This window comes from Dipteris shenzhenensis, chromosome 18 (assembly GCF_047967505.1).
Source record: "Dipteris shenzhenensis isolate YYH24624 ecotype China chromosome 18, Dip_SZ_1.0, whole genome shotgun sequence".
In the NCBI taxonomy this organism is placed as follows: domain Eukaryota; kingdom Viridiplantae; phylum Streptophyta; class Polypodiopsida; order Gleicheniales; family Dipteridaceae; genus Dipteris; species Dipteris shenzhenensis.
Genome location: NC_141613.1, coordinates 53424648 through 53568826, shown reverse-complemented (window position 1 = coordinate 53568826; position 144179 = coordinate 53424648). Strand labels below are relative to the sequence as shown.

The 144179-nt window shown below is 44.3% G+C and overlaps 2 protein-coding genes across 2 annotated transcripts; one reads left to right on the top strand and one right to left on the bottom strand.

Moving 5' to 3' along the window:
• The first annotated feature begins 20221 nt into the window (after nucleotides 1–20221).
• LOC147891420 (protein ASPARTIC PROTEASE IN GUARD CELL 1-like) lies at nucleotides 20222–22369 on the top strand. The gene has a single exon (XM_087389353.1). The coding sequence runs from the start codon at nucleotides 20776–20778 to the stop codon at nucleotides 22219–22221; it is 1446 nt and encodes a 481-aa protein (XP_087245479.1). The 5' UTR covers nucleotides 20222–20775; the 3' UTR covers nucleotides 22222–22369.
• Nucleotides 22370–56111: 33742 nt separating this feature from the next.
• LOC147891419 (putative beta-D-xylosidase 7) lies at nucleotides 56112–136484 on the bottom strand. The gene is made up of 7 exons (XM_087389386.1): nucleotides 135935–136484; nucleotides 135532–135849; nucleotides 135187–135356; nucleotides 123418–123515; nucleotides 122731–123084; nucleotides 87074–87487; nucleotides 56112–56832 (listed from the first exon to the last, which is right to left on the bottom strand). Exons 1-7 carry the CDS (start codon nucleotides 136394–136396, stop codon nucleotides 56201–56203), a joined length of 2448 nt encoding a protein of 815 aa, XP_087245512.1. The 5' UTR covers nucleotides 136397–136484; the 3' UTR covers nucleotides 56112–56200.
• Between the last annotated feature and the right edge of the window lie 7695 nt (nucleotides 136485–144179).

Genomic DNA, 144179 nt, shown 5'->3' with positions numbered 1-144179 from the left:
CCATCGTAATTACCAAATGTTGGTGGCTTTTCCCCTCACCCTGCTGGCCTATTAGTGCTTGGTGATTCAATAGTGGTATTTGACCTAGGAATATGCCCCTCTTGCACTCCATAAGTTGCCTAACTCTCATTGTCCTAACTGGTGCTTGGGTGCCATAAAACAACGTTTGCTAAGGGAGTTGCTACAACTATGGAAAAAACCTATTTAAGGATGGGGGGGGGGAAGGAGTTATACAGTCATGAGAGAAGTTTAGAACACCAATTACTTTGTATTACTCAAATGGGGAGGGATAAGGCACGTTACAACTTGTCGTAGTAGCTACAAGGAAATGCTCATGCAGTAACAAACACTGAAAGGTTCTCATCTCTCTCTCTCTCTCTCTCTCTCTCAACACAAAGCACACTAGTGCTAGTAGCAAGAACTATTTTGTCTTTAGTATTTCTTCCTTAGATCTCCTATAATAAGATTCAAACCAAGAACCCAAGAGAGAATCTTGGGCATGCTTTCTTCCTACCTTCCATGATTATCTTGGCATTTTATAACTATTTAGCCCACTATTTGAGCTTGAAAACCTATCAAATACCTTAACCAAGACCTTAAACAAGACACTTAACAAATGCCTTAATCAAGACCTTGACAATACCTAAAGGAAAAGCTATCAAAAAGACTCTGCCCACTAACAGACATAGAAAATATGGAAAAGCAAGCAAAAAGTCAAATGACCAAAAGACAAAAAACAATCCAATGAATTTTTGTAATTACAATACAACAAAGGCTAACAAAGGTCACCCTTAAACTACTAAAGCTCACCTTTAGAGACCCATAGGAGACAAACATCCTTGACAACGATCAAAAATCAAAATAACATGCACATACTCAAACTTATAGAATAAATGTTCAAAGTTCGTCTTTTCCATATAATGATGAGAGGGTTCCATGGAGAGATATCTTGATAATCTCTTTTTAGTTGAAACCTTGGATTTTGGAGATATGCCATGCCTTGAAGATTCCATAAGATGAGACCATGTTAATATACTCAGGTTTGAATTCTGTTCTAATGATATATTATTTTGATCTTTAGTAGTCTTGATAAAAGTGTATGTATGTTATAATATAACGAGGCAGAAGTGTGTGTGTGTGTAATGGAGGGGGGGCTCTACCTCGAGACAATAACAAAGCAATCTACCAAATGGTTTTCAGTCTTGAGGAAACTAAGGTCCTTGAGTCTTAGGTTAACGATTTTAGAATAGCTCCCAATGGGCTAAGTACTAGGTCATAAATCCATGTTGGGGTGCTTGGGCTTCAAATTTTAAAATTTAAGTACTAATTTTGATATCTAGGGCCTCGAGCTCTCAATTTCTATTGCGAGTTCTTGATTTCAAGTGTCGTGATCTCTTAGGGCCAATGAGTGCATAGGATCCAATGATGGACTCTCAACTGTTAACTGATGTGCTCCACCTGTGGGCCCCCCATTTCTCTCTCTCTCTCTCTCTCTCTCACACACACACACACACACACACACACACACACACACACACACACACATGCATGCACGGTCGCACACATGCACACACATAAACACATGCACGCATGGTCACACACATGATGTTGGGTTTGTTGGGTAACCCTCTAGACAAGGATTAAATGTTGGGTTTGTTGGGTAACCCTCTAGACAAAGTGTTGAGGATAAAATCTTAGGTTTGTTGAGTAGCCCTCTAGGCAAAGAGATGACAACAATTGAGCATGATACTCAAGATGAGGGTTTCTTTAATGAATTTGAAATAGGCACTCAAAACAAAAGGCATGCAAAACCGAGCATACTCACCAAGGTCCCTATCAAACTGATTTGGACGCTCTCAGCCCGAAGGACATGTCTATGAATGTTAAGGAAAGGGAACTGAGTCTCTCATACCTTGCTATAATTTTTTTATCTTGTGGCATAAAACACCTCAAAGAGAGAAAGACACTTTAGTAGAAAGTACTACAAAACGAGAGAGGTGATATGTTGCATGTGAAGCATGCATCTTAAAGAGTAGGATATAAAAATTTATTCAAAAGCATCAAAATTTACAAGCATCTAGAAGAGTATAGGATATGACAATTTATAACAATTTACAAGCACCCTAAAGAGTATAAGATATAACAATTTATTTAAAAATGTCAAAATTTTGTTTTGCACATACATGCAACCAAGCAATCAATCAAAGTACACTATTTGAGCTTCTCCTAAACCAAAGGACACACCTAATTGAGAACATCAAGTGTTGTTTAAAGGGCCTCCAATGTCATGCTAAATTATGCACACCCATTGGAGGGCCCGCTCTATAGCTTCTTGATTTGTTAAAAACCAAAACCGATTCAGAAAAGGGAATCCAAACTTGTGGGACTACTGCATGGTGGTCCTAAAACATTGATAGTTGGTGATATTGGTATCTAGATTCACCCTAGAATGGAAAAACTTGAAAATATGCAATTTGTGCATGTGCAAAGATCTTTTAATAAATCCAACACTATTTACGATTATTTATTGTTTCTTTTTCCATGTACTTGCTATATGGATGTTAAACATGTCAAAGCTCTTTGATTCATCAAAGTAATCTATTTCTAACAATAGTTTTTTGAGTCATATAGCTTCACATGCACCTGTTGTGAGTGCCCTATATTCTGCTTCTATTGGGAAGACAAAGAACCACTTGGCTATTTGTTTGAAAACCATGATATAGCACCTTGATAAAAAAAAAAAGCATATCCTTGTGTGGATCTCTGGTCTCATGATCTCCTGCATAGTCATTGTCACAGTATCCATGCAACCTTAGATGACTTCTTCTATATTCTATTCCAAACTATCTTATACCTTTGATGTATCTCAAGACTCTTTTGGCTGCATTCCAGTGAGTCTGTTTTGAATTTGCCATAAACTATGCTAGTGATCTTATTGCATAACAAATATTTCATCATGTGATAGTCAGATATCTAAGAAAGCCAATGAGATGCTGATAGTACTTGTCATTGACTGTAGGCTTTTCTGGATCTTTAGTAAGTTTCAAAATTTATTCCATGGGAGGTCTGCAATCGTGCAATCTGCCATATGAAACTTCTTCAAGAGACTGTCCATATATTTTTGCTTGCTCACGAAGGTGATGTCTGAGTCTCTCCAAAACTCAATACCAAGATAATAATGCATAAGTCCAAGATCTTTCATGTCGAACTCTACAGATAAGTCTTGTCGAACTCTACAGATAAGTCTTGTTTCAACTTGCTGATGAAGCTATAATTGCTTCCTGTCACAATCAGATAATCCACATCCACAAGTGCAATAGTCATGTCTTCCCTTCGAACCGTGTCATAGAGAGTATGACCTGCATTGAATTTCATATATGAGATTAGCTGACTGGGTTGATGATGTGGCACAAGGATTAAATATGTTAACATGGAAGATTGCAAGTCGATGATGATGTGGCACAATAAGATTGTGGCCCCTTTGCATGGGGGTTGCCACATGTTAATCTCTTGACCACCCCCTTGTGTGGATGACCCAATGGATAAGGCGGGTGCAACATGTCACGAGGAGACCTCATCGAAATCTACCTGATATTGATGTAATCTTAAAGATTCCATCAAGGTCTCCATGTGCAAGAGTGTCGGCTAAGGCCATGAGCTATATCGTCAATGGCACCATTTGTGTTTTGACTAGTCGATCATTGCAGTTGCAGATGGCGTAGACCTTGGAGATGCTGGGTCATTTGGGGGAGCTCAGTTGGCCGTGTCCATCACCTCAATCAAGCCAGCCATCTATGTGCTTGTTGTTTGCTGCAATTCATGAGCGAAGAAGGCGTTGGTGTTTTGCCTTGTTGAGTATGCATCTTGGGCATCGAGGAGGCGTTACAGTGTTGTGAGCCTCGTGGGAGCTTCTGTTTGTGTATCAGAGTGGTCTCATTGGACTGGTGGCGCTACATCTATTGGAGGCAAAAGCTTTGAGGTCGTGGATGTGTCAGGAGGAGCGCATGTGATTGTCGATCACGACCTTGATGCTCATAGTAGCTGTCTGAGTCGTTGAAGGCTTTGGAGCTTGATCGATTGACGAAAATGGCTGTTGTTTTGTCATCGATGTGTAGGTCGCTATTCTGTCGATGGAAAAGCTCAAAGGTGCTGATTGGTCATCTGCATAGGTGAGGACTTCTGCATATGGAGCATTGAGCCAGCGGTTGTGAGTCGATGGTTGCTGGAGCTACACATCATTGCAGCTTTGTTGAGGCTGGCCATTCTGTGTCACGTGTGTTGAGTCAGTCAATGGAGCCCATTGGGTCTGCTCAGGCTATGCAGTTGGAGGTAGATGGAGATTGCATTATAGGCGATAGAAAGTTGCTGGCTATGGAGGAGCTTTTGGCTGTGTTACTAGCATTGAAGGGAGGACTTAGTTGTGTTTACTGTGATGCGCTTGGCTGTCGGGTCACAAGGAGCATGAAGGCTTTTCTACAAATGGAGAGTCTCGTTGAGGAGTCGATGGAGCTAGCTAGTTTGAGGAGTAGCTTGGCCATAGGGATGTCGACATTGATGTTGTAGGTAGTCTTGCCATCTCTACTACCTGGAGCTAAGGATGTTGTAGATAGAGTTGCATGGGAAACCTTCAATCGTTCTCGCTAGATAGTTGTTGAAGGTCAAAGGATTGGAGACTCTAAAAGACATGAAGTCTTTCTCTCTTTCTCTTTAAAGAATCATAAAGGAACAAAGAATACAGAAGACTCTGCTCCCAAATCATCAAACCTCTCACAAATCTCTCTCGTTCACAGAAGACTATGAAGAACTCTCGCTCTCTTTCTCTTGGATCTCTCAAGCAAGAAGAAGAGGATTTTCTCTCAATAAGTGGAAGCAAGAATTGAATGGAATTCTCACAAAGAACTCTCAATGAATGGAAATGAATGAAATTTTTTCTCTCAAATGGATGAAAATTATCTATCACTCGACGGAAGTGAAAGGACACTTAGTTGCTCTCAATCTCTCGATCTCACAATATCTCACAAGAAGGATGGCGGTATCTGGGATGTGGTCACGTAAATAGCCCGTGGGCTGTGGCCCCTGAGTGGATGGTAGAACCATGCTCTGATACTATGAACAAATATGGTGAGAGGAGAGGAGAAGAGTGGAGATGAGGAGAGAGGGCACAACTAGATAGCACACCACAAATGATGAACTGTATACTAGATTTAGTTAAAAATAAAGAATATATACAAACTCCTTTCGGGTTAGGACTAGGGCTTCTAACCCTTTCCTTTATAGCACTCTATGTGGTAGTGCTATGCTTGTGCTATGCACATATGATCACAAATGATGTTGAGATGAATCCTCAATAGCATGTGGATTCTACTTTGTCTCAAGATTTAAATCCCTAACCGTTCTAAACATGATGTCGAATTTCTTTGTGTCTAGCCATGGCAAGGGGGAACATTATGGATATGGTGCTATTATTGAGCAAGCTCTATTTAGACACCAATTAACATGCCCTCAAGAAAAGCTTGATGATGCCCATGATGTTGTGAAATGTCTTATAACCAACCTCTCCACAGATTCACAATCAACATATAGTAAACAAAGCCTCAAGAACAATGTAGTACACGCAGAGTGTTCGATGAAGTGAAAGTGAAAGAAGTGCAAAGGAGAAGCAGAGACGATTGTGAGGCCATTAAAGGAACTCATAGTTTGCACAACATATGGGGCTTTTTAGACAATGACCTACTCAAAATAAGAAAACTTTCTTATTTTTGTAGTGCGTGCATCACAGGGGATCATGATAATTGTGAGGACATTGCAACTGTGAAGAGGTGGGAGCTAGTTCAAGTTTTCCCTCTACGTGAAGATGGATTGACAAACAATGGAGAGATAAACAATGACTCACTATAGTTTCGGGAGTGTTTTGATGACCTCGTTAATTGTTTGGAAGATAACTTTGTAGTTGTTGCTTTCTTCAGGGGGAACGAGGAAGACGATCCATACTTTATATTGCAGTGTACTAAACCCAATCATAAGGTTGAGGAAGCATTTAAGGATGATTAGGGAACAACCTATGAGAAGTTGGATGTAGTAATTGGAGCTATCTAGTCCAAAAAACCTCTGAGAGGCCACGATTACATTCTGCTACATAAACGTATGCAAACTAATACTCCTAACCAGTTATTGAAAAGCAATGCCTCATAGAGGCACAACATCTGTTCCATGATCACGAAGAGAAATTTGAGCAAAGGATCAAGACCTACAACATGGGCATGGATTCTATTCATCCAAACTACCACGCCATAAACAGAGCCCATAAATCCCCTCTCACCCTAAAAAAGATAGATGAGGAAGGTTCGAGCAACACATAAGTGGGACAATCTCCCTTAAGGAACAAAATGTTTGAAGAGAATCCCACATGGCATTAGGCTATAGAAGGGGACCCTTTGTCCCTTTATGGTTTTAAAGAGCCGTAGTCAGAAGGCCAAGAGCCTATCACCCAACATGGGGTGTCTTGGAGTAGTGGATGACTAAGACATACAAGAAAAGGTATTCTCCTTGCATGGGTGTAGTTAAGCAATGAAAATGCATTTCACTTATCATATAAAAATGGAAAATGTATTTACAATTGGCAAGCGTACAACACTACGCTTGTTTTTAGTAAGTCCCAAACATCCACCATGTTTTTTTTAGTAAATACCAAACAACCCCATGCTTCTTTTAATAATCCCAAATGTGGAAAAATGTATGCCACATATGTTGTACAACCATGGGGATAGTGACCATGAATCCTAAACAAATGAATCGTATGCCATTCATCTTGTAATAGTCAAAGGAAACCACTGTGCTAGTGATAGTTGGTTATAGTAAATCCTAGATGACTTATTGATGCAACCAACCAACACACTAGTTCAAATGCTAAAATTGCTTGTTGATATGGACCTTGAGGGGTCCGCTTTAGGTGTAAGGGCCATATTTACATGCCACTACACATATATGGCATGTTGATACAACCCTTGCCCCTTAAGGGAATCCCTCAAGGGCCCATATATCATGTGCAACCAACCATTGTGATCTTATCTTGTACCACCACCATGCTTGTTCCGATCCTAAAATACCTTGTATGAAGAGACCACTTATCCTGAGCTCAAACCATGCTGATTTCGATCCTAAAACAACTAGAATAAAGAAAACTTGTATTCGAATGGCTACAAATTTTGACAATGCTGGCAATAATTAAAGAGTGGTTTCATTACTAGTTGAACAAATACATCTCATACATTGAGGTATTTTAGCTATGTCCAGTCGCTTTGAGGTCTTTTAGCTCCCAAATGGGAGGATCAACCCTTCTCACTCTTTTTCTTCAAGGGACTAGCTCCACATTTTACTTTTGCTTTGAGCTCCCTTCATCAAGTTGCTTTGAGCTCTTTGAGCTACATCCTATGGGGGTTAAAGGTCACTGTGCCTTAGCCCCAGTTATGTAAAATACTCAAACACATATATATATGGATGACATAGTATTAGGGTGTTTTGCACCCACCAAAACTTGTGCGGATATCTTTTGGCTCTCCCTTTCTCTCACCCTCTTCCATTCCACTTCCATTGCCTTCCATTGTGGCATACATATTTGGGTGCACCTGGTATTTGGTATGATTTCTCTCTTGCAGGTACTAGCATTTGGGATTTTGCTTTATTTGCATCATGACATCCTCTGCCATGTCTAAAAGGAAGATTTTTAGCATTAAAAAGTTTGATGGGACAAACTTTTCTTTGTGATAGATAAGGGATTTGCTTATTCAAAAGAAGCATATTAAACCCTTGGAAGGGATTGCAGCTAAGCCTATAGCTATGACTACAAATGATTCGAATGAGTTGGATGCATTAGCAAAGTCTACTATTAGACCTCATCTTATAGAGTTAGTGTATTTCATAGTAGTAGATGAGAAGACTATGGAAGATTTGTGGAAGAAATTATGTGCCACCTATGAGAAGGAAACTGCCTCTAATGAAGTTTACCTCATGAAGAGGTTGTTTGATTTGCATTTGGTGCTTCTCACTTGAATGAATTCAATAATATTTCAGCCATCTTCAAGCTCAGAATTTGAATTTTGAGACGGAGACAAAGGCAATTATTTCAATATTATTTCAGCCATCTTTAAGCTCAGAGTCTGAATTTTGAGACGAAGACAAAGGCAATATTTCTCTTATGTTCATTTCTACCTTCATGGGATACCTTTCGCACAGCTACTAGCAACTCTACACCTGGCGGAGTGCTAAAATTTAATGATGTGGGTAGCTTGTTGGCCGATGAGATTAGACAGAAGTCTATGGATGGGCAACAAGCAGAATGTAGCCGAAAATATGCAAAGGGGTAGATCACAGTTTAAAGGGAAGTCCCAAGAAATAGGAAAGTCTCGTAGCAAATCTAGGGCTCAGAACATTGAGTGTTACCACTATGGCAAGAAAGGCCACATGAAAAAGGATTGCTACAAGCTGAAAAGGGAGCAAAAGGATAAGAAAAAGAATGCAAATTGGGGTGCAAATAAGAAGAGAGTCCTGATAGTGGAAGAGTGTGTGTGTGTGTGTGTGTGTGTGTGAGAGAGAGAGAGAGAGAGAGAGAGAGAGAGAGAGAGAGAGTAGTGCACACGATATAGCTACCTATACACTAAGTTGTAGTCAACATGAACATGAAGATATACATGTGAACCCCTTAGGGTTAGGGTTAGGGTTTGTCCCTATTGCGCTAGAGGTATGGTGCAATTTACACCATCCTCAACACCTCCTCTTAAATTGAACTGGGTAAGTAGAGGGTGCATGTACAAGACCTTTTTGTGTATTTCGTTTGGTGCATATGATAGCATCCAAAATTGAAAAGAAATCAAAGTAGCATGTATGTATGTGAGCATAGTGACTATGTAGCGGAAGCATGTACAATGAGTACAACTTATGATCTTGTACATAACGTGCATTTTTCCCTCTTACGTTGTGGGTCATCCTTTGCCTTTGGAAATAAAACCTAGAAGATAGGCCGAAAGGGAGAGGAAGGAAATATGCAGAAAGTAAAGTCCACCTAGATCGAAGACCACTCGATTGAAAGATGACTGCATGTTGAACATGTCAAGGCTAAACATGTCATAAGTCACCGTGGACTATGCAGCTGCTCTATGGAAGAGACATCCGGATGTGAAGCTAGTCAATGTAGCTATGAAGATGTGATCCGATAGGTTGTGACATACGAGGGTGTCACCAACGTAAAAGATCTGATAGTAATGTGTGCGGTATGCTGCATTAAAGCTATAATCTCTGTCAAATGATGTAGTGTCGAAGAAGACCGCATAGTCGGTGTGGATAGAGTGATCCAGGGGCTAAAAATCTAGGGCCAAACATGCAGGTATGATACATTGATGTGATGATGAAGAATAGGACCATAAAACTAACAAGGTACGGTGGCTTGTCAAACCTGTATGCTCAATTGTCATGAACTAAAGGTCATCTGATATGTGCATCGCTAAACATCCATCAGCATGGGATGTAGCATCTGTCATAGGCTCAAGGTGGAGCTAACAGTATAAAGGCCTAGAAGCCCGAAATAAAACTGAGAATGCATAAGATGTCCTTGAGGCATATGAGGTTCTAAATGATGATGTAGGGATCGATCTGTAGTCATGGATCCAACCATTGATCTGCATCAAGTAAGGACTGTATACTACAACCATAAGTGCATGTTGAAACATTGAGTCTCCCCAATTTGCGCTATGGCCGAACCTAATGATGTCCACTGCACTGGGCTAGGACCGCACTGATGCACAAATATCCTCACACTAAGGAATGATTTGCTGATTGAAAGAGGTGATAGCTGGATCCAAGGATGCAATGCGACATGACTTAGCGATGATGGAATGTCCTAAAGACTGATGTGTCGATTTGTACTGCTCGTGGAAATTGTCCAAGGGGATGATGTGCTCCGTATTAGAGGTGAAAGCATTAGTGATGGATGCTGGAATGGAATCACCTGAAGAGCTGAATGCAATGTGGCATGTATCTCCACATGCAGCATGAGATGTGAGTGCCTTATACTGAGGACTTACCTATTGAATAAGGGCATGATCATAACTAAACTCCTATTGATATCTGTATCTGGTGTGACAATAAATGGAGTCAGATCCATGCATGAAGATGATGACTTTGCATCACTGAAATCAGTCTATGGTGATATGACTGGGATTGCCTCGTACTGAGGACTTACCATCAAATATGCCTTGTGCTGAGGGATTACCAAATGTGCCTCATGCTGAGGGTTTACTGAGGAATCTTCATGATCAGAAACTATTGGCTGATCCATGCTAACATGTGGAGAATCTGCATCCAATCTGTCAAGGCCAATGAGGCTCGAGTCTACATCGTAGACTGGTACATACCCTATGGCAAGGAATGATTGGTTCTCTTTCCGCTCACTCACGGATCTCGTCTGGAGTCATGACTAGTGTATCATCAACTATGTGATGTGAAGAACTCCATGATGGAGACGGCGGTCTGGTGCTTTGTCCAAGAGGCTTACCCATGTACCAACGAGAGTGTCTACCCATGAGAACACTGTGTGAGAGCTACCACTAGGGGGCTTACATTGAATTGTAAAAACTAAGTCATGTGATGGAGGAACAACGGTGTGCCAAGGATCTGCTTGTGTATGTGTGCAGGAACCAATGCTAGAAAATAGTGTATGTGTGTAGGAACCAATGCCAGAAAATAGTGAACGATGTGACTTTACATGGGTGGCATATGTGTGTGCAAGAAGAATGCAACTATCATGAATCTGAGAAGGAGAACTCTGCCAAATGTCACATTGAGGTGCCAAATGCCAAGAGAATTGAACTAGTGTCATTGAGTGAATGTGAACATCGATGATAGAACCGTATGGACTAATGCTGGTGGGAACTAATCGGGTAATGTGGGCATGACTGACTTAGCTTGGTGGAGTTAGATCTCCTCTATGGCAATGCTAGCTAGACTGTAGGTTGAAGCATCAAATGCAACAAATAAATTTTAGTTCATTCATTTTATGTGGTGGATATGCTACAAAGGATCAGGAGGTGGTTTTGATGAAGAGGATTTGATATTGTTGAACTATGGAAAAGTAAGATGGTAAAATTGATGTGTTCATCATGTAGAGCATGATCTAGCGATCATTTTTGCTTTTTGGATCACCTCCAAATTCCACTTGGATCAAAAGTTATGGCTCCTGGAAGGATGACCAAATTTTGATCCCAAGACGGTGATCAAAATGATGAGGTGGCATGGAGGGCAATGTGGCAGTGTGACATGGCAATGGTGGTCAGATGTTGCTTACAACTGTGCTTATGAGGAGGAAACAATGCCTAGCAGGAGACTATATACCACGTGGCACATAGTGACATGGCACTAGTGACTGGGCAGTTGAGGTAGCAAGTAATTAGGCCACATTGATGAGATGGCTACCAAGGTGGACTTGCTGATGTGGCAGTACTCATGGGTTGATGACATGGCCTCTGGATGATGTGGCCATGCCACATTGGTAGATGATGTGGCACCTCTGGTTGCCACATGGCACAACCTTAACCATTCCTCCTATCATAGGGTTATCTGATCCTGTCCCTAGTTACATCATATCTAACACTTGTCACTGGACCAAGCTTAACTTTACCAGAGTTAATCTCAACCACCCTATCTCTTCAGGGTTGGCTTAGCTTGTGCCACATGCCATTTCTCAAGGTGGGAGAACCTTGGAGAAGGAAAGATGATGAGCTATGGCGATGTCGACTAGTCGTGTGCTGAGGATTTGATCATTCCGGGGAGCTGCTCGATTGTCGTCGGGTTCGTATTGTTGTTGAGGAGCTGCTTTGTGTAATACTTTTATTTATAATGAAGTATCTCAAGTGAGAAATAAATATAATTAAGGACTATTAAGTTCTCAAAACATAAATATTTCATGACGAGATAATTTCCAACCTAACAACGATCAAAAAATAATGAGGGAGAGAGAGAGAGAGAGAGAAAGAGAGAGAGAGAGAGAGATTCCAATGAGCCACTAAGACCATAACATCTTTCCAACCACCAGAAGACATATCTAAGGAGGTAGTAGTCCCCCCTTTTCTTGTCATGAGTGGGACCTATGAAGTATAAGGCAATTGCATAAGTTTTGATTGTATTTAAGTCAAGGTAGATTCCATGGAAGTCATCCTTGGGGAGCCTCACAATAATATGCTTGATATTTCCATCCAAATAAGTGCTCATTTTATCTTCATAAAGGCATCAAAGCTCTAGTTGTATTGCAAACATAGAGGATGTGCATAATATACTAAATAATTACTTTTGCTAAAAAATCATTTGTGTATTTTGATATGCCTAGACATATTTGTAAATTTGGAAATCAAGGAGCATAATTTGTCAATTTTTCATGTTGCACAATAAGCATTTTGATAATGACTTACTTTGAAATCCTAGCTAATGAAGGAGGCTTTTACACAAAAGATAGTTTTACTTTCCATCATTTTAAAAGAAGATAGTAGTATTTTTCATCTCCACAAACTTAAGGGTATACCTATTCAAATGAACCGATATGAATGATTACAAAGGATCTAGAAAAGTCAAGATTTTCAACAATAAATAATAAAATGTAAATTTGAATAATGAATGCAATTTACCAAATATGTCAAGGGTTTGTATGTTTCTCAATCCTTTGCTAAATGTGAATTCAAACCAAATAGATAAATACTACACCATAAGGAAGAATCGATAAATCCCATTGAAATGCCAAATGTTTGCTAAGGTGCATTTTCCAAGAATGAAATGCATGTTGACTAAAGGCTAACTATTAATATTAATAAGAGATTCTTGTTCAATGCTTTAACCTTTTTTGAAATAGGATTTCCTCCAACAATATTTGGACTTTTGTTTTTATGGCAATAAGTGTTCAATTAAAGTGGCCAAAGGCTAGGAATATAGTCTCTTCCACAATGTTGACTTGTGGAATATTCTCATAAAATTTACAGATATGCTAATTGAAAGAAAATAAATCTTTTTGAGCAAAGGAGTAACTTTTTTGAGGCAAATTTAAATTGACCTCAAGGATAGATTTAATGATCTAATACCAAACTAATATATCTTACCTTAAACAAGCATTTGCATGCATGAAGGCATAAAGCAAGCTTGAAGGGAAAGGATGATAAGATTTGAAACCTTAGAGTTGTTACACTAGTGACCATTGGTTATCGATAAATCATAATTTTTGGTCCTTTAAAGTTCCCATACCATAGGGTAAAGAGTGAGCTCCAAATTCGTTAAATAAGTCAAATTACAATGTCTCTAATCTAAGACTTTAAAGAGGATAAAGTCAAGTTTTTTGTGTAAATTGATATGTAGAGGGCTTTGGGGGCTTCTTCTTTGTATAGATCAGGACATAGCCAAGTGCTTATCAAAGGGAATAGGGGAGAGAGATTTTGGATGTCCAGACCAGTTCAATAGGGATGCCCTATTGCCCCTTCTTATGTTTGTTTGTAGCTGAAGTAATGAGCATCTTCTTGATATCTCAGGCTAACATTATTGGCCTGAGTCTTCTATTGAGACAAGATGGGGAGACCCTAAAGAGTGAGCTCGTAGATGACACTCCTATTCTTTTTCATGCCACTCCATAGAATCTCACTTTGTTCGAGGAAACCTTTGATTTACTTTGTTTTGCAACTAGGGCACAGATCAATTGGAATAAATCCAATGTTTTTAGGATCAGCAATGAGGAGAAATCTAGATTGGGGCTGATTTTGATTTCACATGGACTTAGAGGGGTTTCCTTGTCAAGTACTTGGGTTGCTAGGTCAATGTGGGTATCTCTCCTTTGCAACAATTTTCTCCTTTATTGGAGAGTATCAGAAGAAAAACTCCAATTTTGGAGTTTATCCAAACTTGATCTCGCTTCCAATGTGGTGGTTTTAATCAAGTGCAACTAACCATGGCATGCTCTTGTTTGTGCCACTCTAGAGATTACATCAATCAACTCAAAGGGCCTATAAGGAATCTTTTATGGAGTGGTCTGGAGGGTTTGGCAAATAGTAGAGCCAGGGTGGCTTGGGAGACTTTGATCCTCTCCACACAAAAAAGGAAGTCTCCATTGAATCCAGACTTGCAGGTGCATGGACTTACTATGCAAGGTGGTGGTCAAGGGGATTTTGCCAAGGTGCGAATTGTGGAAAGATTTTTTCATTCAATTCATATACTCCTATTCTCCTTCTAGGGTGGGGATTGGATGGATAGCACAAATGTCATTTCATCTAAATGTTCCTTCCTCCCCTCTTATTGTGGCTATCATGAAAGCCTGGGGCAACTCGAGCAATACTCTTTAAAGAGTTCCCCCTCCTCTTTAGAAGAAATTGATAGGTAGCCTGTCATGTAGAATGATAATATACTTGTGATCACAGCAGGCCACTTAATACTTCTCATTATATGTAATGTTCTAGATGGGAGAGAGGTCTTTCTTCCTCTATGGACTCTTGGAAGCATTTCAAAAACATTCCAAATGATAAGAAATTCTAATTAGTACGTCACCTCAGCGGAAATGCAAGGAGAATTCAGTACATTGATGTAGTAGTACCTATGGATTGGGTTGATACAAATGGTAGGCCTCACCATAGCTCTACTTGGCTTGGAGTTTTACAAGGATAGGTTTATCTCCTTAGGTCAAGGACGAAGATGACGTTTCAACTAGGATGCCTTGGTTTTCTATGTTCACTCTAGGGGAAGCCTGTCTCGGCCTAGAGATGGAGATATATTCGTTATGGAAGTCATTTTTTAGCCTATCAAGTTTTAGGGTCACGTGAAGCAATGTCTCTTGTATTCAAGATGGCATTTAGACCTTAGCTAGGGTCACATTCCCTTGGGTTCATGGAGGATCTGGCTCTATGGACTGTCCCCATAAAGTATTTGTAGTGGGAACCCCCCAAGAGTGGGAGTGGATTGATGCATGGCACCAAGAGACGATCCTTGCTTTCTTTTGCTACATTTTTCATTTGATCCATAGAAATCCTTTTGGAAGAGACTCTAAAAATCTCTCAAGAATAGAAAATTCACTCTTCTCTTTTGCCTTATTGTTCATGGGGTGATTACAAAGAACTAGTGGATATCCATGTTTGGGGAAGCATGTACATGCCCTCATTGCCTTTTTGTTGAGGAGTGTATTCAAGATTGTCTATGGGATTGCAAGGGTCATCTAGAAGGGATTTCATAGTCTCTTGAGCAATTCTTTTCTTTCTTCCAACTTCATGACGTGGCTTGGCTCTCTTGTTTGAGGCCTTAGGTCTTTTATGAGGGGCATGACTCTTCTTGGGTGGTTTTGGTTTGATGACATTTAGTTGAGTCATGCTCTCTAGATGGTGTTCTTGACCTTGCTTACAAACTTGCGCATGCCATGGTAGATACTTCTTGAGAGATCTTGACGAGCATTTTAGCATGGCATATTTGGATATCCAGATGCACAAAGGCCTTGTATTTTGGCTTCTTAGATCCACCCTTCACACACATTAGCTAGTATATGGACAGATACTGTACACGCCCTCATGGAAATGTGCGTGAGGATGCAGGGGTCTTTGCAGGTGGCTTCTGCCAAGAGGATAGTTTTCCTTAGGGAGTGGATGGCTCCCTATATTTCTTGAAGTACACCACATGGTTGAGATGGTCTCTCGTGCCTTGCATGATGCATTTCTACCATGAGATTTTCTCTTGGGGTTTCTTTACTACTTAATAGGAGTCTTCTCATTAACAAAAAAGGAATTGTTTAAGTAAGTTTAGGGCTTGAAAGTTATGAGTTTGCCAAAATGAACATGAGTTGTCTATAAACGAAGGGTAGGGTACTTGCAAATTTATCTCTAGAAGCTCTTAATAAATTTATGCTAAGAGGTTCAATCTTATTAATGAGAGGTGAACATGGTCGGGAATTCTTGCAAGCTTTTCTCGAAAACCTTTATTGTTTGGGAATATCAATTAGGGAATTGCATATTTCTTAGAACAATGGCTATGATTTAATAAATCAACACAATGCAAAAATTTGGATGGTAGGTGCACATTCCTTGCATGTTTAAATACCAAGGTTTGTTTGGTACCTTGATTTTCAATCACAAATTGTGTTGATTTATTAAATCATAGCCATTTGAAAAGTCAAATCATAGCAATACTAATATCACTTTATGGCATAATCTACTTTATTTGTTCTAAGTCAAGCTAAAAAATGTATTTTATGGCATAATCTACTTCATATTGCAATCTTTATTACATCCTATTAGTGTGAAATTTGAGCTTAAAATGTTGAAATCATGAAGGATGAAAACATCAAAATAGAATGTACAAATGAAACATCATGTGTGTGCAAAAATAAGTAACTACTATGATTTTGGTTTTCTCAATAATTACTTATTGCATGGATGATTATCATGATATTGAATGAATATAGTAATTTTTAAGGTTGCATGCAATAGAACTTAACTAAAGTTTCTTGGAATAATGTTATCAAGCACTCTGTAAGATGATTGTATTAGATATAGTAGGCTTCAGGTATTTATGGGTTTTGAGAGCACTCTTTCAAAAGTCCTTAAACAAAATTTGACCACATTTTACAAAGAATGTTATTAGATGATGTTTTGGTTAATAAATGTGTATGTCTAAAAAATTTAGCAGGAGTTTGGGGGTTTTTTAACCTTTAAAGCATAAGTTTTTCAAGCATTTGAAGAAATAATGGGGCTATGGATTTTGTTTTTTGTGTGAAAATTGGGCCAATATTTCTAAATGGAATGGTATGGTCACCAATGGCAAGCCAATGGGTTCCTACTTATTAAAATTCATGTATCTTGATAACAATGGCCTTTAAAAAACATTCAATAGGGTTATACTCTCTCAAGGACACCTCACTTGGACCTATTTTGACCACTCATTGATCAAACTTTCGTGTTCAAACTACTACGAGCATCATGACTAATTGCAATTCTAATTTTACCAAAGAATGTTCTAAGGAGTGTACTATGTGCTTGTTTCAAATAGCATGGCTAGCTCCTCCACTCTAAAGTAGGATTTTGTTGCCCTAAATATAAAATCTATTCACTAGGAAGAGCATGAATTATAATATTAAGTGAATTTCAAAGACACACTACAATGATTAGTTTTTTTAAATCCCCTAAATTTTTAAGGGCCATAGAAAATTCATCTACCCAAGCAATTGTATGGGATTGTGTCAAATTATGTGTCTTACAACATATGGAGATTATGCCTACAAAAATTTATTTGAATAAAAGTTGTGTGGACCTTGACTGGAACAATGTGCTTAGAGTAGTTTTTTGGGATTTTTTCCCCTATATGTGCCATTTAAATCAAGAACTAGAAGCATTTCTTTTTATTTTAAAAGTTGGCACCATAACTAACTTGTCCTAGAGTGGGTCATGTGGTCTAAAGAGACTTTAGATGTAAAAGGAAAAAGAAAAAGTTATGGGAAGCTAGTCTTCATTTGCTAGTGTAATAAAACACCCCATTGATGCGAGTTTGGATATCTAGTGGAAGCTATAATCACATGAAGTTATTGGTAGTTGACAATTTTATAGCATTGTGGAACATGCATATTTCATTGTCTTGCCAAGATTTGCAAATCCCTATTCGACCAGCTGAGAACTGAATGCGAGGTTTTGTGGAGGCACTCCACCGGAGATCAACAGCTTTTGCTATTAGGTCAAGTTTGTGCGTTTTTGTTCGTGCTATGGGGTGCGGTGCATTTTGAATTTTGGAAAATTAGTAACCAATTGCATTTGGTTTGATTGCAATTGGCATTATGTATGCTTAGGTATGAATTTCACAAGAAAGAAGACCCATTATGTACCCAATCATTAATCTTATGTTCCCCCATTATTCATTGTGGATTTTCTTTGGTTTGATTGCCATTGGCATTATATACCCTTAGGTATGAATTTTACAAGAAAGCATACCCAAATATGTTCCCATTATGATTATGTTTGGAGGGATCCGCCAGAATAAAAGTTTGTTGTCTTTAAATTATAATCTTTTATTTTCTTTAATTCCAATTTACATTTTTCAATTAAAACAGGAGTATGTCCCCCCCATTGATCAAAAAATAAAAAAGTTTCACAAAACATTATGATATGTAACATCATGGGGAATTAGTTTTCTCCATAAAACCAAATCATTAGGGCTTTTACTTCCTAATAGGTTCCCCCTTCCTTTTTTCAACATGTTGGGGACATACTAGGCTTAAATGAAATCCAATTAATTAGTGTTGCAAGCACATATGAACTAAACTTATTAACCTAAGTTAGATTGCTTTCCTCTTCTCTCCCTCCGCTCACCCCTTGCTGAGCCTCCACTCCTCTCCACTTCCCTGCCTCGCTTCCCTCTTTCACCATCTACCTTGCCATCTCCCCATCTCTTCCCTCTCTTTTGCCATCTGCCTCGCCATTTCATCACTCAGCCTCCAATCTCTCCCCTCTCTTTCGCCATTCCACTTCCGTGCCTCGCTTAGCCTCCACTCCCCTCTCTTCCCTCTTAATCTCCCTCAACCCCCTACCCCTCTCTCGCCCTCTTTAGCCGTCCCATCACCCGCACCTTGCTCAACCACCACCTCGCTCATCAGTAGCCTCCTATTTCAATGTCCATCCTGATGTACATTGAAATCAGGGGCCATAAGGAGGATATATGATGGGAGAGACATGAGGAAGTAGGCGATGGCGAGCAAGGAATGAATTAGAGGTGGTGAGAAGCTGGGAAGAGCTCTGTGGAGATGAGAGGCATCGTTGAGAGGGAAAGGGAAACATTGCTGATTGATGTGCCTTCCTTGGCATCGCCATTTGGTAGCATCTATCTCGTTTGAGTGGTCTTCGAAAGATGGCATGATAAATTATTGGTGAAGCTTGAAAAATCAGTCTGAATGACATACCTAGAAGGATCTCCAAAGAAATACTACAAGACGGCAAATCCAGAATGATCTAGAAGAAGTGGATACACTAACCTTAGCTTATAATTTAATGATCGAAGGAACCTTCGCTTTCCACTAATCGACCAAACACTCACTTGAAGAAATTAATACAAAATTTTTATTTTCAACATCTAGTTTCTGTTTGCCTATTTCGCATCTCTGCCTAAATCGCATTAATTAACTAGTCGTTAGTTGTCGCATTCAGCCCCTTGATTGCGATTAACCTATGCTTCATCACGAATTAATCTACGATGCGTTCTTTCTCCTCCTTCCCCTCTCCGCTCCCTTCTCTCGCATCCTCCCCTCTCCCTCCTCCCTGAGTCCCCCTTCCCTCAATCCTCTCCCTCAGGCCCCCCTTCCGCCCCCCCTCTTCCTGCACTCAGCCAGAGCTTCCCCTTCTCCCCCCTTCCTCTCCCCCCTTGCCTCTCTTACTTCTCCCACTCCTCTCCCTTCCACCCGCCTTCCGCTCAACCCCCCTCTCTCCCCTTCTCTTCCTCCTTGTCTTGGAGAGGCCTTCAGAACTTCGTTCTCCTCTACTTTAGCACAATCAACCACTACTAAGGCACCGTCTATGATACACAGTGCGAGCAGTGATCGCAGACGAAAAATCCACATGTCCAGGTGAATCAATACTTGTTCCCACCCCTCGCCCTAGAAAGCCTTCAAAGAGGCATCTGGTGGACTTGACCTTGAAAGGATTTTGCGCAGAGGAATCATAGAGATTGCTGGTTTATGAGATCATGCCAAGAAGCTGGTTAGACAGATCGACGGTGACTCTGGATTCGGAGGACAATGATAGGGGCCGTAGGTGTTATATTCCTTAACAAGGCGGTGCAAAAAACTTGAGAAAACTCGACAAAGACACGTGCCACATTACGCCTCCCCCCATTTTTCCCTCTCCTCCCCCCTCCTTCCCCATGTGACATGCTCTAATAGCATTTTTCACAAACTAGGGTCCTTGCTCGTCACACCCACTCCTTAGTGCCCTACACCTTGCAATTTCAGTTTGACTTTGCGGACTATCCCCCTGAAATACGAAGAAATGCCAACTTGGAAGAGTTCCAACTTCCATACCTGAGTCCTAGCTAGCTACTCCCCTGACAATGCTTTAAAGTCTTGAGTCGCCACCTCCTAGTAGCTTCCAAGGCCCTTAAAGAGTGCCCACTGCCCACAACCCATCGTTGAATCACCGGAGTAACAACAGGCACGACTCCCTCTCGCTGTGCAACCTTTTCCTTCTGCTCTCAGCATCGTCTAGAGAGTGGAGTGAGAGAGAAACGGCCATAAATAATCATAGGTGTGGGTGACGGGTTGTCCGCTTTATTAATGAGGAATCGGCATGCTGCAGATGAGACGGTAACAACTTTGGTTGAGGTTGGTGAGCTTCATAGCTGCCGTCGCTTACAATTTTAGACCGCACAAAGGCTGGTAGGCGTAGCCGACACTTCATTATCTTCGCGAGGGAGGAAAGGAAGAGCCTGCAAGCGAGTCCCTTGGTTGTGATCCTTCCACTCTCTTCACGTGCTGCTTCCCTTATGGTGTAATGTAGGAACTTCTTTTCTCATCCTTCGGCCTGTCGTCAGGCGCTTCGCCCTTGCCCCTCCGCGTTTCCGATCTCGGATTGATGATCTAAGGTATATCGTGAAGTGAGCTGGCCGCAACTAAGCACTTACCTGATGGAAGGTTTCGTGTGACTCTTGGATACGGTGGAGAGCGAGGAAGGCAACCTGAGTGCCCAGGCAGCTGGACGTGAACTATCGCGAAGGAGATCGCCCTGTACAAATCCTCCGAGGAAGATGGGCTTTGCGGCTCCTTTCTGCGCCTGCCTGTTGGTGTTCCATTTTCTTCTTGCTCCCACTAGCGCCAGAGACCTTCCTGGTAAATCGAATGGGTACCAGACTCTGACAGTTGGGGCGATTGCGTCCTCACGAATAGTAGATCAGCTGGAGCACAGTGAGCAGGTCGAAGAGAAAGGAGTTTGGGCTGTGGAGGTTCTTCATAGAGATGGGTTGCCTGCATTTGGAAGCAAGGCCGGTATGACGGACCAAGAAGTGTTACAGGAGAGGTTGAAACGGGATGCGGCCCGCGTGGAAGCGATCAACCTACGTGCTAGTCTTGCTGTAGCGGATGTCAATCCCAGCCAGCTCAAGCCCACTGAATCCACAAGCCACGTTTCAGCAGAAGATTTCAGCTCCCCGATCGTATCCGGACTGAACCAGGGAAGCGGTGAATATTTTGCCAGATTCGGGATCGGCACACCCCCAAGGCAGGCATACTTTGTTCTCGACACAGGTAGTGATCTCTCGTGGACTCAGTGTCAACCTTGTAAGAGTTGCTACACGCAAAGCGATCCTGTTTTCAACCCCGCTGCCTCGTCCTCCTTCCAGAGTGTCACCTGCAGCTCACCACTGTGCGCTGAGTTGCAGATAAATGCTTGTCAGCGCAATCTGTGCCTGTATCAGGTATCATATGGTGATGGTTCCTTCACCGTGGGGAATTTTGCGCTGGAGACGTTCACATTCGGCGCGAACACGGTGAGGAATGTAGGCATCGGTTGCGGTCACGACAACGAAGGCTTGTTTGTTGGAGCTTCAGGCCTGCTGGGCCTGGGAGCTGGAAAGCTTTCCTTCCCTTCACAAATCAAGTCGGATTTCTCTTATTGTTTAGCTGATCGATTAACGGGTGGCGCTAGCGCTCTGATTTTTGGCCCCGGGGCCGTGCCTGGAGGGGCTAAGCTCACGCCTCTCCTAATAAATGCCAGACTGAGGACTTTCTATTATGTGGGGCTGGAAGGGATCAGTGTAGGAGGCTCTGCGCTCTCTCTTACCCCGTCCGATTTCTCTATACAGCCGAGCGGTAACGGAGGAGTGATAGTGGACTCCGGGACTTCAGTCACTCGCCTTGTGCCTTCTGCTTACACACCGCTACGCGACGCCTTCCGGGCTCTCACAACCAACTTGCCCTCTGCTGGGAGTTTCTCGCTCTTCGACACCTGCTACGCGTTGGGAGGAGCGCAATCCGTGGAAGTGCCTAGCGTGGATCTTCACTTCGCTGGCGGCGCGACTCTCTCTTTGCCAGCAAGCAACTTTCTCATTCCCGTCGATACGGTCGGCACTTACTGCTTTGCTTTCGCTCCTTCTTCCTCCGCGCTCTCCATCATCGGCAACCTCCAACAACAAGGCTTCCGCATTTCTTTCAACTCTCAAGCCGGTCAGGTTGGATTTACGGCGAATCAGTGCTGAGACGGTACTGTGTACGTCCAGCGTGTCCATAACTCGTAAAACCATTTCCTTACTTTCCCAGTATGTGACTACCTACTTTTCAAAACGTTTGTAGTTAATTGCTTTCCGTCCTTCATTATTACTTTGACATAATTGAATAAACCATGTGCAATGCTGGCATACTAAATTTTGTTCCAAAAAAAGCTTCAAAGTAATTTACAATAGTTGATTTGTTTGCCATCTTCGAAGGTAGAACATATGCCCCCATCACATTGAAATTAGATATGTGGCTAGCCCCTAAAATTTGCATCTTTAACGATTGCTTGTAATGGCTTGATATGTTACGTTGATGTATGTGTAGTCATTAAACGTGAAGCATAGAAATTAGTTGACAATATGATTTGATGGTGCTTGATGTAAGTAATATATACTTATTGTGTTTTGATAAATCCGTGAGTTAATTTAGTGTGTTATTAGGAGCATCAAGTGGTACGCAAATGCTTAGAAATGGAGAAAAATAAATGTAAAATGAAATGATTGGTTATAGAAGATTGAGTGAAATAAGGAGCAAGTTTTTAATTTACATCAAGTTCTTGCGCATCAAGTAATAATATTTTCTAATACTTGCAAAGTTATATTGTTGTATCCTTTCGAAGTGGATGTAGTTTGTAGTTGTATAATGTATCTATGTCGAATGAGTTTGCGTACTTATTCGGATTCAATGCTAGTACTTTTGCTTTGAAGTGTGCTTCAAATGGAATGTTCTTGTGGACATCGCAAGCCATTTTAGTCGGTGGAGTAGCCTCGTGTCGTTTTTTATGTTTCTTGTTATTTGGAGTTTGGTTGATGTATTTCTTTTCATTTTGTAGATAGGTGATGCAATAAATAAAATTCATTATTGAAGAGTGCATGTTGCATGAGGTGTTGGTATTTGTATATGTTTTAATTGTGCAAATAGATTAAGAAAGTACGAGAGACAATTGACATGTGTGTATGGTATTGTGCTTAATAAGAGAGCAGGCGAAAATTTCGATAGACTTTAACCTTGTGTGAACGTCTTTTTTGGAGATGGGAAGATATTTGTAGATGAGGTAGTGTTTCTATTCAAACTTTGAGTCCACTTTGTATGTCACCTTTTCGATCGTTATTGGCCATTCACCTTGTTGCAAATCATATGCGGCTTTGTATTGTTGCAATAATTTATGGGCCGTTCGCTTGTATTTCTTTGAGATCCTCAAGGTCGACATTGAATGCAAAATGTAGGATATTGTTATGCAAAAGGTGGGTATGTTGTTGGTGTACTTGTTAAGAATTTCTTGTGCTATTATGCGACACAAGGAGTCATCTTTCTTCTCCTCTCCTTTGGATAGCTTTTATATAATATGTTTTATGAGATTGTCTTTGAAATCATTGTTTCCTCTTGGCAGTCCTTGTAAGATTTTGGTTACCTTATCCATAAGGTGATGGTCTTGGGCGTGGAGTTGAATCCAAACATGTTTGGGTGGGTTGTGTGAGTTGTATGTGGGGTGTGTTATGTGTTGTTTGTGTTTGGGCTATTCGGTGTGATTTATGTTTTATAAATTTTTTGTTTGTTTTTTGTGCATTGTTTTTTTTAATTTAAATGTTTCGTTTAAATTTTTATTGGTTTTTCCAATTAGATTTGTGGTTGTCTTGTGTGATTTTGTGGCTTGGTAGCACTCCTGCTACGTTGGCTCTTTTCATTTGCTTGTCAGTGAAGAAAACTATATTTTCTTTTATTTGCTTCTAAGGAGCATGGTCTTCTTCGTTTGTTTTCGTAATTGCCTTTCGTTTGAATTGTTTAAAGAGCTACAAATGAAAATTTTTGTATGAATATTGTGGAACTAGGTCAAATGAGTAGTTGGTTTAATGAAGTATTGACGCATGCGGTGATACCTCTTTTGTGTTAGCCATTCATGTGAAGGTAGATATCTTTTTATACCTATAACAAAATACAAAATCAGTTATAGCTTGGATGATTTGTTGAGTTTGCGCAATGAATAAATTTATGACTATGAATTTATTTGGAACGTAAGTGAACATTCATTAGGCAACATGCATAAGTAATTACCTACTTCGTAGAACGACGATGTTAGTTGCATTTATTTCTTATTATTGATTTGAATTTACATTGGTGGTGGTATGTAAGGCATGGGCACGAATCACATGGTTTTATGCCGTACAAGATACAAAGATTTTGTCGACTCGTGACTCCAGAGAACATGACGTATGCGAATCTTGGAGCAAATGATCGAACATCATCTTGTGGTACCACGTCCCATTCAATACCTTTCGGGTGTGCTTGGAGCATCTGAGTGCAATAGGCTCGCCTGTCAACGAGATGATGGCATGAATCTTTGTCAATATGCCTCTTGTTTCATGCCATTCCATGTTATGAATAGTTGCTAGCGCTTCATTGGCAACTCCTATTGCTAGGTTGATGTTTTTTGTTAGCATGATCTTACTCCCAATTGCGTGTTGTGTGTCCATAGAATAGTGATGTTTTTATCGATGAATTTCAGTGGGTCCTCATCTGTGATCATCAAGTCGCCAAGATATTGTTTTATCTGATCTTCCGTTGGTATTGTTTTGTGGATGATATTTAAGAAGGTATTAAATTCTGGATCTTGTAGGTATTGGATCGAGACCTGCATGTAGTGAAATATGCTCATTTGCCAAAAGGGTGAGTTGCTAATATGGCACTAGTGGCAGTAGTCTTTTGGAGTGATTCGGCACCTGCATACTAGTGGGAGCTGCTACATGTCACTTTCTTGGAATGGCATGGAAGCAAGGCATTGCTGTCGCAGACCTTGCACAGCTGTAGGACCAATAGATTCATCATTTGGCATGTCATCATAGATATCTCATCAATGATGATTGTGTCTACGATGAGCAACGCTAAGTATCGATCCTCTGATTTGGCGAGTGAACTACAAAACATGTTGTTTCTCTTCGGAAGGGAGAATTAATGATGCATTGTTGTCGCGAGGTGGCTCAAGCGTATTGCTGCAACACCGGTCGTTTTGTTGATAGAACTATAGACTTTTCGTGTAGAACGTGATTATATGTTATGTACTTGATCATGAATGTCTTTCCTAAGCCCGGTGTACTGCAAATAATGTGTAGCCTTGCTGTTGTCTCGAAAAGGTTATTATAAATAGCTCTTTGGTCTTCAGTCAAGGGAGAGTTCTCCATAAACTTGAATTCATCGAGTAGTTGCAAAATCCTTATTCGGCTTGTCTCGAGAGTGTTGTCGCTTGCATCTTCACAAATGCTAAGCAAAGTATCATCAAGGGCACACAAAGGGATCTTTTGTAAGATCATGTTTGTCAGTTGTCGTCGTTTCTCGTCGACAAGCATATGAATCTTACAATAAGTGGATACAAGTGTCTCAATGTCTTGTTCTGTTTGGATGATTCTAGGCATGTAGCATTCGAGAAAGTAGGATCCCGTTCAATTGTTTGTTGAGATCAACTCAAACTCATTTATGAAAGGGATTCTTTTTAGCAGCTCGTTGAAGAAGCCACCCTTGAAGTGGTGGGCCAGATGGTAGTCGATAAAGTGCACGAGTCATGCGCTTGGGATGATGTAGCTTTTGAATGAGTCCTTCATTGTGTCGTGGGTTGTGACATGATTTCGTTCTTTCGGTGATGTGAATGATTTCCAATACTTGTAAAAAGTGAGCTCCTCTAGTGCACTTGGACGGCCACAATATGTGTCAATGGGATGCATTGTTATGACACAATAGCTTCGCAAGTACCTTTGATGAAGGTTAGGTGGTGAGGAGTCAAACAAATACACAGCCTTGCTTGCGATGGATAGTTGGTACTTGCAAACACGTCGATGTTGCCTCGGTTGGTGACGTTGGTTTCAATAACATGTATGCTGAAATCATCTTTAGCTTTAATGGATCAAGTGTGTCAAGGCCTAAGCTTTTCGCATCTTCTATATTCAAAATTTAGCCGCCCGCAAGGTTCAGTTTTCAGGCATATTTCAATAAGAAGTATGAGAGACCAGTGTTTGTGATTCTTAGGATGCTCATGTGTCCTTGCCACAATAGTGGGGCTATGGCATGGTACGATACAATGTTCGGTGTTGTTGGTTTGGACGATAATACAACCATCTATGTGCCTTGGGATCCAAAGATGGCTTCGTGTCTGGATGGTGGTCAAAGGGGAAACCATATTTGCATTTTCTTGAAATTTGCCGATCTGTTTGGCAAGCATTGCTGCATCTATGCATTTGCTTTCTTTGCACATGCTTTCGTAACTTTAGCTCTGCTGAGGAAAGTTGCGAAAGCTCGATCTTCTTCATATGGCACATGAGCGTCTATCTCATTCGTAATGTTCAACAACATCTTCATGCATCCATGTGCATGAAGTGATCCGCGACTTTGTATTTCATATCTGACCAAGTAATGCTTCACTCTTCCCAATAGGCCATTGTCACTCAAGATGTATTGTTGTAGGAACTTTAAATATGAGGTGGAAAATCATGGCACACTTGATAGGGTAGTCTCGCCAAGTGAACTGCGGGTTGTATTGCATTACAAGTTGTTCGAGGTCGTCAAATTCCAACCATCGTGTCTCAGTAACCTCATCGGCCGTCAATGTCAAGAATATGTGTGGGAGGACCCATTCATCGACCATAATCATTAGATCCTTTAGGTTTCTTCGATGCCAGAATGCAAACCTTGGGATTGATGCAAGAATCTCAAACTTTAATATGTCTCTCATCAATTCCTCGCTTGTCACATTTGGTCTTTCGCGACAGTTCCAATCAATATCTCTTTGCAGAATAGTGGTTTGCGCTCCATTTGCTATTGCAAATGCTTGCCGGACTCGATACATGAGAAGTAGGTACGGCTTGTATAATGTATATGGCGAAAAGAATGTCGATATCCTCATTTTCAAATACTCATGAAAGAACAACCGTCCATCATGTGCACCATGTCCGAAAGGGAAAAGAAATGGGAAAATTGTACTCCTGATTGCGAACTCCTCGCTTTGTATCATCCCATTTCGTGTGGCGACTATGTGTCATTCAATTAAATTTCCTTTTGCACGTATCATGATTGTCCCAATCTCTCTAGTCGCCGATCTCGAGAATTGTCTTATTGGGGACGCGGTCAAGATGCTCCAATAGTGACAAGTAGTTTCTTTCGTGTGCACTACCTATTGCCTTGAACGGAGAATCAACAGAATGTTTTTGCAGTCTCTCTGCTACAACATTTGATGAGACAACACTGATTTCTAGCCCAGGATGAGGCCTCTCGAGCATTGTCTTGTATTACTTTATGACTAGGTTTGAGGCAAGATTAAACGATAGGATGTCGCTATTTGCAAACAAAAAATTGTCCGGATCTTGCCAGATCTCTCTTCTCGATTCCAACATATCAGAGGATTATCCAATAATGATCATGATGTCAAGTGTCCTAGTACTAGTGACCGCATCACTCTTTTTATATTTAGACACACATCCAATACCGATAGCACCTGCATGTGGAAAACATTTGCGCGAAGAATGGATTGTATGTACTCAGTCTCGTATGGGACAGAGTATACTTTTCGAAATTCGTGCGCCTTGCAAAGCATGCATGTCGCAAGGTCTCCATGATATTTCTCCACGTGTACATAGAGTAGCACATTTGAGAAACAATATGGAGGAACATAATCTGATTGTAGCAAGCTTTTCGATTGGAAACGGTTATTGCTTTTTCCAGTCCAGAGCTTGCATTTTCCACATGACGCATAGAACTGCAGCTTTTTAATGTGAGCAATTGCCATTCCAAATTCTTAACATTGCATCTACAAGGATCCAAGCTCTTGCTGATGGTTGTAAATTATGCTTTTTCTTGTCGAACGTCCTTATTTAGCTAACCAACGTGTCTCAACAATCCTTTGCATCCTCATGAAACTAAGTGTTTGCATAGGCAGCCTATCGGCAGAATGCGAATTAGTAATTATCTTTCTTATTTGGAATGAGGTGATGTAAATTTAGAACAAAATCGGACTAGCATACGTGGTGTGTGCCTTTTGAAATTTCTAGTTTGACTGAATGTTTGCTTGATTGGAAAATATGAAAAAGAAAGTTCAAGAAGGAAAATACTTGGTTATGAAAGCAAGTAAGCGATAGCAAGCTAAGGCTCCTATTTGGAAGACGATTGCATAGACTTGAAGCGAGGACCTCGAGACACAAAAGTAAATAAATTTCAAATTGTGCATAAAACGAAAGGAGCGTCAAAGATTATCAATTTATTATATATTATAATATAGTATATTATTATTATAACCACACATTGTGTGGCCGAGGAGGCGGTGCACTTCCTTCCTTAAAGAATTATAATCCGAGGGAACGGGCCCTTCCCTAGGTATCGAGAATGTAAATGCCGATAGTATAAATGTCGAGAATATAAGTGCCGAGAAAATAAGTGCCGAGAAGTGGTCTCGTGAATGGATAAGATATTGGGGCATTACCTGAATGTCGATAGCGATGTTCGTATTGTAACTTGAAAAATCAATGTATTGCATGCACTAGTCGCATGCCTGAAATCAGTCGAACCACTATCTTCACTTAAATAATTGACAAGTTGATGATATTTACAACTAGGGGATTAGAATCTTTAGCAACAAATGATAATGCTAGTATGTATAATTCATCTAAAATTTTCCAATTTATAAATTGTTATTAATCCAACACAAAAGTAAGCCATCTTAAATATAGAATACACGATCAAGTAGCATACAATGAGGTTATAGTATTTGAATTGGATTTTATATATCGATAAAGCATTTGGGATCATAGCATATCCCTTGTCTTGTAGTGGTCGCATACATATATGAGGGTTGATTCTCCTCTATGAAAATAGATTGCATGAACTGTCTAGTGATATGTAGTCTTCTGGATATTGTTTAAGCATCCTTTTGGAAATGTACTTGACTAGTTGAACATTTGTTTACCATTGTGCTTGGTCTGTGAGAATCTATAAACTCGGTACATACTTCGCTATATAAAAGCTGATGTTACAAAGCTCAGAGAATATCCAACCTAGAGAGAAAATATCTGATGCATATGTCCAAGGTTTTTTGTAGTACCATCATAAAGCTCAAAGCTAGCCAACCCATTTTGGTATGTCTCTCTATTTCAAGTTGTATTCTGTTCTTGTACTCATTATCTACCTCACTGGAATGCCTAGTTAGCAGGTTCTCCTTTGAATTTATCATATAAGTAGTGCATCCCCAGTCACAACGGCAATCCGCACTTGCTTACTAGATGCATAGTCCAATAGAACATTTACAATGTGCAAGTCATTGTGGATCCAACCTTGTTTATGCAATGTTTGAAGGCCAAGACGAAAAGAAAAGCAAAGCTCTGGTACTAGAGTTACAACCTCTTTTAGGCTTTTGCTTTGCATCTATGCCAGATTCACAGTGCATGAATCTTTTTTTAGTCTCTTTGAAAAACGTGTATAGTGTGCCTCCATTGAAATATGGCGTGAAAACCCAATGTGGCGCAATTATACACATAGCGATTGGCCGAACTAGAATGCTATGTTTTATTTACATTATTGATTCCTTCATGAAATCAGGCTGCCTCTTCTCTGCATTGCCTTTAAAACTTTTGGCTACATAGTAACTATACTCCCAACACAAAGATACCATGCCCATGGACAAAGATTAGGCCAAATAGGTGCCTGCTTCCCCGCCATGGGGTGCCGTGGTGGTGGTAGCAAATTACTCCACTAGTGGCCAATAGAGTCCATAGAGGCTCTGGTGGTCTCTTTTGGCCACCGGTGGCCAAACACCCAACAATCATTGTTGTTAGACTGCTGGGTGCATGCACCTGCATGGTGGGGAAACAGGATCTAGGTCCATTGGATTGCAAGTTTGAATGTGGAGCCAAATAAGTGCACACTTTTTGTCATTTTGAGTGAAAAAGTTTAATGAGTGCAAGCTTGTAATCAACGTAAGTACAAACATGAACAATAATAAGTGCAAACTTGTCATCATCTTGAGTACAAAAGTGAACAAGGAATATGACAAGGCTAGAGTATTGAATAAGTTCATGACCTATGGGGTCCATGTGACATTCAAAATGCACACAATTAGCGAGGTGACTTTAAGTTATCATAATGGGTGCAAAGGCATGATTCTTGACAACTAGGTGCATGCATTGGTGACAATCCATGTATCATAAAACTTCAAACATGATTCACAGGTCTAATGTCCAAAACCTATGGTTTCTAGAGTAATCAAATAGCCAATGACTCTTGCGAGGAAGCAATAATAGCCAACTCAACAAAATTAGATGATGCTTAGCTTCACTAAAGATATTTGGATACTTCAAGGCATATATTAGAGTCAATAATAGAATGTGAGAAACAACATTTCATAAGCAGAGCATGTTGGAGCATGGATTGCATGAAGTGATGTTGTCACCCCACGCTAGAATTAAAGAGTATTGTATGTACCTGACACTTTTTATTAGAAGGTGTTCCAACCATAATGAGATGGATGACATAATCCAACTCTTATGACGATCTTCACAAATCAATGCCTGACACTCCTTTTATTTTTGCTAGGAACAGCTGACCTTCAAACCCAGCACTGATTTTTTTATCCCTATATATCTCATATGCATGTTCTTGTAGCTAGGCAGTGCAGTAGTTATCTCGGCTTCTTGTGTAGAAACGTTGTTTGATGTCTTTATTGTGGCATTAGCATGCTCCTCGGTTGCATTCGCATCAACCTTCTTTTCAGCTATTGTGCATAGATTTGCTCATATAGCGTGGGCTTTCCTTTCTCTCCACATGCTATCCCAAGCCAAACATTTCTCATTCAAAGATAGCGATTCATCTACATATTGTGCATGGTATGTAATATTTCCTATGATGGTCGTGACACGCTTTTCCAACTTATCTGGCCAGGTTACATCTCTCATGTCTTTCGCTTGATCTTGTATATTTGACACATCTTTGAGTTTATTTACTCTTTGCATCACATGCTCTTTGAATAGATTCAATAAGGTGTCATCATCTCCAATCTTTTCGATTATTGTCTTGTCCATGTGTGCGAGGAGTAAGAATACTTTTCTTTTAATATAGCCAAATAACCTCTTCAGTTCCTTGGAATGTTGCTTGATTGCCATGTCAATACGTGCAGCACGTCCTAAACTAAACAAACTACAAAGTTAAGAGACAAAAGATTAAAATTATAGAAAATTTTCATAATTTGTAAGATAAGATCAATCAATATACCATATGAGCAGATCCTTGCGGAAATACTCCAAGGCACAAAGTTGATATTGTATGTTAAATGCAAATATTATCATGTTGAAAACATGGTCAATCAATATACCATATGAGCAAAACCTTACAAAAATGTTCCAAGGTACAAAGTTGATATTGTTTCTAAAAAAATTATCTTTGACATCATGCATCTATACGATTTTTATCTTTAGTCTCACCACAATAGTAATAAAATTTTTAGGAGACCAAAACTCTAGCATTCAGGTTCATCTTCCCATCCTAAAACGTTCATTACAAAGTAGCAACGTAGAAAATGCAGTGAGTTTTGGCAAGCAGTGATTCCCTACTGAACATTCAATCATGGACAATTTATGAAAGAAGATTTCTCAAAATTGAAGTCATTGGACTAATATAATGTGATGAATAAAAATTCTTATATTCACTTGGGAACTCATCTACTATACTTGCCCTTGGCTATAAATTTCCCTTGGTAAGAAATTAGAGAACTTGGCAACAAATTGGAGACCAGTCCTAGGAAATGGGAATGGATTGATGCAAGGCATTGAGATAAGAGCCTCCCTTTATTTTGATACATGATAAGCAATGCCGAAAATTTTTAGCTCAGCTTGAGAGGCTAGAGGCCTGCCAGAGTGCCTCAGTCGAAGAATTTTCAAATTATACTGACTTGAAGAAACTTTTTTGGAATTGACTCTAGAAATCCCTCGTGAATAGAAAGATTACTCTTTTCTTTGGCTTTTTATACATGTAGGGATTGCAGAGCAGTGAGCCAATGGAGGTTGGGGTTTGGCACAAATTCTACTTGTACTTGTTGCCTTTCTACTAAGGAGTCCATCCATCATTGTTTTTGGGACTACAATTAGGTGCGGATTCTTTGGAAAGGGATTGCTAAGTTGTTGAGCACCTTTACACACTCTCATTTCTATATGACTTGGGGATTAGTAGCCTAGATTTCCCTTTTTGGGCCTCAAGTTTTATATGAGAGACATGACTTCTCTTGGGCTCTATTGGTTTGATGATATGTAGTTGAGTCATGTTCCTTGGAGATGTTTCGATTAGTGATAAATCTTGGGAGATTCTGGTGAGCACATTGACTGGGCATATTTGGAGGTCTAGATGTACAGAGACCTTGGACAAATCCCAGGTTGACCCCGCTCACACATTAGCTAGTATTTGGATAGACTTAGTACATACTCTGATGGCTAGATGGGTGCAGATGCAAGGGTCTTCACGGGTAGCCTCTACCAAGAGTGCGGTATTTCTAAGGGAATGGACTGGCTCTTCCTTTTTCTTAGAGTCACCTATAGGGATGAGATGGAATTTCAACCTCAACCTTGGTTGTTTTATTGCTAATTTAGGAGTTTATTTTTGGCCCATCTAGGATTTATCTATGCATGATGTTTTTTCTCCCTTGAGTATTCTCAAGGAGGGTCTTTCATACTTAATAAAAGTCATATTCTTTTGCACTGGACTTAAAATAAGTAAGATCAATGTACCTACAACTTATCATATCCATCAAAGACATGTATATAAGCTAGGAACACATCAAAGCCTATCTTTAAACAAAAAAGGGGTGGCAATGAGGCTGTGTTCCAAATGAAGGTTCATGGTCTCCTAGAGCCTCCACAAAAGAGGCAAGCTCATCAACATTTTATAAAGGTTTCATGAGTTATGTTGTTCACAATATGAGCCATTGAAGAAACATGCACAACATGAGATCAAGCATGCATTAATTCAATGTTTGGAAAGCTTCTACTTAGAAGAGGTTGACCAAATTATACCCAAATTTGGATGTGAGTGAGAGACCTTCCCTAATTAAACATGAATGTGAAGAGGATGGATGATCAAAACAGAGGTACATCTTATAACAACTACATGGAATAAATATGGTTAGAATAACTTTTCCAAGGAGCCAATTAAGATTTAATTGTCCACTCTTATAGCAAGTTACATGTAAAGACTACATGAGATAGAATATCACATTGAATGGGTAAAATGACATGAGAGGGTGTCACTAGATTAACATCCTCATGTTTAAATATTAAATGCTATACATTGGCATGCATCAAATTCTTCTACTGATGGAAGAAATAGGCAAAGGTCTCACCAAGGCACATAAATTGGAACGCAAGTGCCAAGAGGAATGTGAGAAAAGGCTTAAGGCAAGAAAGAGTGCTGATACAATTCATCCAAGGCATGAGATAACTACTCCAACTTAAAAAACCTTGCAAATACTTGAAAGGGTAGATGAAGAAGGCATGTCATGACTTTCAATAGAGGGATCCACCTTAATGCAATGGATGTTTGAAGAAGACCCCACCTTGCAACAACTAAAGGAGGATGAAAACATGTCTATATATGTCTTAGAGAAGAGTCAAAATAAATGGCCACAAAACCTTCACTTGTCCTCGAGACATCATAGGGTTAGCCTTATTCCTATCCCCACTGTGATCAAGATGCCCATCGCGACACTATTATGGGGTAATCCTACTCTATGGAGAGACCTCTTGTATTGGATGAATGGGCAAATAGTGACACCCCAACCCACAAATCTTGAGAATATTGAATCTCCCAATCACGTTCAAGGGTGCTAGTCAACAAATTGGGCCAATATTTTGAGAGTGATGAGACGAATGTAGTGTTACCCATCTCCTTCCGTGATCAGAAAGCTATGACAATATTAGATGGAGGAGCAGGTGTTAGCATCATCACAAAACAATGCTAGGAAAAGTGGGGAAGTCCCAACCGAGAGAGTACTTCCTTGGTAGTTAAATTAGCCGATGGAGGCATGGCTCATCCCATAGGAGTACTCAAGGACATTATAATCAAAACCTTTGGTCTCACATATCGGGTGTGCCTTGTTGTAATAGATTTGTAAAACAACCGTAGGTATGAGGCTATACTATGGAGACCTTTCTTGCATATGGTAGGATTGATCCATGATTGATGCTCCAACAACGTTTATCTAAGGAAAAATCAGCAAGTCATGAGGGTTGATCTCCAAACATGGAAGGCCCATGCTAGGTCTAAAAACCTATTTGCAAGCTGAATCGGATACCACCAATAGGTCTGTGCCGGAGCTGGTTAAAAAATATCAGAAAGAGGATAGTGAGAAGAGTCTTGAGGAACCTTGGTGTGCTCCTTTACCAAAACTAGAAGACTCACTCAATTGGATGCATACAATGGCGGCAATAGATCTACCAACAACTGCTGAGGGCACTCAGGCAATGCACCTTAATGATGAACAGCTTAACTCCATTACACCTTTTTACACCATAAGAGCAGTGCTACCTAATCAAATTGAACTAGGAATTGACAATGCCATTGATCCTAACGAGATAGATATGACTCCATCTCAACTTTGGGTAGAGATGACATCGAATGACATCGGCAGGTGCAACATGCCAAATACAAGCCATGGTAGATTGGTGAGCAAGCCACAACCTCATCTCTTGGGAAACATTAAAGCATCTTGGCCAGGTACACCTTCAAGTATGTGATTCTGAAATTCAGTCCATAGAGGGTACCTCTATTAAGGTTATTGGTTCTTTAATGTTGAATGTTTCCTTGGATAATTACATTGTAATCATATTTTTGGATTCCAAAGAAACCTCAACATATGAAACCACCTCCTTCTCTAAACATCAAGCCTCAGCCCATCGCCAACCACCCCCTCATGTAACCAACAAACCTCAACATCAAAGAGGAAGACGACGCCATCCAACAAGGAAGGTACATTACCAATGGGTTCCCACAAGACTACTCAAGGCCCAAGGATATCACCTTGGCAACTCTTATATATGGGTACCCAAGCCAGAGCAATCAACAGCCCATCCATGCTTGCCCTAAGCCTAAATGTACACCATCTCCATCACAAAAGTAGGAGCGGAGCCCAAAATTTATCATTACAAAAGCATCAACAAGTGTAGATGCACCAGTAGTAGTCACGCAAGAACCTACTCTGCAAAGATGCCAAGAACAGCAAGAACCTGTTTGCATGGACAAGCAAAAAGCACCAATGTAGAAGAATGATACACAAAGAAATTCATCTACCTCCTCTCGAGTAGTTACACAAGAACTTGTCTCAAAAAGGGAGACAGTATCACAAGAACGTGCTCGATTGCATTATTTCAAAAGGCATGTTACTTTATTGCATCATCTTCAAGGCAATGTAACACAAGAACCTATCTTGAAAAAAGAGACCGTAACACAAGAACCTACCGAGACAAAAGCTAAATTCACTTTGGGAGTCACACAAGAACCTTTCTTACTGAGAAATTTGGCATCTATCATCAGGGTAGCTACGCAAGAATCGGCCACACAAGTAATGCCCATCGCAATGGAAGTCCCACAAGAACCTTCCAATGTGAACAATGAATTATTTTCATCCCTCACAATTTTCTCAGCTGAAACTTCGGCTCAACAAAAGCAAAAGATCTCTAAGACATTGCAATCCTACTCACATTTGATACATAGAACATATATCACTGTATTACGATGAGTATCATAGAAGTGGTACACATGGGAGATCACAATGCTCAATGATGCAACACCGACAATAAGAAACATGCCAACAATGGATCCACAAGAACTTGCTCCTAAAAATGGAGTAGCTCCACAAGAACCTATTGTTGCAATCAAGGATCTCAATGAACTTCAAGCAACGTTGCTGCCACAACGAGATAACAACTGCTCGTCGGCAACAAAGATCTCCAATGATGTCTTAGTGACCCTCCTTCTTCAAAGTGATTATCAGACTTACATGAGGTCCTGAATAGCTATACAATTCATATTCCTGTAGTGGTCTACAAAATGATGTTCTTGCTAGGTCTGGGTCACAATTGGTCAATATGTCACATGTGGAAGTCCTAGGTGAAAATAGGTGGTTAGTCCTCTTCAGGTTCTTAGAATGGCACACTCAGCAAATCACAAGTACATCAGCCCAAGGGCTTCTTGGTTGAGAAGATAAGCTACAAACACTACGAAAAGTTGATACACCAATCATCATCAACAACACCCCCCTTCAGTAGAGCCAAAACAGAATAGGGCACTGACTTATGCCTAAGTCATCATGGTCTTGAATTTGAGTTCACACATGGAATGACAAGTGGTTCTCCACAAGTAGCTTTCGAGGATGCATTCAACTCCAGGGTGAAGGTGATTACACCAATATGGGTTTGGATGAGTTTCTTATGACCCTCAAAGCCTTTTTCATATTCCTTTAGTAACATCACCATTAACTATCTAACTTCTACTCATCTCTTTGCTTTATTTTTATTTTCTTTTAGCTCTAGCTTAGAAGCCTTTCCTAGAATCCCCTTTTATAAACCTCTTCAGCCATAGTCCTCATTTTAGGGGTTTGTATGGTGTATTATCAGACTCCTCTCGATTTGATGACTCAGACAAATGAATCTCCAGATGGTGCCACAACCTTATTGGGCTCAAATACTTCCAAGCAAAGCCCTCAATGAAATATAATAATCCATGAAATGGATGTTAAAGAAACTTCAATGTAGAGAAGCAAGACAAAATGTCATGCACAACTTGAGATGTTCAAACATGTCAAAGACATAGTCTAATGAGAATCCATTGGGAAATCCCACTCAAATAAAATATGGGACTTAAGAGGAGCATGAGAATGCACAATACTTACTCTACTAACACTAACGCCAGTAGGATCTTACTAACACCTTCTTCCTAATCAGTTACCCCTTATATTTTTCTTTTCCTTTTTCTTATTCCTTCTTTGAATGGTCACAAGTACTCAACTCAGCTCATTCAAACCCTGAAGTGCTAGTTCCAAACGAATCACTCATCCATACTTCCAGCAAGCATTCCATAACAAGGAGCCACTACATCCCTCTATTGCAATGAACCAAAAGAAGATTCAACCCAGTGCACATGAAAGAATACTTTGCATGATATTCATTGACAACACTCCAACATCCAACCATGAATGTTGCATGATCCAGAGGGCTGGATCAAGATCAGGAAGGGGGGCATGTTAATAGATTGGTTAACAATATGCCACCACTAGTTAGTGATGTGATTTGATGGTAGACAGTGGCAAGTCCGTAGAGCCAGGATTGTGTCCAAGCTAGATGGGCCCAAGAGGATGCTAAAAGAATGAGAAGGGAGAGTGGTATAAAGAGATTAGGGTTGGCCCCCCTTCAAAAGGTGACTTGTATAAAAGGCCAAATGGTTGACTTTGGTATTCATTGTTGTATGCACAAGTTTGAAATACAAGCTCCCTCTTCTCTTCATGAGTGTCTTTGGGTGTTCTCTTGTTTCCTTTGTGTTTTCCACTCCATCCCCCTTCACTCTCTTCTCCCTCCCTTCTCTCCTCTCCTCTCCTCTCCTCTCCCTCCTTCCCCTTCCCTCTTTCTCTTGTGGAAACACATTGCAACAATTTAGGAGCCGCTTGAGTAACACATGCGGACGGCTCATGCCTTGCATTTCTCTCACAAGGAGTAGCTTGGAGTAGAGGTGGCTCCATCAGCATTCCTTCAAGATCCCCACGACAAATGAGTCATCGTTGAGACTACACAGTGTTGATTTCAAACTTGTACCTCTTCCAAAAATGCCTTTAACAATGAAACTTTTTCAATAGAAACATCTTAGGATAATGTGCCAATAAATACTTGTCATGAAGAGGACGTGTGTGCATGTGTGTGAGGACATGTGCGTGTGTGCATGCACGTGCATGTGTGCATGTGTGTGTGTGCATGCGTGTGCATGTGTGTATGTGTGTGTGTGTGTGTGTGTGCACCCATGCATTCATGCTGATGGTAGCTTTGTAATAGGTTTTAATACCTGGGAAAATATCTCAAAATTTTTTTATAGTAGATGAGTGATATTCAAAGAAAGATGATGCAAGGATTTTAATGTACACATAAAAGATTCTACAAAGAGAAAGAATGGAGATACAATTTTTAGCAACATGATTCCTAGTATATGTTTAACATTGCACATGTAGAAGCATAAAAATCAAGACAACGAGAGAGAGAGAGAGTGTGTTTGAGAAGCCATATCATACCTGAGGGGAAGTTTTGCAAGGATAAGGGTAGCCAACTGAGGAGAGGATAAGGCAGCACCCATTGCTGGAAGTTGGTCATGAATGACCTTGGCCGTCATTATGAATAGCTGCATCAAGCTACCTAGAGGAAATTCAAAACTATAGAGCTGACCTTGCAAAGTGAGAACCTACTCCAACTTAGACCACACTTTGGAGGCTCTAGTCAAGGTTTGTACTATTGAGTACACCTCCTTTTCGATGGTCTGCACCATTCTTGGAGTCACAGTTCTCCCAATTATGCAGTTCCTCTAGGAAAGCTTCGTCTCAATTAGCGTCCCAATGGATCAAGTTCTTTGAATGTTTGAACTTCCACTTGTATCCATAAATGATCTCCCAGAGACCCTTGTGGATGAACTAGACCTTCATATTTGGCTTCTAATGAGTGAAATTGGTTCTGTTGAATTTGTCCTCGTTGTTCATGCATGGGGGTCCCATGGTACCACTTTAGAATGTCACATACTTAACTTAGAGGAGACCTTGAGAGAGGCTAAAGTAAGGCATGGATAGAAAGAGGAGAAGCCTTTCACCTTTCCCTACCTCTTCTTTCCTTGATCTATCCACCATTCTGTGCAATGCTTTCTCATAGTCCCTCACCGACCTCTGAATAGCAGCATACACTCCCAAGCTGATGCTTGCTCCAACTCACTTTGAATAGAAGCAAATAACCTCAATCTAGATGCTTGCAGAAGTCACTTCTCTAGGTCTTAGCTCCACAAAACATAGCTGCTTTGATATCATGTCACACACACAATATCTTTGCCTTCATAATATATACCATAGATATGTGCACCTTAAGAAGTGTTCCCTTGTGGTTCTAGAATTCATAGGAATTAGCAATAAGGTAGAAAACCAAGATTTAAAGAAATGAAGAAAGATTTTGTAGGAATAGCAAGCCTCCTTGTTGTAAGAAAATGATATTGATGAAGATAAAGGCTTGCATCAAATTTTTAGCTTGCCTAGCAATCGACTTGACAAGCAAATTTTTTTGGAGAACCTTTTTGTAGTATCACTGCATGTAGAAGTACAAACTAATTGAACTGTTGATAAGTAGACTCTTGCTTGGCCATATTCTATCATTATGTGGCTCAATTGCTTTGGAGTATTGCAAAGCTTACTTCGTATCCAAAAAGAGCATTACCCTATAACTCTTTGTAGAAGGGAGAGGGAAAGCCTACATGATCACAAACATTAATGGTTATGTTGCTTCTTTGTGCCTTAGCAAAACACAAGTCCTAGCGCAAAGTAAGGATGCATTGGAGCCTAGATATGAAAAAAATAAGATCTTCCCTTGAGACCTTTTTGTCATAGACAGACCCCATGAACAAAAAGTGAATGAGTAAAGCATCTTGCTTATAAGGATTACCAATAAGAGCCAAGAAGGTGGTTTACATAGTTACTCAGCCAACAAGTTGGGTAGTGTTTCAACTCACAAAAACAAAGGAGTTTTCTCGCAAAATTAGTGTGCAACATGTTTGGACTCTACAAACAATTGTAAGTACCTAACAAGTACGATAAAGGCTTTAGAGGGTGACAAGTGTGACTTTACAAGAGGACCTAATGCTTGCATACATTCAATACCTCTTTGAGTACAACACCTTCAAGCAAGTAAAAGTATACAATAGACCCAAATAATATTAAAATCAAGTGTGGTGGGAATCATGTGGGTTGATCAATCCACCATTCTCCATGAATGTGAGTTTTACCTATTAGTAATAAGTTATTCTAGTAAAATAATAGTGCTAACAAGGCTTTAACAAATGAGGGTATTATAATACTAAATAAATAAGTAATCTCACAAAATGTCCAACCCTTACCCTTATGCCTCTTATATACATTAAAAATTTCATAAATATAAGTCTACTAATTCTCTTCAGAGTTAAAACATATTTAGTCTTTTAAAGACTAGAACCCCTTGGTCTAAACCGTACAAAGTCTAGGGGTCAACACTCTTGAAAATTTGTGTCAATTATTAATAGCAAATGCCTTTTTGTGTTATCGATCATTTGCGATCTCCTCCACACATTGCTCTAGCTTCTTTAGATGTGTTGGTCTATTTCAATCAATTCTCATAATAAAATCTAGCCACATAAAAGGCATAATGTGTTCTCTTACTTTGTGGAATCAGTAAGACCAATAGTATGCAACAATATAGTATGTGTGTATTGCCTATTCAAGTTCTAACCTTTCTTCATCTACACTTTCCATTTCTTGAAAAACAAGCATGGGTATCAAAAACCATTTTTCTAGAGTTGTTGAAACAATTAACCCTTACGAATTTCACAATTGGATCCTTTGTTTTATGGAGTTTATTTATATAGAACACTAAAGGATAGGAATAGAAAAGCCTTGTCACCAAATTCCCAAGTTACATAGTCAAAATGTTCACAAAAAATCTTGTACTAATCTTGTTCCAATTCAACAAAAAACTCAGTTGTCATGCTTCTTATATTTAACTATCGTCCAAAATAAATTTGCCATACAAAGCTCTAGAGTTAATTTAAGATTACATAAGGTAAGGGAAATCATTCCATAGACAGTTTCTTTTCAAAAGAAAAGGAACAAAACAAAAAGTGGCTCTCACAAGGCTATAAAATCTTACTACAACTGGTCATACAAACCAATTGAAAACATAGGCTAAGCAGCAGACTCAAGCCAAGCACTAGAATAGTCTACAGTAATCTTCCACTTAAAAGTTTGAGAGCTTATAAAATCACACAACAAAGACTCTCCTCTCTCAAAACCAACACAAATTAAAAAAACCTACATTAGGCAATAGTCAAGTCTCAAAACAAATAAAGGCATCCTCTCAAACAAACAACAAATAAGCTCTAGAAACAGTCCCAAATTAAAGAGACCACATGGCATACCAGATGCAAACAACTTAGGAGATAGTAATATTCTTTATAATCCTCTCTTCCTCTTCATCTTGTTCTACTAGCTACCGAAGTGTACTTGGAAAGATCTATAATTTCATCAAAGACTTAGCCATAAACATAAAGCTCAAGAAGTAGAACACACGTTGCAAGTATAGTAAAACTTAAGGTAGGATTATAGTAAGGTGAGGAGGCCTATAGATTCTCCATTGAAGGTAGCTCCTCTCCACTAACGTTTCTAGTCCTTTAACTACAATATTAGATCTCTAAAAGTAGTCTCAATGCTCCCTCCCTTTTCATCAAGGGTATATTATGGATATGGCGATACGATTTTTAAAGCAGGGGAAGAACCAAGCACTATAGCTTATTTGATTATAGATTATAGGATACAAACCTTACCATGACCTTAGGCTTGGTAGATTAACCTATCCATGTGAAACGCCAACCCATGTCTCCCATCGTTCTTCTTTGCATGGCCATACAATCTTGTAACCATCTCGGTATCGCCTCTTGGTTCTTTTCCTTTGTTCCTTCTTCTCTTCATGATGTCATCTCAAGTACTCATTGGCCTCCTTTTCATAGCTAGTGTGATCCTTACCTTTGTCACCCCCTGGGCTTCCATTTCTCTCTTCCACAACATCATCATCCACTCTTTGTTGACTCCTACTTTGTCGCCTTTGTCCTTCTAGCTCTGCCCTTGGCCAACTGGATCTTAGGTCAAGTAGAAAGATACTCCTTCCTTCACCTCATCTCCTCGTAACGTGCACACTTGCTTCTACTCATCCCTTCCTTAGGTTGCTTTGTCCCTGCTCTCTCCATAACCATCCTTATCTTCACCTGATAGGGGTTCCCTCATTGCCTTTGACTACTTGTACTCAATCTCACTTCCTTTCCTCTGATGATTTAGTGCCTTCAGACTTCATTTTGTCTTTCACATGCAACTATGTCTCGCCCTCAGCATGCTTTTTGCAAGGAATCTCTCTCGCCATTCCACTAGTTGGCTGCCTTATGGGATTTTTTCATGGCCAACCTTCACAGATGCTAGTCTCCAAAGATTCATCTCCTTGGTTCCTACCATCTATTTTGTTGCAAGTCATCTCCAAAGTTTCATCTTGTGTCTCTCCTTGTCGCAATCTGTCTCCATAGTTTTGTCATCAATCCATCAGTAAACTTGGAAGCTCATACCTTGTTGTTCTATTACAGCTCACTCCTCTACGTACTTGACTTCCAAGTTTGCAAACCATGTGATCATGATGTTATTGGGTTTTGTTTTTCTACTATCTTGCATGGCCTTTGTGGCAGTAGTGGCTAGCCCTAGTCCACTTATTTACATGCTTATATGTAGTTTATTAAGTTCATGTGTGTACACACACACACACACACACACACATACAAGTCCTTATTTTTTCTTAACCCTTTATCTCTCCATTTTCTTTTTGTAGTCAATTGTATCAATGAAGTTTTTACACAACCATGGACCATCAACTTTTGATTTTGTGCTTTATTCAAGATCTTGAACTTATATATATATATATATAGTTATTTGAGTCCTTTTTCTTTCTCTTTGTTTTTTCTTTATGATTGGACTTGCCTACTTGCTTTATTGTACTATTATGTTCTTATTACCACTTCTCGGCACTTATTTTCTCATCACTTATTTTCTCGACATTTATAATCTTGACGTTTATACTCTTGGCATTTACATTCTCGGCACCTAGGGAAGGCCCATTCCCTCAAATTATAATTCTTTAGGGAAGGAAGTGTGCCGCCTCCCCACCCACACAATGTGTGGTAATAATAATAATATACTATATTATAATATATAACAGATTTTTCTTTGGATAATCTTTGACACTCCTCTTGTTTTATGCACAATCTGAAATTTATTTACTTTTATGTCTCGAGGTTCTCACTTTAAGTCTACTCCATTCTCTTCCAAATAGGATCCTTTTGCTTCTCAGATCGCTATCGTGTACTTGCTTCATAACCAATTATTTTTCGTCATGAACTTTCTTTTTTGTATTTTCCAATCAAGCAAACTAGAAATTTCATAAGGCAAACACCACATACTCTAGTTTGATTTTGTCCTAAATTTGCATCACCTCATTCCAAATAAGAAAGATAATTACTCATTTGCATTCTACGATAGGCTTCCTATGCAAATACATAGTTTCATGAGGACCCAAGGATTGTCGAGACACATCGACTAGCTATAAGGAGGACGTTTGACAAGGAAAAACATAATTTACAACCATCACCAAGAGCTTGGATCCTTGTAGATGCAATGTTAAGAATTGGAATGACGATTGCTCACAACTCATTAAAAGCTGCAATTTTGTGCATCATATGGAAAATGCAAGCTCTAGACTGTGGAAAAAGCAACAAACGTTTCCAAAAAAAAAACTTGCTATAATCAGATTTAGTCCCTACAATCCATTTGACTCCTCCAAGTCACAATGTGGTAGATCGCCATCATGATGATGGTTATATTGACCTGGAAGTAGAGGGGGACAATTTCTTTAATGCTCACAACAATTATGGCTGACCCAATAACAATCGAGGCATGTGACCCCTGGGCAAACTCAAATTCCCAAAGACAATGGACGGGGCAATCCAGCAAGATTCCTCTAGCATTTTGATGCTGCATGCCGAGCTGGAGGAGATCAATCAAATGAAACCAAGGTCGCATGGTTCCCCATGGCCTTACCTGATGAAGTTTTCAAATGGTACCTCAATCTCCTAGTGGAAGAATTAGCCACATGGGACCTACTACAAACCAAATTTAAAAGGCAATTCTAAATGGAAAGTCTACAAGATGATCCCGATCTCCAACTGAGCAAGCTCGAACAAGGTCGAAGGGAAGATGTACGCACATACCTGGGAAAAATGAAATGCCTAATTGCCAAATGTGACCCATGCCTCAATGATAAGTACCTGACAGCCTGGTTCATTATTGCAAGACTAAGGAAGAAGATCTACAAAGACATGAAAAAGATTAGCAGTTATGAAACATTCAGTGCTGCACATGCGGCAGCAATTGACCTAGAGGATGGCCTGATAGACTCTAACACTAACAGTGATGATGGAAGAGCCAGTGCATGAGATAAGCACTCTAAAAAGGGCAAAGTCAAGTCCACTATAGAAACATCTAATGAAGATTGACTAGAGACCAAGCTAAGAGAAGATTCAATGATGCACGCCATGGAACAAAATCTTCACATGTCTTAGCCCCAGCACCTCTGACTTATCCAAGGTGAGAAAATATATGGTGTCCACATTGCATGGCCAATAATATGGCAAATTAATGCCCCGTCCTAAGAGCTAGGATCAATGCACAAGCCAATCCACCACCAAGGTTGTGGTGCCACATCTGCACAGCCGATGGACATGACAAAAATAGTTGCATCTTCAACTTGCGCAACCTACCCCGAGCTCAACAATACCCAACTGACACCCAATGTACAGGCAACCAGCACTTGCACAAGCACCATCAGCTCTAAGGTTGAATCATGTTCCCGCATCCGAACCCAAGTTGAGATCCACGACAATATCCATGAGGGCCAGTTCCAGATTCTTCGATACTGTCTGTGCGAATCAAATTTGGCCCAACACATATAGAGCAAGTGCTACGGTTGTGGAGAGAATCATCGAATTGCCGGATGCCCTCATCCCGGTAGCCCAACTACTTTTCAACCACTCTGCAGAGATTCTGGGATTCACCATGCTTGTATGAATCATCCCATGAAAACCAAGGTCCCATAACAAAAGCAGGCTAAGCTTGGCATCCCAATTGACATTATTGGGGTGGAGAAACAGAAGTCTAGCAAGAGCCAGGCAAGATCTTCATCTCTCAACAGAAATATACAAGAGAGATCTTGAAGGAATTTGGTATGTCTGAGTGCAAGGAGATAGCTACAACTATGGAGATAAATGCGAGGCTGTCTATGGAGGATGCCTCACCACCAACAGACATCGGGAGGTACCAAAGTTGGTCGGTGGTCTCATCTATCTGTGCAACACGAGACTGGACATAAGTTTTGATGTTGGCGTTTTGAGCAAGTTCTCCAATAAGCCCTGGGAGAATCATTGGAATGCAAGGATGCGGGTGCTTAGGTATATGAAGGGCACTCTTGATTATGGCATCACTTATGGTACGCACACTTCCTTGGCTGGTCATTGTGACTCGGATTGGGCTAGAGATGTTGATTCCAGGAAATCAGTTTCTGGATATTGTTTCTCTTTAGGTTCAGGTATCTCCTCTTGGATCAGTAAGAAACAACCAACAGTGGCATTGTCTTCTACCGAGGCTGAGTACAAGAAGGCAGCATGTTTTGCTGCTTGTGAAGCGGTGTGGCTGAGGATGATCTTATGGCACATGGGAGTGCAAGAGGATGAGGCAACTGTGCTGAGGTGTGACAATCCAAGTTGCATGGCCATTGCTAAAAATCCAGTGTTTCATGCGTGCACAAAACATATAGAGATTCAGTATCACTATGTGCGTGATTTGATCGAGGATGGGATAGTGAAATTGGTCTACTATCCAATAGAGCAAAATGGAGCAGATATCTTCACTAAGGCACTCAAGAAGGATCAGCTTCAGGGTCATCTTCAGAGACTCAGCATTGGGCCGAGAAGGTAGTTCACCTACAGGTGGACATTGAGGGGGGGTGTTAGATATGCTTAATGCCCCACCCTTTTGGTAACCACCATGGTCCAAGGTGCTCAAGTTGTAAGGCCCCCATATGAGGAGAAGCCATGTGTGAGCCAGGGACACTGGATGGATCCTGACTTGCATGTCAGATGAGGTCTATCACAGTGAGACCGTTGATGGTAGAAAGGTGATTGTGTGGGAGCCCCTTATTCTTGTTGGGGCCTGGGGGCCAGTTAGCCCCCAGCTGGGGGGTCCCAGGGGGGCTAGCAGCCCCCCTAGTGGGGGTTCGAGGATGAGAGCCCCCGAGGCAATGGAATAGGAAATATTCCCTGAATATTCCATGGACTACTAGTCAGTTCCATCGACTAGGTCGACTGGTCGGTTTCACCGACGATTAGGTTGACTAGTTGGTTCCACTGACTATGTTGATCCGACTACTGCCCTCATAGCTATAAATAAGCGACCTACCCAATCCATTGTACTAGATCATATCTTCGAGCAGAGATCTTCTAGCTAGTAGCTCTTCACCTAGTATTTGTCTAGATCACCATCTAAGCTCCACTGTAGGAGCGCACGGGTGGACGGAGCCATCATCTGTACTACATCAGTATTAAAGGAAATTTTTGTTCATCTCCAGTTTGCTGTGTACTCTCTATTTTTTGTTCAGTTTTTGTTCCGCTGTGCCGTATTAAACCTTTGTACTATACTTCAACCAACAACGCGGATACCTTCCACCATCCAACAAGCTTAAGTTAGTAACCTAGCTTAAACCAAAATGGAAGATAGGTGACATAGCATAGATGGACTTGTTATCGATGTCCAAAGTAAGTAAAAGATTAATCCATGGAAAATAAATGGATTGGAAAATTCCTTACTCCATGCACACACAAATTACCTCCACACATGCAAATAAATACAGGAATGGCCACTTAGAGAATGCCAAGTGAAAGTAAAGTAATGAGGATGCCAGTCACCAAGGTGAGCAACCTACATGATATCTTGAAAGGGGAAATATTATCTCCATTCCTTACCTTTTTTTTAACCATTAAATTACTATACCAACTAAACTTTGCCAAGGAATTCTTTTTTCTATATTACCCCTACCATGAAAATAAGTAGGGGAATGGTTACTAAAGGAATAATGGCAATAAATAAGGAATAGCATAGTGTAATATGCATGTCCTTATATACAAACCTTTATCTATGTATATAGGATAATTCCTTAAAGAAGAATTGCCATCCATTGTAAAATGGTAGATTGCTAAGATCATAAGCCTGGTCAACATTATAGGTCTATAATTTTAATTTTTCCTCCCGAAAGTTTTTTTAACTTTTTTTCCCGTTCCAGGCATTTCCTCAAACATAATGAGAAAGTATTAATAAGATTTTTGGATTAAAAAATCCCAAAATTCCAAAAAAGGCCAAGGCGGTTAAAAAGGACCACATGAACAAAGGTCTTAAGGTCCTCATTATCAATTAAACGCTCCCACAAAAAACTAATTACTTTTTTTTGAAAAGAGGAACAAAAGCTCCTAAGGTCCACTTAACATTTCTATAAAAGGTTTAACTAAATGTGGCCAAAGGTCATAAGGTTGAAATAATAGCTTCATTGGACCATGGCCCATGCACGTTCTAAGGCTCTATTTAAGGAAAAAAAATATTTTTTGGTTTTTGAAAAAAGTCCCTTAATTCTATCCAAAAATGTGTGTCTCAAGGCCACCCTGTCAATCCCGTGGGTCGGCCGTGGCACGAGTCCCACATGGCAAGGTGTTCACTGCCATGACGAAATTCTCAAAGTCCGCATTGGAGTCATTACCCATCAATTTGATGCTTCAATTTTCGTGTGTGTAATCTAGTGTAACTACTCTACTTGAGAGTCACAAAAGCCCACACACATGTGCTCAACACATTAAATATGTGATGTGCAATGGCACAGTGGCATTGTAGGCCACGCGAGACTGCGCCATTGCAGGGCCACCCGCCGCACCCCATACTATGCAGTACTGCAGCACATCGTGATCGTCCATCCAAAGCCTCCCTATTTAATGCCTTGCATATTGCAAGTCCATAGGCTTCTCGAGACCTTCTGAATGTACATGCCACAGATCGAGATGAAATGGTAGTTCAAACTCTAGAGCGATTCGACGCAGCCCATATCCAAGACTTATGCATTGGGAGGATGCGGCTGAGCGGTGGCTTTATGGTGGATCCCAAAGCGTAGTGAATTAATGAGGCTTGTTCACACCAAAATAGAAAAGGTATACATAATCTCTTACCTTAAAGAGCTTATACCGAGCAATCAAAGCCAAAGATCATGCAATCCACGAACTCAGTTGACAACCAATCCACTTTTCCTCCACGCTGTGAAATACTATGTTCACTATGGGAGACTAGGTGGTATTTATAGAGGTTTCAACTTTATAAATGAAGGGTCACCCACGAAATGAAGGGCCAGTTTGCCTTTTCAAATTCCTTTGCCCGAAAAATTAAGGGTCACTTGCTAATTTCAAATATCCCACCACCCTCGTGCATACATAAGGGTTAATTATATGTTATTGATCAAATAGCAACCCTTTGTGGTTGAGTGACTTTATCATAAATAAAGGTCATGTGCTATATGACATGAATTTTATGAGGTTACTTTAATGCTTTTGGCCCCATTTTTTTTCTAGCAGGAGCGTTATGACTAATTAAATGCCATGTATAAAAAATATTTTTTTGGAACTTTTCAACTCGTCAACAGCTATGCAAAAAGATGGCTTATAAAGAACATCAATTCTAGAACTTGATTGTCAAGAAATTGTGTGTATGTGCATGCACGTGCGTGCGTGCGTGCGTGCATGTGTGTGTGTGTGTGTGTGTGTGTGTGTGTGTGTGTGTGTGTGTGTGTGTGTGTGTGTGTGTGTGTGTGTGTGTGTGTGTGTGTGTGTGTGTGTGTGTGTGTGAGAGAGAGAGAGAGCAAGAGCAAGAGCCGCTAACTTTTGAGATGGTGGCAAGTGATCGTTACTCTTTTATAAATTCATGCAAGGTGACTTCAGGGTTTTGTTACAAGAATATCCTAGCTACACTTAGGTACTTCACTTATTAGAATAGAGGGAAATGATTACTCTATTCAGAATAGAGGGAAATGATTGCTCACTTCATGTATACTTTTTTGACAGAAGGAGGCAAGATGAATGCCTTGGTTGTTTAATGACAAGTGCTGATGGAAATTCTTTTTTAGATTGACCTCTCCTTGACTTCTTGATATAACCATATGACAAAGAACAAAACTTGATTATATCACAAAATAACAACATGAGATCTTATAAGATGTACAGGCCTTGCCATTGAACATATGCAATACTGTAAGTTATTACCAACTTAAGTTTTGCTTGGAATTAAGTGTGTTCATGTACAATTAGTCCATAACTATTGGTGGATCTTTTTTTCTTCTAGAGAAAACAATTTTCTATTGATACTTTAGAATAAACCAAACATACAAATCAACAATTTGTGTGGTGCTAATTGTGGGAGAAATTAAGGGTGAGCTCTAACTATCAAGCAGCCTATTTTGAGAGAACTACTCTCAATGCCTAAGGAGCCTTAGAGACAACAACCAGGGTGGGGGACTATATATCCAATGATACCTCACTTTGTGAATATCGAAGACACTTGCATGTCAAGCCTTGCAAACATACCCACCTCTTAGCATTCGTTTGAGATCCCATCGTACTTGGGCCCCATATGGCATGCAAGGTGTAGATTATATCTTTGAAAAATGGCAATGAGGGTGGCTGCTAGGGGGACCTGATGGCCTCCCATCACCATGATGTGCAACCTGGATGCTCCAAGCATTGATACTAGACATCTTCTCTCAAATATTATCATCTTGGGAAGATATGAGATGCTGATACGAAAGAGGAGCCACATCTTGCAACATGATGTGGAAAACACTCTACTTCTGGATCTTGTAAGGTAGCAAAAGTGTGTCAATAGAGAAGGCTTGAACACCCTCCATCAACCAACCTGTGTGAAAACGTTATGCATCCCGTGTCCTACCCATGATCTAGAGGCCCCTTACCAAACCCTTTGTGCTATGGGGTAGCTCTATAAATAGTGTGAGATTGTCTCAAGGTCACTATCCATGTACCAGTGGCACCTCCCATGAACAAGCATCTACTCCAACCCACGAGTTGATGAAGCCGCCATGGCCACCATCTAGAAGAAGTATGTGACCTTTTGTGGCTTGAGGCTAGTCCACAAACGCAACCCAAATTTGGAAATGACCTCATGGGGAAGGTACTACTTAATACAATGGGGTGTTGCTCCCTCGAAGGAGTCTAGGCCGCTGCCTCTAACTAAAGACGACGACCAATGCAGGTCATGTACAAAAGAAGGGCACCTCAAACCCCCCCTCAAGTGCCCTACTCAAGAGGGAATACTCCTCTCAAGTGAGAGAGAGCTCTCGCTCATGCGTTTGTCTCACTAGAGAGATGAATCAATGCCTCAAAAGATCTGGCCAAGCCAATGTCCCACTGCGACCAACCAACGTGCGTCCGCTATCCCAACATGAATCCATCTTGATCCAAATGCTAGAGGAGGAACTGGCGCTCGAATTTGTCATGACATCGAGGGTTGGCCTAGATGAGTCCCCCAAATGGACGTTGCTAAACCCTTTGTAGGCTCCTAGATCTATGGTGAGTCTTCCCCAATGAGGGAGGCCTATGTGAAAGAGACTTGCCATTAGTGCATCCAGGCCACCCTCTAACTCCATTTCTTTTCCTCTTTGTAGGCTATTTTATGTGCTCCTTGATGGCTAGCCTCATAGGGATGCACATCCTGAAGAGGAGCTACTAGAATCAGAGTTTGCAATTGATATCGCCCTTTTTGGTGGGCGGCACAACAAAGAGTCTAGAGGGAGTCCGCAATGCCCTTGAGGTGTACTATCCCCTTGCATCTAGGGCTAAGATCAACTAGACCAAATCCGTTGGCTTTCTTAGGATGATTGAGGAGATTTAGGAGATCTTGGACTTGGGGACCTCCCTTGCCTTCCATTGCATCCCATGATGTCAAACAACGAGGGCTGTAGATTGCCTCGGTAATAGTGTGCAACGTAAGCTTTTGTATCAGAGGTCAACCAAACTATCCCTAGCAAGGTAACCAACCATGTTCTCTTGGCCACGGCTTGGTACATAATTTCATGCTGGTGTTTCATAGGGTTTGCATGGGACAACAGGCGCTTGGTGCACAAGGAGACGAACACTAGAGCTAGGTTCACGTGGCTGTGGTGATCGTGCCCCATGCGAAGGGAGGACATCATCATAGAATCACAAGTTGGTAGTGTGAGGTCTCACCCCAAGTTTGGCACCTTAGAAGCTCTTGCTTCAAAGAAGGCTTCTCAGGAACATCCCCCACATAGAGTGGGAAAGAGAAAAGACCCCGCTTGTATGGCCCCAATAATCAACTCACTAGCACTCCTTGTATACAAGGCAAAGACCCCCCTAATCTAGCGCTCCAAGAAGGCCATCCTATGCATGGTGCCCTCCATAAAAAGCCTTCTCAAAATCTAAGAGGACTACAATAGGCTGACTGTGCCCAATCCACTATCTTCCAAAAGGTGAAGATGTTTAGGATGCTACGGTATTGAACAAAAACCTGTCTGCAAGTCATGAATAATGCTAGCAAGATGGGGGTGCAACCGTAGACTCAAGTTCTTAACTAAGATTTTGTAAGCAATGCCTAGAAGGTGTGATCGAGCACCACTACCAAACACTCAATTGGTCTCCCCAATTCGGGATCAAACAAATCCAGTCACAACTAGGCGACTTGGGAAGCAAATCCGAAGTCAAATATCTCCTAGAAGGCCAATCATAGAGGAGCATGAATACACTCCCAAAAGCACATAAAGAGGGATAGAGTCAAGCCATCCTCGCTTGGGCACACATGTGGTGGGAGGGCCTTGAGAGCCTCCAAGATCTCCTCGTTTATGCATGGAACATCCACCGATTTTGCTTATTCCCTAGGAGATCACTAACAGAGTGTGTGTCCATGTGGAAGCTCGGGTTGCAAGAATTTGTGGAGATGACAACTCTTACTAAAACAATTGGTGATAGAAGCTCTAGACTCTCATGAGGCTTTGAGTGCATGTGGCCACTCTTGTCACATAACCATTGGGGCTAGGTCCCTACTAACCTGGGCCTGGGTTTAAAAGAATTACATGGCCATCCTAGCCCCTTGCTCGACCCAATGTGCCATGGAGGAGTTGTACAAAAGCTCTACCTTGTAAATCTCCGTGGCTTGGAGGTCAATGCCTGCACTCTCATACCTATCCATAGGCCCAATTCCTGCTCCTACGGAAGCCAAGTCTCATCTTCATGCTCTCTCCTTCTCATGAAGTAAGTGTTTGCCTCTAAAGTTCCTATGACTTTAGCTACTCGCTACTCCTATGAATCGTTGATGCTACTTAGTTAGCCCGCCCGTCTTGTGGAACCAAGTCCGACTGCTACCAAATTTTTGTTATGTCTTGTTGTACCTCCTCCTTCAGTAACAATGCATCGAAGATCTGTACCCTCTTCTGAGGGAGTCCTCGATGGGATTGCTTTAGGTGAAGCACCACCAAGGAGTAATCTTACGTCGTCATGCTAGAGAGAATACCCATGGCTCCACTTCTGTGCATTGCTCAATCACCCACATATAATTTGTTGAGTGACGTCTCTCTAGCAAGCCGTCATGCCAATGTTAAGCAAAGGAATAACAAAGGCTACCAATCAGTTTAGAAAACTCTACCTCGTGCCACAAATCGTGGCCGCTAGCTACAAAGATGCTCCCACTTTACTAAGCTCGACACCCCCTTGCCTATCCTCTTTAAAATCTAGATTGTTGAAGTCTCCTCCCGCAATCCACAAGTCCACATCCAACAAGCTTTTGATGAGCCTCCTCCAAACATAGGGCCACTACTATTAACAAGCAAGTACATAAACATTCAGGGTCTGGATCCTAGACCCACCTATCCTCAAGCCAATCATTACCACCCCTCCTCTTATGAGATCCCCTTGATCATAAACATTCGAGCACAGAGTTTGGCATACTAAAAGATACCCCCGCTCCATCCACTAATGGGAACAAAGCTACAACTCACGCCTCGATAGGAGACGTCGCCACCATCTAATGTGCGAGGCTAAGAGCATTTGCTCTTGAATCATGTGTGACGCTGAGAACATGTGCTCTTGAATCACAAGAATGTCTACAAAACCTCCTAACCAAGAATCAACTATTGACATGCCAATCATCTAGACCATGCATGTTCCAACTCACACCAGTCCAACTCATGGGGAGGAGGAAGGTGTGGCAAACAAGGCCCTCCTATGAGTGGAAGCTTGTGTGACAATCATGCATTTACGTGACTTCCATGGGGGTTACGACGAGGAATAGTCCGTATCCTGCCTAAGCTACTCCTTCGGCCCCAAATGGATCATTGTTGCTACAAGACCCAAGCCTCATTTGTTATAAGAGAAGGCAAGCTAGAATGTAGTAGTGTGACCATGGGTGATCCCCAACTCCTTCCCATATCGCCCCAACCACTCCATCATATGAAACATTTGGTCCCGCATCATAAGTCAAAGAGAAGGGGGGGTCCATTGCTCTTCTCTTATGGCTAGAAAGGTGAAGCCCCAAAAAGGAAGGGAGGGAGCCCCCTTTCCGAGGCTCCAAGATCAAGACTAACATCTCCAATGCTATGGGTAGCCATCTGGGACATCAAGATCCCTACCCTCCAAAACTCGCACGAAAGGGACTACCCAAGCCGTGGCTTCACTTGACAACTGGAAAAATAAGGAAGCCACGCCGCCGTCTCCGAAGAAGTCATACCATAAATTGGTGACGACCGGCTAAGACTGTGACAATGATGAGGCCATGCTCTCACCTAAACAACCTAGGCAAGGAGGTAGCTGACAAACTAGAGAGGCTCGATAGGAGGGGGGAGAAGATAAGGCAAGACGAGATCGGGGAAGGGGAGGGAAGACGGAGGAAACTGTGGGTGGTGGGGGGCGAGGGGCTGTAGAGGGCAAGTGGTAAGAGTAACCACCAACCACACTATGGTGGTAGCGAGAGGCGACGAGGGGGGGTGCGGACTGGATAGATGGGGGCAGAGGATGCAAGAGGTGGGAAAGTAGGAGAAGATTTGGGGACAGTTGAAGTGTAGTAGTGTAATGGTGAAAGCGGGTGGGCTAGAAAGGAGAATCTCTCCTTTTTATCAAGCCCTAGGAAGCCAATCGAGAGCTTTGGGGCACCCTTTGTGAGAAGGTCAAAGAAACCTCTCCCTTAGGTGTCAAGGGATGCCTCTCTCTCTTTAAATCACGAGCGAGGAGCATTGGTGAAAAACTTGTGCTCGCCTGCTACTGTCAATCGAGTGTGTCACATCTACAACTCTTCGTAGCCATGTTGCCTAGCTTCTTCAATCCACTCTAGTCTGAATCCCCTCAGAAAGCTCCACCCAAGGGATCTGGGACTCATATTACTACCTGACTGGCCGTTGGGATCTATCCTCCCAACTTTCTTGATCCCATCTCCGACAAGACTGTGGATGGGCGGGGGCAACATGAGAACAAGCTCTTGCCACAAGTCCCATTTGTCTACATCGAAGATGGAGGACCTAAGACCTCAGTCCTCTGACAAAACTTACTCTCATCCACTGTCTCAAGTAGAATCTCCTTGGACACGACTCTAAATACTCTGCAATCACCCTGAGCCATGGAACCCCATCATTTGTGAGAACCGAGGCTACTGTGGATGGGGACCGAAGCAACCTTCAGTGGAAGACAAGATGGGGGGCAATACAAACATAGCGTCATTACAATCTGCAGCACATGATGTGTTGTATCCATATAATCGACTGCAAAGCCATGGTATGACGGTATGAAGAACATTGGAGGCAAGACAAGGAAAATCAGACTCTCCACCAAAGCCTAGGTAGAGTTGGAGGAGCTCAACTGGAGAAAAAAGAATGTGATCACCATCTAAATCCAAGCTCACCTAGATCCAATCATAAACTTGGCTCTTGATCGTGAGGCCAACAATATGGCCCACTAGTGCTCTATCCTGAAAGGACTGAACTACAATCCTTCACCTATCATTTGTCCTCTAGGTTAATTGTAATCCGAAAAGCTGTGGGGGTCGACTAGGCTGCCATGAGAGCCCCCTCTTGCCAGACCAAAAAGGTCACCAGCAAGATTTTGATCCTTGGAACCAAAAGCAATAGATAGTAGGAAGGAGGAGGAAAAGGCAGGAAAAAAGAGGAAAGGGGAAACGAACGATGGAAAAAGAAGGAAAAAGGAGGGAAAAGGTTTCCGCAGAGAGCAGCAGCCCCCAAACAAGGCAACTTGAGCAGGGAACAGCTTCTGTGCTTCAGTCCCACCACCTGGCAGCCAGCCAAGCTGGTTCACAACCAGTGAGGCCAAGAGAAGAAGCTCCCACAGCCAAGGACGCAGTAGGAGCGAGGATCTGAGCTCCTCAAACAGGTACAAATGACCAGGGGAGGGAGCAAAAAGCCCCATGACCAGGTGCAGCAGCAAGCCTGCCTGGAGGGCCAAAAGAAGCCCATGCCTGCCAGCAGAATAGCCGCAGGGAAGTGCGACAGAGGGTGGGGGGAGAAGCACGATGGCACACTGTATGCAGGGGGGAGGCACAAGAAAACAAAGGGGAAAGGGGGGGTAGACAATGCAGACGAGAGCCAGACGGCAGAGGTGAAGTCGAGGGGTGGAAGCGGACAGGGACAAGGCGGAGGGACAAGGCGGGGTGGGGGGGCTGGGGCTAGCAGTCGGTGGCACGGAGAGCCTCGTCTTCTCAATCAACTTTCTTTTAAAAACTATTGATGGGTCTTAACACCCTTCCTGTTACAAGAATTCTGACTTGATATCTGTGGTCCAATTGGATGCTATTAGCGATTGTCTTTTAAGTTTATCTTTGGTATCCTTTGTTTATACTGGTATTGTAAGATTTACATTCGAGACAATAATTGTACATTGTTTTGACTCATTCTGGGGTAAAGTATCCACATGGGATTCAAGGAGATGAAATGAAACAGCACAATGGTATTATCAAAGAATTCCAATAGAAAGAAAAGAGGAACACAATGCATATTAGCAAAACCCTTGTTCAGTTGCTCCAGCCACCTTAACTAGGATAGTATGTTGAATATTATTAATTTTTAGACAATGAGGCCCAATGCGCAGGAGTTTTTTGCCATACTCATTGACAACTGCCATGTGCTCATAGAGGTGTATTGTGAAGCGAATATCACAAAATTCCCCTGCTTCCAAGAGCACCTGTTTGAAACCCAGTAGCTGCTTTTGAGGGCTACCAAAATGTTCTGGTGAAGGTTCAGAAAAAAGCAGCACTGAGTGGCTTCCTCTCATGCTACCCTGATTCTTTACTCTGATAGTTAAGTCGAATCCCACATCTTGATAATCTTGCTTGGTGTTCTCACTGGCATTTGGGACAATGCATGTGGATTGTGTGGCATTAGCCAGAATAACTTTCTCATACAAAAGATTCATACAAAAAGGCAAGAAAACCTCTAAGGGAGCAGATACAATTGAGGAAGAAAATTCTGTGTAACTGAGTCCATGGCCAAAGTGGAATACTGCATCACCCCTATAAAACCGGTAACTTCGACCAGGATAACCACGAGACAAATCAGATCGCATGTTCATGTCTGTCATAGGAACCTGTACAAAGCTCTCTGGATACCATGTAATAGGCAGCCGGCCTCCTGTTTTTGCAGACAACAATAACCAAACAAAGGAACTCATAATCTAAGTGCAAATCTCTTATCAAAACCAAGTGCAAACAGGAAATGAGAGAGATACAATGACAGTTTGAAAAATGCTGAGTTTTGTTATAATTATCCTAAACATCCCCGCTAAGTCTCTCAAGCACCTAACTTTACAGTCAGCAGAATATATGGTAGACCGTGAGACTGCTGAAAAATCTCATTGTTAGTAAAGGAAATTTGTGAGGGCTGCAGCCTGTATGCTGTAGTTGGTTGATTCCATTCAGATTTCTGTATGTAGGATATTCGTGATCCCCATGCAAAGGTGATTTTTAATCACAGATTCACAGTTTCCAACTAGGTCCCTTAACAGAAACCTGGCTCCAGTGAAGGGACCAACCAACCTTGCCACTATAGTGATGAAAACAGGGGGAGAGATTCAGAACTCTGGCTCCAGTGAAGGAAGTAGAGCATTACAGTTACCGAGCAAACAGTGTCCAAGGATGGTGATAAGAAAGGCAGGGAAGGATTATAACTCATACAAGGGGACATAATCATGCAAGCTGCTCTGGGGCCTTGGAGGTGACAGGTGATAAGAAAGGATGAAACTTGTAACACGTCTAAGGACAAAGAAGCACTCCACAGCACTAATAAGGCTATGAAGGTACATATACAGACACTTTTTTTTTTTTTTTTTGGGGGGGGGGGGGGTGGGGGGTAGACATTTTTGTTGCTTTATGTTACAGAGTCACTATCCCAAAATGGGATGTGCCAAAATACATCAAGAGAAGATCTCAGTATATGACAAGTATACATCAGAGTCTATCTATTGCAACGAGGACCTGAAAAAAGAGAGAATAGAAAAAGTAGGATCACCAAAGACTATGATTTCTGTCCTTCCATAGAGTTCAGAGTGCCACACACACACAAACAACACTTCTTTTTTTTTGGGTGAAAATTTTGATACTTTATATTACAGTTTGGCTATCCCAAAAAACGAGATATGCCAAATTACATAACCGAAAATCTCACTATATGACCAGTATACATCATGTTCTATATAATGAGTTTGCAGACAATCAAAGAGAGATTGCTGCAAAGAGTGCCTAAAAAAAGAGAGTGGAAAATGTAGGATCACCAAAGATTCTATGATTTCTATCCTTCCATAGAGTCCATAGTTCCCAGTAACGATCCCAAGTGAAAAACAAATCAAACTCATGTCTGGGTGGATGAATCCCAAAAAGCTAGAAAAACTTCCCAAAGGTAGCATTAGGAAAGCGAATTCTCAAACGCTGCCCAAGGAAGCTCAAGAACATCTACCACCACTTTGCAGGACGATTCATTTGCCAAAGCTGATTGGCCTTTTGAGAAATCCATGGCGGAGGCAGAAGTACTTTATATAAAGAAGATAGAGTAATATGTGATAGCCTAAAAGGACGGCAAGATGGTGAAGAAAGAGTCCAATCCTAAAGATGGTCCTCAAGCTCTGCATCAAGCAAGATAGATCCTGCTCTGTACTCTGAAGTGTAAAAAAGGAATCATTTGCATAAGCTTGAGCAATCAAGGCACTGCTTCCTTGAATTTCAAAGCCATGAAGCATGTTAGTTGCTACCAGATGATCCATGTATTGAAGCATGGGATGTGTGGCTATGGCATATAAAAGCGCACTAAGCGGACAGCCCTGACGAACCAAACAGCAGAGAGTCCATGCTTCAGAGATATCTCCAGACAGTATGCAAGCGGCTTTGTGGTCACTATAAAGCCAATAAATAATGTGCTGCAACTTCTGTCCAAAACCCAATGCATGCATGGTTTGCAATATAATATTGAATTGTGTCAAACGCTTTGGCAATGTCAACTTGCAATAACAAGACATCCTGTTGAGTGTATTTGTCATATTCTATTCCAACATATGCATTTGCAATATTATCAGCGATATGCCAGTGAGGAACAAAACCATATTGCGCCGGATGAAGGCCATCATGTAAATACCCTTTAATACGATCAACCACCATTATAGTGATGATCTTGTAAATGACAGGCATAAGAGTATAGGCCTCCAATTAGCCAATGCTTCACATATTTGCTTATTGGGAAGAAATTTAACAAGCCCTTTTTTCCAAGAATCCGGCATGCTTTTCCCAAGAAAAATTATTCGCAACAAAGTTGACTTAAGGATATCCCAGTGGACAGTTCTACTGCTGTACGGAGAATTTCAGGCATTTATTGCAGCTGTACGGTGCATTCATTGACTCCGCCCTATAGTACGGAACGAAATAATTCAATTGTAAGACCATCCCATCCTGGAGATTTCCATCGATAATTCTCTTTCAGTGAAAGGACTTTCTAGCTCTAAAGCCTGTACAGGAGAGACAATGGGAGAAACATGCTGCAACCACACACACACACTTTTTTTTTTGGGTGAAAACTTTGAATTCTTTACATTACAAGAAAGCTATCCTAAGACTGGGAAGCTGGAAAAGTACATCAATAGAAAATCTCCATGTAGGACAAATATAGATCATAGTCTATGTAGTGAGTTTGCACGCAATCAAAGAGTGATTGCTGCAAAGAATGAGGAAAGAAAACAAAAGGAGAAAACACAGGATCACCAAAGACACTGTGATTTCTATCTTTCTAGAGAGTCCACAGTGCCCAGTAACGAACCCAGATAAAGAACAACTCAAATCCTACCGTCAAGGATATATCCCGAAAAGCCAAAAAAGCTTCCCGAAAGAAGCTTGAGAAAATCTCAATCACAATCTTTGCCTAAGGATGGCCAAGAAGTCACGTGTCTCGGGGCAGTGCCAAAAGATATGAGACACAGACTCCCATCAGAGTCGAACATTGAGTACAAATATACGGAGCAATACGTCTGCATAATAAAAGCTGTCCAGACGGAAGAACCCCCAACAGAACAAGCCATAAGAAGACCTGTTTTTGAAGAGGGACCTTGGAGTGCCAAATGTGTTTCAATCTTTTTCTCCATTTGACTGGATGATGCAAACCCCAAATCCGATTAGCCCTATCTGATGCCCAAGGTGGAGATAGCAGAACTTTATATAAAGATGACAATGTAATATGAGACAGCTTCAATGGATGAATGGACAACTGTGCGGGAGGCATTATCTTTATATGGTTTAGCTGCCGGTCTTCATGTAAATTTTCAGAAATCTAAGTTGTTAACATTGATTCAAAAGACTGGCATAGTCTTTTATGGCCGGGGGAAACCCACTCACTTGGTTGGTCATCTTGGTTATCCTCTGGGTTAGACGATTACTCGTCGCCAACAAGCTGACTTGATACTTGCAAAACTGAAGAAAAAGCTTAAATATTGGTAGTTGGCAACTTGGCCTCTGCTTGTCCAATGGAGAGATGAAGGTAATTCTATACATGGGTTATCATACTCAATATGTGTGTAACTCTCATCTACATTATCCTCTTCAGGAGGAGGTGATGGTGTTCTCTCTCTATCACCTTTTGGTAGTGGAGGAAAAAGGACAAGTTCATTCTTAAATATCCCTTCTCCTTCCATTCTTTCCTTTTAGTAATACAAGAGAGAAAATGACTTGCTGTAATTTCAAAAAAGGGGTTTATTTTACAGCAAAATTCAAGTGTTGTAGAGTTGGTGGTACTTATCTGACTCCCGCTTCGCTTGTGTCAAAAAACCACTTCAAATGACCTCTTCTTCCTTCTCTTTTAGCCTTTCTTCCTTGTTTTATGCTGTGAACCGGTACACTCCATTTGGGCTACTTGTTTTGACTGAATTGGAGCTCTAGATACCATTATAGAGGGTACTTGATGGGTGGATCATTCCCTTAAAATCTTGTTCCAATCCGACTTTCCGTTGGGGAGAACAGGGGTCTCTTTTCCTCACAGTTTAAGGGTTTTAAGGGTCTATTTGCACGGAAGAGTCACCCCGTTGTTTTTTTTTTCCCCAAAGAAAGGAACCTTCTATTAATGCTTGGAAAACTTCATACAAATCAGCAGCCCCAAAGGTGCTGAGTATGGGGAAAAACCAGGAAAAGGCTGAAAGAGAAACCGGCCTGTTCCAGAGAAACCCAGCTCACTGCCTTCGGAATCTCTGGTACTAGGGCTAACAGCCAAGTGGGGGGACTATACAACCAGTGAATCCCTCGCGGAGTGAAGATGTAGAAGACTCCTGCAGGCCAAGCCTTGCAAAAATGAGCTCGCCACTCAATAGTCGCTCTATAAGTTGGAGTCCCACGCTCCCAGGTGGAGCGTAGAGTATAGATGATATCCTGCCATATGGCAACCATGGTAGCCGAGAGTGGAACCTGGTGCTCACCCATCACAAGATTGCAATGAGCCACCCAAATGTTCCACAAGTGATGCTGGCTAACACCTCCCAAACGCTGTCCTCCAGAGGAAAGAGGGGAGCTAGGCTATCCGGAGGGACTACCTCATGGAGCGCTATCCTCTGTATGCTCTGACCCTTTATCCCGTAAGCTGAGGAGACCTCATCAATTTGGAACGCGTGTCCTCCCTCCGTCAACCAGGCCACCATCCCCCACGTGTAGTCCCTCTAGAGACTCTACATGCGGGCTATGATCCGGAGGGCTCCCATCTAGATCCTCGCTGCTCTGCAACAACTCCATAAGCAGTGCGGAATCGTCTCCAGCAAACCACCAGAGCAACAATGGCACTGCCCCTCCACTCGCATCTGCTCCAACCACGGTCCGATGGGTAAGCCTCCATGGGCAGCCAGCCAGAAGAAGTAGGATATCTTCCTCGGCCGCAAACTGGACCATAGCTGTGTCCAAAACCTAGAGCGGACATCTCGGGGCACTTTCTGGGTCACCCAGTGTCGCTCCCTCGAGGGGGTCCACCTCGAAGAGTCCATCTGAAGCCCCGGCCAATCCGTGTGGTATATGAAAAGAAGGGCATCTCATCCATCTACTCGGCAAGGCCAATCCGTGTGGTATATGAAAAGAAGGGCATCTCATCCATCTCATCCATCTGCTCAGCAAGGCCACCCCTGGAGGGCCAGAACCACTCTCCTAAATCCCACTGGACCTCCCTCAAGGGTCTACCCTCCCACAGCCAGAGACGCCATCTGGGGGCATCCTGCTCTGAGATATTGGGAGGATCAATGTGCCACTCCTTTCCCAAACATCCCACCACTCTAATCATCTGCCACTGAATCCCATCAAGACTCCCATCCATCTCCGGGTCCCTCTCTATGAGCGAATGGAGTAGGTCTCCCGATCCGACGCGGTAGAAGCCGAGGTAGGCAGTTCAGTCCCTCCAAGACAAGGCGCTCGTGGGCAGAATTGTGAGCCTCACGTTTACACGGAGACGGGTGGTTACAGGCGAGCTTGGCGTTAGAGGGCAACCACATTCAGGAGGTCACCATCTATGGAAGAGGCGTTTTCCTCATTCAGCTGAGCTCCCCCGACACTGCCCTGACACTCGTGAAGCAGAGCCCCATCCTCCTTGGCCCGCACCTAGTTTACCTCTTTCCTTGGTATCATGGGTTTACAGTGGAGGACATGGACACGACACATCATGTTCCTTGTTTTTCGGTTACGCTCCGCTTCCCAGGGCTCCCCAAGGAGTATCGAGCCATTCTCTTCTCCATTGATCGAGCATTTGGCACTGTGCTCGAGTCCTCGCTAGAGTCGGCCGTCTCAGTTGTAGAAAATGATGGAGTCCCCGGGATCAGATTGGTGGTTGAGAGCCGAGAGTCCCTTTCAGAGTTGATTCTCCTTGAGACTCTCAAGGGGGGCACACTTCGTCATCGTGTGGAGATTTCTGGACTGCTAGGCCAGTGTCTTTGGTGCAGATAGATGGGTCACATCGCCAGAGATTGCCCCCGGGGCTATGCCGAGAGCCAGCAAACCAGAGTCTTTTGCCCCCTCAGATAGGAGCAGCATGAGTCTCAGACCCCCTGGGTGACTCCTTTAGAAGGGGACTGGACCTAGGTTAAAGAGAAAAAGAAGCCAAGCAAGCAGGTTCGCAAGCACTGCAGGCAGAGGACCAAACAGAGAGAGAGAGACAAGTTGGCTCGCAAGGCACCTGACGAGGAGGAGCAGTAGCAGGAGCCCTTGAGTGGGGATTCACCCCCCTCAACGGAAGGGGCCACCGCCCAGCCAGATGTTCCTCACGTAGCAGAGGTTCAGAGTCCGGATCCACCCTCGCACCATCATCGAGTTCTTGATGTGGCGTTGGCGGACGATAGTTAGACTGTGGTTGAGGAGGAGCGGATCCAGAGCCTCAGTGAGCCTGAGCAGCAGAGGAAGCCTGGGATTGCCCCCTTCCCATCCCCCTCCACATCTCTCCCTGCTTTTCCCTCCAGTCCCCTCCCCTGGGCTCCCTCCTCCCCGCCCCCGCCCCCTGCTGTGGTCACTCTCACCACTCGTCCCCTTCCCTCCGTCCCTCCATCTCCTCCTGCCCCCGCACCCCTCCTCTCCACCTCCGCAGCAGGTTCCTCAGCCTCCCCCTCCTTTCAAGCTTCGACACCTCTGCCAGCAGGCAAGGGTAAGACGTCCCCACGTGCTCCCTTACCGCAGGATCAGGCCCATCCAGGGAGGGAGGCAGAGGGATGGGGCTCATCCTCTAGGTCAGCGGTCCCTCACCTCTAGCCTGGGCGCCCGTTATTGCGGGACTTCTGGAGGCTAGGACCTTGGAACTACCTGGAGATCTCGGACTCCTATGCTCTACCGCTAGAGGTAACGCTTATGATCCTGCAGCCACGGCAGGGGGATTTGATCAGTGCAGTGGGCTCTCAGACACACCCCGTTTGGAGCTTCTAGTTTGCCTCTACAGGGTTGGAGAAGTGGACCCCAGAGGTGTTTGATGCTATTATGGGAAACCAGATAGAACGCATGATGGATGAGTGGATGGGAGCACATGGACTAGATCTTTGGTACGCCCATGGGGCGGAGGTGAATTTCTAGCTGAGCTTCACGCGAGAGGAGCCGTTATGTGGTTTGGCGGCAGGAGTTATGAGATTGCCGCTTGAGACCACGGTGGACCATGCATACTACTGGCCCCTCCAGAAGTGTGCGGAGCAGTTCGGGGTGGAAGTCTCCTTCATGATGAAGTGGACACAGAAGATCGGCGTTGAGCCGGTATCCACCCTAGAACATCGTTGCACAGACATGGACTATTCGCCCTCAAAACCCCCGGCAAAGTCACTTAAGGCAGACAGGCACCCACGCACAGGAGAGCCTTGTTCGTTGCACCCTCGTCCTCATGAGTTGGACCATAGTGAGTTGGAACATGCATGGGCTCCATGACCGTGCTCGTAGTTAGTCGTAGTACGTGATACTCTAGCAGGAGTTGCAGAGGGCCGTTGTAGGACAGCCAGTGGATATCCTTTTGATTCAGGAGAATATGTTTTTAGCAGTAGACATCAGACGGCGTCACCACCTCCTCCTCCCATGGAGAGGTCCGGAGGAGTGGTCCCATGCAGTACGATGGAGCGGAGGGGTCTGCATCTCGGTTTCACAAACTTTGGCTCCAGAGGTCTACGACCTAGGCGAGCTTATCCTTGGACGGGCAATTTGGATGGGAGCCAGGTCGGGAGAGTCCAGGATTGGGATCCTGAATGTGTAGGACCTAGCGTGCAGACAGTACCGCCCGGCCTTTTAGAGGAGGTTGATAGAGAGTCTTCCGGACGTAGACTCCTAGATTGTTGGGGGAGACTTCAACAACCTGGAGTTTGGGGAGGACAAGCAGGGCGGCGCCTCATTCGCTAAGATGTCTGCAGCAGAGCGTAGCACTTGGGAGCAGTTCATTTTCATGATCAGTGGCAGAGACGCGTGGTGAGAGCCAGATTTCAGCAGGATACCTGGCAGCCTTCTATTCTTTCTTGGACAGAGGAGACATGATGGACTGCTTGAGAGACTAGACCGTTTCTATATTGGGGATTGGGCACTGCACAGAGGCGGCTCTATCAAGATTTTTGGCAAGTATCACGATGTCAGACCACTATCCCGTAGTACTTAGAGCAGCCCCGTCGAGGTCTCCCCTAGAAGGGGGTCCGCATCCCAGAGGACCTCCTAGAGGGTGAGAGGATCCAGCAGGCCATGGCGGAGATTTGGGAGCACTCAGAGATGATACCGAGCGAGGGTTGGGCTTCGTGGGTGGCCGATGCGACCAGACGAGCAGTGAGGAGCTACAGGCTCACGCCCTTAGGCGGAGGAAGATGCTTTATGATTGTGAGCGGGCTTTGAGGAGGGACCTCACCTCCATAGAGCGGCTTAGGGAGCAGGACCCAGGTTCCCAGTGGCTTAGAGATAGGCTCCAAAGTGCTCGCCTTGAGCTTCAAGACACAGAGATCCGGCAGGCTGAGTTCTCTTATCACTCGTCTCGGGCCCGGTGGGTACAGCAACGGGACAGGATGACGAAGTAGTTCTTTCAGACCACTGGGCCTCGCTCGGAAGGCACATAGCTACAGCGTCTCTGGGATCCACATGGCATCGTGTACACTGACTCGCAGGAGATACTAGACCTGACCGTAGATTTCTACAGCCAGCTTTTTCAGACGGAGAGGATGACTCCAGCTGGTTTAGTTGCTCGAGAGGTAGTTTGGGATCACGTTCTGGCAGTGGTCTCGCAGGATTTATGCAGTAGGCTAGAGGTGCCTTTCACCGATGAGGAGCTCTGGGAAGCCCTCAAGGCTCTCTCGACCCACAAGTGTCCTGGCGAAGATGGCCTTCTTCTGGAACTTCTGGGAGATCATCTCCACCCCTTTCCGACTAGCATGCCAGGAGATTTTTGACACGGGCTCCCTTCCGCAGTCCTTCAGCAGGGGTTGGATTTGTTTGATCCCGAAAGGGGGAGATAGGTTTGACATCCAGCAGTGGAGACCGATCACTCTGCTTGACACCGCTTACAAGATCCTCGCCAAGGTCTTGAGCTTGCGGTTATGGCTCCATCTTATGGACATCATCCACGACACAGACGGGGTTTATCCAGGAATGCAGCATCCTGGACATCATCTTTACTTTTTGGGAGGCAGTGGATTGGTCTAGGGAAGAGTCACAGCCGCTGGCCGTTCTTCTCTTGGATTTTGAGAAGGTCTATGACAGGGTGGAGTGGTCCTTCTTGGAGGGCACTATGCAGAGATTGGGTTTCTTAGACAGATGGGTTAGAGGAGTTTCAGCGCTCTATGCGAGGAGCTCTAGCCAGATGCTTATCGGAGGACGTACGGGCGAGGCCTTTCCTCTCTCGCGCTCGGGGTCCGCTAGGGCTGCCCACTTGCCCCTTTCCTCTTCCTTTTCGTGGCAGAAACCTTGGGCTACTATTTGAGATTACAGGTGGCGGGCCTCACAGGGTTGAGGCTCCCAATCTGTCAGGAGGAGGAACTGCTTGACCCTGAGTTTGCAGATGACACGGCCTTGTATGTTGAGGGCACCACAACGAGCTTGGAGAGAGTCAGGGGAGCCTTGGCTCTCTACTATGAGGCCTTGGGTGCGTGGATCAACTGGACAAAGTCTATAGGTTTCTTCACGGGCCAGGAGGAGACATAGGAGATCCGCGAGTGGGGGAGTGATTTTGGCTTTAGATGGATACGAGGGGTTAGATAGCGAGATACCGCGGTTGCCAGGTTGGTATTGATATTACAGCAGAGCAGCAGATTGCCCCGGTCCTAGAGAGTGTTTGGCGCGAGCTTCTCTGCTGGAGCTAGGCCAAGCTCTCCCTAGCAGGACGTGCCTTAGTGGCAAACCAGGTCCTTCTCGCCATGGCTTGGTATATCGCCTCCTATTGGTGCTTTCACAGAGGATGCATTGGGCAACTGCGCCGGTTTGTTCGGAACTTCCTTTGGGCAGGATCAGATGGCACGCGGAATACTAGAGTCCGGGTCGCTTGCCAAACGGTGATCATGCCATAGGCACTGGGAGGCTTCGATATCATAGATCCGGAGATGCAGAGCAGAGCCCTCTTGGGCAAGTTGGTTGTTCGCGGCCTCACTCCAGGTGCGGAGCCTTAGGAGCTCCTCTTATAGAGAGGGCTTCTCATGAATACCCCACGCATCGGAGGACAGTGGCAGCCCTCACACAGGTGGATCTTCTCAGAGGCTCCCCTTACAGGGAAGGCTTTCCCTTTGATGCGGAGCCTTCACAGGGCCTGGCAGAGGCTATCAGGGGGTCTTATCCACGCTCCGCCCAGATGCAGAGAGGAGTTTGAGCGTCAGCCCCTTATGTAGCACCTAGAGATCCGAGATCAGGAGGGGTGTATGCTTGGATAGCAGACGCACATTGGTTGGGACAGTGGGACAGTGGCCCGGCCCGATCTTTTGGCAAATGGAGCAGATTACTTATGGAGGCAGAGGCGAGACTTGGCGCCATAGCGCATCCGCGAGGGGCAGGGCATTGGATGAGAGATTGACCTAGCCATCCTTGAGTCCTGGTGGGAGGGACTTCACGCTTGGAGGGACATGACTTGGTTGGGGCAGTTTTCTCGAACTAGTGTCCCTTTGAGGATGATGATGTAGCGAGGCAGCACGCGCTATACATGTTGCTTGTCTGCTCGGGAAAGAAGAACCTTAACGGCTGTGGGAGTCGAGGGTGCTGCCATAGAGCCCCTCTGGCTAGACCAAGGGTAACCACCAAGATTTTCTTTCACTTGAACAAGCATAAATACTCCCGCTGCAAAGAGGAAGAGGAGAGAAAAGGAAAAGGAAGAAGAGCATCCGAGGAAGGAGGCAGAGGCGAGGCAAAGCGGCGGAGGAGAGAGGTTGAGGAGGCGGGAGGGGGGGTAGAAGGGAGAAGGGGAAGGAGAGAGGAAGGAGAGGAGAAGAGGAGGATGAAGTGGAGGAGTGGAAGGGGGAGCGCCTGTGGGGGGAGGAAGAGGTGGAAGAGGGAGGGGGAAAGCGGAGGATGCAGGGAGAGGCGCTCGGGCGGGAGAGGCAGGGAGCAAGCGAGGTAGGAGGCGGGACGGAGGGGAGGAGCGGGGGCAGAGGAGCAGCAAGGGGGGCGAGAGAGCGAGAAGGCGGAGGAGGCAGGGCGGAGCGGAGGCTGAGGGAAGGGTGAGGCGGAAGGGAGGCGAGGAGGAGCGGAGGGCAGCGAGCAGCGGGCAGCAGGGCAGCGTGGGGGGGGGGGGCAAGCTCACCAAGCAGCTCCAAGCTCCCTCCAATCAGCAGCAACACAAAAAACTCCAAACATTTGGGGAGTCACCCCGTTAGGACACCCCATTCCCCGTCCAAAGACCAGAAAATTCAGAGAAAGCCCTCACCTCAGGGGCTCCAAAATCCAAGGTTTGCAAGAATCAGAAATATCTTCCTCCAAAACTCGCACCTTGGTTACCAGCCTCTAGTCTGGGACCTCCAAAACTTGTCCTTTTTGTACGAACTTCTGCCGGTTTATTTCAGCAGGTCCCAGCTCGCACACGGGAGCCAACCAAGACGTTGTTGCACACATGAATCTGCAGACCTCCGCCAATATGTCCTGTGCCCTTCCTTTCGCCCGGCCCTCTGCGCCCGCAAGCCTTTACAATATCTACTTGCAACAAGAGAACATCCTGCTCTGTATACTTGGCATACTCAACCCAACATAGGCATATGCAATATTGTCAATGATATCCTACAAGGAATAAAACCATATTGCACTGGATGAAAACCATCATGCAAATATTTGTTGATACGATCAACCTCCATTTTCATGACGATCTTATAAATGACAGGCATCAAAGTGATAGGCCTCCAATCAGCCAAAGATTCACAAATTGGCTTCTTAGGCAAAAGCTTTACAAGCCCTTTCTTCCAAGAATCCGGCATGTATTGATTTTGCCAAGCACTATTTATCATTTGCAGCAAAGGAGACTTGAGGAGATCCCAATAAGGTAAGAAGAATTCAACAGTGAGACCATCCCAGCCAGGAGATGGGGTGACAATGGGAGTGACATGCTGTAATAATATATGCCTTGCTAAAATAACCTCCTATGATGGAGTATCTGCTTTCCCAAATTGAGCAGAAAAATGAACACAAGCTGTAGCAAGCTGTGCTCGAGAAGAAGTCCAAACAACATCAAAGAGAAGAGCCCTGCAAATACTTTGAGAATGCTTCTTATAGTGTAAGCCTTTGAAAAAGGCTTTGGATGAACATCCTTTATCCAAAAAAGCCCTCTGTCGTGCCCGTGTCTCCCATTTAGAGATTTTTCTATTGTCATTGTATCGGAGACAATCTTTAGCCTGGCATAAAATCTGATTTTCTTCCATAGAAAGATTTCGAACATGACTCAACTGAGTAAAAAATTGACACATCACTTTGGCATGAGCAACATTCTCTCTCAATGTCTTCATGTAATTTTTGCCATAATTGCGAATAACTACTTGCATCCTAGCAATGAAAGCTTCCCAAGCATAGTCAATGCCAAAGTGAGGCTATTGCAAAAGGGGGTGGACAGCTTCATAAACCATGGCCTTGTATGCATCAGCTCCAAGTAGCTATTGTTCACAACGAGTAGCCTTCTTTGTGTGAGCCGATCGCCAGGCATTTCATGAAGAGAGATCCTCAACCACAAAGGGGCATGATCTGAATGCGTAAAAGCATAATCCACCAATAATTTAGTAGTGAGATAGTCATATTGTTGAGGATTAACCCTGTACCAACGATTTAAACGGGCATGATAAGAAGATTGAGCATTATACTAAAAAGTATAACCTGACAACATTGATTGTGATTCTTTCCAAAGGTCAACAAGACTGAGTTGAAGTAATAGATTTGACCAATGATGGCGCTCAGAAGCCAACATATGAGAATGGCTAGAAGTATTATCAACCTTTATTAAAATCCCCACAAATAAAGGCATGCTCTCTCCAGGGGTAGCCTTGCATATCAGCCCAAATTAAGCCTCTACTATGAGAAGATTGAGGTGCACTAACCGAGGCAAATTCAAAAATTCCTCCCTAAATGAGACATTGTATAATCAGCCATCTTCCTTGGCTATCATTGAGAGCAAGAACTAGCTGAAACTCATGTTTCACCAGAAAAACTACACCCGAAAAGGAATGCTCACCCGCATAAAATATGTCGGACCCAGCAAAATGCCCATAATGACCAGCATACATATGCTGGTTATGCTCTTGCAATCCCACTATGTCACGCTGTAATTGATTGAGATAGCCCCAGACAAGTTTTCACTTCTTGAGAGTCAAACATTTTATATGTGACAACCTATTTACAGAATATGTACACCAAAAGTACCAAGTCTGCATTTCAATATTAGGATCCGGCCCCAAACCCTGAGAGGATACAAGTGTCTGTGGAGAAGACAAAAGACCTATAATTTCCTCTTCAGGGAAGAGGGTGCGACTTGCTGTCACAACAGCCCAAGTAATACCGATTCCTGATTTTTCTTCAAGAGAATGACCATTTGAAGAAGAACTATTCCATGTACGAGGAGGGAGAGGTCTCCGTGCTGTCACAGTTTTTCTTGGATTCTCTGCCAAGCTTCCTGCAAAGTCTTTTCCTTTACTTTCAATTGAGAAGTAGAAGGCATCAAAGAAGAGGCATTTCCATTTGACACAACTGGAGCTTTTCCCTTATTCTGAGCTGCAAGAGCAGGTTTGTTTGGCTTCTTTTTAAGCAGAGAAGAGTCAGGAGAATCCTTAGGATCCATTTGAGCAGGCATAGCATCTGGAGTCATCTTGTGTAAAACCAGAGGACATTGCGAACCATGTGCCCAAACTTCTTGCATTCAAAGCAAGCTCCTGCAAATAATCCTCATTTAAGTTTATAAAAAGCACTTCCCATAGCAACACTGTTGACAGTAACACCATAAGACTTTTATGACTGGGGTTATTTGTATCCCACAAAATGCAAAATCTATTAGAGTTGCCATTTTGCCTTGGTGCAACCTTGCCCAAAGAAGCTGCAATTTTTGGCAACAGAGAAGCCAGGCATTGAGGGAAGTCCACTACTTCCACCCACACCGAACAACGATGTCTGATCAAAGCTTGATAGTCCCTGGTAGGTGACCATGGGAGAACATGCACCATTTGCTGCCCATAAAAAAGAGGAGAATGTTCCAAGAGCATCTGCTTATGCTGTTCATCCACCATAATACTTCAAAGAAGCCCCTCGCTGCACTTTGCGTACAAAACAACCATCGAAAGTGCGTGTCAACCAATTACCCACATCAGTTGCAGCTGGCATACGGCCCAGAAAGAAAATAAACACATCATGCTTAGCATATTCTCGCACCGGATCCACAATGTCATTGACCTCCACCATTATCCCAACAGTGGGAGTAGTGTCGTTCCAATCCTTACGGCTATCTTCAAATCCTTCATGCATAACATCATAAACCAGTTGAGCCCCAAGCGAAGCATGCACAGGGTCATCTTGACCCAAATCCTGCTTTTGCTTTTTGTGCGAGTAAGTCTTCACCGAAGCCATAAAGAAGGGCAAGCTGAACATGAAAAAACAGCAAGAAAAGAAAGCCTAGAAGGAGAGGAAAAAGACAGTGGAAGAAGAATTGCATGCACAGGGAGAGGTGAAAGGCAAAAAAACCCAGGGGACTAGCAAGGAAAGCAACAGAGAAGGAGAGCAGAGGAGAACTGGCGATCAAACGCGAGCAGAGAGTGTGCAGCAGGCACGGAAAGCGTATGGACGAACATACCGTGCAGGTACGGAACTTGTACAGAAGTATGGACAAACCGATCATACAACAAGTACGGACGAACAGCAGTAGTCAGGCCTGGTGAAACCAATACGGAACAGGGACGGAAACCTATATGGGACTACCGTATAGCAGGTACGAGCAAGCTGTAGTGGTGCGACGCCTGTTGGAGAGGATTTGGCGCTGACGAGCTCACGGAGGAGGCACATGATCCCTAGATGGGGCTGGGGCAACATGCAAAGCTCCATAGCTCTCTCTCTCACACTACACACCATAGTTACGCTGAAACGCCAGAACGGCGCAACAAAGGCCTGAAACGGTGTTTCCCCCGTGCCAGACCCCTCGAAACGCGAAACGGCCCCGAAACCCGAAACGCAGGCTGAAATGGCGATCCGAAACGCCGAAACGGCATCTGAAACGCCGTTTCAAACCCAAAACGCGCCGTTTTTGGTGCCGTTTCGGGCGTGACCTAAAAAGAGGGCAAAACAAAAAAAATGCCGCCCGCGCCATCGCGTTTTTTTGCTCTTCTGCCTGCTGCTCTCCCCCCCGATTTCTTGCCCGCCTGGTTCTCTCCCGAGTCCCAAGTCCCAGCCCTATGAGTGGCTGCTCTTTTTGACACTTGGCTTTGGTGAGCATATTTCCTTTCTCTATGCTTCTCTTGCCACAAACATCTTGCTGTTTTTTGGCTGCAACCATTGATTCTTGGCTTTTCCCTTTGAAATTTGATCTATTGCAGCTTGTACAAGTGCTCTTTTTGCTCATGGATATGGCTTCACAAAGCGTTGTCCCTCAGCAAGAGAAGGAGTTCACCCAATCAAATTATTGGTGGAGCCAAGTTGATTTGGTAGGCAAGTATGACTCCAAGAAAGGAGGAGCTCGCAAGTTTAGATGCAGATGGTGTGGATTGGAGCGAGGAGGGAACCCTGATAGGGTCAAATGTCATCTTCTTGGCATTAAGGATGGGGGGATTGGGCTATGCTCCGTAATCTCACCACAAGAGAAAGAAAGGTTGCAAAGAGAGGTTGAAGTATTGCCCACTACAAAAAGGGCAAAGACAATGGCTTCCACTGGTGTAGGAGCTTCTTCAGGTGCTCATGCAACACGTGTTCAGCAGGCCACTGCATTTCGCAGTCCTCTTCCCTCTGCTACTACGGCTTCTTCTTCTGCGAGTGCACATGGAGCTCCTGCTACATCTCGGTCTACTTCACATAGGCAGGGCAGTCTTTACACATCATGGCATCCGCAAAGGAAGGCACAAGTAGATGCAGCTGTGGCCCGATTTTTTTACTCCAATGGGGATTAGCTTCAATGTTGCTAGATCACCCTACTTCAAAGAGATGGTGTCAGAAATCAAAACATTTGGATCCACATATACCCCTCCCACATTTGATGCTTTGAGGGGCAAGCTTCTAGAGGATGAGGTGGTGGTAGTTAAGCAAGCTATTGAACCTGTGAAAGAGAAATGGGTAAAGTATGGGGTAAGTTTGGTTGCAGATGGATGGAGTGATGTGCGAAGTCACTCACTAGAGGGTATCCTTGCATATTGTAGGGGATCTGCACTCTACATACACTCCATAGAGTGTGGAGTGCAACAAAAAACAGCACCTATATTGATGCAAATGTGGGCAGATGCAGTGGAATATGTGGGGCCGTCTAATGTTTTGCAACTTGTTTCAGATGGGAAAAATACCAATAAGGCAGCAGGTGCATTATTGGAGCAAAAGTATCCTCATATCCACTGGAGTGCTTGTGTAGCACATTGCTTGAATAATTTATTGAAAGACATTGGCAAATTGGATTGGATCAAGAATGTTATTGACAATGGAAAAGAGGTGGTTAACTTCATCACACGACATAATTTTTCTCTTGCTGTGAACCGTAAATTTGCCAACAAGGAGCTTTTGAAGTATGTAGAGACAAGATTTGCATACAACTTTTTGATGCTTCGCAGGCTCCTTGAAATGAGACCTGCACTGAAATAAGTTGTGCGCATGGCCCACTTCTAGGCAGGCTCTTGGAATTTATTGTTATGACTTGTGCATAGGCAGTGATGAATTTTGGGCTGATGCATCTCACATTGTTGATCTATGTGTGCCTATTGTGAAGCTGCTTAACCGAGTTGATGGAGATATGCCTTTTCTTGGTAAGGTGTATGAGGGGATGGATCGGATGATTGAGAATATCAGAGAAATAGAAAAGGATCCCCAAAGGTTGAGAGAATTGGAAGAGTTGGATGTGAGCAGATGGAATCAATATTACTCTCCCATGCATGCAGCTGCCTTTGTGTTGGACCCGGAATTTCAACACAAGGCAAGTGCACAACAGAGTGATGCAGAGGTTGTTCGTGGTTGGAACCTCACTCTTCAAAAGATGGTGCCAACTCCTGATGGACGGCGGAGGATAAAAGACCAGCTTGCCAATTATCGCAATAAGGAAGGCATGTATGGATGGCCAGATGCACAGCATGATAGGTAATATTAACTCATTTTAATTTTCAGATTTTAGGAACTTGTAATTTGTTATTTAATACAAAATTAGAAATCTGAAATTTATGAGTTTTGGAATTTCAAATTTCGAGTTGCAGCTGTTACATGGTGGGAGGATTATGGAGCTGATTCCCCCGAGTTGCAAAAGCTTGCCATCCGCATTCTAAGCCAAGCTTGCATCTCCTCTTCTTGTGAGCGTTTGTGGAGTAGCTTTGCCCATATCCACACAAAGAAGAGAAATCGTCTGCGAACGCAACGGGTCAATGATCTTGTCTTTGTTAATGCAAACTTGCGTTTGCTTAACAAGATGAGACATGAGTATACGCATGACAAATATATTGGATTTCATAGCCCAGATGATTCTTTTTTGGGTTTCAGCTTTCTTTTTGTTACTATGACATTTGGGCTTTGAAAGCTGAATTACCATTTATGAATGATGATTGGTTTCTTAAATATCATGAATCATAAATCATTTTTCCATTTTGTAACTTGTTATAGGATTTATAAATTACCCCACCTTGCGTAATTGAAATTTGCATTGTGTGATTGGTAACTGGTTGAACAATGAAACTTGAATCTCCAAAGTTCAAAGTTACAATCAATATTAATGGTACTAGGTAGAGCTATAGCTTATTGTGCACTTTTTTTGAAGGTAGAGCACTCTAAATGTGTGTATGCGTTACTCTAAACCCCCTTTTGTAAACCCCCTTGATGACGTGGCATTTCCCGTTTCACCCCCTCTCAAAAATCCCGAAACGTTTCCGTTTCCGTTTCCGTTTCCGTTTCCCGTAACTCTGCTACACACACACACACACATGTAATATATATACCCCCCCCCCCCCCCCCCCCCCCCCTCCTTCGCGTCCAAAGTATGAACTAGAGCTAGAAGGTGCAGCATGACACATCCACAGTCTATGGACCATCCTTGTGGGCCTGATGCTGAGTGAATAGAGAAGATGTGCATGCTCGTCTCTTCCGTGTGCCTTTGTAAATAGACAAGACTGATGCTTTTGTGCTGGATCTTCCTAACAAAGTGGCACAGGATTCTTATGTGTTCGATGAGAACATGAAAAACTGGGATGTTTTGCAATGGAGAGCAATGCGGGCTTTCATGATCCGCTCTCTTTTGTTGCATATTGATACTTCTGTTTTTGGGCATTGGCAGCCTACACAGTGGGATTTTCTATTTGGCTCTATTCAAGGCAAGATCAAAGGCTGCCCTTTTGTCTCTCGTTTGCTTCTTGATTGGAAGCATATTTTATCCCACTTAATGGCAGGGATTCTTTGTCGGGAAATTCCTTGAGGGCTGAGAATATTTATTGGTCCAAAGTATTCCACCCTCCTTTGGCTTTACAAGAACCCAGGCGTTCTTATTTTATATCTTTCAAAGGTATTTCTTCTGTGGAGGATGTACTTCAGGATGATAGCACTCTTTTATCTTTTTCTGCGGCTACTAGCAAGTATGGTTTGGGAGCTCATTATCGTCCTTTATGGCACAAAATTTCAGAAATGCTTCAACCTTTCTTGCCGGTACCTCGTTTGGAACTTCAGGATAGGCTTGAGGATTGGACTCTCCATTCTTCCTCTTCTTCAGCCCGTCCTTTGAAGCTCTCACATATCATAGTGCCTTCTCTGTATAAAGTGTTGTTACCTCCGCCTTGGGTTTCTCACAGAGCCAATTCTATTTGGCATATGGATCGCCCATCAAAGTGGTGGAGAAAGCGGCTGCGTCTCATTTGGCATTATAAAGTCCCTCTTCAGCAACAACTTTTCCTCTGGCGAGTCCTACTTGGCATTTTTCCCTCTGGGCAGTTACTCGAGCATAAACATATTGCCCCGGCTGTTTGCCACAGATGTCTACATTCTGCTGAATCTGTGCCTCACATTTTCTGGCACTGTCCACATACTTGTGATTTCCTCGCCCTCATTCGTCAAGGACTTCGAGCGAGATTTCCTACTGTTACTTTTAGCAGGTTCTTCTGGTTATTTGGTTTTCATCCCGCTAGACAAGGTTTTGATTTATTTTTTGTTTGGATGCGCTACTGGGCACTTTGGACTCTATGGATGGACATAAATCATATAGTCTTTGGTGATCCTACTTTTCCATCTTTCGTTTTTTTCAAACAATCTCTGCGGCAATCGTTTTATGATTGCTTTCAGACTCATTTGATTGATCATGATGTATGTATGGCTTATACTGAAATTTTCAGTTGAGTAGTAGTTACTCTGCTTTTGGAGTAACTATGAATGTAATTATTTCACAGCAATAAAATATTTCTTCTCACAAAAAAAAAAGTGTGTGTGTGTATGTGTGTGTGTGAGAGAGAGAGACAGAAAGAAAGAAAGAAAGAAATTTTATTAAAGGTCCACGGAAGGCCATACATGGCCTATGGGACACAAAATCATCCGAAAGGAAAATACATCATCAACGATGCGCCAACTAGGTGGCCTCATCGTAATACCGCTAAGATGCCAAAAATGGCTACAAAAATCCTAGATACAAAATGAAATGAAATAGAGTACCAAAATTGCCTAGATACAAAATGTAAAATATGGAATATGAGGAACATCGTCTTCCCTAAGGGGTCTGTGATCCAAAGAAATGATGGAAGTCATGGCCATCGACCATGCCTCCTGCCATGAGTGTGAAGATCTGGGCAAGTGTCAAATGGGCTGCTGGCGGTGCCAAGTCTCCATGGAGCAATCTCCTCCGAAAATCTGCCATCATCCTCCGTCGTCTAGAAATAAAGCGACGGGTACGGCCTCTGTGTAAGATCATCCTGCGGTGCTGCCGGATCATGTCATATGTACATCCTCGGGGTGGAACCATCGGTGCTCTCTGGCAAGATGGGCTATCTCTGTGCTCATGGTCCTGCGCCTCGTCCTGCTCCTCATGAATAACCAGGTCTCTGGCAGGGATGCGACGGTGCTCTCTGAGGAATCTCTCTCTGTATCTGGTGATCTCCCTGATGAACAACGCACGCAGAGAGAGAGAGTGAGAGAGAGATTCCTCTGTCTACGCACGCACACACACACACATTGGGTGATGTGCCTAACGAAGCTCGCAATGTGATGTCCTTTCTTACAACAACACGTGTTTTAGCTTCGGAAAATATCATAGAGGCCTTTGGCATTTATTGGCACAGATGTTGCATGACTTTCAGCCAGTACCTTGTCTTGAACTCACTCATCTTCTAAAGGACTGGTCTCTTTTTTAGTTCATCCCTCATTGTCATTCGTTACTTTTGGCGGATGTAGCAGTATGCTTTCGTACATATATATCACACATCCACGCACGCCTAAGCATCCATTTATACAAAAAAAATTGTGCTGAGTTTCTATCAGCACTCCGGAGCTGAAGGGCAGACTCACCCATGACAAAGGCTAGTACTAAAGGAGAAGGGTAATAAAAAAGTTTCCACATTCCCTTCATTCAAGGTACTACTCCATGTGAAGACTACAGTATTTCATTTTAGTCTCTCCCAAATGAGTATTTCCAAGCAGAAGCATTCTCGTGAGTAAGATGGGCTCCTAGGATTGATATACCCATATAAAGAAAGCTCTCCAACTTCTTCCGTTGCAGGACACCAAAACTATCCGCCGTCAGCAGCTCAGCAATGCCTCTTTGCTTATCACAGCCATGCACCATGCGGAATGGAGAGTAGCTAGAACCACTACTAGGGACATCACACATCAAACCTATCAAAAGCTCACATGGACCGTGACGGCATTGCATTAGCTACTACCCACACAATGAAATAGAGGCACACCATCTTTACTTTTTAGACCACATAGACCACTTGGGGCTCGGCTAAGAAAAATCTATGGAATGATCTCATAACCTTCTCAATGCAATGTCCCATAAAAGCAAGAGCACGCCACATGGCTAAGGAGAGGAAGGCAGGGATCCAAGAGCATGAGACCCTCTCCTCTGCTACTTTCTACCTCACCATATAGCTGGGGGAGTAAACCACTCTAGAACAAGAAGAAGCTTGTTTGCCATGCTTGACTACAAATTGGCAATTTTGGCTCTTGTCATCTATAATGTGTTGAGCTCATAATTTACAAATCTGGATAGATAGCGGGGGGTGTTGGAATGGATACAACCTAAGCATGGGTTAGGGGGGGCTGGTAGGCTTTGTGCCACTTGGCAGGATGCATGGACACTTGGATGAGCCTATGAGCATTGGCGGTGTGCGTGATGCCTGCATCTTATTCATGCAGACGTTTCGGTTCTCTCCTGCGTTTCGCCGTGATCTATGCAGTGCGTGACAGCTCCAACTCTCCTTCGATGAGACTTTCATGGCTCAATGCCAAGAGTGTCAATGTATGCATGGTTGATTGTCTTGTGTCTTCTATTATGGATGAATCTATATAGTTGGGTCCTCCTACAACCCAATAGGGATGCGGAGGATCCCATATGTGTCTTTTACATTGCATGAATGAATAATTATCTGCTCTTTAGTTTACAATGGTGTTCTCTTTCGCATGCATATCTTAATCTACACGATTGCATGTCTAGAAATCTTCAGTGGTATCAAAGCGACGACCTGAGAGATCTATGAGGTTTCAAAGATTTGTGAAGAAAGATATAGGTCGTTTGAACGTAGAAAGAAAGTAGATGGAAGCGAAAACCGAGTCAGTTGCGAAAGTATTTATAATCATTGGAGTGAATTTTGCTACATGGCAGTTGAGCTTGAGGTTTTATTTCATGGAAAAGGGCTTGTGGAGTGTGGTTGCAGGTACTGAGAAGAAGCCTATTGGCAACAAGTCTTCAAAAAAGATCAGCACATGGGAGACCAAGAATGAACGTGCTCTCGAAGTTATGGGACTGTAGGATCGCTTGAGAGAGAGAGAGAGTACAGATAGCAAAACGTAGCACAAGCCTTAGCCGTCACGTTAAACTTGGATTAGATAATCAAAAACAAAGGACTACAAGTTACAAGTACCTAGACCTAGGACTAAGTGTCCTAGGTGTCACATAGGACTAAGTGTCCCATGTGGCCTAAAAGACACTAACACTTAGGTGTCTTTATTTATGCCTACAAGGCACATACCATGGCCTATAGGGCATCACTAGAACCACCAGAGGATGGCCTACAAACCCCCCTCCATGGGATGGGCTGAAGTACTCTGGAAACGTCTCAGAATACCTGGTATTTTCTGGTCATGGTGGCACATGTTCATCCAAAAGGATATAGCCACCTATGAATGTACAAGGGATGTCAGATCATGTAACAAAGGGAACCAAGTGTAAAGCCTGTCGAAAGACTTCGAACTTGGGACGAGGAAGTGCCTTTGTAAACATATCTGCTATGTTGTCCTCTGTGGGAAGATAGGACAACTCTATGTCTCCTGCTGACAACCGCTCCCGAACATAATGATAATGAACTTCAATATGCTTGGTACGCGCATGAAACACTGGGTTACGTGAAATGGCCAAAGCACTCTGACTGTCAGTGTAGACAATAGTGGAGGATGTCTGGCGAATACCAAGATCTGTAAGTAACTGTCGAAGCCAAACGCACTCTACTGTAGCGGTGAAAGCTGCCCTGTATTCAGCCTCACACCTAGACGTGGCAATTGTTGGTTACTTCTTGCTGAGCCAAGGGATACATGAATTGCCAAGCAAAAAACAATTGCCAGTATGTGACACTCTGGTGTCGAAACATCCTACCCAATCACTATCCGTGGAAGCATGCATGGTAAGTGAACCCTGATCACTATAAAAGAGGGCTAAATCCTGAGTGCCTCTGAGATATCTGAAGGCTCTCTTCACTGCCTGCCAATGCTGTGAACTGGGCATGTGCATGAATCTGCTGAGCTGAGATACTGCATACTGCAAGTCAGGTCTGGTGTGACATAAATAAATAAGGCATCCAACAGCCTGCTGATAAAGAGTGATATCGCATGGTGGGCTCCCATCATGAGCTGAGAATTTGAAGCCAAGGTCCACTGGAGTAGGGATTGGCTTGCGATTCTCAAACTGAAAAACGATCAAGGAGCTGTCCAATATACTTGGACTGAGACATCATGATACCCCCCTCAACATGAGCAAACTGAATGCCCAAATAATAATGGAGCCGTCCCATGTCTGACATGTCAAAAATCTGCTGCAAATCAGCCTTGAAAGCTGCAATTTGCTGAGTATCTGGGCCCGTGATGAGCATATCATCCACATATAAAATCAGCACTAAAAAATCAGATCCACTCCCACGGACATAAAGAGTGGGTTCTGTGGGACTATTCTGAAAACCAAGGGATAGTAAGTGTGCATGAATTTTGGCATACCATGCCCTCGGTGCCTGCTTCAAACCATAAAGGGCTTTTCTAAGCCGGCATACCTTATTTTCAGAATTAACAACCTCAAAGCCAGGAGGTTGTGTGACATAGACTTCTTCCTGCAGATCCCCATGAAGAAAAGCAGTTTTGATGTCAAGCTGGTGCACTTGCCAATGATGATGGGCTGCAATGGCAATGACACATCTATTGGTAGTAATCCTGGATGTGGGAGCAAATGTCTCCTTAAAGTCAATGCCTTGTTGTTGGGCATACCCTTTTGCAACAAGACGGGCTTTGTATCGATCTATGCTGCCATCAGATTTCCTTTTTAATTTGTAGACCCACTGCGTTCCAATGGCATGGTTGCCGGGAGGGAGATCTACTAATTCCCATGTGTCATTTTTGGCAATAGATTGTAACTCAGCTCTCATTGCATCCATCCACTCTTTGCTGTCAAAAGCATCTTTATGGCATAGAGGCTCTTCATTGCAAGCTGTAGCAAGGAGTGCAAACTCAAGAAAGTGACCATGCTGTCTATTCCCTTATCTTGTCCGGGCAGCAAAAGGCTGATCTTGTTTGCTGTCCCTCAATGTATCAAGAAGCCATCTGGGGTGACAGCTCTTTCTTCAATGACTGCATCATGAATAGTGGGATCATTTTGTGCCGGAAGAGAAACCTGCAAATCAGCATGAGGTTGTGGCTGATTATTGCTTAGTGGAGGGCCTGCAGGAGGCTCATGTTGCTGGTCAAAATCCTCTTCTGATGATGGCAAAGGTAACCAAGATTCAAAGGCATCAAACATGTCAACATCTGGCTTTGCTTTGCAGTCCACAAGAGGAGAAGCTGAATGTTCAGCAAAGATTACATCTCTACTGACAATAATCTTCCCAGTATTTGGTTGATATAACCGATACCCTCTGCTCTCCTGGCTGTAACCAATAAATATGCATTTGATTGCCTTGTCATCAAGCTTATGTCTCAGCTGAGATGGTACATGAACATATGCAAGAGACCCAAAAACTCTCATGTGTGAAAGTGAAGGCTTCCTGCCTTTCCATGCTTCATAAGGTGTAACAGTCTTCAATGCCCGTGTAGGTGATCTATTCAGCACATAGTTGGCACACATTACTGCATCAAGCCAAAATTTATTGGGCAAAGACTTGGCCTTAAGCATGCATCTGGCCATCTCCATTGTGGACCTGTTTTTCCTTTCAGAAACAGGATTCTGTTGAGGAGTGTAAGGAGTAGTGCATGAGTGAATAATGCCCCGTGAAGACAGAAATGCATCAAACTCTCTTGACATATACTCTCCCCCCTATCTGTGTTGAGGGTCACAAGCTTGCATCCTGATTCATTCTCAACCATATTCAGCCATCTCTGAAAGCATAAGAAAACTTCAGATTTGGCTTTTAAAGGATATACCCAGCAATATCTTGTGAAATCATCAATGAGAGTAATGAAATACTTATACCCCCCAATGGCATTTGTCCTCATTGGGCCACAGACATCACTGTGTACTAGCTGCAATTTCCTTTGTAAGAGTTTTGGACAAATTTTTTGAAAAGGAAACCAATACATCTTACCCAAAAGACAACCCTCACACACGTTTGGAAACTGTGTGAGTTTGAGGTATTTCATTTGCCATCTGCTGTGAATGTAGCTTTGCAAGAGCTCTATAATTGAGATGACCCATTCTCTCATGCCAAAGATGAGTTTCAGCAAGCTGTGAATCTGAAATTGCAAATGCTTCAATAGAAAGTGCAGCTGAGTGATGATCAAGGTGATAAAGCCCCTTTTGCAAAGTGCCAGTGAGAACTATGGCATTGCCATCATGAAGATCATAAACTAGGCATCTATAGCCATCAAAAATAACTCTGAAACCTGAAGTGGCAATTGCTGAAATTGAAATCAAGTTGACTTCAATTCCAGGCACAAAAAGAACATTTGTCAGAGTAACAGGATGGCTTGAAATGGATGTGAGCTGCACATCTCCAATTCCTTTAACAGCATATGAAGCATTATTAGCACATGCGACAGTCCCCCCTCGAGGTGCATCAGCTAAAGAATGAAACAACTGTCTGCAAGATGTGACATGCTTGGAAGCACCACTATCAAAGTACCAGGACTGAGCATGATTAGCAGTAAAGAATGCATCAGCTTTGGAGGGATCAAATGAGCAATGGACAGCCCATGCCCAATCATCCTGAAGAGCATGTGCATGTGAAGCATCTTCTGGCTTGGGATTCAATAGCATGTGAGGATTAACTGTCAATCCTGCTTTCTTTTTCTCCGAAGCAATGCGCTTCCTGCATTCTGAAATGTCATGTCCAGGCTTGCAACAATAGTTGCATCTTTTCTTCTTTGACTTATTTGCTGTATTTTTAGATGCATGGGAGGAATTGCAGCTGCTATGTGCAGATTTTGGCTTGCCCATAGGCTTGGAAGCCTTGCCTCTTCCTGTCTGCTGTGAAGCAAATGCATGATCAGGAATAATGGCTTGTCTATTAGCTCTACTCTGCTCTTCCTGCAAAAGCAAAGTCACTAGCTGATCAAAAGAATAGTGGTCTCGATTACCCATGGCCACTAATTGAAGGGTTGTAGCAAACCCTTGATATGTATCTGGCAGTCCATTCAATGTGGTACTGACAAGCTGTGAATTTGGCACCACCTCATCAATGTTGGCAAGCTGTTCCATGAGGTCCTCGACCTTTGTCAGGTATGCATCCATAGACTGACCTTCATTCATACTGACTTCCTGTAATTGCCTTCTCAAATATGCAACACGAGCTTCATTGCGAATCTGATAGAGAGAAGCCAAATTATCCCAAGCATCCTTTGCTGTCCTACAAGACCGGATGTGTGGAATAATGATTCTCTTGCATGATAAAGCAATGCACGAATGTGCATTTGCATCTCTTGCATCCCATCTTGACTGTTCTTGAGTTGGAAGAGCAGCAGCAGGAGTGCTAGAGGAAGAGGCATCAGGAGTAGTACCCCCTGCAGAAGGACCAGCAGTAGAGGCAACCACTGTAGCATTGGCTGGCCTCAGATCAACCCCAGAAACAATATTCCACAAATGCTTTGCAACAAGAATATGTTTCATGAGATAAGACCACATCGGATAGTTGGTGCCATCCAACTTATCATCTTCACGAAGAACTCCAAATAAATCTTGATTGTTCCCAGCCATAGCAAATGTGATACCCTAAAAAAGACCTGAAAACCCAAAAGCCTCAAGGCTATCACTGCAAAAAGCTGGCTGTCCAAAAATGACAGCAAATATCTGCAATTTTTCAACCCAAATCAAAGGGCAAATGCAGATCCAATCCAAATGTGACTGTGGCAGGCAATGTTCAATACAAAAACAGCAAATATGGCAAAAACCCCAAATTTAATGAGGGCAAATAGGCCAAAAAGAGGACAACTGTAGAAAAGCCCCAAATTTTGCTGAGAATTTGCAAACGTGAGACAATGTATTGTAATCTGACCCAATGTCCTGCAAAAGTGACTCAATGTCCTGCAATCTGACCCGCAAACAAACAAGAAATTGCAAACCAAATCCCAAAGAAAATAGCCTCAAGGCTTGCAACTACAAAATTAGGACTACTGTCCACAAATTTTCTGCAAAAGTGCACCAAATCCCAGAGCAAGTACAATGCAAGTACAACGTACAGCGCAAGTACTGAACTGGTGTACTAAACAATACGGATATCAGCACGGAATCCAATGTACAGCTGTACGGATGCGAGTACTACGTAGTACAGTGTACGAAAGCACAGTACGTACAGGTATGCTGACTGTACGGAATACATGTACGGAGAGCAGTACAGTATCTTGTACGAACAGATACGTAGTGCAAGTACGGATCTGTACAACTGCTCAAGTACGTAGCTGTACGGTGTACGCAATGCATGTACCAAACTGTACGGTATACGGCGATGCAGATTCGAATTTGTACGGTTATACGACGATGCAAGTACGATTGTACAGCGAGGCACGTACGGAGCAGGCTATGAGTACGAAAGGTGCACGACGACACTACGGAGCAGGTACGGGATGTTCTGTACGGTGAGTGTCCAATGTACGGACGTCTGATGTAGATTGTACGATGCAAGTGAGTACGGAAGCCACGGGTGGAGAACGTACAGATTCTGACGCAGGATCTGTACGGACGTCCGTACAATCGTACGGACTGTACGAATGAAGGTATAGGGAGCATATGCAAATCCGGGGACAGAAGACGAGTCGAACATGGCTCTGATACCACTGTAGGATCGCTTGAGAGAGAGAGAGAGTACAAATAGCAAAACGTAGCACAAGCCTTACCCATCACGTTAAACTTGGATTAGATAATCAAAAACAAAGGAGTACAAGGTACAAGTACCTAGACCTAGGACTAAGTGCCTAGGTGTCACATAGGACTAAGTGTCCTATGTGGCCTAAAAGACACTAACACTATAAGTGTCTTTATCTATGCCTACAAGGCACATACCATGGCCTATAGGGCATCACTAGAACCACCAGAGGATGGCCTATAGGGACGAGCTCTAGGTGCCAAGTTTCATCACCACATTGATTTTAGGAAGAATGTTCGAGATAATTGTGTGTCGATTGAAACTATGTTTGGAGCACGCCTGAAGAACTCCAAGGTTCTTCTCAAGCAAGAGTACTTTGGATTAAGGATGAAGGATGGTGCCACGCTGGGAGAACATCTCAACTACATGAAGACAATTGTTCGACAACTCTCAGACCTCGGTGTTCAAGTAACGAAGATGTCTCCAAAGCTGTCCTACTTTCCAGTCTACCCCCTAAATATAATGATATTGCCAAAATTTTACATGTGAATGCAAGCAAGCATAAGCCTCAAAGAAATGATAGCTACATTTCTTGATGATGAAAGATGTCAATTGAATGAATGGATGGAGGATAGAGTGTTTGCATGCAATGAGAAGAAATTAAATTGTGCCTACTGTGGAAAGCCTGGCCATAAGGAAAAAATCTGCTACAAGAAGATGGACGACGCTGAGAAGAAGAACAAAGATAGCAAGAAGAAAAAAGAGTCTACTCATATTGCTACTGCACTAGAATTTGCCACCTTATGCGTAACTGATGAACCATCGGCTAATGAGTATGAGGAGTACGCGTTCTGATCAGCTCAGGTGGAAAAATAAGGTTCATGCAATGTTAAGTTGTCGAGTGTGTCACTCGATACTAGCCACTAGGGTTGAGGCGGAGTCAATAAAGTTTGTCGAGTCCGTCAACATTTCATGACTTCGGTATGTCCATTCAAATCTGGTTTGTAGTAAGTTCTTCGTCATAGTATCTTTGGTTGGTTTCTCTCAAGTGGAACACGTTTGACACTACGACCTTTTGTGGTTTTCGTCAACTTTGGAAGCTAGCTCTTTGCTTTGAGCTGCGCAGAGTTTGTTGACAAGAAGTCATTTCGTTACTGCAGATCTTTGAGGTATCCCATCCCAATGTAACAAGAATCGTTTCTGGATTTCGCCAGGCATTTCGTCTAGAAACGGGTTTTCAAAATGTATTTTATATGAATAATATATAAAACATAAATAATTATCTCCATACTCTCTCTCTCTCTCTCTGAAAAGAGATCTCAAATACACATATACACACTGAGCACTCTCAAAAGAGTCAAGACACCAGTGCAACAACCTGTACCAGAGCGTTTCGCCCGTTTTGGTGAAATGTTTCGCCTAGAAAAGTTTCTAGGCGTTTCGCCTGCTCAAAACGCATTTTTTGGTTACCATCAGCTTGAGGGGGTGTTGGAATGGATACAACCTGACCATGGGTTAAGGGAGGGCTGGTAGGCTTTGTACCACTTGGCAAGATGCATGGACAGTTGGAGGAGCCTATAAGCATTGGCGGTGTGCGTGATTCCTGCATCTTATTCTACGTTTCGCCGTGATCTATGCAGTGCGTGACAGCTCCAGCTGTCATTCAACAAGTATTTCATGGCTCAATGCCAGGAGTGTCGATATATGCGAGGTTGATTGTCTTGTGTCTTCTGTTATGGAAGAATCTATGTAGTTGGGTCCTCCTACAAGCCCAGTAGGGATGCGGAGGATCCCCTATGTGTGCCTTTTACATTGCATGAATGAATTATGATTTGCTCTTTCGTTACAACAGTGTTCTTTTTCGCATAACTTTATCTGCACTATTGCATGTCTAGAAATCTTCAAGTAGTTTGCAGAGAAAGAGATCCCCTCTTTGCTGCCAAGAATAATCTTCTTTGGTAGGGATGTCATAGAAGCTAGTCCCAACTATGCATTCTTCCTTGCTATTCATTCTTCCTACAATGTTCTCATTCTAGAAGGCCACATGTGACAACCAAGAATGTTCTCAACTTCTTATATTAGTAGAGAAAATAGAAGTCCTGCCACAACCATTGCGTGTAGCCTGATACACCACTTGTCAGTCATGTGCAGTCATCTTTACAGTGCCCCGTGTTATTGGTTCAAAAAGGTTATTTATGAAAGGTTCATTGCTCCCCACCTGTTTGGATAGCCTTCACATTATGTTGGTTTAGAAGGATGATTTCTTCAAGGTTCAGAGTTCCCAAATTTTGATTATTACACTGTAATTATCTCTCAAGTACCAACAAATAAAGACCCTTCTGTTCCTAGCTGGCCACAAGGCACAAGTTATTCTCTCTTTAGATGTAAAGGTGGTTGATAACTAAGTGTCCTTAGTTATCAACCACCTTTTGAAAGCAACATGTCTGCAGAATCTCTCAGGTTAGGACTAGGGGATACAGTTCTAAAGAAATTACAGATAGAAGCTGTTTCAATCACTTCATCAATGTTCTTATAAAAAAACTATTGAAATTGTCTTATATCATTCAGCAAAATAATTATCCTTACCAGGATTGTAGTCTCCAAAAATCACTTCAGCAATCGCTTTCCCTCCAGCTTCACCAGGATAACCAGCCCAGATAATGCTTTGAATCTTAGGTTCATCTCTGGCAAATGACACATCAATAGGGCCTCCACACATTAGCACAAGCACAACAGGTCCTCTTGCAGAAGCCGCGACCCTAGAGACCAATTTCTGTTGCTGTCCAGGGAGAATCAACTCTAAGCGATCATGGTCTTCCCTCTCTTGAGACTGATCTAGACCCACAATCAAAATAACAGCATCTGCCCTTGAAGCACTATCCACAGCATCCTGTATTAAAGAGTCTGACATGCAAGTCACATCAAGGCACCCAGGTTGATAAACAGTAGTAGAGTACTTTTGTAGGCCTTGAAGAGGAGTTGTTATGATGCATGGAACCCCTGCACAGGCAGGAATCTAAGATACAAATCAACTTCACATGCACAAAAAATAAAAAGTCAGATCGGTTCTTCAAAATAGATCTAAAGTAGAAGGAAAAAGACAAAATGAGATAATCGCACTTGTGCACTTGTGCACCTGACTAGCTTAAGCAAACAAACTCTCAAAATAAACTCGTAGTAGTACAACCAAAAAAAGGAGTGGAAATATAGGCCTGGTCTTAGCATGCAAAATAATACTGTAAAAGTTCTATCTAGTTGCCACAACAGAGCAGAACTGGAGATAAGGTTGATTGTTAAAATACTAGCAAGTAATAGTCTACAGAGACACACCTATCTTTTTATTTAGAGAGGTCTTTCTTTCACATTCTCTGATCCAAGTATCTAAAATCAGTGTGTAGTATGTTCACACCAAAGTTGAAATACAAAAGAATTGTTCTACCAAACATGTTTGTCAGAACCTGTGACATTTTGAGGTGTCAAATTTTTAACATGTTGCCAAAATATGGGCCCCACATCCTCTATCTCAAAATATGTCACACAGGTTGCATTTTCATATAGACAGTAAGCAGTGGCATCTATGCAAATGAACAGCTCTAATTAAAAGGAGTCTCGCACCCCTTGGATCTATATTTTTAAGTGGACTAAACAGGAGCTTTGAATACACTTCACATGTAAAATTTGTGAGGCCATGAGAACACAGCTAAATGAATTGAAGACTAATGCTAGAGGCTTTATTACAAACCGTGAGGGCATAAGCCCCACTATCTTTCCCATAATGTGCATGCTTGTAGGAGCTCGGCTTGATTATTTGAAGCTGCATTATATGCACAATCAATCCAATGCTACATAATAAAAACTTATCCCTCAGTCATGTCTTGGTGAATATTTTGCTAGATCACTTGAACATCTTGAACGTCGACCTTTTACAAAGGCAGTAATACATGCAAAGTCCCTAAATGAACCAGGGTATCCTTGGCCAAAGCAATGCATGATTAGCTGTTACAAACAACGGGGATTGGAACTTCAGGTTCAATGTCAAGGTCATTAAGTCATCTTTGAAGCCAAATTGCATCTTGTATTGCTACATATTGCTGCCGTATACTCGGTCTCAGTGGTAAGTATTTTGCTTTCTTCTCGCCAAAGAAATGCCACTGCTCAGTTACTGCCTATAACAGGTTCTAAAATGCATTTTACCCTTGATGTACCAAGGATTCTTTCGGCTGCTTCCTTCCACTATCTGGCCTTAGGATATTCTATATATCCTCTGACAGAACTCACTAAGTGTGAATGTCAAGCTGTATGCATCGCATCGAATGAAAAGTATAGCATATGCATCCACAAAGCAAGAATTACACTTAGAGCACCCTTCGGTCACCTACCGAATGTAGTGCGCTCATGTATTGTAATCAGATTTGTCATCATGTACCCATCATAGGCACAACCGAGGCATCCGGCATGAAGGAGCTACGAGCTCTAAGGGATGCATCCCCCAAAACAAACAATGGCGGCTTGAAGCACCGACGAAGTGTTACCCATCTGTGTGAGACTGAGAGAAGGCCAATGAAACCTTAACCACATCTCAAAATCACGTTCAACAATCAAATTTCAACGTTCTTTGCTAAGTTGCACTTCAGAAAACGTGCCCACAAGTGGCTGGAATCTAAATGGCAGCAACAAAACCAATTTGCAGCACTGAAGAACAATTTGCCAATTGAAAACCACATCATCTAGGAGTTGGGAAACTTTCAGAAGAGGGCTGGGCAGAAATCGCAATAGAGAGAGAGTATAGAAGAGGGAGAGAGAGAAGAAGAAGAAGAAGAAGAATATATTATCGTCCTCTGAAGACCAAAACCGGCCTATGGGACCTGAGCAATACAATATCACAAGTACATGAAAGCTCCTCCCGAAGATGGGAGGGTGGAAAGAGAAACCACCTTCTAGGATTCAGGTGGATTCCTATGCTTGAAGAGCTTATACACAAATGTTCCTAAAGCTGAAGGTGACCCTTTATGCAGCAAATCAGCCAGTTTGTTATGTCCCTCAAGGAGGTGATTGAACTCTTCCCTAATGTGTGCATAGTGAGGGCATATCATTACCATGTGTTCTTCTGTTTCAACCATACCTTGATCACATAGTTGGCATATTCTACTCTCCCTTGGCATCTTTTTCCATCCCCCTGTTTCTATTTGCAGCTGGTGTGATCGGGTGCGAAGTGAGGCTAAAGCCCTCCGTTTATGCACTGCTATAGGTGTACATATGTACTTCTGCGTTGTTGTCTCCCTTCCTGTATAAATTGACCAATATTCGAGGTTGATATATGTGCGATAGTACTCAAATTTATCTTTGTTTTCTGCTGTTTGCCATTTCCTGTGTAGTGCATTCAGCAGGTCATAATGAAAAGCCTCTTCATCAATCTCCTCTGAAGAGTAGTTTAAATACTCTTCTACTTCCCACTTCTTGAACCATTTTTTTAGGTCCTGTGCCCATCCGGATGTCAAAATCTTGCCCTTGTTTGTCTTTTGAAGCTTCTGACTTTCATTCCATGCTCTCTTTGGTAGCCTTTCATTATCCATGCACTTGACCTTTGTGATGTATCTGAGTACTCTCTTCAGAGCATGTAGCTCTATGGGTATACATCCTGTCTCTAGGAGTAACAAAGAGTATGGTGTAGTAGCCTTGATGCCCAGGTGCCTCCTAATGAAAGACTTTTGCATTTTCTCTATCTCATTCCACGTTGATGGAGATATACTCCCACCCCATACCTCTACTCCGTAGAGTACTGTCTGTATCACATATGCCCCAAAGATCATATTTCGTACTTGCCACCTTCTCGTATTGCTATTGTTGCACTCATTTTCAAATTGGAAGTATTTTGCCCATCCTGCATCAAGTCTCCGTTGCACACAGCTGTTCCATCTATTATTGGCGGGGATTTCAATACCCAAGTATTTGAATGAGTGCACTGTCTCAATGGGTTGTCCTTTATATAAGATTTGGAGGGGGCTGCTTGGCTGTATAGTCTTGACTATCATGAGTTTAGTTTTGTTGACATTAATAGCCATCCCACTCTCTGCACAAAATATGCTGAAGATATCCATCATTTTTTGCATCTTACTTTCACTATCAGTGAAAACAACCACATCATCTGCGTAAAGAAGCAACCAAATCACGAGACCTGCTAGATGAGGGCTGTATAACTCATCTTTACATGCTTCTTCATTCACCAACTCCTCAAGTCTATCAATGCATAGGCCGAACAAAGTGGGTGAGAGCGGACATCCTTGTTTTACCCCCATATTACTATAGAACTCTTGTGACATCCCATCCTTACATTTTAGTTGACATTTTACTTTCTCATAAAGTCTAAAGACAGCAAACCTTATTTCCTCGGGCACCCCTATGCATTCCATTCTCTCCCATAGCACATCCCTAGGCACTGTATCAAATGCCTTCTTAAAGTCAATGAAACAACAGAAGAGTGGCTTCCCCTTGAGGCGGCTTTCCTCCATCAAAACTCGAAGAGTGACTAGGTGATCCACTGTACAGTGTTTTGGTCTGAAACCAGCTTGTCCCATTGCTCTTTTATTTTCTTTCTCTGCCCAAGCACTCAATTTTGCCTCTACTATTGTGCTATATAGTTTGGCTAGAGTGGAACATACCATTATTGTTCTGTAATTTGTTAATTGATTGCGGTCACCCCCTTTGTAGATTGGTTTGATCCAATTCTCTTGCCATTCTGTTGGGAAACCATTCATCAAAGCCTGATTTAGTGCCATTGCTATGTGCCTTTGCGTGTGCTCATTGGTCCACTTAATGAGTTCAGCCACTAGGTGTAGAGTGTCTGCTGCCTTTCCATTTACCATTTTCTTGAGGCCATCTTGTACATCTTTCAATGAGAAAAGACCCTGAGTATTACTGCTGAGAGGTATGCTCACCATGGGCCGAGCCTTGGGATGTGCTGTAGAGAGAGAGAGAGAGAGAGAGAGAGAAAGAAAGAAAGAAAGAAAGTTTATTAAAGTCTTCGGGAGACTGTGAAGGTCTATGAGACTAAAGATAACTGATACAATGAGCATAACGGTGGTGGTCTCAAAACGGGCCAACCAACCGTTTCTACAAAAAAGAGGTTATGAAGGACTATGTGTCTAGTCCTGATACAAAGAATATGTGTCTACCTCCAGATGATACAAAGAAGAAGAAGGGGGGGGCACCAAAAATGGGGCAGAGGGGGGAGATACAGTATACATGTGCAAGTGGTGATTGTCAGAGACCAATCATAGAGGGGCCGTCAAATGGGAAGTCGAAAAAAACCCTGCGATAGATGATTGGCCTCTGACGTCACGCGGCCTAGTCGAGCTCGGTCGTCGGGGGCGACGGGTGGCCCTATGGATGAGGGCAACGGTAACCCCAGTGGGGCGGGCCGAGAGCAGAGACGAGATGTCATGGACCTGGATGTGTGAGTCTGTCCGCTGACGCAGCTGTCGTGGCTCTGGCTCTCGCTCACGTCCGCGTCGTCGGCTAGACTGAGAAGAGGTATCCTGTGACTGAAAGAAGTCAGTGATAGGCCGCTGGGTGTCCTCACGCTGTGTGTGCTGCTCGTGTCGCCGTGCTCAGAGAGAAGTATCTCGGTGGCGGGTCATCTCATGTAAGAAAGCGGCTAGGCACCGCTGATCCGGGAATTGCAGCATGTGTGGGAGGGAGCCGAATCCGTTGCACAAGAGGCAGTGGTATCGGCCTCGAATGGCATAATAGATAGGACATCCTAAAGCAAAGTGCTCCTCTGACTCGATCTCCTGCAAGTCGCAAAGTGGGCAAAGGCGGTCCTCTCGTGGGATACCCTCTGCGCGTCCACTCTCGATCCGTAATCGATGTGACGAGACCCTAAACTGACCGAGGGAGATCCGCAGCGCATGTGGTAGATGAAGTTGTGTGTAACCCGGAGGTGTTATGAAGCCCTCCTGTGAGATCTGGAGGCAGTGTCGGCGGTAGAAGTCGAGCTTCACAGGAAGCTCGGAGTGAAGAAACCATGTCCGCCAGGTGTGGAGCTGGAGCAGATCCACTCGAATGAGCCGGTTGACCTCCTGGTCAGTGGGGGAGAGAGGAGATGGTGGAGCGTCGAGGCTGTACTGAAAAGGAGGCAACCGGTCTAAGTCGAGGCCCAGTCAAGTGAACCAACTGGAAAGACGACTATACCAGCATCGCTGGTCCCCATCAACGGATAAGGCCATAGAGGAGGATAGGGCTAACCAAGGTAGGCGGAGGCGACCGTCAGCGGAGGAGCCAAAATCCCTGACTCTGTGGAGATAGGTGATAGCCTGAAAAGCCGCATCAAGCTGTAGGGGTGAGGCGCCGAACTCTGCTAGAATGATCCGGTGTGGTACCGATGGTTTGCTACGAATCATCCGAGCAAACATCAGTATCTGTAGGCGCTCAACTCGAGCCCACTCTGTGTCTGAAAGGTCGACTCCCCACCAAGGGCTACCGTATATGCCTGCTGGGCGGACCAAAGAATCAAAAAGGAGAGACTTGGTCCGCGGGTCCTGGAAGTGGGAGTGGTAGCACTATCGCTCCAGCCTGGCAAGAGCGGCGTATCCCCGGCTAATCCTGGCCTACATGGCCGGGCGCATCGTGAAGATCGGGCCTGAGAAGACAACGCCCATGTGAGGAAAAGAATGAGGGAGAAGTACAACCGGGGAGAGTGAGAGAGAGAAGAGACTCAAAAGATGTGGGTGCGTAGTGATGAGCCACACCACAAACTCTTAAGTTTTATTAGGATTAGGTTTTTCACCCTATGACTGTCTTAAGACAGTCATAGGTGTCATATCTTTAATAAAGGGGTGGCAATGTGCCTTTACCCCAACAACCTCCCACCTAAAGGCCAATGTGCCTAAAGGGGAGAAAAGAATAAAAATTACAGCAATATACAGTTACTGTATACAAGACCATAAAATAAGAATGGTCTCATCCTAATCCCATGATGTGGCGGCAATGTGCAAACCGCTCTGTAGGCAAGCTCTTAGTGAGCAAATCTGCAGGATTATCATCAATATGCACCTTCACAAGCTCAAGTCGCTTGTCTTCCAGTACCTCCCTAATGAAATGATATTTCACATCTATGTGCTTGGTCTTTTGATGAAAGACCGGATTTCTTGCCAACATGATAGCACTCTGACTATCACAATGCAAAACTGGCATATCTCCTATAATGCCCAAATCTCCCACCAGCCGAGCAAGCCATATTGCTTCCTTGCAAGCCTCAGTGGCTGCAACATATTCAGCTTCAGTAGTTGACAGTGCAACACATTTCTGCAACCGAGACACCCATGATATAGCACCTCCTGCAAATGTGAAAATATAACCGGTAGTAGACTTCCGGTTATCTGCATTCCCTGCATAGTCTGAATCTGTAAAACCATGCACCAATGCATCCTGCCTACCATAGCATATGCACAAGTCTTTGGTACCCTTGAGATACCTCAAGACACCTTTCACTGCTTCCCAGTGCCGCTTGCCTGGATTTGCCATATACCTGCTGATGACTCCCACCGCAAAAGCAATATCCGGACGAGTGGCAACCATGGCATACATCAAAGAACCAACTGCAGATGCATACGGAACCTTGGCCATTTCAGCCTTATCATCATCTGATCTGGGGCTGTCCTTACTGCTAAGGTTTAAATGTGGAGGCAACGGGGTACTAATAGACTTCCCCCCCTCCATTTTAAACCTCTGCAGTACTTTGTCAATGTACTCCTTCTGTGACAGAAACAAAAGTCCCTTGGACCTGTCACGAGTAATCCGCATGCCAAGAATATGATTTGCATTACCCAAGTCTTTCATGTCAAAAGACTTATGCAGTTGTTTCTTCAAAGTACTAATCTCCTGCTGAGATTTACTGGCAATCAGCATGTCATCCACATATAGAATGAGTAGCATCAAACTGCCATCCTTTGCCCGTTTGGTGTACAAGCAATGATCGGTCTCACACCTATGATACCCTTGGGACTGCATGAAGGCATCAAACTTCTTGTACCATTCTCTTGGCGCCTGCTTGAGTCCATACAAGCTCCTCTTGAGCTTACACACAAGCTGCTCTTTCCCTTTAACAGCATATCCCTCTGGCTGACTCATATAGATCTCATCATGGAGATCTCCGTGAAGAAAAGCAGTCTTCACATCCATCTGACATAAATCCATGTCCTCATGAGCAACAAGAGCTAACACTGCTCTCAAAGTAGTCATCTTGACTACAGGGGAAAAGATCTCATCAAAGTCAATGCCCTTCTCCTGCTTAAATCCCTTGGCAACCAATCTGTCCTTATACCTCGGTAAAGCATTTGAATCCACTTTGACTTTGTAAACCCACTTGCATGGCAGAACCTTTCTGCCTGCAGGTAGCTGCACCAAGTCCCATGTATCATTTTGAAGTAGGGAGTCCATTTCTGAATGCATGGCTTTCTCCCACTTCCTTTTCTCTGTTCTTCCTAGCTTCCTTGAAGCTGGAAGGCTCACCACAATCTGTCAGCATAATAAAATCAGCCACATTATTGGCTCCTGGGACAAACCTGTCAGGAGGCCATTGTACACGGGTGCTCCTCCTAACAAAATGTTCCGGATTAGGCTGCTGTCTAGCCTGTTCGTCATGCATGACGGGTGGCTGTACCACCATATCTGGCTGTTCTACAGCTCCATTTGCTGGCATATCCAGTGGTGCATCATTGGCAAAATTATCTGGCTGATTTTCAGCCTGTATACCCTCTTGAACAGGGTTATCTGCAGCAGACTGCTGCTGCATATTAATGGACATTCTTTGCTGTCCGACATCATCATAAACAACCCTCCTGTATTCCACAGGTTGCACGGGTTCTTTGTGTACACTGATTTTCAGCCTGTATACCCTCTTGAACAGGGTTATCTGCAGCAGACTGCTGCTGCATATTAATGGGCATTCTTTGCTGTCCGACATCATCATAAACAACCCTCCTGTATTCCACAGGTTGCACGGGTTCTTTGTGTACACTATCCTCTTTAAAGATGACATCATTGCTGCGTATAATCTTCCGTTTAACGGGATCCCATAACCTGTACCCCATTTCACCTTCGTCACCCTAACCCATAAAGATGCATCTGGAAGACTTTGGCTCCAGTTTGGTGCGCAGTTCTTTGCGTATATGAGCAAAGCACTCGCAGCCAAACACACGCAAGTGCTTATATGAGGGTGGCTTGCCAGACCACACCTCTTCTAACACTTTCAACTCCAAAGCCTTGTTAGGCGACCTGTTGATTATGTGAACTGCTGTTTGCACGGCTTCTGCCCAAAAGCCATGGGGCAATGCAGCATAAGACAACATACATCGAACCTTCTCCTAAATAGTTCGATTCATCCGCTCACTTACACCATTTTGAGATGCATTATGAGGGGCTGTGAGTTCCTGTTTGATGCCCTTAGCTTCGCAAAACTGCACAAAAGCATGTGACACATACTCACCCCCATTATCGGATCTGAGGCATTTCAGCCTGCGACCTGTCCGATTCTCAACCTGAGCGACAAACTTCTTGAAAGCATCTAAGGCATCGCTCTTATGCTTCAAGAAATAGACCCACACTTTGCATGTGGCATCATCAATAAAAGTAATAAAATACTTTGCACCCCCTAGTGATAGCTGTGGCATCTCACACAAATCAGTGTGCACTAGATCAAGCGGTGCTCTATTTTGGGGAGTTCTCCTCTTATGAGGAGTCATAGAATGCTTGCCAAATATGCAATGATCACAAGTAGGCAAATCTGAAAATGAAAGAGACGGCAGATAACCCAAACGTGACAGTTCTTGCATTCCTTTAACGGACATGTGTCCCAACCGGCTATGCCACAATGAAACCTTTGGCAGCTCGGTTATGGCAACAACATGATTACCTACACTAGAAACATAAAGAGGGTACAAGGTATCACTCTTAAAACCCTCAGCCACTACAACTTGGCCATCAGTAATCACCCATTTGGAATCCCCAAATGTGGTGTGGTAACCACTGTCATCCAACAAGCCAGTGCTAATCAGATTTTTCTTGATTTGCAGCACATGGCGAACACCATCAAGCATAAATATGCATCCATCAGGGAATACTATCTGTATACTGCCAATCCCTGCAATCTGACATGCATAGTTGTTCCCAAGATGAACAACTCCATGAGTACCTGTGTAGGAAGTAAACCACTCCCTATGAGGAGTAACATGAAAAGAAGCACCTGAATCCAAGAGCCAGGTGTGCATGTCATGGCCATCAATAACCAAAGTATGTGCAATTACAGCAGAAGAGCATAAAACATCATGTCTGTCACTGTCACTGTCCTCTGCTGCAACATTCACTGCATCCAAGTCATCTGCCTTGGCCTTGCCTTTGCCTTTGCTTCCACTGCCTGCATCTTTTGCCTCAGCCTTCTTGGCTTTTTGATCCCGTATAAACTTGAAGCACTTAGACTTCACATGTCCCTTCTTGCCACAATAAAAGCATTCAATATCCTTTTTGCCACGGGACAGACTGCGGGATTTGGACTTACTAGCAGATCTCCCCTTCTGCTGAGTCCTGCCTCTTTCCTGTACCTGCAAAGCATTGGAAGACTTACTGCCCATATTGTTCTTCCTGCTCATCTCCTCCATAAGGAGAGAGCTCTCCACATCAGCATACATAAGAATGACATTTGAATTTGACACGGTGGTCTTGAATGTGTCCCAACTCTCAGGGAGGGTACACAACAAGAAAGTAGCCTTGAACTCCTCATCAAGGTTCAACCCTTGTGCAATCAGCTGTGTAAAGATGGCATTGAACTCACTCAAGTGTGAGGTCATAGTTGTACCTTCCTTCATGCGAAGATCAACCAGCTTCTTCAACCAATAAACCTTACTGGCTGAACTCTTTTGGGCATACAACTCTGCTAGCCTCTGCCATAGGCCATAAGAGGTCTTTTCAGCCTGAACATTGAACACAAGAGTATCAGAAATAGTAAGCATGATAGCTGCCCTTGCGGACAAATCAAGCTCCTCCCATTCATCATCTGCCATGTCAGATGGCTTGACACCCTTCACCCTTATGGGCTTAGAAATCTTCTTTAGCAGAAGTACATTCAAACACTGTTCTGCCCATAATGCATAATTGTGTGCTCCTTCCAATTTTTTTATGTTCAGAATTGAAGATTCACTTCCCCCTGATGCCATATCACATAAGGAAAGTTCCTGACTCCCTGTAAGTCAAAAAATGACTGAATAAAGTTCTAATTTCTCAGAAAAAACCTGCTCTATCAAGAGCCAGGAGCACTCACAATAGTGCTGTTTTTACTGTCAAAAGAATCTGCAGCAAAACAGAAAATTTCCCTCCAGTTACTGTATCTTCTGACACACTGTACCGTGCTCAAATAGGCATAAAACAGTAATTTCAGAATGCTGCAGCTGTTCCACAGGTGCTTTAACAGTGCATCATCATCTGATGAAGCATGAAACACTGCTGTCCTGATCACTTCTCCCACCTCAAATGAGGTATTGCACTGATTTTATATGCATAAACCACCTGTCATACACTGTTTTGTTCACTGAAAAAGAGGCTCCAGACACTTCAGCCTGTCACAAACCTGCAACAGAAAATGGGACAAATCCCAAGCAATCACCCTTCTGCCAAGGGGATAAAAGGCATCTGAAGGTCTCAAACAGTAACTCAAGTGCTCTCAAGCAAAATCTGAGCAAAAGCCCCTTGATTTGACACCTGTGCCAAGTGAAAAACACCTCAACACTGAGATAGCATACAAAATACAGCGCTCTCCTGGCACTTTCACCTGACAATGCAATGCATAAACAGCCCTGTGTACACAATAACAACACGGATCCCAACGTACAAACACTGAAGAGAAAATCTTTTGAGCACTGTCAACGATGGACAGTTAGGGACCGAGTAAACTCGATGCGCCCTGGCCAAGCGTGGCTCAACTGAGATTTTCCAAAGTGCCGTACACAAAATGTGACCTGTAGAAATGTCACTGAATACACTGCGGAAACAAGACCAATGTGGGCTCCCTGGCTCCACACTGCCTCAAGGCATACACTGCATAAGCTTCCAGGCAAAAGCCCTTTGAAAATGTCACCCAAAAGCTGAGATTTGCACTCAGCAAAAGCATAAAAGTCCTCTGCAAAATCAAGGCATTACCTTCCCGAAATAAGATAACTGTGCAATCAACCACACATTGTGGTACTAGTCACCTCAAGCACAAGGGACTCGAAGGTACTTGCTGTACCTTCAACACACAGTTTTGAGAACTGAAAATGATCCGGGAATGAAGAGCAAAGTGCTCTCTCTCCTTTTCCTTCTTCTCCCAAAAAAAAAACTGCTATACCTGCTGTACTTTCTGTACCTGTGTACTTGTGCAGAGTACCACTGTACCTGCTGTACCTCTGCAAGGTACAGATAAAAAAAAGGTTTCGAAAAATGTACTTTTCTGTTGCAACTCCCTGTCGCAGTTTCTTGACGCAGCTCCCTGTTTGTACAGCGGCATCCGTACAGTACGGACGCCAGTACAGTATCCGTACGACAGTACGGATAGCCGTACGTCCGTACACGACTGTACGGTGCTGATGCGGCTAATGCTGCCCCGCGCTGCCTGCGTGTACGTGCGCGCCGCCTGTTTGCCTGCGTGGCCTGCGCAATACCCTGCTGTAGCCCGTGCGCGCTGCCCTGCTCACCCGCGTGGGCTGCCGGTGCGCTGCCCCGATCTGCTGCCTCGCACTGCTGCCCGAGCTGCTCCGTGCTGCAGAGGGCTCGAGGCCCGAGGGGATAGGTAGAGGTAGAGGGAGTGGGTAGACCGGAGTGGAGAGGGAAGGGTAGGCTCTGATACCAGTTGTGAAGAAAAGAATGAGGGAGAAGTACAACTGGGGAGAGTGAGAAAGAGAGGAGACTCAAAAGATGTGGGTGTGTAGTGATGAGCCACACCATAAACTCTTAAGTTTTATTAGGATTAGGTTTTTCACCCTATGACTGTCTTAAGACAGTCATAGGTGTCATATCTTTAATAAAGGGGTGGCAATGTGCCTTTACCCCAACAGCCCAAGTATGTGTAGGAGTCAACTATCTCAACAGGGTCGCCGGCGAAGAGGAACTGCTCTCGGTGCATAGCGGGTCTGGAAGTGTTGAAGATCATCACCTTGGTTTTCCCAAGGTTGACCTTCAAGTCATGTGTATCACAGAAGACCTGAAGTCCATCCAAGTGTCGCTGAAGACCACTAGCAGAAGAGGATAGTAGTACTACATCATCTGCGTATAGGAGAATCTAGATGGCAGTCGCCGCAAGAGAGCAGCCTGCACCTCCGAGTGTCCTGATGGTGATCTCGAGCTCGTCGATGTAGAGGCCAAATAGAGTCGGTGACAAGGGACATCCTTGTTTGACTCCGATAGTGCTCGTGATCTCTGGGGTCCAGCTGGTGCCAATCTTGACCTGCCCCGTCACCCGCTCATAGAGAGCTACTACTGCCCAGATAATCGCCGAGTCGTAGCCTAACTCCTGCAGACGTCTGATGAGTCGGGCGCGGGGAACGGTGTCGAATGCCTTGCGAAAATCCACAAAGCAACAATATACTCTCTGTCTCCTGTGTCTGGCCTCCTCAATGATCCCTCTAAGTGTAAAAATGTGATCGTAAGTCGAGTGATCCGTCATGAAGCCGGCCTGTCCGAATGCCCTGAGCCCCTGTATCTCTACGCGAGCACTGACCTCGCCATCTAACACTGATGCATAGATCTTGGACATAACATGTCCAACCATGATGGTCCTGTAATTCCCTGGATCCATGGGATCTCCTGCTTTGTGGATGGGTGTGATAGTGTTCAGGGTCCAGGCTCTGGGGAACCCGTGGCAGACAGCTTCATTGAACAGCGTTGCCAGGATGGGGGCTAGAGTTTTGATGCCATAGGCAACAAACTCTGTGCATAGGCCCTCATGATCCTTAGCTCGACCGTTATGAAGCTTATGCGCTGCGTGGGTGACTCCCTGGGTTGTGAAGAGGATACAAGAATTGGGACGGGGGGTGGCTGAGAGGTCGGGAGGAGGCTGATTAGGGATATCATAGAGTGTGCGTGCGTAGGTGTGCCAGAGGGAAGTGTCCGTGAGGGGGGAGGGGGATCGGCGTTCTAGGAATTTCCTCCAGAAATCCTTGGAGTTCCTACTAAACAGAATGTTCAGTAGCGTATCCTCATTCTCGCGCAGGAAGGCTAGCTTCTTGCGACGGACTAGTCGACGATAATCCCTGGTGAGACGTGGGTTGGCCCTAGTGTTTCGCTGGGTCGTGAGTCGGAGTGTGCGGCGTAATGCTTTGCACTCGTCATCATACCATCTGTTGCAAGGAGTGGAGCCAGCGGGTGGAGGGTGGGTGGACCGAGTAGTGGAAGGAAAGATGTGGCGGGCTGCATTGTGAAGGGAGTGGGTGATAAGGGTGGCTCGGTGATCTAGAGAGGGTATGGTGTCTATGTGTCTGAGGAGGGAGGCTAGGTGGGCTGAGTAATCAGGTGAGAGGTTATGATCGAAGTGTATATCATGATAGGTAGTGTAGTGCGGGGTGTGGCTGGGAGGGGCTCGGGACGCAAGTATATGAAAGAAAAGGTAAGTGTGATCGGCTCCTGGGGGTAAGGGTGCAGTGCGGAAGTCAGTGATCTGTGGGGCTAAAGCAGGAGATCCCAGAATATAGTCAACGACACTGGCTCCTCCGCCATGTGGGAAACATGTGAAACCACAGGAGGCAGGCCACCGATCTAGTCCATTGTAGATGACCAGATCATGTATACGTCCAAGGTCCAAAAGAGCCTGCCCATACCCAGTAACGGGAGCGCGACTGTCAGCCGAGGAGCGGGGGAAGCCCGAGTCCTCTGTGTCCATCTCAGGTAATAGGACCGGATCTGAGTGGAAGTCCAGGAGTGATGTCTGACGTGCACCTGTCCTTGCGTTGAAATCCCCAACTAGGAGGACCTCTCCGCATCTGGAGAACTCCACAATGTTCGAGTAGAGATCTAGATAGGGGGATACCCCGTATCCTCGCGAAGCATCCGTGCGAAATGTGACGTCTCAGGAGGAAAGTAGCAGACTGCAATAAAGAGGTCGCATGTGGAGGGGCGCCAGAATCGGAGCCATAGGTAACGGGCATGGACATCCCATCTAACCACGGATGTCAAGCTCGTGAGCGCTGAGCGAAGGAGTACTGCAACTCCGCCTGACCCTCGGACCCCCCAGTATATCTGGTCTCCTCACAAAGTACTGACTCCCAGGTGTAGCCACTGACCGAGGGGAGAGGGCGCTCGGGGCTCTCATGTGTCTCTGTATAGAAAACGATGTCGCGCCCAGTGTATGACTCTGAGAAGTTCCCAGGGTCAGACCATAGGGTACCATTACAGTTCCATACGGTGCATGCCAAGGGTACTGTGTGCTGAGTCTGAGTCTCATAGACCATGTCTCCCTATTTGGGGGGGGAGTTTGCTACCGTGTCTGGAGTACCTGGTGGGGCTCGGCGGCGGGGGCCAACTAACAGGCGGCCATCTCGGACGACAGCCCACTTCCCCTCCTGACGGGCTACATCTCGCTGCTGAAGCAGGGTGCGCCGCTCTTCCACCTGCATAGGTGTGAGATCCTCATCCATGAAGATAGTAGGGTGGTCCCGTAGTGTAGCACGATGCCTGAGTGCTGCAAGTCGAGCCTGAGTATCCCTGAATCGGATGATGAGTGGCTGTGGGCGCGTGGGGTCCCGTCCTATGCGCCATGCATGCTCAATCCCATGCTCGACGAGGCCGAGGGTAGAGGTCACAAAGGCAGTCGCGTCCGCTAAGGGGGTGAGTGAATCTGCGCGGGGGATACCTCGTACTCGGATGTTGAGAGCCTTACTGGCCCTCTGTTCCTGCTCGGCGATGGTGGCTGAGACTGCTGCTTTGGGTGCCCGTCTCGCAACGTCCACCCATCTGGTAGTCTCCGCAATAGCAGTCTGGATAGTAGCGATCCGCTCCTCTACCTCTGGTGTAATGCGCGGGGCCGCTGTGACTGTAGCAGTGAGAGAGACAACCTCCTGACGAGGGTGAGTGATCTCCTAGCGCATGCTCTGAATAAGTTGGTCTTGTGCTACGGTATGATCCCGTAGTCGATGTAGCTCCGTAAAGATGTAATCTATCGTCTCAGGTGGGACCCAGGGGGGTGCGAACTGGGACATGGCGTATGGCTGTGGGGGCGTGGGTGATAGGCTGGCTGTATATGGCAGAGGAGTGGAGAAAGGCTGCTGGGTGAGGGGAAGGGGGGACATAAGAGTGGTGGAGACAGAAGGGAGCTGTGTGGGGGGTGAGGAACTGTGACCCTCTCCTGTGGGGGGCAGCCTGAGTGGTACAGTGGTGGGGGGGGCAGTGATTGGAGTAGAGATGATGGCTACGGGAGAAAGAACTGCATTGGTGTCCATTGCACCCGATGTTTTCAGGGCTGGTTGGCTGTCAATTGCTAATCCACTCCTGGAGATGCGCTTTGTGATCTCTCCCACAATTGGCTTCGGAGACTGTTTGGGTTTGTGGGCCATTGTAGGACTTGTTCAAGTGCACGATTTCCAAGGGAGGCAGATCTTGTTCAGCATTGCTGTAGGGGTGCGCAGGCCTGCGCAAGGCCAGTGGCAAGCCAAGGCTTGCAGCAGACAAGGGCCCTCAGACCACGGGAAGGCTGCGGGAGGGGGGGGGAGTAGAGTGGAGCTACGGGAGGGGGGGGGCAGAGTAGAGCTACGGGAGGGGGGCAGAGTAGAGCTACAGGAGAGGGGGGGCACACTAGAACTACGGGAGGGGGGGGGCACAGTGTGGCTGAGCGGCGGGGAGGGGGAGGGCTGCGTGGTGGGGAGGGGGAGGGCTGAGTGGCGGGGAGGGGGAGGGCTACGTGGAGGGAGGGCTGAGAGGCGGGGAGGGGGAGGGCTGCGTGGCGGGGAGGGGCTGAGCGGCGGGAAGGGGGATAGCTAAGCGGCGGGGAGGGGGAGGGCTACGTGGAGGGGGGGCTGAGCGGCGAGGAGGGGGAAGGGGGGGCTGAGCGGCGGGGAGGGGGGGGCTGAGTGGCGGTGAGGGGGGGGGCTGCCCGGCGGGGAGGGGGGGGCCTGAGCGATGGAGAGGGGGAGGGGGCTGCCGACGGGGAGGGGGGGGCTGAGAGCGACGGAGAGGGGGAGGGGGCTGAGAGCGACGGGGAGGGGGAGGGGGCTGAGAGCGACGGAAAGGGGGAGGGGGCTGAGCGACGAGGGAGGGGGCTGAGCAACGAGGGAGGGCGAGGCTGAGCGACAAGGGAGGGGGCTGAGCGGCGGTGAGGGGGAGGCTGCGAGCGACGAGGGAGGGGGGAGGCTGAGCGACGAGGGAGGGGGCTGAGCGACGGTGAGGGGCGGAGAGGGGGAGGGGGCTGAGCGACGAGGGAGGGGGCTGAGCGACGAGGGAGGGGGAGGCTGAGCGACAAGGGAGGGGGCTGAGCGGCGGTGAGGGGGAGGCTGCGAGCGACGAGGGAGGGGGGAGGCTGAGCGACGAGGGAGGTGTTGGAGATAAGTGCACACTAAGTGTACTATTTCCTAGTCTACATTTGTCTAAGTCTAAGTCTAAGTCTAAGTCTAGTCTTTATGTCTTGAGTCTGTGCCATGTGGCACTTCTACAATTATCCCATAAGCAATCTTGCTTTATGTCTTGTACTTTGGCCCATATATTCAATGGGTCACATCATTCTAATCTATCTGTCTAGCTTGTGTCTTGTCTACACTCTTCTCAAGGTATTTCTTATCTTTCAGTCTTGTCATCTCATTTCCATTTCCAGTTTCTAGTTCTAGTTCTTTTTCCATATTCCAACATGGTATCAGAGCATGTAGATCTCCTTTCCTCCCCTCTCACTCTGCTGCAGCCATAGCCTCGTCTTCTCCTTTCAGTTTATCTCTCCCTCCAGCATTTTTTTTTTCAGCCTCTCGTGGCCGCCTCTTCTTCGAGATCTGCACCGCCATTTCTTGCGCCAGATCTGCGCTTCAGATCTGTGCAGCTCAGCGCCAGATCTGAGCGCCAGATCTGCTGTCACAACAGATCTGCGCATCAGATCTGCGCCTCTGCTCTTCTTCGAGATCTGCGCGTCAGATCTGCGCCTCTGCTCTTCCGTCGTACTTCGTTGGTCCTCCGCCGTACATACTCTGCGCCGTACGCCGCCGTACGCCGTCGTACTTCGTTCGTCCTCCGCCGTACATACTCTACGCCAGCGTCCGTACATCCGTACAGTCCGTACGACTGTACGGAATCTGTACCTGCACCTGTTGTCTCAGTTCAGGTGGCCTCTACTGCTGCAGATCTGTCTGCCATTTCTGCCCTGATTTCTGAGCTAAAGGAGCTGCCCACGACTTTTTGAAGCTGCTGCCCGTACCTTTTCCGTTCGAAATAAAGGAGGAGCTAAAGTTTTTTTTTTTTTTTATCTCTGCCCAACCTGCATTCAGTTCTGCATTCAGTTCTTACTAAGGTACTGTACATTGTCTCTTTCAGTTTGCTGAGCAGTCTTTGTTAATCCTCATATCTGCAAACTGCTGGTTCCTCCTGCTTCGATGGGCTGTCATATGCTATGGCCCTGACAAAGTGGTGAGAGAACTGGCTTCTAGGATCTCTTCTTCTCATTGTAAGGGAATAGACACTGCCCTTGCATCCTAGCAAGAGGTAAGACCTTCCCACATGGCATCCTCCTCTCATTCTCTCATGTCTATCGACAAATTCAATGGGTCCAATTTTCATACTTGGCAGATCAAACTCAAGTGCCATCTTATGAAAGAAGGCCTTTGGGACATTGTTCACCGTGATGCCCCCGAAGGTCCATCTGAGCAAATTGTTACTGCCAAGAACGACAAAGCCTATGCTATCATATTGCTTGGCCTTGGAGATGATTACATTCATCACATCTCCGACATACAGTCAGCTCCTCAAGCATGGATCACTCTGGATACTCTTTTTGGAGCCCGATCTAAAAACTCTAAAATTGCACTTATGATCTCACTCTTTGATCTACATATGCAGGAAGGAGCTACTATAGCCTCTCATGTTAATTATCTTCGCAGTCTTATGGTTCAGCTTGCGTCAGTCAAGTCTCCCATCTCCGAAGATATTGCTATTGCCGTGCTTCTCAAAAGCTTACCTGACTCCTATGCTACTCTTGTCACTACCTTCAAGTATCATAATAATCCTTCTCTTGAGGGTATCATCAATGCCCTCCAAGAGGAAGAAAGAACTCAACAACGCAAGGTAACTGACACTGCCTTTTTAGCAAAGAAAGGCAGTTCTAAGGTAAGAAAGCCTTGCACCCATTGTGGGAAGACTAATCATCTGGAGAAGGACTGTTTCAAGGCTCATCCATGCACCATTTGTGGCCGTGATAATCACCGGGAGAGGGATTGCTACTCCAAAACCTCTACATCAGCTCCTGGATCTACCTCAGCCCATGTTGCTGCAACATCTCCATCAGCTGATCCTGCTGTTCCTTCCTTACATGATGAAAAATGGGCTTTCTGATGTCTACCACCTTGACCACCGATGATGTAGGTCAAGGGGTTCTAGTGTCTTGGTCTTTCTATTTGTCTACAGTCAGTCTTCTGTCTATCTAGTCTTGTCTGTCTGTCTATTTGTCTATCAATCTGACTATGTTTTAAGATCCATCTTGTCCCTACCCTTGTGGACCCATATGAGGATATCACTTGAGGAGGGGTGTCTCAGGATCTTTTGTCTGTCAGTCTATCAGTCTTTATGTCTGTCTTCTAGTCTTGTCTTTCTGTCTTACTCCTAGTGTTCACTTAAGGAGGGTGTTGGAGATAAGTGCACACTAAGTGTACTATTTCCTAGTCTACATTTGTCTAAGTCTAAGTCTAAGTCTAAGTCTAGTCTTTATGTCTTGAGTCTGTGCCATGTGGCACTTCTACAATTATCCCATAAGCACTCTTGCTTTATGTCTTGTACTTTGGCCCATATATTCAATGGGTCACATCATTCTAATCTATCTGTCTAGCTTGTGTCTTGTCTACACTCTTCTCAAGGTATTTCTTATCTTTCAGTCTTGTCATCTCATTTCCATTTCCAGTTTCTAGTTCTAGTTCTTTTTCCATATTCCAACAGGAGGGGGCTGAGCGACGGTGAGGGGCGGAGAGGGGGAGGGGGCTGAGCGACGAGGGAGGGCGAGGCTGAGCGACAAGGGAGGGGGCTGAGCGGCGGTGAGGGGGGGCTGAGTGGCGGTGAGGGGGAGGCTGAGCGACAAGGGAGGGGGCTGAGCAGCGGTGAGAGAGAGAGAGAGAGAGAAGCACTATGGATCAAAAATAAGGGCTGCTCCCCCCTCTGTCGCAGTCTTGTAGAAGCTTGTAGTCTTGCAGATTGGCCTGGGTGGCGTCGATAGTTTTGTATGGCACGACTGCAGGCAGAGGGCTATTGTGGTGTCGACGGGTTGATCTATGGCGTCGCAGCAGTAAAGGCGCTTTTCTCGTGTGAATAAGACGAATCGGGGAAATATTGACGAGACCAGCAGAATAGAGCCTCAGGTCGATGAAGGGATCTTTGGTGGTCGGAATTTTTACCTCGCATGTGCAGCTCTGAAGCTGATAATGCACATGCGCTGAAAACCTTGGGCCTCCTTGCGACCGAATAAAACGCTTTGGATTAGAAAAGACTCGTAGTCAAGGAACGTCTAGGCCTTTTAAGTTCTCCCACAAGAGATCTTGTTGGTGATCTCGCTAGTGGTGAGAGCCGGTCATCAGGGTGATTGGGCAATTGTATCGCTCAGCTACCTAATCGTCGTTTGCTCATCGCTCCATCACAGGGCTTGTTCATTCAGTAACGTAACGGCCATAATCTATTGGGAGTGTCGTATGAATAATCAAAAGCGAGACTGTGTACTGTTTTATAGTGGGCGAATCTTTTATTGAGTTGAGCATAAAGGTTGGGGGTGACTCCACCTGTGGAGGTTTTTGGCAAACTAAACGTGTTGGCGATTTGTGAGCACCGGCTGATTTCGTTGATTAAGGTGGTACCATTTGATGATGGTATTTAAGGCGATCACAAGGCAGGTCTCAAGTACATATTGGACGTGGCTTATAGGGGCAAGTTGATTTTTCGATGGAGCATAAGTAACCAGGGAGCTTTCTATGCCTTTTAAATTCAGTTGTGATATCTGCTAGCTCATTTTGCCCTTGGGATTTGAGTTATTTGAGATTGCAGGAATTTCCCTAGTATAGGGAAAAGCAATTTCAGTTTGCAGCTTGGTATGTCTGGTTGGCTGTAATTTTGGGAGTTGAACTTTCAATTGTAGATACAGTTTCAGGTGTGTAATTATTATATATATATGAAAAACCCACACTCAATCAACCCAGACAAGGTTAAATTTCTTAGAACTAAGGTTCTATGGATAAAGGCAAAGCTATAGCAATGGAAGTGGAAGAAGAAGCTTCTAGGGTGGATCCCATAGAATCGGGAGTCGGACCGACCCCACAGAATTCAGAAAAATTGTAATGAAGGTTTATGAACCTCTACCTCAGTCAGTATAGGTAAAAGATTTTATTTTTGGATTGAATGATCGGATCAAGATGGAAGTTCGGGCTAAGTACGCGAACACTCTAGATGAAGCAATTGCCATAGCCTTGAACTACGAGGATGCCAAAGGTAATAGACCAAGTGGGTTTGTGTAGAGTGGGACTCAATATGAGTACCCGAAGAAAATTTGGGTTTAAGAAGAAGTAGGTTAGCAAAGGGAGTGTCTCACAACCTAGTGGTCAAGCCAGGGATAGTGAGACATCACCTTTATGAAGTGTCCAAGATTGGAGCTGACCGACCCCGCAGAATTCAGAAAAATTGTAATGAAGGTTTATGAACCTCTACCTCAGTCAGTATAGGTAAAAGATTTTATTTTTGGATTGAATGATCGGATCAGGATGGAAGTTCGGGCTAAGTACGCGAACACTCTAGATGAAGCAATTGCCATAGCCTTGAACTACGAGGATGCCAAAGGTAATAGACCAAGTGGGTTTGTGTAGAGTGGGACTCAATATGAGTACCCGAAGAAAATTTGGGTTTAAGAAGAAGTAGGTTAGCAAAGGGAGTGTCTCACAACCTAGTGGTCAAGCCAGGGATAGTGAGACATCACCTTTATGAAGTGTCCAAGATCGGAGCTGCAGCTCCCTGAGCTCCCACCTCAGCTTCCTCCTCCTGCCTCCTTCCACCTCAGCCTCCACCTCCGCCTCGCCTCCCCCTTCCCTTTCGACAGGCTTTACACTTTGTTCCCTTTGTTACATGATCTGACTACCTTGTACATTCATAGGTGGCTATATCCCTCGAAATGAACATGTGCCACCATGACCAAAAAATACCAGGTATTCTGAGACGTTTCCAAAATACCTCAGCCCATACCATGGAGGGGGGTTTGTAGGCCATCATCTCCCGGTCGTATTGATGCCCTCTGGGCCCTGGTATGTGCCATGTAGCTTTAGTTATTGGCACTTAGGTCACCTAGTACTTTTAGTGTCTTATGACACCTAGTACTAGTGGTACCACGAGGACACTGTCCTAGGGTTCCCCTTTATTTTGTACTTTGTACTTTCATTTGTTATTTGTTGATGTGATGGCTTCAGCGTTCTGCTCCACGTTTGTACCTCCTTCCACTTCCTTGAGCCTACAGGTACCACGATGTCAAACCACTCTCCAGTAGTACTTCACCTAGAGCAGCCCCGCCGAGGTCTTCCCCAAAAGGGGGTCCGCATTCCAGAGGACCTCTTGCAGGACCTTTGAAAATTACTGGCTACTCAAATTGATCCACAACTATTCTCTACAAGATCTCTCAGGTGTAAGAAACTCCATCATCATCAAGAACTCTTTCCTAGAATGACCAAGCTGTTTTCCATTTTTGCCGCATTCCAACGATGCCTCCAACTGAAATTGACAGTCCCATTCAAAGCAGATAATTTGTAAACCACCCTTTCGTAGCGCTTAGTACAAATGGAATCCAAATCATGATCAAAACCTTGACGAACTCAAAAACTCACAAATCTTAGACGTTCAAGGTCTCAAAACTTCACCGACTGCTCCTCAGAGACCCTAACCTGCTCTGATACCACTAATGGCTAAACCGACAAGGAGCAATGACACCACAGATAAGAAATATTCCACAACTACTATCAACTATCTCAGCACAATATCACGCAAAAGTCTGCTCACAATAGATCAATAGATTCTTTAATTTTTCGACTCAAAACTGACATGACTACCAAGCCTCATCGCTACTGCGCTTGTCGGCTTTACAACTAATCTAAATGATCGACTCAGTAGAAACTATGGACCCTATTGAATCTACTAACAGCTGCTAGAGCTCACGAAGAGCTAGACTCAATACACAGGCTCAAGGCCTTCGACAAAGAGACCGAGACCTGCTGCGCCAAGCATACTTGTAGCAAACCACCGACTTGAATCTCCATGACCTCCACGTGTTGATCAACCGCCATGCATCTTGAGTTCTAGAAAGGTCGCCATACACTATACGATCCACGTAGCTCTCCATTCGAACGCCAATCACCATGCATGCCTTGCATGGTCCAATCACAAGGCCCTCAAACAACAAACATGATCAATGGAGGTGTAAAAACAAACACCCTCCTCAGACCTTAGTCTGCCACTAAGTCACCCCATGAATACGACCAAGGAATCATAGAATTCCTCGCATTTTACCCCTCTCTTAGAGTACATTAAATACACTTGCCCCTTGGCTTTTACACATATTTGGCGCACCTAAGCCCTTAACCTTAAAACCACTTAGTCTGGACTCTTCACCATTCCGCCCTCATCAAGGACCTTGACATTGATTCCTTTGACCCCATATTTAAAGCACAATGAAATATCATATAAAAGTTGGTCCTCTAAAGGAAAATGTCTACTAATCCTTTCAAAGTCATGTTCTCTCCACTTGATCATAACATCTAGTGACTCTTCTTAACCTATTTCTGTAGGCCTTGGTCCTTGGTACTTCTTTACAAGGCTCACTGAAAAGCATTTGAATCTTCCAATTCTTTGCTACCTCTATTCAATATGTGACTTCATTTATAAACTCACAAATCCGGAATACCCCATAGTATCTAGGAGAGCTTTCGGTATACCTTTTATTTTCCTTTCATCTTTCTAAGTAGGCCTTCTCGAACTTAAGGAGTACCCAATCTCCTTCTTGGAGGTTCACTCCCTCCTATGCTTATGTGCATCTTTCTTTTGCTTTTCCTAAGACCTTTCAATTACTGTCCAAACTTGAGAGAAGGCTGTAACAAAGTCTCGAACATATTGGGACTGTATCCAAATTCCACTAGTGAGAGGTGCTTAGATTTCTGTTTGGACACACAATACTTTAATAGGTCTAGCACAGTGAAATTAGTATTTTTTCCTTGACCATCTACCTGAGGGTGAAAAGAAGATGAGAACTCCAATTTTGTACCCATATTATCAAAAAGTGCTCTCTAGAATAAACTGCTCATTCTTTCTGCTTTTCGGATAGCTTGTCTGTGTCAAGAAATACCTGAGGCTCAGATGATCTGCCTTGACCGTGAAATCAGCTCCAAGAAGATAATGGTTCCAAATAGTGAGGGCATGAACTACAGCCAGCAGCCAGCTCTTTCTCATAAGTACCCACATACCTCTCAGTATCATTCAGTCGCCGACCCTTATAGGCCACAAAACGACCATCCTGGTGAAGAGCAACTCCCCACACAGTCTCTGCATACATCACAATCCACATCGAAAGGTTTGTGTAAGTTTGGAACAACAAGGATCGGCCCAGCTGTAATCTTTACTTTGAGAGTGTTGAAAGCTGTTCTTTGTTGCTCTCCCCATTTGAAAACTGTAAACTTTTTTGTCAAATATTTAACAGGGCTGCAATATCACTAAAGTGCCTGATGAATTGTCTATAGTAGGAGCAAAGTCCCAAGAAATTGCGTACTTCATGTACCAAATCGAGTTTTGGCCATTCTTGTATGGCTTTAATCTTGGTGGGATCCATCTAAATCCCCTCCTTTTTTTTTGCGCAAAAAGTAGTGCTAGTTATATTACTTGAAAGCGAGAGTACAAGAAGGCCTAAAGGCCAGTGGGCTGCAATCACAAAATGGATACAGCCCGAGGAGCCAGAATGCTAATTACAAGCCTCTCAAGGCATAATCATCGGAGAGTGGACAAACAGCCACGGTGGGGGGGCGTAATGCCACTGAAGACTCTAAGCAGAGTGCTGGAAGAACAACTCCCGGTGGTCCCAGTCGCGAAGGAAGCGCCGTGTCTTTTCCTTCCCTGCCCGGGACTCGTCTGATCTCCTACGGTCTGCGCGCATCTAGAAGTCCAGATATGCCAGCCTGCAATGCTCCCTATGATCTCCCAAACTGGGTGCCGAGTCATCACTCCTGCATCTGTCTCTATCAGATGCCAAGGGAAGCTGTCCATGTATGCCTAGGTGGCCTGCGTGATGAAGAAGACGGGCTCCTGCCTAGAGAACTCATAAGCCAAGTGATGTCCCATCTCAGTGCTGCACCAGCAAACGGCTCCCCAAGTGATCGGTCCTAGCTCGGGTGCAGCCCTCGCTAAGATCCCCATGACTCCCTTCCAAACTGTCTGCGCATGCGAGCAGCTCCAAAGGCAGTGCTTCAGGGACGACTCCTCCTGAAAACACATCTGACAGTGCCCCTCCTGCCCCAGCCAGCTGCCAACTGGTAGCCCCTTGTGTGCCACCATCCAAAGGAAGTAAGAGATCTTCCTCGGCCGCCAGCTAGCCCAAAGAGTCTTCCAGAAAGTGCGAAGAAAGACCAGAGATATCCCCTGGGCATACCAACTATGTGCCTGTGTTGGGTAGCCCGCGCTGGAGAGCCCCAAGAGCACGCCTACCCGTACGCGCACTGTAAGAGAAGAAGTGGGTAGGGTTCTCTGAGGTCTCCAATGGTGGCCAGCGCCACTCCCCTCGGTCCCACTCCACCTCTGTCAAGGAACGGCCCTCCCATATCCAGAGTCTCCAATCCTGGTCCTGCATAATCAGTGGGGCTATATGCCACGTTTTCCCTTGCAGCCCTACAATGCGAAGGCGCTGCTAGGGAAGCTGGGGGTCGATCACGGCCTCTCTGCTCTGTAGGCGGCTATCATCGGCGACGGAGAAGAAGTGTATCGAGGAGTCCGAGAAAAGGCCTGCAACCACCAAAGGAATGCCCCGTGGAGTGAACTGTCCTAGCCACCTCTCATCTCACGGGAAGAGCTGTCCGGTGACCATGGGAATCCTCCAACCTGCAGGAATGGCAGCATCAATCTCCGCTCACCGAGCTTGGATCCCACGTGCCGTACCTACTGCTGCTGCCAGCTCGCCTGGGCTCAACTGGCTGTAGACGTCCCTCCAAACCCAGAGCGAGCGCGCGGGCCCACGTGCCCAAAGCGCCCAAGGGATATGGAATCTCTCTCCAAGCTGGCGACCTATATCATATGTCACCTGGCTGCTCCAGATCAAGGGCTGTCTGTCTATCTCCTCTTGGCAACTAGGGGGAACCTGGGAGAGGCTGTGTCGCAACTTCCTCCAGACCGAGACGAGGCTACGGAGGAAGGGGGAACGGGGCTGAGTCAAAGAGGCAGAAGTGAAGATCCACCGGATAGATGGCTGCCAAACACCCCCTCTCTGGGGGGTACACGTGCTGAGACCATGCTAAAGCAAGAGCTTCCACGTCTGCCCTCCTGGGGTCAGACCGCGGATGACTAACTTGCCAAGTAGTGCCTGACTCTGCAGTTTTGGATCTATGATGCCAAGGCCGCCCTCTGTCTGGGGGAAAATGACCGTCTGCCAGGTGACCCTGGCTCTGGTGGTGCCGGAACCATCTGAACCAAACCAAAGGAAGTTCTGCACCAGTCTCCTCAACTGGGCTACACATGATCTCGAGAAACACCAGCAAGAGGCCACATACCAAGCAGTGGCAAGAAGGACCTGGTTGACCACAAGGGCCCTGCCTGCCAAGGATAGCCGAGCCGTGCTCCAGAAAGCAAGCTTCCGTCGTATGGAGGCTAGGACCGACAAGAACTGCTGAGCCGGCGTGATGTCCAGGCCTACCTGGAATCCCAGGTAACATGTCGTATGTCCTCTAGGGATCCAGCGAAACCCCAGGAAAATACCCCACTGTGAGTTGGCTCCCGGATCCGTAAGAAAACCAACTGACTTATGCCAGTTGATTTTCGCCCCAGCGGCAAGGCAAAAAACCTCTAGGGACAGTCTCACTCGCTCCAGTGACTCGACATCATCCTGCACATATAGGGCTGTGTCGTCTGCATACTCGGAGTCCAGAAGTTCTGCATCGTCTCGAATAGGGAGACGCATCCCGCAAAGACCAGTGGTACGGGCTCGAAGGAAGTGGGTCATGGCCTCCGCAAAAAATAGGAAGAGGTGGGCACTAGCGGACAGCCCTGACGCACCGAGCGCTCGAGTGTGAATCTCTCCCCCATCCTGCCGCTGATGATAACCCGGCTGGAGGCCGACCTGTAGAGGCTAGCAATACCTCTGATCCACTCGTCCGGAAAACCAAACCGAGAGAGTGTACCTTCCAAGAAGGACCAGTCTACCCTGTCGTACGCCTTCTCAAAGTCGAGAAGGAGTATGGCAAGGTGCTAGCCACTGTGCTGGGCCCATTCCGTCGCCTCTGAGAAAGTGAAGATGTTGTCCAAAATGCTGCGATCTTGGACAAAACCAGTCTGGGTGTCATGGATCAAGTCGTGTAGCAGGGGGCGGATGCGGCTACTGATCATCTTGGCAAGGATTTTGTAGGCGGTCGGGAGGAGGGTGATAGGGCGCCACTATCTGATCTCCTGACGGTCCCCCCTTTGGGGATGAGGCAAATCAAGCCTGTCGCAAGGCTCTCTGGCATCTGCCCGCTGGAGAAGATATGCTGGAAGGCTGCGAGCAAGGGCCGGTGGATCTGCTCCCAAAAGGTGGTGAAGAAAGCTCTGGAGAGGCCATCCTCACCTGAGCATTTCTGCCCATCAATAGCGCTCACCGCATCCTGCATCTCCGCTACGGTGAAAGGGGCGAGAAGGGAGTCACTCATGCTAGGCTGCACGAGCCACGGTGTAGACCTCCACACCTCCTCCCTGCATAGGCAGCCACGAGGGTCTGGGGGCTCCTGCTGAAACAATGATCTGTAGAAATCTGTCGCCAAGTCTCGAACTTCGTCTGGATCTGTCCTGACACTACCATCCTACACTCTAAGAGATCGGAGCTGTTCCCCTGCTGACCTCTGTCCATGAGTCCTGAAGAACTCTTTGCACATCCTATCGCCTTTCCTAGCCCAGAAGGACTTGGAAGCATGAAACCAGAACTCTGAGCGACGCTGGGTGATCTCCTCTAGCATGGCTCGGGCCCGAACCTCCTGCTGTCTGAGCTCCTCAGAGCCTAGAGAAGACTGTTGCATCCGCTGAATCGAATCGAGATCTCATCTGAGACCCCTCTCCTTCGCCCAACACTGCTGCCTGACCTGAATCGCCTCCTGCTGACAGATGAGGCTAGACTCAGCAAGCGCCTGAGCTACCTGTGCTGCCATATCCCCGATGGGGTCCCAATCCTGCTCCCACAGGTCCACTATCCTGCTGTGAACCGCTGCTCTGAAGTAGATGGAGTCTGGGATCCGGCATGAGTGTGGAGGTGAGGAGTGAGAGGCAGAGTCCAGGACTAGGATGACTGGGGCATAGTCTGAGAGTGTCGTCCCTGGAACCACTCCTGACTCTCCACCTCTGCCAAGCGCCCAATCGCTGACATAGAAACGGTCCAGCCGCTCCAGAAGTCTGCCTCCCTCCCTCCTGTAACCCCAAGAGAAGTCCAGACTCCCTGTCCATCTGCGAAAGGAAGGCTCCCTCCAGCTATCCCGACCTCCCACTGCGAATAGGAAGGAGTCCCAATCTGCCTGCTCTGCCTGAGCTATACCGAGGAACTCTGGGCCCCGTCCCTGCTGATCCTCTAGGGTCTCAAGGTTGTTGAAGTCCCCTCCTACAATCCAAGAGTCCATCTCTGCCAACAAGTCTGTCAAGGATCTCCAAAAAGCGACTCTCTGTCTGAGATCGATCGGGGCATAGATATTGAGGATGCCGATATAGGATCCCTCAATATTCAAGCCCACCCAAAGTGCACGTCTTGGGATCAGAGTGCCAAAACCACACACATGCTGAACTAGAGAAGCGCCAATGGAGATACAGGCACCCCCGCTCCTCCCCTGCTCGCCAATCGAAGGTTCCCAGTAGGTGTGGGAGCGTCTTGTGAGGACCTTCTCACAAATACTAGTCTGAGAAGCCGAAAGCTTGTGTTCCTGCAGTAGGAGCACATCTACCCTTCCCACCAAGGCTGGCTGGAGCTCCTATCTGAGCACCATCTTCCTGGGGCCGCGGGTTCCTGATGAGTGGAACCCGTTGACGTTCCAAGAGATAATGCGTATACTCATGAGGAGGGAAGGTGGGCCACAAACAGCTGTCTGCTTGCGGTCGATGTCGAAGTGGTCGGAGGATGTCCAGTGTGCAGACGAAGGCGCTTCTGTGAGGGTTTCGAAGGAGAGGCCGGATCATCGGACCCATCCTCTAAAACCTTCAACAGAGGGGAGGGGCCCTTCGTCCCGTGGTGGTAGGCTCTCTCTAACCAGCTCGACGCCTCTGCCAGGGAAATACTGTAGAAGCCCGCTACCTCTGAGGTCAGGGCGGAGCCCTTCCGCGTAGGCCCACTCCAGAGGTGGCTGAATAATGACCAGGAGTCGAAAACGTTTGGCGCTGTGGCGCCATCTCAGACGAACGTCACCCTCCTTCCACTGCTGCTGAAGAAGCTCCGCTGCTCTGCTACCGATCCAGTCCTGCACTTGCTCCTGGGACTGATCTCGTATCATCTCCCAAACATTTTCATTCGTCCATTGCTCATTCCCTTCACTGGAGATAGTAAAGGAATAGCTAGGACCATCGTGAGAGGCAAGGACGGACACCTTACCCTCCGCCCCCTTGCGGAGGAAGAAGATGCTGATGTCTACGCATGCAGGGAAGGAGCCAATACCCGCTGCATCCAAATAATCCCAAGGTCCTGCTCGATAAAACTCCAAAGGAAGAGCTCTAGGAGCAGCCCTTGGGCGTGGGGAGGAGGATGAGGAGTCTGAACCAGAGAGGGGTGCTGGCCATCTGCGGGGAAGGGCCTCTCCCCTCCGCCGGGCCAGGAGGGATAGGCGCGGGGGAGGTCTATGCTGGCTTCGGGGCTGCAGGTGGCTCAGGCGGAGGGGGGGTTCCCTCTGGATCATGCTCGAGGAAGAGAGTGGAGCGGAAACCACCGGTGCTGGGGGGGATCCTGGAGGGGGTGGGGGTCGGGGGACCGAGGAGGAGGGGGGAGGGGAAGGAGGGCGGGGTGAAGGATGAGGGGGAGGCTGGCTGATCTTCTCCTTTCCCTTCTCCTTCCCCTTACCGAGCTGCTGATGAGTAGTGACCACAGGGGGGGGCTCTTGCTGTAGATGGGAAGGCTTTTTGGGTCCTGCTTTGTTTCCCTTCCGTTTTCTTTTGACCTCCGTCCAGCCTTCCCCTTCGGGAGGGGGTATCGCTGACTAGTGGGGGGGATCCTGAGTTGCCTGAATGGGGGCCTTTTGAGGTTCTGTACCCGTGAAGCGAGGGCAAGAGTGTGCCTGGTGCCCGAAGCCATGGCATCTCAAACACTGATTTGGGCGACCAGTGACCAGAATGCGCTACGTCACCACACCTGTGTCCGTCTCGATCTCGAACTCCGAGGGAATGCTCTGCGGATCGTGGACTGCCACTTTGACACGTGGCACCCCTTGGGCTGCCGCCGCATCAACGTAGGTGTCCTGCATAGGCCAGCCAAAGTGCGCCCCCAAGATCGGGCGAAGCTCGATTGCAAGACCTGGGAAGATAGGGTAACTGGATGGCAAGGAATGCGAAAGCGGGCATCGAAGTCCGCTACACTGAAACCCCTGTACCATGGGACCATGAGGATGATCTTCCCACCCACAGAAGTAGGGAATCGCCTAACCATATCGCTCGCAGCCTGTGCTGAGGAGAGCTTGAGCCAGAAGATGCCACGTCCCATGAGTGCAACCTCCTCGATGTGACTGTCCTCAAGGTAGAGGGTGGACTGCAACCAGCCCCTGATGTCTGCTCATGAAGGGGAGTAGCCAATGACTCTCCCATAAACGGATGTCTGGGAGAAGTCCGTGGCGGCCTGCTTCACCAAGGAGACCTGGTGCTCTGTCACTGTTACGCGATAGGCTGATGGAGGGGGGGTCCGTCTGGGCCACCGGTTCCGGGCACGTGGCTGCCATACCGCACTGACTAACTGCGAACGCTCCAAAGTCGGGGGAAGGAGAAGGAAACGGAAGAGGCGAGGATGGGGGATTGAGGTGGGGGAGGGAAGAGGGAGGGATGGAGAGGTACGGGGAAGCGGGGGGGGAGAGAGGTGGTGACGAAGGGGCGGGTGGCAGAGGAAGGAGGAGAAAGAAAGGGCGGGGGGGCAGCGCAGCGCAGGGAGGGTGAGAGGAAGGGGAAAGGGGAGGTGTGGCAGCGCCGCACGAGAGGGGGTGGGGAGGAGAGGTGAGGAAGGGAGGGGAGGGGGGGGGGGGCAGCGTAGCGCCGTAGCGGGGGGGGGCAGGAGGGGGCGGGTGGGGTGGTAGCGCAACGCGAGGGGGGGGAGGCGGGTGGGGGAGCTGAGTGCGGAGAGGGGAGGAGCGGAGAGGAGAGGGGAGGAGCGGAGCGGGGGGGAGCAACGGGCGGAGAGGGGAGGAGCGGAGCAGGGAAGCGGGGGCGAGCGGAGCGTGGAGAGGGGAGGAGCGGAGCGACAGGCGGAGGGGGAGGAGAGGGGGGCGGAGGGCCACGCAGGAGGCAGCGGTGAGGGAGGAGGTGGAGGGGAGGGCCGCGCAGCACGAGGGGGGGGTAGACGGGAGCGGAGGAGGGGAGGGAGTTCGCAGGAGCTACAGTACCTGTGTATGAATGCACTAATGTAGCTCTACTCTTTCTGCTTGTTGTATCAGGTTTTCTACCAGTCTTCTAAATCCCCTCCTTGGAGATGATATGACCAAGATAGTGGATCTCAAAGAACTCGCTCTTCTTGCCGTTAATGTAAAGCTTGTTTTTTGGAAACTATGGCAAGATGCCTCTTACGTGCTGGAGAACACTAGAATACCATCAAAGAAAGTATCTGTAAAGTGCCTGTAGGGCCTAAAAATCAGACCTGTCATTCGATTGAAAGTGGCTAGTGCATTTGTTAACCCAAAAGCGCATGACCAGGAACTCATATAAGCCAGACGTTTTTCAAAAGGTTGTCTTATGGATGTCCTGAGGATAGAACCTTATGTGATGGTACACCCACTCTTCAATTCAATCCTGCTGAAAGTCGTGACCCCTTTCAACCTATCCAGAACTTCATCTCTACGAGGAATCAGGAACCTATTCCTAATGGTCATCTTGTTCAATAGTCCAGGATTCGGGTCCAAATATGATAAACATAGGAGATGGCAGCTCCTAAATCTTGAACTGAAGTGTGTCTGGGTCTTGAAACTTTCTTCAGCGCTGACCCTCCCAAATCACTGATGTCCTTACTCAATCAAACTATCCTTTGGATCGCTGCCACCAAGGAAAGTGCAACACTGTGCTCTGATACCTCTAAAACCTTAACCACACCTCAAACTCAGGTTCAATTGTCAAATCGCAATCTTCTTGCTAAATCGGACTTCAGAAAACGTGCCCACAACTGGCTGGAATCCAAATTGCAGCAGCATAATTCAATTTGCAGCACTGAAGAACAATTTGCCATTTGAAAACCACTTTATCTAGGGGCTGGAGGGTTGTGAGACAGCTTTGGAAACTTTCAAAAGAGGGTTGGGTAGAAATCGCAATAGACAGAGAGTGTGGGAGAGGGAGAGAGAGAAGAAAAACGCAGTACTAGGGACCAGAAATAAAAGCTGCTCCCCCCCGAAGGTCTTTATTGCAAGAGAAATCACTTTGTACACGGGCTCACAAGAGAGCAGAGTCTGCATACAATTCTCAATACAACTAGAAGCCCAATTTATGGACTAGGCCAGCCGACTAGATAGCATGTGCTTTCCAAAAGCTAGGCCTGCTTTTCTTGCCTAGAATAGGTGATCTTCTAGAAAGCTACGCTTTCTCTAAAACAAGTGCTTTCTCCATAAAGGGGAGTCGCTTTTACAGCTTTCAACTCAAGTGGGCCAATCATTCCAAGAGCGCCACTTGTCTTGTGCTTTTCCACTTAAAAAGTAGGGGAATTAAGCACTCTCCAAAGTCCTGCACAAACGATAGTCAACACTTTAACCCATTAGAAGTTAGCCAAATGTATGCATTCTCATTCTTGGGCTAATCCTAGTCCCTTGTGGGCATCCCCACAGTTCTCTTTTACCAATGCAAAGCAAAGTAAATTAAACTTATTCTAGTTAACTCTGGATTCAACTTTCTTTGACCGAAGTCAATCTAATAAAGATTCCTCTTTATTGCTTGGGAGAAGCACCAATTGGTGACAGCCGACAATAGGAACGTTAACGAATGGCGACTTCGCGATCAAAGGGTCATGAATAAAAGAGTCCATGACGACATGGATGATTGCAAAAGAAGGGGAAAGAGGGGGGGGGGGCGGTAAATGTCAATGCTAAACAAATTCCGCTTAACAACAAAGACCGAAGGACGAGGGGAACTAACACTGAAGGATGAAGGCCAAAGGCAAAGTGAATCCAAAGTGAGCCACCCTAACCTTTTCAAAGTTATAATGCTAGTTACAAAGGTTCTGAAGCTCTTCAGCAACATGTTGATCATGAGCATCGTCAACTAAACAAGTCCACCTTATGAACATGTTGTGCTTCGAATTGATCTCTCGACACCTTCACTTTCATGAAGTAGTCACGCATGATGTCAACTTCCTCCATCCTCATGGTAATCAATTGATTCTGGAGGTTAAGGATCCTTGACCTATGTTCATTTCATACAGCTCGCTCAAAATGTTCCATGTTTCCTTTGTATATCCGCCAACTAAATGTGTGGAATCCCTTTTGTCATCTTGAAGATCATTGGCAGTGAACCATCCTTCTCTTCCCACTTTTATTCCTCATTTGGATCCACTAGTTTGTTATTTCTTCTGCCGCAATTTCTTCGTCTTTGGGCTTCAAATACACTTCTTTGCCAGCAAGTAGCTCCACAACTTCACCTCTCGGATAGGGAAGTTATCACCATCCAGCATGCCTGCTTCTTTAAAATTTGAGATCAGCCCATGTATTGCCATTGGACTGCACACTTGTTTGATTTTGATCACCCTTGTCATTCAGGCGTAGGAGAAGATGATTTCCACATGCCTGAACAAAGATCTCCTTCCAAGGTCCAAGCTCCATGCATTGTGAATCTTCCTCAGTGCTCTCATACCAAGTTAGAAAACAAAGACGAAGGTTGTTTACTAACACTCCCGTAGCAAAAGAACGTAAAGAAATATAGCCCAAGAAACACACAATGCTAAAATCAAATCTCGCTCCTTTCACGCGAACACAAATGTAGATACAGATAGAAAGATCGGCAGTAAATAATCTGGTTGCTAAACCATAAATGGAAAAGGGTAGATAGTACCCTTGCAAATTCCACAAGATATGGCAGAAGATCACTCTGGAAAAAATGTCCTCCTAGAAGTCTGTTCTCCCATAATCCTAGCACCCAACTGCCTTTTGTACCACTGCGTCCAGGATGGGGTCTATGCTGTTGGGATTATTGCGATCACCTCCCCATCTGTGAGCCCCCAAATGAGGACATGGGGCGGGTAGACCTGCACACATGGTTGGACTCAAAAGGAAGCCACCTCGGCACATGAGAAAGCTACCATGGGGGCAGGATCTGAAAGAGAGAAGATGGTTACCTCAGGGCAATATTTGAAGGCTCATGGAGGGCTATTGGCAGGCCCAAAGTGGTGGGCAGAGGGGCCCATCCACATGTAGGGCTGCAGATAGAGCCTAGAGTAAGCAGTTTAAAGGAAGAACCGGTCAGCAGCCTAGAGGGATCAACCAGGGCAGATGCATTGTACGGATTGCCCTTTGCATGTCTGTGGCAACAGGTCGGGTCCACACAGGACCAGTCGGCAGTAGAACACGTCTCAGGCCAGAAGGCACATGCCATGTGGCATGGTTGGCAGTAGCAAAAATAGTCAGCTAGTACAACATGGTACTGCAGGTACATTGGGCAGGTGCAGGGCCTAAGAATTGCAGAAGGGCTAGGTAGGTCCCAGCAAGAAGCGGCTGGACCAGGGCCTTAAATAGGCCCATGAACTAGTCGGTTGATCAGAGGAAGTGCAGACTAGGTCGGCACAGTCTGAAAGACTGGTTGGGCAGTCTGTAGCAAGTTGGCCAGGTCACAGGAGCTTTCAGCCCTATAAAAGGGCCCCATTGGGGTCTTGGTTGTATAGGCAGGAGATTAAAAACAAGGATATCCCCACCACATGTATTGCTACACCATAAAAATAGGTCATCATACGTACTAGTTTAGATCTGGTTGAGAACCTCCTAGACTAAGTATCTGGGGGACCTAGGAATAGAGAACAATTTTTTAGGTTCATTTTGGATGTGTCTCTAACAGAGGAGGACGACCTATAAGATCTCTTATTTTCTTGGACTGATGGCCCATGGGAGCCTGCAATTAGGCTTTGACACTCATCAACTAAGTCTATGCCACTCATGGCAGATGTGCTGGAAGTAGATATAGTCAGGGTTACTATCTTCTGGGATACAGGAAAACCCAGCCTATATGGCAGGGTAGCTTAGAATTCTTCAGCAGTCACAGATTGGTTCATGACTGCTACCTGAATGGCACTTTGTGTGTATGCAGAAGACAGTCCAGCACTGCTATACCTGAAATCGTTGAAGGACCCAGTCCTGATTAATCCAGGTAGCCGGCATCATAACCTAACAACCTTGGAAGATTGTCAGGGTTTCCTCATCATTGAATCAATTGTGTGGACTTCTTGACCCAGGTCCCTCAAGGGTTCCTCCACCATGATGGCTTGGTAAACTTGCCATCATAGGCTGAGGCATTGACGAGGTCATCCCCTTTATTTATGTTTGTATGGTTACTCCCTGTATGTCTTACTCAGTTGTATTAGGCTTTCCCCACCTTTCTTCTTCACTTTACTATTTTCTGCCAAATTTTAAGACAGCTGCTGCATGTTAGGACTTGATTGGAGATGCTTAGGAAAGTACCTGCATAGCTGCCGAGAAGAGCATCACTTGAGGCATTTGCATTAGGCCCAATAACGGCTAAAAGGTCTACTTTCATTTTGGAAAAAGGTAGAGCCTTTTCCTCATTCTTTAGAAGCACTATGCCTTGTCTGGCTGCTTCAAGTGCAAGTTGTTGGTGATTGTCACTGCAGACTGCTTCTGGTCCAATATTTCCAAAGGATTGATCCTTTGGATTACCATCAAACAAACCAAGTTGCATACGTACTGCAAATAGGTTGGATAAAGCCCGATCGACTGTTGATACATTCAGAATCCCCTTTTGAATGGCTGCTGATGCATGTTTTGAAATGTATGTCCCACAGTTGAGGTCTAATCCTAAACCAAAATAAAGGACACGGTCAGAAGACAGACAACACAAGGCACTTTTGACAAAAAACATTCATACAACTGTTACAAAATGTGGACAACACTCTCTGAACCTTTGCAATTTCGATACAAAGGATGGAAACACCAAAACAAGCAGAGTCATTTGCAAAACCAGAGCCATAAAAAAAGGGGAAATACAGCATGTGCTATGGTTAAACCTGAACCAATTAAACAGTTTTGTGAAAAGTTTGATGCCTTTAGTGTGCATGCAAACATAACCACATCTCTTATTTGCAAGATCTAAAGGCAAAGAATCACGCGTTCACAGCAAGGTCTGTCAACCTGCATTTAAACAATCTGCTACTGCATCTTCTGGACTTGAAGCATAGCCAATATATTCATACACAACGGCCACTGCATCGCAATCAGAAGTGATATACCTGGGACACAAACATGCAAAGCCAATAGTTAAAAGTCTGCGCTGTCCACTATTATCCCAACTGAAAGTTGACTAACCGTCCATGTGTAAACCAGAATAGGAGCTTGCCACCAAGCAAAACAAGCATATTGAAATGATCATTTAAAAGTAACATGCGACTTGACTTGATTAGCAATGCAATTTCAAAGGCCGCAGCAATCAGTTCTATCATTGAATGCCCTGATAGACTATGTGCTACAACATGCCAGAATTCCAGAACTTTGTATCAGGATATCCAAATGCACAGAGACTTTGGATGGCTCCTAAATCCACCCTTCACAGACATTGGCTAGTATTTGGACAGATACTGTACCAACTTGATGGCCTTTTGGGTGAGTATGTAGGGGTCTTCCCAGGATGTTTCCTTCTGACAACCTGCCTCCAGATCTCACAGTGGAAATCACCCAACAATTTCAGCCCTACCCAGCTATTCCAGCATCAATCCCATAGAAAGCAAGGCCAGCGCTCAACCCATTGGCTGATTTGGTGCCCCTCGACTAACAACCAGTGGATTGCAATGCGCAGCAAGGCTTGAAATCGCCCTGCCTCCTAGCACCTGGAACAGTCAGAACCCAGCCCCAGAAGAAATCGCCTATGCAGAAACTGGTCCAAAACTGCCTGCGAGCACCCAGAATCAACTCGCCTTGGCCAAATCTGCCCCGAACCAATATAGAAACAGTAGAACATCAATTGCAACTTGCTTTGGCTGCTTCCTGCATGCACCAAAGTGGGGGAAATCTCTCCTAGACGCTTTCTGCTTCCCACAGACCTGGCCTGGCCCAAAATTGCACTTGAATTGGGCTGTTTTTAGACCCTGGACACAATTGGCTGATTTTAAGATTAAAATAGCAAATTGATTTTTACCACTCTTTAAAAACTACCCCTAGGCACAATTATTACACCACCAAGTACCCAATTTGCCTGGAATCACTAGGAATTAATTCCTCGAGCCTGATACACGTACCAAGACTCCTAGAATTCCCGTGCCACCAAGGTCCAAGGTATTCACACGTAAATTCAATTACATTAGAATTCATGTCCTCGTGACATATCTCCCTCTTGACACGAGGCAATCAACCTCAATTGCCATCCACTCAAATACATGAACACAAGAATTGATCACATTCACAAATGTTCACATGCATTTCAAAACCAACATTGCATATATGATCCGTAGAGCCGTGGATACCAAGTCTTGCATCAATGCAAAATACATCCAAGTAACTAGTACACTGGTTATAAAAGTCCCACAACAAATATACTATCAGCCCAGTACCTCGAGTGAAACATATAGTGTCCCCAAGCAACTTCTAGACATCTGGACTTGTCTGTGACAAGAAGGCAAAGGAACTACCCCTTGTTGAGTACCAAGCAATACTCCGGACTAGTGCCCCACTGAACTTGAAGGAGCCTTGACCAAGGTCTGCTCAAGCTAAAAAGCTTCGAGATAAAGCTGCAAAACCTAGGGTACATTTACCAGCTCCCCCTCCCGAACCACTTCGCATGCAATGAAGAATAGTTCTAGAATTTCACCAAGTAGTAACGTGATACTTTACCTCGAACTTTTCTTTCTTTATGAGTCTGTGGATGAAATGTGGATGAGAACTTCAATGCAGTACCCAATTTGTCAAACATTCCCCTCCAGAAAAGACGATGTGAGGATCTCTATCACTGACAATAGATGTCGGCATGCCATGGTACTTGAAGATATGTTGCATAAATAATCACGCAATGTGACTCCTCTAGCCTGTAGGAGCTACACATCAAATCACCCCTAACTTGACACACTCTAGGAGCACTTGCACAACGATGATGTATTGATTTCAACCAAGAGCCCCAATGGCAGTGGGACTCGAAAAAGAGAAGGTTCAAGCAGCCAAAGAATTTCTTGAAGATATGAATGAAATGCTTAAGATAGCTAAAGATAGCATAAGAAGAGCTCCTAGAATTCCCGTGCCACCAAGGTCCAAAGTATTCACGTGTAAATTCAATTACATTAGAATTCACGTCCTCGTGACATATCCCCCTCTTGACACAAGGCAATCGTCCTCAATTGCCATCCACTCAATTACATGAACACAAGAATTGATCACATTCACAAATGTTCACATGCATTTCAAAACCAACATTGCATATATGATCCATACAGCCGTGGATACCAAGTCATACATCAATGCAAAATACATCCAAGTGACTAGTACATTGGTCATAAAAGTCCCACGGCAGACATACTATCAGCTTAGTACCTTGGGTGAAACATAGTGTCCCCAAGCGACTTCTAGAAATGTGGACTTGTCCGTGACAAGAAGGCGAAGGAACTACCCCCCTCTTGAGTACCAAGCAATACTTTGGACCACTGTCCCACTGAACCTGAAGGAGCCTCAACCAAGATCGGCTCAAGCTGAAAAGCTTCGAGATAAAGCTGCAAAACCTAGGGTACATTTGCTAGCTCCCCTTCGCATGCAGTGAAGAATAGTTCTAGAATTTCACCTAGTAGCGACGTGATACTTTACCTCGAACTTTTCTTTCCTTATGCTGCAAGATCCCTCAAGAATTAGGATTTCATCCATTTCTTCAACCCCTGGCAGTTCCTCAGCAAGCATATCCTCTGGAAGAGGACCACGGAATGGTTTCAAGACTCACATAGAAGGCATTGTGAATTCTCCAACCATCCGGCAATTCTAACCTGTCATTTATCTTTCAATAACTTTGAAAGGACCGTAGTATCGTAGGATCAGCTTAGGGTACAACCTGTCTTTCCCTCTGCTGTTTTTCAGCCTGCCTTTAGCAAAACTCACCAACATATAATCGCCTTCTGTGAACTGCAAATTCTGACGATGCTATATCTGCAACCCTTTTCTGCTTCTCCTGAGTCTTTTGAAGAGCAAGCTTGATTTTCCTGTAAGCTCTTCCCAAGTCTCCACAAATTTATTAGCCTCAAAAATTTTATCTTTGGTATGCAATATAGGCAGAACTTCTACCCTCCAACAACAATCTGAAACGGAGATTTTCCTGTGGTAGTATGCACCGTATTATTCTATGCAAATTCAACCAAGGTAAATAATGCTCTCCCATTGAGCCTTATGGTCAGAGACATAGCATTTCAAAACATCCAACACCGTTGAATTAGCTGCTCTGACTGTCCATCAGTCTGTGGATGAAATGTGGATGAGAACTTCAATGCAGTACCCAATTTATCAAACAGTCCCCTCCAGAAAAGACGGTGAGGATCTCTATCACTGACAATAGATGTTGGCATGACATGGTACTTGAAGATATGTTGCATAAATAATCACGCAATGTGACTCCTCTAGCCTGTAGGTGCTACACAGGAGCACCTGCACAACCCCAGAGCCAATTCCCCCTGCAACCAGACCTGAAAATCAGCAGAAAACACCTCTAGATGAAAATCACCTAGCCCTGTGGCCCCTGAAACAGCAAGAATCCCATCCTGGTGAAATCGCATCTCTTCCCTAGCACCAGAAAGTGCAGGATTAGGCCCTGCATGAAATTGCCATGCCTCCTGGCACCTCAAACAGCTAGAATCCAGCCCTAGAAGAAATTGCCTATGCAAAGCCTTCTCCAAAACTGCCTGCAAACCCTCAGAATCAACTCGCCCTAGCCAAAAATCTGCCCCGAATCAGTCTGGAAACAGTAGAAAATCAATCGCAATTTGCTCTGGCAACTTCCTGCATGCACTAAAGTGGGCGAAATCTCTCTTGGACGCTTTCTGCTTCCCACTGACATGGCTTGGTGGCCCTGATTGCATCTGAATTGGGCTGTTTTTAGTCCCTATACACAATTGGCTGATTTTAAGCTAAAAATAGCAAACTGATTTTTACCACTCTTTTGGATCACTAGAAAACTACCCCAAGGCACAATTAATACACCACCAAGTGCACAGTTTGCCTGGGATCACTACGAATCAATTCCCCAAGCCTGATGCACGTACTAGGACTCCCAGAATTTCCATGCCACCAAGGTTCAAGGTATTCACGTGTAAATTCAATTACGTTAGAATTCACGTCCTCGTGACAGCACCTATCCTCTGTCCAGGCTCCCAACGACGTATAGATGATCTTCACCCACAAGAGAGTCCAAAAACAGCAGCAAACACAGTCGAATCAGATTCAAGGACAGTCAAAACAGCTCCCTAGAGATTGATTTCTGGCTGGAACACCTCAAGGCGGCACCGGATCCACACAAGGCGCAACAGCTAAAATCGGCAGCTTGGAAGAGAGAAGAGCACAAAAATGATCACGAGGCAAGAGGGAGATGCCGCTCAGCCAAGAGAGAGCCTTGAACTTCGTGCTACAAAGAGAACGGTCAAAATCCGCAGCCAACGAGATCACACGGCAAGGAGAAGCAACCGCTCAGCTAGGAAGGAGCCTCAAAAATCAAGAGAGAGAGAGAGAGAGCACATGCAAGGACTTAGATTGCCATGGGCAAATTGACTTCCCACATCATCAATACCTCCAACCCACTCTCGGGTCAATTGCCTCTTTGCCTTGTAAATGTGCCTAGACTAGACCTTGAGCCTAGCATTTGGTCACACTTATTCCTTGCCTTGGGCCTAGTAAATGTACCTAGAACTAGACCCTACTTTTACATTGATTCCTAGGGACTCTTGGGAGTTTTCAATTCCCTTAGGCTAGTCCCCCAAAGCCAAAGTAGTCACGGTTTGTTTGCCATACAAAAATCACGTCCCCGTGACATATCCCCCTCTTGAGACAGCAAACTATCTAGTTTACTACTGAAAATAACAGCAAATAAACAATAAAGAAATAGGGCATACCACAATGTGCATCATCCATTAAACATCTTGCAATGAACATATGGTCTAGAAGAGCGCGATTCCATCCATAGATCAATGCATCATTTGTGTGGAGTGACTAGTACACTCATCATAGAGGTCCTGCGGCTAAAATACTATCAGCAATCAATACCTCTAGTGAGACATGCAATGTCATTAAGCCACCTCTAGAAACTGAGCCTGTCTGTCCTAAGGGAGTGGAGGTGCTACCCCCCTCTTGAGCATCGACCTTTGCTCTGTTGAGCTTGAACAAGCGTCAACCGCAATCGGCTCAAGTGGAAATGCTTCCAGGTAGAGCTGCAATAACCAGTGCGCCTTCCTCCATCCACTTCGCATCTAGTGCAGAATATATTCTTGGACTTCACCAAATACCGATGGGAAACTCTATCTCTGACCTTTCTTTCTTTATGTGCCAAGATTTGCTCTAGGATCAAGATCTCATCATGTTCTTCCACTTCAGGCTTTTCCTCATCAAGAATCTCTTCAAGCACATCCCCATGAAGAGGTTTCAGCAAACTCACATGAGAGGCATTGTGAATTGTACAGTGCTATGGTAGCTTCAGCCCAAAATCTACATCACTGATCTTCTGTAAGACTTGAAAGGGCCCATAAAACCTTATATTCAGCTTGGTGTACAGCCTTTCTTTGCCTTTCTTATTCCTTAGTCTTGCTTTCTAAAAACGCAATGGAACCCCATCACTTTCTTTGAAACCTAGCTCACGGCGGTGACGATCGGCTGCTCTCTTTTGCTTTTCCAGGATTTTCTAGAGGGCTGCTTTGACCTTCTTATAAGCTGCATCCAAACTTTCCACATATCTATCTGCTTCAAAGATCTTTTCCTTCGTGTGCAAAATGGGAGGGATTTTTCTTCCACCTTCTACTATTTCAAAGGGTGCTTTCCCTATGGAAGAATGTATTGTGTTGTTATCTACAAACTCAACCAGTGGCACAAATTGTTGCCATTTTGCCTTATGCTCTGAGACATAGCATTTAAAAGATCTAAGACAGTAGAATTTGCCTATTCTGACAGTCCATCTGTCTGTGGGGTGGAAAGAGGATGCAAACTGTAGGGTCAAAGTGCTCAACCACCTGCTGGTAGAGGGCGGCATCACATGGTGCACTCCCAGCAGAAGCAGAGAATTTGAAGCCAGGTTCCACTAGAGTAGAGATTGGCTTGCAATCAAGAGGCTGATCTTGTTTGCTGTCCCTTAAGGTATCAAGAAGCCATTTTGGAACTGATTTTTGCTGTCTATTGACAGCTCTTTCTTCAATCACTGCATCATAAATAGTAGGATCAGTTTATGCTGGAAGAGGAGGTTCCAAATCAGCATGTAAAGGGGGCTGATCATTGCTTGTGGAAGGGCCTGAAAGTGGCTCAGGTTGCTGGTCAAAATCCCCCCCTGATGGGAAAAGAGGTACTAAGCTGTCAAAAGCATCAAACACATCAATCTTTGGCTTTGCCTTGCAATCCACAAGAGGAAAAGCTGAATGTTCAGCAAAGATGACATCTCTACTAACAATAATCTTCCCAGTATTTGGTTGATACAACCGATACCCTCTGCTTTCCTGGCTGTAACCAATAAATTGCCTTATCATCAAGCTTATGTCTCAGCTGAGATGGTACATGGACATATGCAACCCAAAAACTCTCATGTGTGAAAGTGAAGGCTTCCTGTCTTTCCATGCTTCATATGGTGTAACAGTCCTCAATACCCTTGTAGGTGATCTATTCAGCACATAGTTGGCACACATCACTGCATCAAGCCAAAATTTATTGGGTAAGGACTTGGCCTTAAGCATGCATCTGGCCATCTCCATAGTGGACCTGTTCTTTCTTTCAAGAACAGGATTATGCTGAGGAGTGTAAGTAGTAGTGCATAAGTAAACAATGCCCCGTGAAGCCAAAAATGCATGAAACTCGTTTGACATATACTCTCCCCCCCATCTGTGTTGAGGGTGACAAGCTTGCATCCTGATTCATTCTCAACCATATTCAACCACCTCTGAAAGCATGAGAACACTTCAGATTTGGCTTTTAAAGCATATACCCAGCAATATCTTGTGAAGTCATCAATTAGAGTCATAAAATATTTGTACCCTCCAATGGCATATGTCCTCATTGGGCTACAGACATCACTGTGCACTAGCTGCAATTTCCTTTGTGAGAATTTTAGACAATCTTTTTGAAAAGGAAACCGATGCATCTTACCCAAAAGACAACCCTCACACACATGTTTGGAAACTGTGTGAGTTTGAGGTACATCATTTGCCATGCCCTGTGAATGTAACTTGGCAAGAGCTCTATAATTTAGATGACCCATTCTCTCATGCCAAAGATGAGTTTCAGCAAGCTGTGAATCTGAAATAGCAAATGCTTCAATAGAAAGTACAGCTGAGTGATAATCAAGGTGATAAAGCCCCTTTTTAAAAGTGCCAGTGAGAACTATGGCATTGTCATCACGAAGATCATATACTAGGCATCTTTATCCATCAAATATCACTCTGAAACCTGAAGTGGCAATTGCTGCAATTGAAATCAAGTTGACTTCAATTCTAGGCACAAAAAGAACATTGGTCAAAGTGACAGGATGGCTTGAAATGGATGTGAGCTGCACATCTCCAATTCCTTTTACAACATAGGAAGCATTATTAGCACATGTGACACTTCCCCCTCGAGGAGCATTAGCCAAGGAATGAAATAATTGTCGGCAAGAGGTTATGTGCTTGGAAGCACCACTATCAAAATACCAAGACTGAGCATCATTAGCAGAAAAGAATGCATCAACTTTGGAGGGATCAAAAGAGCAATGGACAGCCCATGCCCAATCATCCTGGAAAGCATGTGCATGTGAGGCATCTGCTGGCTCATGGGATTCAATTGCATGTGAGGCACTTACTGTCAATCTTGCTTTCTTCTTCTCCGAAGCAATGCGCTTCCTGCATTCTGAAATTTCATGCCCTAGCTTGCGACAATAGTTGCATCTTTTCTTCTTTGACTTATCTGCTGTATTTTGAGATACATTGGAGGAATTGCCACTGTTTGGCGCATATTTAGGCTTGCCCATAGGCTTGGAAGCCTTGCCTTTTCCTTTCTGATGTGAAGCAAATGCATGATCAGGAATAGTAGCTTGCCTATTAGCACAACTTTGCTCTTCCTGCAAAAGCAAAGTGACTAACTGATCAAAGGAGTAGTGGTCTGGATTACCCATGGCCACTAGTCGAAGGGTTGTAGCAAACCCTTGATATGTATCTAGCAGCCATTCAACATGGTACTGACAAGCTGAGAATTTAGCACCACCTCATCAATATTGGCAAGTTGCTCCGTGAGGTCCTTGACCTTTGTCAAGTATGCATCCATAGAGTCACCTTCATTCATGCTGACTTCCTGCAATTGCCTTCTTAAATATGCAACACGTGCCTCATTGCGAATCTGATAAAGAGAAGCCAATTTGTCCCAAGCATCCTTTGCTTTCCTACATGACCGGATGTGTGGAATAATGTTTCTCTTGCATGATAAAGCAATACAGGAATGTGCATTTGCATCTCTTGCATCCCATCTTGTTTTTTCCTGAGTCGGAGTAGCAACAGGGGTGCTAGAGGATAAAGCATCAGGAGAAGTCCCCCCTGTAGAGGGACCAGCATTAGGGGCAGCCACTACAGCATTGGCTGGCCTCAGATCAATCCCAGAGACAATATTCCAAAATTTTCTTGCAACAAGAATATGTTTCATGAGATAAGACCACATCGGATAGTTGGTGCCATCCAACTTATCATCTTCACGAAGAATGCCAAATAAATATATACCTTTGTAAGACTAGAATAAGTCCAATCATACAAATTTAGATTTTTTGTTGTTCTAAAGATAAAAAATCTACACAAAAAATAAAAGAGAAAATGAAAGAGAAGAAAAAAGAGGTAAATAAAAACTTTTATGAAAAAAAAAAGGAAGACATACTTAGCAAGCAAAGCAACACTTATGTCGTCATCAGTGCCCAAGCATAAGCAGCTATACTGGGTTTCTAAAGACCCGCGGAGTTTCTAATGCCAAATAAATCATGATTGTTGCCAGCCATTGCAAATAGGACAAGTCAAAAATGCACTAACAAAGTGACCCAAAAGATAGCCTCAAGGCTTGCAACTGCAAAAAAATAGGACTTGCTGTCCAAATCTGGAAGAGCCCCAAATTAAGCTGTAATTTGCAAATGTGATCAAATGGCCTACAATTTCTTGCCAATTTCACTGCAAATCTGAAAGTATCGTGCAATCTGCCTGCAATAGACCCAAAAGCCCCAATTTGTAGAGCAAAACTAAGCCAAAAATAGGGCAAGTTCAGGAAAAGCCCCAAATTGTCTACAAATCTGCAATCTACTTGCAAAATCGTAGCCCAAATGCAAATACCCCAATTTCACTACTAGATTGCAGTGTAATTGCAAAAGCCCCAAATGTCACCAAAAATTGCAGATCTACTGCAATGTCTGCTTCCAAAATCGAAGCCAAACAATGGCTGAATGCACAGTTGAACCTGCAAATGAATCCTGCCAACAAATGACGGACACCGGACACCTTCAGCCTGCAAAAGAATCTGCAAGTACAAAATAGTACGGAATCCGTACAATGTACGGACGGTTGTACGGAATGTACGAACAGTACTGCACAAATTATACGGATGTCGAGATGCGGAATTGTACGAGCGGTACGGGCGGAACTGTACGGCCTGTGCAAACAAATCTGGCGCACAGTACGAAAATCCGTACGACTATACACACTATACGGATGAACTGACGCGCATGTGTACGGACGAGAGCATGCATTGTACGGACTGTACGGACAGCAAGTCACATCCGAGCTGTGCGAACATCCGGGAGCTGAAGCTTGACGATGGAGCAGAAATGCGGGAGCTGGAGCTGAAAGGAGGAAGCTAGGAGTAGGGAGCAAGTCCAGGAAGGATCAAAAGACAACAAGTACAAAGTACATGAAAGAGACCCTAGAACTAAGTGTCCTAGGTGTCACATAGGACTAAGTGTCCTATGTGGGATAAATTGCCACTTGGCGACGCTTGGATCCATGACATGGCTTTTTTACAAAGTTCACCCATTTTAGTATGACGAGTTATTGTCTTCTATCTTTTATCTTTGTAGGTCGAAAGTTTGATAAATCACCACATGAGGATACTTGGATCCACTATTCCCCTATATATATCTTTCTTTTCAACACAACGTTGCATATTATGTGATCCCAATAGAGTTATATGTACCTAGCATCCAAGGTAATACTTCTGGTCGGAAAGTTGGAATTTTAGTACCACAAAAACACTCAAATTGAGAAATCATTGTTTGATTTACACTCCTTTGCTTAGGCTTGCAAATAGGGCTTTGATACAGGTGTTAAGATTTCAACATTGAGGGCCTTTTCTTTTCAACCCACCTAGCCATGATTCCATTGAGAACTAACTACCTGTGTGTTCTCCATACCCTCTAGTATCCTCCATGAGAACCTCTCACATGCTAGCTCTCTCTAGAACCCTTAAATCCAATGTGTGCCATGTAGACCTCTAGGATGCCATGTGTATTTCCAAAGAACCTTAATCACTAGCCCCTCTAGGCATCCCTCCTTACTGCTAGGTCTAGTTCTGACTGTGTTAATTACTTATGGTTAGTGACCTTCAAATGACCTGGACACATTTACGTTCATTGCTTTTATACATTGTCGAGCTCTCATCGTTCCCCCTCCTATACCATGGTCTCGGTATTGTATTGATGTCCTATGGGCCTTGGTATGTGCCTTGTAGGCATAGTTATAGGCACTTCAGTGTTCTAGTGCCTTTTTTTCAAACTGCAGAGACAAAAGACAAAAGACAATAACCCCTCGTACCAAAGTGGGTGAACTTTGCCAATTGCAAACGAGATTTGGCCACATAAAAATTCTCCTATATATGTTGAACATTCATTTCAAATGTTTCTATTGTTGCTCTATATCTTTAAGAGTGGATGATATCTCAAGTACCATCCCCTTCTTCTTTGACTTCCAAGTAGAGAGACCTTATTGGATCTCTGATCATGTCATAAATCTTTTTTACCTATCTCCCTTCCCTTTGCAAAAACAAAGATCCATTTTATCCCAATCTCTTCTCTTCCCAATCATGTAAGAATTTGGGAATAACTATGGAGACCAAGATCAAAAGGATTGATTGACTTTTGAGAGGAGGCTCGATGGGCAAGTTCATGTATCAAAAGAGAATCGATTCGACTCCAAATTTGAATTCAAGACCTTGAAAAAAAAAAAGGGGAAGTAGATACTGCTTATCCTTTCTAGATAAAACCTTTTCTTTATGTGATTCTGAAAAAACTCATTCCATGACGACTCACGAGTTCAGAGCGAGAAAGGTCAATTAGGAAAAGTGAAGAAAGAGCAACGAAAGGAAAAGGTATTGTCGAACCTATGGATTTGGAGGAGGTAGATTATGCGGATTGTGAATTTCCTTACTCGGAATTCACAAAACTAAAAACCATACTCTTAATACAGAAACCCAGCTAGAGTCAAATAATGATTCATTAAAAGCTCTAACTGAAGTTCTTAAGTTAAGAGGCATTCATGAGATTCTTAAGCTACTATGAATAAAACTATAGATTTATTAGCACTGGCTCTTCTACAGACAGTGCTTAAGGATTCAGCTCGGGCAGAGAGTTGTGATTATTCATTTTTTTAAGAAAATTTTCTGAAATTTCCAAGCTCCATTTTTGGGTGAATGAACTCCCCTTTTAGCACTTGACATTGTTTGTAAAGCAAAAAAGGAAAATAAAGCTGGATAGCGTCAACGAACCCTTTCAGTCCCCACTCTTGCCTTGCAACCTGAGTCAGGAGGTTACTATCAGCGCAGGTTGGAACTCCATTAATGCGGTTGTAGGAACACATAACACAAGTTGCTTGAGCGTCTTGAATACAAGTTCTGAAAGGAGGCTGGTATGTATCCGCAAGATCCTGCTGAGTAACCTACAAAAATCCATTACCATTGTCAATTGTTTGGACATACGATTGTGCAAATTTGTGCATCCTCAATCAGCAAGCCAAAGCTCTTACGCTCGGAAGTTTTCGATACACGACAAATGACAAATTTCGGTGGAGCTTCCTCTTACAATTGCAACTAGTTCGTCAGATTGTAACTTACCAAGGCATCGAAGGTGTAACGCGTATAACCTCCCCAAGCTTCCAAATCATAAGCAGTGAAATGTTTGCAACATGTCGAGACCTTCAAGCTACTAGAGCCTAGAGAGCTGCTCTCAATACTTAACCCGTTGTTGTAGTTGCGACCTTGTAAACCTGCGACGTAGGCTATGGCGTACTCACTTGCGACTAGCGGATCCTCTCCAGGCGTTTCTTGACCACGTCCCCATCTGGGATCCCGAAAAATGTTCACGTTGGGACTCCAGAATGTTAAACCTGCTAATCCCACGTTATACATTGCCCGAGCTTCTGTAGAGACTGCCTGCAGGAGACCCACAATTGCGAATAACGTAAACGCTGGATCCCGCCGCGCCAAAACTACAAATAGTACCACGAAGTGCGCTAACCTGTGCAATCAGGTTCCATAAGGTGCGATTAAAGGAGGCTGTGGTGAGGATGACTTGAGGGAAAGTCGTAACTGCGGGGACTTCTTTCCCAAATCGCACACCAGGACCGTTGGCAGACAAGCCGTGCAGAGCTTCGGACCACCATTCATAAGCCGGGATCCCCAACCGCGATATGTTGGCCGCCCCGTCCACCAGCTGGTTGATCTTTTCCTCTAAGGTGAGTCGAGAGATGAGATCTGCGACCCGATCATCGACAGAGAGTGCTGTATCGCAAAATGCGAAGTGGTTAAAGCCTTGCGCGCAAGCGTATGATTGCACACCAACAGAGGAGGAGCATGTGGCAAGACGCCAGGAGACGATGAAGCAAGCAACGATTGTCCGCAGCAACAACAGCTGCTGATGCCGAGCGCGCGCAACCATCTCTGCTCGCGCAATTCGCAGCACCTCCCCACCAAACATCATCGTCGTCAAGACTCATTTTTCCCACCCCTCCAACTGATTACCTTGCACAAGATTGTCCGGAACGCACAGTTGGCACAAGATTGTCCGGAACGCCTTTTTTGGAACAGCCTTTTCGTCGTGGAGCACATTACTAACTTTTTATCAACTCTTTATCAACTTTTTAAAAATGTGGACATGACACACAACACAGGGTCCCTTAGGACCCGATCCTCCCTGCAAATGTCAGGGGTGGTGATTTTTTATTGACTTGGCCATATTGTTTGTCCATCTTGGGAGTAACAAATACATGAATAAGGTAATGCTCAAAAGAGCTCATAACTCATCCTCATTGCAATATTGTCACATGGACTACAATCATATGAATAAAGGTGTCCATATCTTTCGATCTTGCATCTAGCTTGGATTTCCTTGCTCCCTCGCATCGAAAACATGCATCAAAAGAGAGGAATGTTGTAAGAATTCAGATTGAAAAGAAGCAATTTTGAATGGACCAGTAATTCAAAATATTTGTATGATAATATATAATATATAATTATTATAACCACACATAGTGTGGACGGGGACGCGGCACGCTTCCTTTCCCAAAGAGTTATAATCCGAGGGAACGGGCCCTACCACGTGCGCCGAGAATATAAGCGCCAATAATATAAACGCCAAGAATATTAGCGTCGGGAATAAGTCTCGTCAATGGATAAGGTGTTGGCATATTACCTGAGTGTCAATAGTCGTAATCGTAGTCGCACGTGGTAAGTCCATTGCAAGTTCCCTTCCTCTTGTCTCTTTGTTGAGCTTTGAGCTCGAGTTTCCTCCACCAGCCCATCAATGAAACTTGCAGACTTTGAGTCCGTTTGCAACATACGGATTGATGGAACACTGGATATCTGTGTCCACCCAATGAAGGAATTAAAAGGCATAAAGTTCTTTAAAAAGCAAAGGATAATCTATTAAAAAAAGCAAGGATAATCTGTGTCAGATTCTTTTCGAATAGAATGGGATTTCAGAATGGAATTGTCACACTTGCTTGCAAGCAAGTCTCAGTGAGCATGTACTGTCAACGCTAGATGCTTTCCAGCCAAAAGCATTGGATCAATGTGTAGCCTAGTCAGGTTTCACTCATGAAATAAACAGGTACCCATCCCCCAAATCGAACAAAGAAGCACCTGGCGTTTGTGACTCCCAAGCATTAAAGCTTTCACTTACAATAGATAGAAGCTCATACTTGACAAGAAAAACAAGCAAGAGCTCCTATCCCATGAGCAATACTTCAACTCGCCATAAGAACACTTATTATCGCAACTACCATTTGAGCTTGACTGAAGAAAATGCAAGATTGACCTTCTACAAGCCAAAAATTCGACCGATCATTTTCTCTTCACTATGCTCGCACAATCACCCTACCCAGCTTGAATGCTGCGTATCGAAAGGCGATCGATCATGTATGCAAGTAATGAAATTGATATCTTTCTATGTTCTTTGAAGTTATAGCAGTTCAGATTAGTGTTGGAAAACGCTTGGACATGCCCATCATTATGTTGCAAAAACTATTGCTTTCGTCTTGGGCATTCTGTTGCTTTGTGTTCTAACATCGCCTTCAACCTCTTCTTGATCTATGAAGCAAGGTGCATTTCGATTTGTGCAATGAGTTTGGGTACATGCTTTTCTTCTAAGCACAAACACAAGGTGGTGGAATTCGTTGATTATGGAACTTGGGAAGTGAACACGGTGCTGGGAGAGATGTGGGCCAATTGCATTCCCGGTAGGCCGAGGGTAGGCTTACGCCCTGCAACAAGCATAGAAATCATCTAAATAAATGTGGGTCGCTATTAACCAAGCGGCAACTTGAACTGAATCCATCCCATGACAAACTTGCAAATTTGCAAACATTTGCAGTTGTTGATAGGTCTCTGAGGCAGAACACTCACCAGGATGCTTGTGGGGAGACTCTTTCTACTTCCCGCCAACGATTGCATCGAAATGTTCTACTAGATAGCAAGCGAGTTCTCTACAATACTTTGAAAACTAGATCCCATTCAAACATAGCTGAAGTGTGAGGGAGTATCAATGCCATCAAAATCCTTACTGCCGCACCATTCTTCCACCTACTGGAAGCGCGTTCGCTTGGCGGCTTCCGACTTCGTGATCAAGATTTTGTAAGTGAGGAAAAGCACGCCTTCATTCACGCCCAGCTTTGTGTAAGAAAACTTGTTGAGGGCATGCACAGGGAGGCAACAAGCGCCAACATCGTCGAGATCTCTCCGGGCATCAAACTTGAGGTCAGAGCCAATGGAAAGCGAGAGGGCTCTGCGTGCCAATTCTACCATATCAGCCTAGCAATGGTGTAACCCTTTCCGACACCACATGAAGAATCTAGCGTGAGAGCCATCGGGGGGGGACTGGAGGTGCCGTTGAGCATGAAGGTCGGTTGTGGAGTCTTCGTCCTCACCCTCCTCCTCCTCCTCCACAATCAAGCTTCTCCTTCTTCCCTTCGCCACACCATCACCAATCCTCCTCCTCCTCCTCCTCCTCCTCCTCCTCCCCCCCTCCTCCTGCTGTGATTTCCCTAGGTCGTACAGGGCTCTCTCTCCTTCTGCTTCTTCTTCCTCTATTGTTGCTATTCACCGTTCGCCCACAACATGATAAAGGCCAACATTGATCTGGGGCTGCAGCTAGGATATTTGCTTTCCATGCAAATCTATATGGAACTTGGGAGTCAAAGATCGGGATGTGATTCTGAGTCACGAATCAATGAAATAAAACATGGAGAGGACCGGTGATCAATTTGTACCCCTGAGTACGAAGGTTTTTGCACGATCGTGTATGGATAGAAATCAAGATATTCTGAGATCAATCAAAACCAAACCATGAATTACAGCTGTCTGAGAACCGAGACAGATGAACGAAGGGCGTAAAGTTTAAGACTCAACTGAAACTTTTCTTTTGCGCACATGGCTTGTTTACTTGCTCTATGAAGCTTTTCTTTTTCGTCTGCACATAGCTTGTTTGCTTGCTCTATCTCTCACATAGTATAGATCACATATCTTTGAGGAAGACCATATCGGGATGTCGCTTTTTAGGGTGACAAGGAGGATGGATATAGAGCGTGATGCGTTTCTTTCCCTTCTGTAACCTCCGCTCTTTGCGCTAACCCAAATCGCTCTTCTTGTTAGTTGTCTTTGTATAAAGCGCTTTTGATAACTCTTCTTAATTAGAAAAGCAATAGCAAATTTGGAAGAGTGCTTGTAGCCCTTCAGATCAATCCAACATCAAGGGCCTAAAATTGAACATGTGGCTCAAGGAGAGGTGAGAAAACCCAAACATCTCCCTAGGCTACCTACCGTAATGAATAATCATCCTAATTTCAATTGCTTGCAATCTTTACCCACAAGTTTACTCATCCAAGGCAACATTTCTATTGCAATTATGAAGATTACCCGGCAATTTTGTCAAGGTATTACTCAAAGGACAACAATTCACCAGCAAATTGGCATTGTTCAAGAAGGACCATCAATTGGAGAATTTCAACATCAAGACAAAATGAGTTCATAGAACCATTAGCATATTTGATAAGCTCAACTATTTTGGTGGCACTAAACAATTATTCAAGCAACTTATGCTCATCAATTGACATTTGATCGGCACTTTCAGCATTTTGATGATCCATTGTAAATAAAATTTAGAAAATATTAACTTGTCTATGACAATCATGTCGAGGAAAGAAAGGTCAACCATATTAAATTACAGTCCTTATATTTCATAACTCTCCTACAAGACACAAACTTTGAATAGTGTAAAATGGAACCTATATGGAATCTGATTCTAGAGGACTACCCCCACCAATACATAGACATATTTGTATACGAGCCATAAAATAGGCCAAGTAGAGGCAATCTACAAGAACATCACATGGAACATGATCCACTTATGCTCCAACAATGCTTTATAATACAGTTTCTAGTAATCGATAGAACAATGCTAGATCTCAACCAGAACGTGTTATCCATAAACTTTGGCAATCATGAAAGATCAAACAAGGAATTTAGAAAGTGATGTTGCCAAGATTATTTCATAAGCCAAAAAGTGTTGTCATTGAGAAAAAAGATCCATTAATCAAAAGTTTTGTCAAAGAATTGCATGAAGAAATTCAAGAGCAAATGGATAATTGTAGCAGCAAAACTATAACAAAGATATGCAACGTTGCAATGGTGATTGAAGAATCAATTGAGAATGATCAAGGAATGCTTGGTACAAATGAGGATTCTGGTCCAAACAATACAATCAGAAGGTTTAGACATGCATCTCTCAGATAGGGCAAAACAAGGATGTGGCATTCACAAACATCTCTGCCACCCAGACTCTTCAAGTATAATGCTTCTACATAAAAATGATATAAAAATATTATATCTGATAAGTCTCAAATATGCATGCCAATGATGAAGAGGAAGTACATGCCTATACACCAAATTATTCCCAAAAGATACAAAGATAGAATCAGAAGCACTCTCTTATCAAAATGCTTGAAGGCCAACTCTCGACAAATTCAAGAAAGGAGGAAAAAGGAATAGGCCCACCACAAAATTTGGACCAATTCAATAATAGTTTCTGAGAGCAATTACAATAGATACTTCAAAGAAAATTTCTCAATGAAATTGCAACCTGACACATTGTGAACAACTTTACATGAGTAAGACCCTTATACTTGCAAAATAAGAAATGAGCTAGAAGACATGCAAAAATACATCAACGCACCACCTAAAAATCCAAACAAGGTATGTGTCCCAATTACCACCTCCTAAATAATTCCTAGCTATCCTACGAGGTATAAGAATGCCATGTGTTTGGTTGTCTAGGTCAAAATTTGGAGGTTCTGAATTCCTTAAGGAAGGCCTGTTACATGGCCATATTGTCTAATCATTTGGAAGGTGAAGTGGGATTGGTGTAGTTGGTGGAAAGAATGAGTCGAAAGATGATTAGAATTATTGCATTGATGTATGGGGAGTTGTGAATTAGAGTAGTGAATTGCAAAGATGGTTACCGATACGTGTAGAGTGCTTGACATCTAAGTAGAAAATAATAATTATACTTGGAAATTCACTAGACTAACATTATTAGAACAAAAAAATATCCACAATTCAATCCCCCTCTCAGACATTCCACTCATGAAATGAAACGATGATACAATCAACAAAGACAAACATTTTATGACTTTGGACTTCTTGCTCACCTTGACACAGCTACAAAGACAAACATTTTATTAATGACTTTGGACTTCTATACTAACTGCCCACGAATGTTAATTGACACCCATGATTGGGGGCTTCATAAGAATCACTTGAGTCTTTTTTTTTAATGTAAAGAAATCAGACACTTAAAATCCTTTGTTCCAATACATCCCATGGACTAAGGCTTTAATGATGCATATGGGAATTAAAGCGTACACAAGAGCCATTTGTACTCTGCTAGAATCTAGGACATATTATTAAGATAGATGGGAGATCGTACCCATGTGCAGGACCTTTCCTTGACTTGGCGGGAGACTAAAATAGTAATAGATGATATGATTATGTGAATATTGGACTTGTAACCTTTTTAAAATTTGAGGCATATGAGGATACAGAGGAGCAAACTAGCGAGTGTAGAGAAGGGAACATTTGCTCAAGATCTTCGAAATGGATCGGACTTTTATTGCTTTTGTAGCTGGGGGGTGAAGATGCCATGGTGCCATCCGAGCTGGGAGACCCATGCACATTTCAGGTATGTTTTGTGGACATTCTTTTTGCACAACTCTACCCACTTGGGTTATGAAACATTTTGACTCACACTTCTCCCCTTCTTTCTCTTTTCTTAGAGAAACCCTCCCTTATATCCTAGTATTCTTTGTTTTGAACGACTCTGTTTTAGATCTTAGCATTGCAACAATGCATGTATCTAAGCTATGTCTTACCTTATGAGATTTATTTGACCGTCAACCGAACTCTTCTTTGTGTCATCTCACATTACTATAGGAGTTTGTGGGATGCCTTGATCTTCATGCTAGTAGTTAGTGAAAGACTTCACTAGGGATGTTTCACCTCTGAACGGGCAGCCTAACACACATGAGACTGTAGCATCCCCTTGCATCTTGTACTGCTATGGGGTGGCTAGTAACTCTGTAATGTTTTCCTTAGGCATTGTGGCTTTTGTAAGCGCGATACTAGTCGATAAAAGATGACGCTTAGTTCACAATAGATTTTCCAAAAGCAATGAAGCGCAATATATGGAACGATAACAACTGTTCATTCAGACTGGAGTTCATGGGGTCAAATACACTTTTCAATATATAATGATTGATGATCCACCTCAATCAAGTTGTCTGTTGTAAGGTGATGGAGGTCAAAACGTTGTGAAGATGAAGTTTTGGAGCAAATACGATTGTCCTAGGAGTAGGACTAGACATAAATTGGGATTGACACTCCCTATCTATTCTGCCCCACCAGAATACATTTTCCTTGCCCTCTGCTAGTTATTTTCAACTAATGGACACCTGCAACATATAACTCTTTGTTTATTGAAGAAATTCTATGACTATGAAGGTTGGCTTTTCAAGTTGCCTTGGTCCGTTTTGTAGGGTATCAATGCATTCAAACTCATTTCCCAGAGGCATACTTCCTTGTTGAGTCGATAAAATATATTCTCAAAACTCCCTTCTTATATGTCCTACATATGGATCTTTTTTACTCATCTTATGTTATAAATTTCAATCCAACAAAGAAGACCCTTGTAATGTGGTCATCGTTTTCCTACCTTGCGTCCTCCTTTTTCACTTATTTGCTATGTTTTAAGGATAGCAGTTAGGCTTACTGTATGAAAAATGGTTGCAGAGATTGTCCGCTTTGTTTAAGAGATAAGAATAGTCAGCTAGCTATGAGCGTTTTCCTTGATATACAGTTCACAAAGTGGCCCTTTAGAATCCTTACATAGTCCATTTGAGCTAATTGAAGATAGTGTGGTTTCCCAATGATGTGTAGATGATCAAAAGTAGCTTGTCAAAACACATTGCATGATGACTCGATGGATGCATGTATAACGGTTGGTATTGTAGCATGGGAATGAATTGGAACTTTTGAGCTTAACATGATCTTACATTGCCCAGAGAAACTTTGTGTTTTGGAATGACTTGTGAGTTAGTCATGCTTTGTCTAAATAGACCAGAGGTGGATTTTTTGCCTCAAGTTATATGTTTTGTGTGTCCCTACACTTACAGATACCTTTTTGGACCTCGAACTGCTTGGATAACGACTCATATAATCAAACCTGCACTATCTAAATAAGGACTTGTATAATCTCCTATCAATTTGTATAACTTGTTGTTTTAACTTGTCCCTTTGAAGTATAAAATGTGCAAAATCCAAGTATTTGAGCGGAACATTGATCATACTATCCACGTAGAAGCTATCTAGATCCTATTACTTGATAAGTTGTACCACTTGTGGGTTTGGTCTAGTCATTCATGATTTTAGAACATTTTGTTTGTTTGGGTGACTTGAGATGATGGCCTTGTGAATATATTAAAGAAAGATGACATTAGTAAGACTAGAAGAACCTATTGATTGGTTATTGCTAATAATTTCCTCTATGGCATAATTAAGTCAGATTGATAGTTTTGTTGCTCATAAAATTTCCCCTATGGTTCATTTAGATTTATTACACCTACCCTTTGGAGCTTTTATATGTATCTTTTTACTTAGCAGTGATATTGTTCAAGGGGATGCAACAGATGAATACTTAGCATTGCGTGTATTACAAC

Excerpts from the sequence above, each read along its gene's own strand:
- LOC147891419 (XM_087389386.1), bottom strand. The coding sequence starts at position 136,396 with ATGATGTTTGGTGGGGAGGTGCTGCGAATTGCGCGAGCAGAGATGGTT. Across the intron at positions 123,516-135,186 it reads CAAGAGTGGGGACTGAAAGG|GTATATCACTTCTGATTGCG; the intron begins GTTCGTTGACGC and ends TTTGTGTCCCAG. Across the intron at positions 87,488-122,730 it reads TCTTCTCGGCAGCTATGCAG|GGGTTCCATGCATCATAACA; the intron begins GTACTTTCCTAA and ends CTGCCTGTGCAG.
- LOC147891420 (XM_087389353.1), top strand. The coding sequence starts at position 20,776 with ATGGGCTTTGCGGCTCCTTTCTGCGCCTGCCTGTTGGTGTTCCATTTT.